This window comes from Lissotriton vulgaris, chromosome 7, assembly GCF_964263255.1.
Source record: "Lissotriton vulgaris chromosome 7, aLisVul1.2, whole genome shotgun sequence".
Classification (NCBI taxonomy): Eukaryota; Metazoa; Chordata; class Amphibia; order Caudata; family Salamandridae; genus Lissotriton; species Lissotriton vulgaris.
The window spans coordinates 1689052711-1689196889 of record NC_141695.1 but is presented as its reverse complement, the minus strand read 5'-3'; the positions used below and the strand labels follow the sequence as shown (position 1 = coordinate 1689196889).

The 144179-nt window shown below is 44.9% G+C and overlaps 1 protein-coding gene across 2 annotated transcripts; it reads right to left on the bottom strand.

The window, feature by feature from the left end:
- Positions 1–24750: 24750 nt before the first annotated feature.
- PCMTD2 (protein-L-isoaspartate (D-aspartate) O-methyltransferase domain containing 2) lies at positions 24751–115690 on the bottom strand. 2 transcript variants are annotated; one of them, XM_086932800.1, is made up of 9 exons: positions 115466–115690; positions 115047–115233; positions 105928–106133; positions 81812–82142; positions 59183–59285; positions 57155–57326; positions 47791–47914; positions 27047–29038; positions 24751–26816 (listed from the first exon to the last, which is right to left on the bottom strand). In XM_086932800.1, the coding sequence occupies exons 4-8, from the start codon at positions 82116–82118 to the stop codon at positions 28653–28655; spliced, it is 1092 nt and encodes a 363-aa protein (XP_086788926.1). In that variant the 5' UTR covers positions 82119–82142; positions 105928–106133; positions 115047–115233; positions 115466–115690; the 3' UTR covers positions 24751–26816; positions 27047–28652. The 2 variants fall into 2 exon arrangements, with proteins under 2 accessions (XP_086788926.1, XP_086788927.1); XM_086932801.1 differs by lacking the exon at positions 115047–115233 and having other exon boundaries at positions 115466–115663.
- Between the last annotated feature and the right edge of the window lie 28489 nt (positions 115691–144179).

The window sequence follows — 144179 nt, the reverse complement described above, 5'->3', positions numbered from 1 at the left end:
CCTTAGTAATCCTGGTCTCCTTGGATCGAAAGTCTCCCATGGTGACACATTGGGTTCGATCCAGAAGAAAGCTCTTTAGCCAAGCCAGTGCCATGCCCCCTAGTCCAGTCTCAGTCAGGCGCTCGACCAAAATTTCATGTGAGATGGTATCAAAAGCTGCCGATAGATCCAGCAGCACCAGGACAGCTGATGTTCCTTTGTCCTGGAGCATGCGTAGATCATCGGTAATTGACAGCAATGCTGTTTCCGTGCTGTATTTTGGTCTAAAGCCCGACTGAGATGGATCTAGTGCACCAGTGTGTTCCAGGTGATTAGACAAGTGCTTGTTGACATGCTTTTCTATGAGCTTTCCCAAGAATGGTAAGAGGGAAATGGGTCTCAAATTGGTCATGTCAGCCCACGCAGTGGCGGTATTCTTGCGGATGGGTCGCACTTGGGCTCTCTTCCACTCTAAAGGGACACAGCCTGTATCCAAAGAGAGGTTGACCAAACTTTGGATTTCTGGTGCCAATATGCTCCTCACTGAGATCATCACTCTCGGTGGGAACCAGCTCTAAACATGGAAATCATCAGTATTCTTACTATAAGAGACTGCGAAGTCTAGAATCTGTAATCATTCACCAAAAAGCCTGAACTCTGTACATCATCAGGAAAGCATGAGTCAACTTAGTGGCAACTAATGGTTTTGGATCTGCAGTAGATATGGATGGGTGTTTTTGGTACCGGTGGTGAACTCTAGCCAATGAAGTAGACTTAGGGCCGTATTTATGGCAAAGCACGTAATGCAGCGTAGCAAATCACCTTACTACACTGCGTTACAGCAAAGGGCAGAAATGTGCCATATTTAGAAGAATACAACGCATTCATGTCATTGTCCCTGCGCTGGCACCTTTTTGGCAGCAAAGCGCGAAAGCAGGGACTCTTGCACCATGGTGCAAGAGTGCCTGCGTTGCAGACAGGATTGTTTTTGTGCAGAAAGGGACACCTTTCGGCACACAAACAATCCTGAGAGGCATATTACTCTTTCTATATGTGCTGCAAAATGCGGCATACATATAAAGAGTAAGCAACCGAAAGAAAGAGAGCTATTTCTCCTCGTTACACCTCACCTGGGAGGGTGTTTCTGTTTGGCAAGGTGGCCTTGCATGGCTTCTTAAATCTCTTCTTTATGTTGCATCGCTCTTGCACCACATTGCAAGAGCGATACAACAGGGTTTGTAAATATGCCACTTAGGACCAGATGTAGGTAATCCTAATTTACCGATTCTAAATTACCGAATTTTACCGATTCGGTATTTTAGAATTGGTAACTGCTATGTAGGAAAAAATTCGGTAAGTATTACCGAATCGGTACGATTTGGTATTTACCGAATCGGTATTTACCGATTTGGGAATTCCCATTCATTCCTATGGGCCTGGAGGCCCATAGGAATGAATGGTATTTACCGAATCGGTAAATACCGATTCGGTAATGGGGGAACACATTCAAGGGTGGCAGGGTGTCACATTGACATCCTGTTGCACCCCTGAATCGTGCATGTGTGCACATGTGGCACACATACATGCCCTAAGGGCATGTATGTCTGCCCCATGGCACTTTTGGAAATGCACAAAAATGCTTTTCCAAAGGTTTTCAATATTTACCACCAACTTTTAGTTGGTGGTAAATACCGAATCCTTAACTATGCAATTCACTCATTTGAGTTCTCCCTACATTGCTGATTCAGTAATTTACTGATTCGGTATTTTAAGGAATCGGTAATTTACCAATTCCTTACAATACCGATTCGGTAAATTACCGAATCTGTAAATTGGCCACCTACATCTCAAAAGCCTAATACACGTCGATAACGGCCGAAATTCGGTAATTTCGGTCGTTACCGACCGGTATTAGGCTACCTACATCTGGCCCTTAATGTTTTTATTTGGGACAGATGCTGAGAAGATTTCCCCATTACCAGCCAATTATCTAGATTAGGATAAAGATGATTTGGCTGATAAGACTAAAAGCCCTACGATGATTATGTATTGCTATTGCTCAGTATAGCTGTTAGTGGCTCTAGTTTTTATTCTTTTTCTAGCAAATGAATTCTTAATGATGTATGTCGCACAGCAATTTTACTCAAAGCTTACCCATGGTTTAATATTCTTTTTTAACTATTGAATTGTATAAATGACTGTTATTTTTAAACTTTTTTACTGTTTAAACGTCATGTATTTTTTTAAGCGCAATGTGCTTTTTAAGATATTTTATATCGAAATAAAGCTTTGTTGTTGATAAAGATGAACTCTGCAGAGGTGAGCAGCCACAATTTCAACACATGGAAAAACTCAGAACAGATTTTTCTGAAAGGTAAAAAAATATATAAACGGATACTGCTTTGCATCTACCCTGAATCTCAGGTGCTTGGAATGACGCGAGAGCCCCCGCATGTGAGAGTAGGCATTCTTGAATGCCCTAACAAGTCACCCTGTTGCCAAGCAGGATCAGTTACTGCAATGATGTCGGTTTGAAATGAATGGTCTGCAAGTAGCTGTGGAGAATTCACAGATCCAGTATTGGAGACAGCGTGTGATCCTCTTACAATGAAAGAGCGAACGTAGCGTAAGCATTCCTTAACCTCTTTGATGCACTGGTATCTTCTCTTTTGTTTCTTTGCTCGTCACTGAGCAAATCTCTTCCAGCAATAGAAGTCTGTTGACTTTGTTGATTGTGAGTCTTTATGGCGATATGTTTTGGAATAGGTGCAAGAGTAACCCTGTGTTGTAAATGTATTTGCTTATTTCTAGTTTAACCCTTTTCTCTTCATGTACTTCTTGTGTGTTCCAGAATGGAGTGAGTTCTAACTCTGCACTCGGTGGTTTGTGTGAGTCAGTTTGTGCTGGTCAGCAGATGCTAGAGTTGCACTCTACTGTTCTCATACAATAAACTTACAAAAAGTTAATATGTGAATCAGCGCTTTATTTACGACACCCTACAGTACTATGAATACCCAAGTGTCTATTGTTACTGCCGTCCATCTTTGAGAGCAATTCCTCAGCCTTACTTCGGGATGCATGTGGAGAGAGTCACTGCTTGGAAGGAGCAAACATTCTAAGTTAACATGAGCCTCTGTCACATCTTTTATGGCAGTCAAAATAATTCCACTCTGCAAGGAATGAGGCAGTGTATTTTGTTGTTTCTGCCCTTGTAGTTGAAAGGACTCTAGTACAATTGTCTGCTAGGAGAAAGTCCTCGCTGCAGAGACTGTCAGCGCTGAAACAACCGGCACTCGTGAAGGTATCCAAGGATGTAACTGCGTCTGTCTTTCCTTTTTAGGCTCTTTAGCACCTCATTCCTATTGGGCCAAACATGTGTGATCCATCAAATGGTAGGGCAAACAAAAAAATGCTACACCTCTGGGTGGAACCTGGAAATAGGAAGGCAGATGTGAGGAGTTAAGATGATACTGGCATTGTTTTTCGAACACGCATTTCTAAAGAAAGTGTTGAACATTCTACTTGACACACTGAGCCCTGATGAAGTTCCTTTGGTCAAAGGAACGAAACGCGTTGGCTAATGGCCGTTTTTACTCCTATCACTAATAAAGCGAACTAATAGACTGAAGCATACTATGCTGACTTCATTACTGGTGCACCTTCCACTTCTAAAGAATTTACATTTTACATCATGTTTTAATGGGAGTCTTAAAGTTCAGAGTTAATATTATCTTCTTGCATGCTGCTGTTTCTATTGTGGAGAGTGCTTCTATGAAGTCATTGTCCTCTTACTCTGTGGCGATGGTTATTCCACTTTGTAAACCATGCAATTGAATTATTGTATGGTGGGCAGATGTTTTAGCTGGAGAAAACGCCCTTGCTGTAACAGCTCTTTATAGCAAACTCCACTATGTATCTTTCCCTTGTATCTTCAGCCTGTGGGGCAATATCTGGATCTAGGTAATGCATATTAGTCAAAGATAGTCATTTTCTGCTCTGTCCCGATGTGTATATGTTGAGGAATCATCAGAAATGGGCTTGAAGTCTTTCTCAAAGTTAATGTTATTTTTGGTGCAACGTCTCTGAAGAAGCATTAGGAATTCGGTAAAGGCACGCTTCCTTCTGTGTCAAAAGTATTGTTTGGAACTGAAGCTCCTTAGGTTTCAAGACAGCCTTTTGGAGGAAGGCATAGATTCTAAACTTAGTGTGACATCTAGGGCTAAATCTAAATGGAGCATTCTTCTCCCACCCTCCTTAAAGAGGTATTCTTGTGATCCGGAAGGAAACAGGACTTGGTGATGAGCGGGCTATCAGGATATCTCTGTGGCCTACGCATTGTCGAAACTGTGGATGTTCTTTCCTACTGCCAGTTACAAATTGCAGCTCTTTGAACCAATTTTTCCGGTTGCGATGCAGTCTCGAAGGCGGAGTAAGCATGCTGGGCATTGTGGGTTTTGGCTGTTTTACCATGAATTATTTTCAAAACGGAGCTCAATTCTTGAAGATGACATCTTGGAATCTTTTGAACCCAATGCTTCAATGGCAGGAAAGTTCAAGGCATGCGATCAACAACATTTGCGGCAAACATATAATTTTTAGGCTACAGTATCATGATGTTGAAAACATTCAGTTCAGAAGTGCTTTTGACATTGGGAACGCTGTCCCATAGTGCACAGATTCTAGTAAAAAGCTATTTAGATTTCTGCAAACATTCACTTTATTACATCCGATAACGTGAACCAATCCAAGCGGAACACCTCATTCAATTTCCTTATTGGAAGCATATGCCTTCAGCCAAGATATGGAGTATTTGTGCCAAGGACTATTTTATTTGTGATGCAGCCTGTGCTCTGGATGGAATTCGACACACGGAGCATAGTGCTGAAGTCTGGTGTAGCTGCAAGTCACCCCGCGCCTGGCCCTATCCCTGCTGCCATTCTAGTGAAGTGCAGATGGTTGTTTAATTCTTATTGTTACATATAAATGGAAAGGGACTTGATGAGCCATATTCTTATTGTTTCCCCGTTTTCAAACGTATGCGGCCACATGCATCATCCCGGCCATTTGCGAATTCCAAATTGCGAACAATAGGGAATCGCAATTTGGAATTCGCAAAATGGGATGCATGTATATTTTCGCATAATATTTGCGATTCGGTGAAAATCGCAATTCTTACCGAATCGCAAATATTATGCGAATTCTAATTTGCGATTTCGCATTTCCCATTGATTCCTATGGGCCAAAAGGCCCATAGGAATCAATTGGAATTGCGAATTCGCAAATTAGAATTCGCAAAATGTTAATGCATTCCATGGGTGCAGGGGGGGTCCAAAGGACCCCCCTGCACCCCTGAAATGTATTTTAAAGTGGATGTTACACACACACATGTCCTAAGGACATGTGTGTCTGTAACATGACAGTGTTTAAAATGCTAATTTGAGCATTTTAATTATTTTTCGCAAATTACCACGAGGTTCACCCTCGTGGTAATTTGCACCCCCTAATTGCGAATTCGCAATTTTAGAAACAATCATGCATTGCTTTTAAGGAATTGCAAATTTGCGATTTCTTAGAAGCAATCGCATTTTTGGAAATCGCTAAAAATAGCAATTTTGCCAAAAATGATTGATGCATACTAAAAAGATATTTAGGAATCGCAAACGGCCGATTTTACCGAATCGCACCGTTTGCGACTCCTAAATATCTTGATGCATGTGGCCGATAGCGATTACTAGAAGTGAAGGCTCCTGGTTTTATGCGGCAGGCAGTCTGTGGAAGGCGACGAGGTAGTTGATACTTCCAGGATCAAGAGATTTTTATAAAACCAGACCTGGGTGCTTTACTAAAGCAACCTTTACAGCTCCTATAAGGAAGAGCAGTGAGTCTCATCAACACTTTAAATACACTGTGCATGGCAGAGAAATTATGCATTACCAAAACTGAGTGTTTTGTATAGTTCTAAACGTTATCAATTACGACGATATACGCAATTCTTTGACAGCCCTTGCGTACCGTACAGAGGCATAAACCTGCTCAATCCTACAGAGCTAGATGTGAGGCAATCTACACACAGTTCTTCATTCTAGCCATAGCACTTGATGGTTTAATAAAAAAAATACCATACTTTGCCTTTCTTGATTTCAATCTCCAGATAGGGAAGAAAGAACTGAAGAAGAGGGTTTTTTATTAAACCTGCTAACAGAAGGGCGCTGGATGGTCCTATTCAGGTGCTACTGGTGAGGGTAAATTCACATTTGAAATGAAACCTCTAAACATTTAATCTTTTCACTAAGCAGAGGGTGGGGGGGGTGTAGGAACCTGCCGCAGAGGAGAGCATCACGGTTGGTTTGCAGGCGTGTGCTGGAGTAGACAATGATAGGGGATACCAGGAGCTGAGCAGTATACACAGGGTCATACATTACCTACAGACCCATCATTAGAACATATCCAGGCATGGGCAGAGGAAAACAGAATGTGACAGTCCACTTATGGTGGATTATTTTATGTGATACTCCTTACCTGAGGAAAGTGAGAAGAGAGAGTGTCTGGGTCAGATACCACCGAATGCTTCTGGAGGGGTCCCTTGAAAGAGCAGAGGAAGTGAGATGTCTTGAGCAGAAAGGTTTATACCCCATAAACCACAGTAGACATCCCATGAAAATGTAACGCTTTATTTAGATCAGCAAGGAACACAAGCCTTTAGTATCATTTTAGCAGGAAACAAATTTCTCGTCTCAGTCAACTTTCTGCTGTGTGCGTAGGACAGCTCAAAAGATTAATTTGGAATTAAATTAGCACAAATGGACGGGAGTTCAATGATTGCAACATACTGTCAGACTTGTTGCATTGCAAAATTCGGTGTACATAATTTGTACCCTAAGTGATTATTGGTATCTTTGGTCCACACACAGGGTCTTTTTTATGAGAGCCCTGCATCCCTTTTGCACCATGTAAAATGGTATAGGCGTGACGCAGTGCTATTTTCTTACACAGCACTGTTTTTTAAAAGTTACCACATATTTTCTTTTTGTTCAACATATTTTCTGAAAAATGAATCATTTGTTTAGGGCGCTCTTGGGTCTATTTTTAAAAAATAAATGTAATGTATTTTGTGTTTATCTTAACTCTACAGAATACCATGCTGTTGATTACAGGTTTGACTTGATATGCATAGGCCTGAGCACTCCCTAGCATTCTTTTCACACAATAGCTGTCACTTGCTTTGTCGAATTCTACATTGTTTCTATACAATTGCAAAGTGGATGTTTGTTTTTAAAGCGTAAATATACTTTAGTTGAGAGTGAGATCGTGAGTGGACCCTTTTTTGATTTCTGTTAATTACATACAGAACGCGAGCTACAATTAAGATAGAATCAAAATGTAAATGACCAATTGGACTTTAGGCACACGAGTATTCACGTTGGCCACTGGACGTTGTTCACACGAATATTCACTTTTGCCACTGTTTTCTGTGTGTTGAGTGTTGTGCGACACTGGGGCACGTACGTATTGAGACCTCGGTGACTAAGGGCCCTATGTAGGTAGGCAAATACTGGTCGGTAACGGCCGAAATTCGGTAATTTCGGCCGTTACCGACCGGTATTTGGAAAATGAGATGTAGGTGGGCATTTTACTGATTCGGTAATTTACCGAATCGGTATTTTAAGGAATCAGTAAATTACCGATTCCTTAAAATACCGATTCGGTAAATGACCGATTTTGCTATGTAGGGAGCACTCAAATGAGTGCTTTTCCCCTTTTAGGATTCGCTATTTACCACCAACTACCTTGGAAAAAGCATTTTTTTTTGCTTTTCCAACAGTGCCAGTGCTTCGGGCATGTATGTATGCAACATGTGCACCCATACACAATTGAGGGGTGCAACAGGGTGTCAAAGTGACACCCTGCCACCCTTCAATGTTTCCCCCTTTTACCGAATCGGTAAATACAGATTCGGTAATTGGCATTCATCCCTATGGGCCTCCAGGCCTATAGGAATCAATGGCAATTACCGAATCGGTATTTACCGAAACTTACCGATTCGGTAATTTTTCCGGTAAAAATACCTACATCCCATTTGCCTGTTCTTAAATACCGAATCGGTATGATTCGTCATTTAAGAATCGGTAATCTGGGATTACCCACAAATGGGGCCCTAAATGTTTGCCAGATTACCGAATTCCGTAATTCGAAGAGCGAAGGAGAGAGAAGTAAATGTGGTGAGAAGTGTAACTTCGACACAGCAATAATGTCAAAAGAGACTGCAGCTGTCCCAGTCTTCTTGTCGAGTGACTGCACCAACAGTCTTGTGCTCTTTGAAAAAGAATAAAAGAGAGAGCACTAATGCATGGGTTTGAAAAGAATCAAGGCAAATTAAGAGTGCATGAAGGTACCATACAAGGTGAAGGAGAGAGCCTGATTTGAAGATCCTTCAAAAACACTTAACACTTACAGCCTCTGGAAACAACTTGGACTAGTGAAAGATACTCTCTCAAATTCCAGACAGGAAGATTTAGGGTCTGAAGATTGGGTGGAACAGATGATCTTTGGTCTGTGACAGGAAGTTATGCACTTGAAGGAGAGGCCATGGTGGTACATAACTTAATTGTATAAGTTGTAACTAAAGTCATCAACGCAGTAACACTTTCAGTAGAGTCCTCTGCAATTCTGATTCCAGATCTAGTCTATTGACAGAGGGTGCAAGATTTAGCACCTAGATGGCAACTCCAGCAAACAAAACATGGTAATTTCTTTATTAACACTAACATTGGTAGCAACACCTTAGGTTTACCCAAAGCCTGTGACATATTAAAGCAGTTTCCAAAACTGATTAGTGGAAATCAGTTTGCTTAGGCAATCTACTGTCATCTTCTCTTTTCCTAATTTGAATTACTGCTTACAGACCATTATTTGACTACGGTGTATACCCACAGGCTTATCTCTTCATGGCTTTGAGACTTGGACCATACACTTACATCTTTATGTAAAAATATGGCCGATGTGCTGTCCAGCTGTATCAGACTATGTTTCCCTTGAGGATACTGTAGGAAAACATTTTAAGGATAATCTAGCATCCTCTGGCCCCAGGGTAACATTAACCCCTTCGACGCTCATGACGAGCTCAGCTCGTCATGAGTTACGCCTCTCGTACGCTCATGATGAGCTGAGCTCGTCCTGAACCGCGGGTTTTTAAAAAAGTCAGCGCACAGCGGGAAAACCCGCCGCGCGCATGGAGTTAAGGGTTCCCTCACCAAAGTTGAGCAGTGGAAAATAAAGAAGGATGTATACAAATCAATTCGTTCAGGTGGTCGTAAAAGTAATTCTGCTGCTGATGAAGTATTACTTCAAGAAGACTCATTTGCAAGAAAACATGAGGAACAAGAAAAACAAGACACCATCAATCTCAGTAGGTGCAAAACTCATCCTGCTGTCTGAAATATTGCCCCCCAAAACACAGGAGCCATTGATAATTGTTGTACCACACTAGTGTTGGAAATGCTCACAGCTGACATATGCCCGTAATTTCCTATTAAAGGAAAATGTTTTTTACCCTGTAAGCTTTTGTTTATTACATGTAGTGCTGTAAATGCACATGCTGTGCATACTTCCACCATCTGATGTTGGGTTCGGACGTGTACAACATGTTTTTCTTTAAAGGAAGTCTTTACAGGTCATGAGGTCTAGCGACTCTACCTATTAGTGGTATTGTTATTGGTTATCGTCTACATTGTTAGATTATTATTTCCCGCACGGTGAGCGAGACTGAAGATGGAGCATAGCATATACAGTAAAGATGGCCATGCCAAGTAAAAAAAAAATAAGAATGACATAAGATTATAATCTGGCGATGGGGGAGGGAGGTAGCACATGTGAATCTACAGCAGGGGTATTCAAACTGTGGGGCGTGACCTCCAGGGGCCCTTGGAGTGATAGGAAGGGGGTCGAGCATTCCCTTCACACTTCTGCCCATGCCCATAGCTTCAGCCCCACTCCTCCCCTGTCGTGTGTCTCAGCCCAGGCTACTGTAGTGCAGCAGGAGCTGCTGGGGGCTCGGCTGGGCAGTGTCTGGAGTCTTATCTCCGGCTCGAGTTTTTCACAGGTCATTAAAGACCATTAGCATATTTACATACCTTTTGTAAACTGGTTAGAGGCTTTTGGTTTTTTTCTAGTTCCAGTACCCCCTGGGTCCCACTCTTCCTATTCCATACATTTGCATTTTGCATTTACTGGGGTAGTGTGAGAATGCATTTCATGAAAAGGAATATAAAGTAGGGTTGCCAAAAGAAAATGCCAGCCCTGTGTTGTTTAAAGAGCCTGCAAAGATGTCCTCTTGACACTAAATACAGTTATAAATAAAAAAAATATGAATTCATTTGTTATGTGACTTTTCTGTCTTTGTTCCCTTTAATTATCAGTCATTGGGGGAGCCATAGAACACAATTAAAAGTGCTTTCTATTTATATTTGCTGTTCTAAGTATGCACAGATAAGTGCTGAAAATACAGCTTTAGGTGACTGCTTATTTTTGTACCATCTGGGACATCAAAATAATGAGCTGGCAACCCTAATCATAGGACTGGGTGCGGGACAGCAGTGATAGGGGAAGAGAGGGAGTACTGGGGTGGGTGCTGAGCAGTGATTCATTTGTAATAAAACATGTGCCAGGGCCCTCACCAGTAGACCATGCAACTTTAACCATCCACCCATTGCCTTGCTTGCCCGGCCAATGACAATACCTATGCAACTACAAACCATTACACTTGTACTTGACTATTCAGACTATTTCAAGCCTCCAAAGCTATAAGAATGGCATGGATGTCAGGAGTTTATCATTTTTAAGGTATATTGAATTAACAAACAGCTGTTCTGCTCAGCTCTAAATTATACAGATTAGACAGAGCCACCATGTGGCAGACTCTCATAGTGCCAGTGTGCACAATTAGGTGCCAGTGCCAATCACTGGAAACCACCTGCTCAAATTAGGCACTGGTGCGGAGGTAACAGGGGAGAGGGACGTTGGTTCAAGAAGGTGTGGAAGATGAATGGGGGACTGAACAGGTGTAGGATACAAATAGACAAAAATTTGAATAGAGAGACTTGAGGTGAATGAGAAGTGCTGAAGGGCACAGGAGGTGATGGGCCAGGGAGGCCATGCGATAAATGCGATAGACTGTTAGAGATGAGGGCAGTGAAAAGACAGAATGGCTGAAGGTGGTTAAAGATGAAGTGAGAGGCTGAATGGGGAGAGTTCAGAAATTGTAAAAAGGGGTGATAGAAGTGGACTGCAAATTGAGAGGAGGATCCGGGATAAGGAGAGGAGAGGGGGTGAGAGGTAAAGCGGCATAGGTAAAGTGCTTAACTCTGCACAAGACCGCCAGGGTTTTAAGGGACCCCTGCTGGTCCCGGCCAGGGCCAGGTGAGCTTCTAATGTGGCAGCACGTATTCCTGTGGAGTGGAATGCCCATCACAAAGGTTAAATAGACATCTTTCTTATGTTAATTGCTGTATTTTGGTTATAAACTGGTACTGATATGGTGAATTTTTTTCACAGTGCTACTGTGTGTAAAAATAATGAAGCAATGCTAACCCAAAATACGCGGCATCACATAGCATTATTTACATTTTCTTCCCACACAATTTGGTCAAGCCTGTCATGTCATTTGGTCCTCACCTGCCTCATAGTTCCAGTAGCCCTGCCTACAGGTTTAGACATTTTTGTCAGGAGGGGGTCCTTATACCTGAAAATGTTGAATGGGGGGTCTCAGCATCCTAAAGTTTGAAGACCTCTGATCTACAGCAATACCTGCCATGAACAGACGTTTACATGGTAACATTTTCTGTTTGTGGCATGTGCAGCTGTAGATACACATGCTGTGCATAAACTGTAAAGCAGTGCTCCTATATGGGGTGGCTTAGTCGGAGGATATTGCAGAATACTGTAAAAGTGTGCGTAGGATAGCCTGCCGACTCTAGCTTGCTGCCTGGCCATAATGTCCACACAGTAATGCTTAGTCAACGTATGTGGGGTAGACCAGGTAGCTGCTTTGCAGATGTCAGCTGGTGGTGTGTTACCCAGGAAAGCCATGGAAGCCCTGTTCTTAAGAGTTAGGCTAGGAAGGGTTATCTTAGCTTTGGCATAATATGTCTGCATGCAATTGACTAACCAACATGCTATGTCTGCTTTAGAACGAGCATGTCCCACGTGAGGCTTGGAGTGCAAAACAAACAGTTGTTGGGTCTTACAAAATGGAACCACAGGAGTGTTCTTTTGACATCATGAGCATACAGAGCACGTTCTTTTACAGATTCTAGTTTTGGAAAGAGGACTAGCAGTTCAATCATCTGACTAAGGTGGAAACTGGAGACAACCGTAGGAAAGAATTTTGGATTGGTTCTGAGGACCACTGTATCATTGGGTACATTAGAAAAAGGTCTCTTTTACAGTAACAGTGTGTATCTCAGTGACTTGACGTAAACAAGTTATGGCCATAAGGAAGGTCAATTTCCAGAGGACACACAAGTCTAGTGAGGACAGTGTTTAAGTTCCAAACTGAATCATGAGACAGTGTCATGGGTGGAATAATAACAGGTATTCTGTTTAAGGAAACTTGTCAGTTCTGTTGGCTGGCAGGCAGGCAGCTATGGCAGCAAAGTATAATCGGATCGAGGTATAGGCTAGGCCTGATTTCTGCAAGTGCAGAAGGTAACAAACAGCATCATGTACTGGTGCTGTGAGGGGGATTAATTTGTTTTGGGAAACAGTAGTAAAAAATTGTTTCCATTTGGCTGTCTGACAGGTTTTGGTGGTGGCTCTTCAAAAATAGACATACACTCTTCTGGTAGGTTAAGGCAACCAAATTCTAAGACTTCAGGAGCCAGATCGCAAGGTGGAGTTCCTAAGGGTTGGGATGCCTGAGCGTGCCATGGTTTTGTGTGAGACAGTCCAGCCTGTTGGGGAGCTTCTCATGTGTGACTATAGAGAGTTCTAGCAGCATGGAACACCATGGCTGGCACGCCAGGGTTAGTGCCACTAGAATGAGCATGAGGGTGTCTTTCTCCTATGAATGGTAGGAGTGAGAGGCAGAAAAGGATAGGCAAATATCTATTACAACTCATCCATAGAGCATGCCCATGGAGTGTGGGGTGTGGTAGTCTAGCAGTGAAGCTTGGGACTCTTGAGTTATCTGCAGTTGCGAACAGATTTTTTTGTGGGAGCCCCTAGTGCTGAAAATACAGGAGTAGGACCTGGGGGTGAAGTTCCCATTTGTGTACTTGTTGATGCACCCCGCTGAGCAGCTCTGATATATCGTTGGTCACCCCAGAATATGTTGTATGAGAAGGTATATTCTGGGATATATCACCCAACACCAGATTTTCTAGCCTACACTGGACGGCTGTGGTGAATGCGTGCCTCCTTGTTTTCAAAGGTAGAACATGGCAATTGTGTTGTTTGTGCATGTCAAGATGGTCTTGTTCTGAATGATGGGGAGAAACTCTAAGATCGCCAGCATCTCCAGGTGATTGATGTGAAAAAGTTGCTGAGTAGGGGACCAATGACCCCGAACAGTAAGATGTTTGAGAGGAGCTTCCCAACTTGTGAGCGACACGTTCATTGTGATGGTCTTTTGCAGAACTGGGTCGAGGAAGGGCCACTCCTTTAGCAATATTTTTGTGCTCCACCACTGCAGTGAGCGATGTATGCGGCCCCAAACCAACACTAGGTCTTCTAGAGGAGTCTCCGCATAAGCATTGTGCAGCGAATCACTCCTGTAACGGGTGCATATGGAGCCTGGCATGAGGGTGAGGGACACCAACATGCCCAGTATGAGCATCCCAGTTCTGAATGTTACTTGCTGATCTGGCTGAAAAAGAGGCAGCAAATTTTGGAAGGCTTGTATTCTGGCTGGGCTGGGGTACGCTTCTTCCACCCGCGCACCCAGGACGCACACAGTAAAGGCTGTAGCTGAAGGGACTGAAGGAGTGATTTGGCCAGATTAATGATGAAACTCAGACTATGCGGGGTGTGAATTTTGGTCTGGATGGGCTCTAACTAGAATTATTGCATGGAGCTCTTGGTCAGACACTTGTCTAGTTAAGGGAACACATAAATGCTGCTCCTCCTGTGATGAACGCCCACCACTACCAGACAGTAGGTGAAGACTCTTGTTGCAGTGGTGACCCTGAAGAGGCACTATGAAATGATTAAAAAATTGTGTATTTTATGATCTATGTACATTAGCAAGATTGTCTACTCATGAATTTCGCTTTTAATCTCTATATGTTTTATTGATTGTTTCAGTCGCGAGTCTTTGTATACCCAATTTAATAACTTTTTTATTCTTGTTTTTAATATGTTTTGTATTTATGGATCTTATCATGATATTTTACCTGGATTTGTGCTGTATTGTATAGTATGTCTTATATGATGCAAATCGAATAAAGACTTCTTTGACTGACTGACTGAAATGATAATGGTATCCACTTACCACAAACCTCTGAAATCTTTGAATTGGTGGGTATGTGATAGTAGGCGCCCTTCAGAAACAGGGCAGTCATGAAGTTGCCTTTGTGCAACAGTGGTATAACATGCTGTAGAGTCACCATATGGCAGCACTCAAACAGAATGTATTTGTTGAGAGACCGGCGATCAAGACTGGGCCTGAGGGAACCGTCCGACTTTGGGATAAGGAAGTAAAGGGAGTATACACCCTTTCTGCAGTGTTGGTGCAGAATAGGCTCCATAGCCCTCTTGTACAGGGGGCTTATACCTCCTTGTGAAGGCTGTGCAGATGTTCTTTGGACAATCTATGTTGATGAGGGGGGGATGTTTGGTGGAGTTTGCGTGATCTCTTGACAATACCGCTCCTGTATAATATCTAGAACCCAACAATCTGTGGTGATTTACGACCAGGGTGGCAGAAACCCCTGTCATCTGCCCCAGACAGATGTGTGAATGGGGGGGAAGTTTAAGACATTGTTAAGGGGGGGGGGGGATTATCCCCTTAGGGGGGCACCCTTAACTTAACCACTTCCGTTATTGCCACTATAACCACCTCCACAGTAACCCTGTAAAATGGGCTGCTGTGTTAGCTTTGTAAAGGTAGAAGAGGTTTCTGGAGTAGGGATTTTGGATGCACCACGAAACAGTGTGAGCCGAAAGGAACCCCTGTTTCTAGGGCACCCATAGTCTTAACCCTCTCCGTGTTCTTTTTGATTTTCTCACGTATCTCATCAACCTGAGGGCCAAAGAGATGCTCGCCCTCAAAAAGGACACTGAGTAGGTGCTGCTGCACTGACGGCTTAAAGCCTAAAACATGCAGCCAGGCATGGCATCCCAACAGAATACTAGTATTAATCCCGCAAGTGGTTGTATTCGTGGTATCTAGAGTGCAGGATATGTTAGTGTTAGAGATAATCCTCTTTTCTGCCACTAACGTCTAACGCTGCTTACGGTACTGCTCACGGTACTGCTCTGGGAGATGCTTTACCAGGTCCGCTATTTGGCCCCAGTGTGCATGGGAATACCGAGAGAGCAAGCCAATTAAATTCGCAATTCTCCAATGGGTCACTGATTGCGCTGCCGCTCTTCTTCCCCGGATCAATTTTCTTGCTCACCCAGTTGGGAGGAGGTTTCATCGCTTGTTCCTTGAGTGTTGGCACACTTTCTGGCTGTATAAACAACTTAAGAATCAGGAGGCAGTTGACAAGGATGTATGGAGGGTCATTAGGGGAGGCTTAATATTTCCTAACCACCCTAGGCGTGATCACTCTCGTCTTGACCAGGTCTTTAAATTCATAGTGGCAGGATTGAGGGCACCCTTAAGCATGGGGTTAAAGAGAGCATTGGGTGGACGAGAGGGTTTTAACAAGGAAATCCTCCTCCTCTTGCTGCACATGGAGTACTGCGTTGAGAAAAGTAGAAGCTCTGTGTAACACCCAACACCTCATGGTACGAAGTGACAGCATCAGGAGGGCATCAGGAGGTCACAGCTTAGTAGGGTATATCTAGTCTGTGTCGGCAGGAGGTTCAGCATCATAGTCAACCCAAGGGGCTGGACACTGAGTCATGAGGGTGGTCATTAGGGAGCCTAGGATTGTTCCCATCCCCAAATGTGAAGAGCCTGTAGGTTAATGATGTGGTGACCCTAGAGGAAAGACAAGAGACACAGATGGATGAGGAGAGGCTGCCCGGTCATGTTTGTTTTGCTTTTGGGGGGCTGGAAGTTGAGCTTCTTGTGAGATGCAGAGTCCGTTTTCACATGTTTCACATGTGAAGCTTTGCCACACTCTAACCTGATTCCGGTTGGATATGAATGCAGTGTTGTCAAGAGTCCAAGGGTTCCTGCAGCCATCCAAGAATTTGCTGATAAAATTCCTGTGAAGCGGCAGAAGATGCCACAGTGGAGGGTGGTCTTGATGGGATTGCAGAAGTTCGCCGACCGGCGGGTGCTTAGCTCGACCTTGTCTCGGATTGCTTCGAGTAGACAGGCTGGACACTATACTTGGCTCTAAACGTCAATGAGCGGGATGTCTTGCCTTTGAAGACTTTGGTTGCAGCTCTTTTGAGTACGAGGGTGGCCGAAGCTGTGCCTTCTGGTCCAGAGCCAAAGCTGCGCTTGAGGCTTGTAGTGGGACTTTAGCACCGAATGTGTCTTGGGCACTGAGTCTGTCTCTAAACACTGGTGTTGACCATGGCCGGATGGCATTGGTGCAACAGAGGCCTCATAAGCAACCTGTAACCTAGAGGCTTGCACCTCTGAGTGGGGAGTTCTGTGTACATCTCTACTAACTGTGACCTTCTAAGGGGCGCTAGGCTGGCAGAGGCTCTTCAGAACCGAAATCTACCTCGGAACCAACACTTTCAGGTGAAAAGGCTATCTCCATTACAACACATGGAGCAACCACCTTTTCAGCATTCGACGACTCCTGTTCTTTCGAAGATTACTGGAGTCTCGTCTACTTCCTGTCTCTGCATCATAGTTGCGGAGGCGTTCCGACGTGTTGATTCCGAAGAGTTTTCTCGTTTCTGAACGGAAGGCACGCTGAACAGGATTACCAACAGGGGTATGTTGACAAACCGAGGTTGCAGACTTCGTGGAGGTCGGATCTCCCATACTTGGCCTGACAACTAGGATAGAATTGGAATGGAGTTCTTTCCATCACAGGAACATTTTTGTCCTGAGCAGTTGGGAGTCAATAGTGTTGGCTAGACAGAGACTCAAAGAAATGCGACCGTGAAAAACCGACAAGAGCGCTGGATTGTTTGTAGATACAAACAAGAGGGCAGATCTGAGGGCCCGACAAGAACAACACAGGCGTCAAACCAAAGCTGTGGATGACACGTCTGAAATTGACGGGGAGAAAAAACAATTTAACAATGGAGCCGATGCCCATCAGCAATACCACTAATAGGTGGAGTCATTAGACCTCGTGACTCGAAAAGACTTCCTTGGAAGAAAAACAAGTTGTACACATTTGAGCCCAACACTAGATGGCGGAGATTTGTACAGCATGTGTATCTACAGCTACGCATGCCACAAACATGAAGTTTTTGCTATGGTATCAACAAGGTAATGTTGTTAACTGAGAAGCCTAGAACTTGTAAAAGGGTGACTGTAATGCTCCTATGCCTTGAAACAGATGTATAGACACATCCTTCAACAGCCAGTTATGCAGATAAGGGTAGAGACGAATTTCCTGGTGACTTTTTTGAATGTTTGACTTTCACCTTCCTTAAATAGCACTCCTTTCCACCCACCTAATGAATGTTAAAATACATTTCTCTCTGATCTAAAATGTTCCCTAGGTCTATCTTCCTAATTAAACCTATTACTTACCCAGTAGACATCTGTTCGTGGCATGTAGTCCTGAAGATTCACATGCTGTGCATACTTCCGCCATCTACTGTTAGTCCAGAATGTGTGCAAGTTGTTTTTCTTCAGAGAAGTCTTTCGAGTCAAGAGGTTGTGTGACGCCTCCTTTTGCTGGTAAAGCGCATGGACAACAAATCCACTGTTAAATTGTTTTCTGTCGTAAGGTGAGTGAGGATGGAGTGATGTTATGTAGAGAGATACGTCAATGAGAAAGTGAATGAAATAGAAAGAATACTGCACTGGCTACAGGTGCATGGGGAGGAGGGTGAGCGCACGTGAGTTTATAGCACTACATGCCACGAACATATGTCTACTTGGTAAGTAACATTTTCTGTTTGAGGCGTGTGCAGCTGTAGATACACATACTGTGCAAAGACTGTAAAGCAGTCCTCCCTAAAGCAGTGGCTCACTTGTGGGTGTTGCACTGGATTGAAAAGGTGCATGAAGTACTGTTTGGCCTACTTAGGCCTGTCGTTGAGTGAACACGACACAGTAGCATTTTGTGAAGGTGTGTGGTGTGGACCAAGTAGCTGCTTTTCATGTTTCAGCTATTGGAATGTTCCCTAGGGAGGCCATAGAAGCTCATTTTTTGTGACTGGAGTGAGCTTTAGTAGCGATTGATAAGGTTCTCTTTGGTTTAGCATAGCAGGTGTGTGCATTCGGCTCAAATGGGAAACCCATAAGCCCAGTGAGAACGATACGAAGGTTCCATAATAGTGCGGGGGGCGTGGTATGGAGGGTCTCTGATAAATTTCCCTTTTGAGGTTTTTCATAGATAACTGGTATCTTAAAAAGAGACATCTGTAGTCTATTTTGTAGGTAAGTGGATACAACAGCAAGGTGGAATATGGTGGAGGTAAATGCCAATCCACAAGTCTGCAAATGTAGCAGACAATGTCCTGTACCGCTGGTGCAAGTGGGTCAATTTGTTTTGAGTGACAATAGTTGGCAAAATGTTTCCATTTGGCCACAGGTCATGCATGTGTGGTGGGCCTATGTGCTTCCTTGAGAATGGCCATTGAATTATCAAAATTCTAGAACTTCAGGAACCAGATCGCAAGGTTGAGTGACTTGGGGTCTGGTCACATATTTCCCCATGGGTCTAGATGACAAGGTCCTGCCTGATTGGGAGCTTCTTGTGAGGAACTACTGATAGCTGCAGAAGTGTTGTGAATCATTGTTGGTGAGACCAAGTGGGTGCTACCAGAATGATGCTGAGAGATTTTTGCCTTAATCTCAAACACAATAGAGGGTTTCCAGTGGTCTTTTGACGTTCAAAGTTTCCCCCCATCCGATGAGGTATGCGTCCATTGTGATGGTCTCCTGTAGAATCTGGTTTAGAAAAAGCCACCTATGCAACAAGCTTGTGTTGTTAAACCACAGGAGACTGTGGCATGCTTGGTTGTTGACCAACATTTGATCTTACCAATGACTCTCCGCTAGTGACCATTCTTGCAACGGATGCATGTTTAGTCATACATGGGGCACTATTGCAATGCAGGGGGCCATCATGCCAAGAAGACGTGTAACTGTTCTGTCTGTAAACTGGAAATGTGTTTGAAATTGTTGAAGAAGTGTCTGAATAGACAGCATTCTTGCTCCATTCGGATACGCCAACCCTTTTTTCTGAATTGAGAATTGCTCCTAAGTATGGCTGAATTTGTTTGGTTGGAGGTGGGATTGGGGATATTTATGGGGAATCCCAATTTGTGTAGAAGATGTAAAGTGATCCGAGTGGTGTGTTCACTGCATAACTGGTGAGAGGAACTCTTGATGAGCCAGTCGTGCAGATAAGGGAAGATGGGAATGCCTTGCCTTCTCAGGTTAGCGGCTACTACTTAAAGGCACTTTGTGAACACTCGAGGAGCTGTAGTGACTCCAAAGGGGAGTACTTTGAACTGATAGTGTTTGTTGTTGACCACAAACCTGAGGTAACACAGATGTGCTGGGTGTGTAGGCATGTGAAAGTACGCATCTTTCAGGTCGAGTGCGGTCATAAACTGGCCCTGCTATAGAAGAGGTATGACACCTCGGAGGAAGCTCATATGGTAATGTTATGAGCAAATGTATTTGTTTAGAGGCCTTAGGTTGAGAATGGGTCTGAGAGACACCTCTTTTTTGGATATTTGAAAATATAGGGAGTACACTCCTATCCTCTGTTGTTGAGGTGGTACTTCTTTGATGGCGCCTTTGAAAAGGAGGGACTGTACCTCTTCCATGAGCAGTTTTGTGTGTGCTGGAGACAGTCTATGTTTGCGTGGTGGTATTGTGAGAGGTGTGGAAGTTAACTCAAGGCAATAATCTTTAAGTAGAACATCCAACACCAACTGGTCGGAAGTGATGTTCTGCAAATGGGTAGAAGCGGCCCCTGACCAGTGTTTTGTGATCCAGGGGCATGAACGGTATGTCATGGTTTGAAAGATGTGGTAGGGGCAGCTTTTGGGGTGGGTCCTTTATCCCTCCCTTTTGAAATATTTCCCTGTGTAGGGGCCTCTGGAATAACCTCTACCTGCGGGTGCCTGGTTTTGCGGCCAATTGTATGTTGTGGAGGTTTAAGGGGAAGCCTTTTAGGAGCCACCACGGAAGGGCGTGCATGCAAAAGGACCCACAAAAAGCAGGTGCTGGAAGTGTGCCCATTGCCTTTTACGTCTCAGTGATCCCCATTTAATGGGAGAGCTAATAAGTTCAACTGAACTCCAGGCTAAAAACCTGATGTAAGCAACCATGTGTGGTGTCTTAGGAGGATGCTTATGACTCGAAAGACTTATTTGAAGAAAAACAACTTGCACACAAGTATGCACAGCATATGTCTCTACAGGTACACATGCCTCAGCCACCTCTTTCCTGGAGCATTTAAGGATCTTACGCAATAAGAGAGACTTAGGCAAAATAGGGACTGAAGACTTCAGCTAGCTCCTTCTCAAAGGGGATTGGCACGTGGTTGTACATGCCACCTTGATTTACAATATTTTAGTGCACAGTAAAACTGGCTTGGATGTGGGGGGTGTTAGCTGCTCCATCATCATGCGAATTACTTGGGCTTAAACTCTAATAACTAACCTACTCCACCTTGCTTAAAGTCACATGAATATTTTGTTACAACACTAAATGCATAAGGTTTAGAGACTATTAATTAAAGGTATTTTGCAGAGCTCAGCATTTGCAAGTGTTTTTAAATGCTGCAACTGTAGTGGGAAGAATGCACGGTTTACCAAAAGTTATCAAATGTACAAGAAAGGAGTTGTTACTTGTATAATGACTACACAACTGTTTGTCTTGCCTTACAACGGAATTGGTGGGTAATTTCCATTTATGAACACAGGTATGTATCTCCTAGCTTAGAGTTTTTGTCAGTCATTTTGTGGAAGCACCATGAACTCCCAGGTTCTTCAACCGAATAAAACATCTCTCTCAAAGAAAGATCCTGAATATTATTTTTATTTAAAATTTGGGCATCAACTGTCAGATGTACAGTAGAGACTGGTGGCAATCACAGTCCAACGCAAGCTCTCTGGCTAGGGTACAATGCTACTGAGAAAACAAGGGCTCAATTTTCCACTATCAATTCAAGTGGTCAGCAAATCAGAATGCTTCTCAGTAGCACACAGAGATAGGCTGATGAACTGGGTTGAGATAAATGGGACAGGCTTCGGCACATGGCCCCCCTCTGTCTTCTGGTCTTGTAGAGCCAATTTGGTAGATCAGCAACCTGGGCTTGTCACGTGCTTTGTGGAAACTAAGAATTGGCTCTCCTTTTAGCCAAGGAGAAGATCACTAAACACCTTGGCAATTAATTTTCTGGTGGGTGTAGTTTGTACAGTCTGTATGAACGGGACACAAGGAGAAGGCATTTGTGTCATGGCCTTGGCACATACACCATGTGTAGCAGTGATACAGACTCATCACTAATCTGTTTTTGCAATATAACAGACCTTAAACTGGATGTCTCCGTTGGTAACCTCACAAGAAGGGTATAAAATATAAAGGTGGGTAGAAAAACCAAAGCTTCAAAGGTGTCTGTCTCACGATCGCTTTCAGAATCCGTTTACAGAGTGCTGATGGTGGTGAAACGACACTAAAGCTGCCAGATACCCACTGATTGCAAAACACCTTATTTTTTTTGATGGAATGGGTTCTTAAAGGCAGGTACATGTAATACAAAAGATAAAATGCTGTTTATCACCAGACCTACCTTAACATTGACCATGGTGTTAGCTTAAGGGTGCCACTAGACATACCGCTACAGTGCAAATTGGGCTTGTTGGTACCAGCTGTGTTTTGTGTCTTAGGCCACAGCAATCAGGTGTGGCTTCTGCATGTTGCTTCTGCTGGTGCCAAAGCAGCACACATCCTACAACACAATCTCTGTTAGTGGCTGCAGTCAGAATAAGGGTGGCAACGAGATTAACTGGCTGGAAATTTCTGATATCCAATGCCATCTGTGAGTACTAAAAGGTGGAAGAGACCCAGAATAATGAAAAGAGCCAAGGTACTGAAGTTTTCAATCTTATTTGGACTGGAATCATTACTGTCTGTTTCTTTGTCCATACTTGCAATTTTAACTCACCCTATTGACTCAAATGAGAATAATGTCCGTTTAACATTCCCAAGTTTGAGTCAATGGAGCTGAAATGTTTTGGGAAGTTTTGATCCAGATGGAGTGTGTACCCGGCCATGACTGCAATCACTTTATGACTCGATGTCCAGGTCTCATTCACTTTATACTATCATACATTCATTTTCACCTGATCACACTTCTAATTCTACCCACCTGTTTCCTCAAACTTCCATTCCCCAACATACGTGTCATTCACTCATTGCTGTGAATACCTCCATTCTTCAACAAAAACTGAAGCCACCCCTGCCCCTATTTGTTAACCTACCCACTTCCTTCCTTCCATGTGCTCACATAATCACCAATCCACAAACATGTATTTGTATGCTCATCCATCTAAATCTACACATTCATCCTTCAACTCACTTCTAGCTATATCAGCCATAAACTCAGACAACCACCGATTCAGTCATGTACTCATCCACACACCCATTCACTCAAATTCATTCAACCAGCTGAGTTTGCTTATGTGCTTTGATGTGTTGTCTGCAACTATATTTACACATAGGTTTTTAATGTGTTCGTCTATGTGCTGGCTGCCTCCAGATGCCTCCAGATGGGTGCAAGTCTGTGTTTCTGGTCAACAGTAGCTGCCTGAATGTCTCTGTGTGTTTTATGTGTGCATCTGTCTGGGTTAATGGCCACCTCTTTTCATGATGGACCGGGTTGCATCGTTTTTTGTTGATCTGTGTACAGGGACGCCTGAATGTCTGTTACTTGGTCTGCCTACACACTAATATCGCTTTTTTAGTGTTCAATAGTGACACGGATAATTATTTCTGCACAAAACTAGGATTACGTTTGTCTCTCAAGTTTTTATTCTTATTAGGTTAAAAACATTTTAAATTCATTTATTACATAACATTTTTCACAAACATATGCTCAAATGAGAGTTCTCTAATACATATAATAATTCCTGTAATAGTTCCAACTCAGATTAAAATAATCAATACAGAATAAAATTCACACATTAAAAAATAACATCATGACATCAAATGTAAAATGATGGAAGAAAGACCTTTGTCAACGCGTTTCGGTGCTTTGTGCTATTTTAACACCTTCTTCAGGACAAAACTTTTACTGAAAAACAATTGTTCTTCATTCTAAAAACAAATACATACAATTAGTATCATGTATTTGGGTGAGAGCAAAGTGCATTTTGTCTAGTATTGTGCATGGTTACCCCCATGTCACTATGTTGTATTAGAGAGACAATCTTACTTGTAAGCTATCTTTAAGTAAGTGTGAAGAAAGATAGCTTACTTTTGGGGGCCTAGAACTATAACTTGGGCTATACAATTAATTAGTGTATCCTCTCTATTTAGAGAAACTGAGGCTTACACATACCATTACCAACCACGAAGAGGATCAACTATTGACCAATCCTCAAGGGTGCGGAATCCTAAAGAGATAAGATTGATGACAATATTTTCTAAGTAAGATTGTCTCTCTAATACAACGTAGTAACACGGGGGTAACCATGCACAATACTAGACAAAATGCACTTTGCTCTCACCCAAATACATGATACTAATTGTATGTATTTGTTTTTAGAATGAAGAACAATTGTTTTTAAGTAAAAGTTTTGTCCTGAAGAAGGTGTTAAAATAGCACAAAGCACCGAAACGCGTCGACAAAGGACTTTCTTCCATCATTTTACATTTGATGTCATGATGTTATTTTTTAATGTGTGAATTTTATTCTGTATTGATTATTTTAATCTGAGTTGGAACTATTACAGGAATTATTATATGTATTAGAGAACTCTCATTTGAGCATGTTTGTGAAAAATGTTATGTAATAAATGAATTTAAAATGTTTTTAACCTAATAAGAATAAAAACTTGAGAGACAAAAGTAATCCTAGTTTCGTGCAGAAATAATTATCCGTGTCACTATTGAAAACTAAAAAAGCGATATTAGTGTGTAGGACTTCTGGTCACAAATAGAAGTGAGTAACACAGAAAGGAATTCTTTTTGATACGGTTTGATACCCAGTCCTTTCTGGTTTTCTGGGAAACTCTTTTTTGAAAGTTGTTACTTGGTCTGCTACTTTGATGCAGCTTTTCCACGAAAAATAAAATAGATTTACGAAACAAAATACTTCTTGCTGAGTAACAATACAAGGATAAAACAAGATGCCATTCACAGCAAATAAATACTGAATGCTTGTAAGTCATTGACACAGAAGGAGTAATGCCACAAGTCAAATTAGGAGATGTGAATAAAGCAAGTAAGGGATGAGGGGCCCTGCCCTCCAGACAGATACAAAACTGCACACCACAGACGTCCTGTACACCTTTAATGAAACAAGTTACTTCCATACAACAGCATAGGTTACAAGATGCGTGCAGATCATGGGTGCTCTGTACGTGAAAATGCACAACTCCCCACCCCCTTCAATGTTGCACCTTGTGAATTGTTGCTTGTTTCATCAGTCATGACTTTTCTACAAACAGGAGTCACAAAAGCATTTTAGAAGCAAATGAGTCAATAAACAAATGGAGGAATCTGTCGGATAAAAAAATTGTCATTATTGACAATAGAAAAAGAGTAAAGTACTGTACTTAGAACTGCTGAACACGCCCTATATACATCTGCGGATGACTGTGTACACACAGGACCCAATCTACAACTATACAGAGCCACCAAGGTGCTGGGTATAGGAAACAAGCTCTCCTCTTCATTTCTCATTATTTCCCATTAAATCTTTACAGTCACATAAAATCATCTAAGGGCAATATAGAAATGTATATGACTAGCACAAAAAAACCTACATGTTCTGCTGCTGGTGCTTTGCCCAGCTACAGATGGAACGTGTCGGGTGTCGACCTGTCACCTGGGACACTGGCCCCTCTTTTTGCCTGGCTTGAAGCAGCGCGTTGCTTTGAATCAGCCAATGAGCATAGGGCTGCTGCAGTCTCCGGTGGAGGATAAATGTGCAAAGGCATCCACCCACACTCTCCAAAACCTGTCTCCAAAGGCAAAAGTATACAACAGACGGAGAAGAGATGACTGTATCAGAGGAGATGTCACACCAAAGTAGAAGGACTGCTGGTAGTCTGAAGCTTGAGGAGAAAAATAGGATTTAAGGCTACTACTTTTTTTTTTATGTCCATCAAATTACCATGCAAGTCCACACTACGCCACAGCGACAAGAACAGTAACTCCTTCAAGACGACTGACTGCAGGGAATAAAAGTGTGTTTATAATATAGCTTAAATACCCAAAGACAATAAAGCCAAAAAGCAATACTTCCAAACATTTGCCAGAGAAGGCGCAATTCTTTGTTGACTTCAAGTAGGAATGAAATTGCGTACAAGGGCCATCTCTACGAAGTTGGGGTGTAGATTCAAAATCTATTGAGTTATTTTAGCAAGACAAACTTTTAATTCGAAATACAGTCAATTTCCAGCAAAAACGGATTGCTATAGATAGGGAAACGGCATGGAGCATGTAACGAGAAGCCAGGTTAGTTCATTTCTGAATTTTAAAGACGATGGATGGGGCAGATTGCTTTTCACTGCACAGGTCAGCATTGAAGCACTCAGTGTCTTTCACTGCTCAACTTAGGAAAAAAAATAAATTCATAAAGTGCAAGAGCCACACTACTAATTAAATACATCCAGCAAAACCCATGTTACAATATCAGTTAGCAAAGGTTTTCTGTATTTGAGCAGTGTATAAGAGGTCAACCATGACCAATGGCCAAATAAACTGGCATTTCAAACCTATATGAGGAATTTACTTATGAAATGGGGTATTACTGGATCCATAATGTAGGTGCTCTCACTGGGGTCTTAGTCCATATTTTAGTGAGCAATAACATCGGAAAGATGGCAGCGTGGGTCTACAATAGATGATGAACTATATTCTGACATCTCAGCAACATTGATCACAAAAAGCCCATTAAAGTCAGCCTGCTACAGGCCACGGAAGTGACCAACATGGGAAGGTCTCTGCAACCTTGCCACAAACCTCTGAAGCATCACATCTCACACAGACAGCACTAACCAGAGCGAAAATTAAATCCAAAATCGACACGTGGGACAGACGCTATCTTGACACAGCAATGGAAATTCAGAAAGGACAATCACGGTCTGCAAGTGCTTTAATCCGAGATATTAGTAGTACTTCCATGTCCAATGAAACGCAGTGCTTTGCTTCCGCACTCACTGCCAGTCCTGTACACCTGGAACATTATTTCATACTACTAGATATGCCGGTCACAGCATTTTGGCAGTATGCATGCCAACATGCTGCACTTGTTTTTAAGTGACTAACCTGTGAGCCTCACAGCATTTTGGCAGTATGCATGCCAACATGCTGCACTTGTTTTTAAGTGACTAACCTGTGAGCCTCACAGCATTTTGGACTAACCTGTGAGCCTCACAGCATTTTGGCAGTATGCCTGCCAACATGCTGCACTTGTTTTTAAGTGACTAACCTGTGAGCCTCACAGCATTTTGGCAGTATGCATGCCAACATGCTGCATTTGTTTTTAAGTGACTAACCTGTGAGCCTCACAGCATTTTGGCAGTATGCATGCCAACATGCTGCACTTGTTTTTAAGTGACTAACCTGTGAGCCTCACAGCATTTTGGCAGTATGCATGCCAACATGCTGCACTTGTTTTTAAGTGACTAACCTGTGAGCCTCACAGCATTTTGGCAGTATGCATGCCAACATGCTGCACTTGTTTTTAAGTGACTAACCTGTGAGCCTCACAGCATTTTGGCAGTATGCATGCCAACATGCTGCACTTGTTTTTAAGTGACTAACCCCGAGCCTGCAGCTCGGGGTAACGGTGAATTGGAGCAGTCTATCCTTCAGACACCAAGACGGAAGACAAGCTGCCAGTGTAGTGTAGTCTTTACGACACAGATCATATAACTTTTGGAATAGAGAATTCTCATCTTGGCGCTCAAAAGTCGGTGAATTTGAACAGGAAGCTGTAACTTACCCACATTTCAGAGATTGTTTCACACGCTAAATGGCGACTGGTTAGTAAGCAACACGATTGATGCATAGATTGAAACCTGTCTTAAAGACAAAGTTAAAATAATCCACACCCCTCTGTGCTCTCTAGTATTTCACAGCTTCCCGAATTGGGCCACCATTCCCTCCGCTTTGTGGAGTACTATACACTGCCTTGTCCATACATAGAAACTGGCATATTAGATATGCCTGAAATTCCTTCTCAGCAGACACTTTTTTTTGCATTATTTCAATAATACAGCTTCAAAGCTCATATTTCACGCGCACAGCATTTTATAATGCTTATATTTCATTTAACTGCATATATATTGGTTTGTAACAGTACCAATATTTAAATAAAAAACAAAATCTCTATCCCGCCACGCTTACCTCTGAATATCAGTGAACTTAGGCTGCAAAAGGCGCTATAATAATTAAATACACACAAAATTACAAGAGCCCCTCTTCTTGTATCACCCAGGTTTCATTTTCAGCTATGCTTTACAACTATGAAATGGAAAAAAATAAAGGCGGAAAAGGTGCAAGTAGTCTCCTGCGCTGGGAAAACTTTACTTAATTGGCCATAACATAACCTGAGTGCTTGGACTGCTTGACCTCTGGAGCAATCAGCTCTCTCTAAATAACTGCAATAACAGTGGGATTTTATCTGCAGATTAATTTACAGAAGGGGCCAGAGTGAGACCACGTTTCCACCAGAAGACGTGAATTTGCCCGGCCTGAAGCAGAATCAAGACAAGGTCAGGCATGGTGGTGATTGGAAGTTGTGCTCTAAACCATCCTCAAACCGAAATTTGAGTGGAAATGTTGAGGCACCTCGACAAACTCCGCTTATAGGGAAGTGAAGCTCTCCTGTATGTAACAGGCGCAAAAGTCAATTCAAGACACCACAAACTTGCTTTGAAAATCAAAGGAAACCCTGCTGAGGACGGCGGGCAACCGAACAGGGAGGCCAAGAGAAGGAGCCGCACCCCTCAACTTCCCATCAGCGTAAATCCCCTCCTACCTGTGCAAGCCGTGGTCTTTTTTAAACATATACATCAGACATACAGCAGCAACAGTTCTCAGACAGCCTAACGCCGTCCATGGTCATGTTAACCAGCAAGCAGGTGGATGCATTTGTTAAGCCCTACAAAGGATCAATCCTGAACTACTGTTCCATCTATGTGACCCCCTCAAACATGGGACACCTCTACTTTTCTCTGTAGTAGAGGAGGTAGTATTTGAGCGGGTCAGGCAAGGGGAGACACAAGATCTTCTCCCTCAGATGGTTTACAGGAGGGTCCGGCTTCACACCTGGGACTACCTTCTCTTCCTCCTCCCGTCTCTCCTCCTCACCATCCTCAAAGTTGTTGTTATCGTCGAAAGGGTGAGGGATGCGACTAGCAATGACCTCCTTGTCCAGAAACACAATGGTTTCCAAGCGGCGGCGCCTGCGCACCCGCCGCCTCTTGAACCGTGGCGGGTTCTTCAGCCCATTTCCAGTCTTGCCCTTGGATTCGGGTTGGATTAGCTTTTTAATTGTCCCACGGATAGAAATGCGGGCCAGATCCTGTAGGGTGCGGACATTTGCTGGAGCTGTAAGAGATAATGAAAGGATATGCAGTGTCAAGGCAAACAAAGCTAAAAAAATACAGAAAAGGTCACAGTCTCAAGGAACATGTTTTTCTTTTTTGACAAACTAAACACGCACACAAGTGCCTATGAAGAAACTAAGTTACAACTGCTGATGTAACAAAGACAAAAACATACCTGATGGGTGAACCGCAGTCTGAAAGCGTAATTGGGACTGAACAGGGAACATTAATGTCAGGGGTTACAAGCTGTGTTTGTTGGTGACGGGGGTAAAAAAGGTTTTAGGACTATGGAATACATATGCTCCTGCACTCTCCACTCGGTTCCTCTGGCTGCTAGTAAGGCACAGCTCCATCCTCTCTCGGAAAGAAAATTATGGTGAGAGCTAGTCCAATACCTCACTCCATCACAGAGTAATTTATGATGAGATTAACCTGGGTGGATTTTTACGATTTAAAACCCATCCTTTTCTACCAAAGCATCCTCTCTTCTTCCAGGAGTTGGCTTCTTTGATGCCTAGCAAATAAGATCACTTTCTTGGAAACTAAATGCCTTTCCTAGCAATTTACAGAAGTTTAAATACAACATTTGAAAACAGTGTCACCATCGGGGCACAGCTGTATGCTCTCTGCACACAATAAACACACCTTTACACACTTTCTGAGTTTCCCCGTAAAAAGGTCTTTACTGTTCTTTATGCAGACTAGAACACAGAATGTGGGCACTCTAAAATAACTATTAACTACTTACTAGAGTTTGAAAAGAAGTGTTAAAACTAAAGCAACTTCGGGTACCTCTCCAGAAATGTTCATTTTGGTATTAGTACTATACTCGGGATATCAGTACTTTGCAGATACAGTCTTCCTCATAGGCCTGGGCATGAAATTCCACTACGCTCGCAGAGTTTTTCCTACTCTGCGCAGGGTGTGGCATTTTGAAAAACTCTGCAGAGTGGAGTGGAGTTTTTTTACTAGCTAGCGCTCGGAAACGTTAAGTTGGCGAGCTTCAGCAAGGAAAATCTTACTCCAAGCCACCTCCGGGCAAGATTTCTCAACATGGGCGTTCGCGGATGGTTGCTACCACTCGCACTGAGAAACCTTCTGTTCGCGTTGAGAAAGCTGCAGCTCAAGTAGAACATCTACTCAAAGCAGCGTCATCTTGCACTGCGCATGGTGCCATTTGTGCAGTAGTGTGGCAGATTCTTTTGGTCACGTCCGCGGAACTTCACAAACTCGTCCAGGTTTATGCTGCTCATGCATCTGTGTGCCCATAAGAAAGCATGCTCTTGCACGTCAACAGTGGAGGTTTATAAGCTACCATAATGGCCTGTGTTGAAGATCCTTCTGCTTAAGAACTTGTATCGATCCCTAGCAGAATGCCTTGTTATATATAGAGATGCATAAAAGAAGATACACACCTCAAGATTATATAGTTTTACTCGATATATAAATGGTATGTTCAAATTATCCTCACCAGAGTCTGGCAGTTGATAAATCTGATGTCACTGGCAAATAACACACACGATTCATGTTGTTATTTTCAAACAAAGACAAGATTGGCCATCTTCTGCTCTCTTTTTGAGTGGTTCACACTTGTCAACCAGTTCCCTTTATTCTTCTGTTAACACGCAGCACCGTTATAGCTAAATACTCTAGCTCACCTATAACCGAACTGCGCATGGCACACAGATCAGTGCCAAGAGCATGGTATGCAGATCAGTGCCAAGAGCACGGTACGCAGATCAGTGCCAAGAGCACGGTACGCAGATCAGTGCCAAGAGCACGGTACGCAGATCAGTGCCAAGAGCACGGTACGCAGATCAGTGCCATGCGCACGGTACGCAGATCAGCGCCATGCGCACGGCACACAGATCAGCGCCATGCGCACGGCACACAGATCAGCGCCATGCGCACGGCACACAGATCAGTGCCATGCGCGCGGCACACAGATCAGTGCCATGCGGACGGCACACAGATCAGTGCCATGGGCACCGCACACAGATCAATGCCATGCGCACGGCACACAGATCAGTGTCATGCAAATGGTACACAAATCAGTGCCACGCGCACGGTACACAGATTAGTGCCATGCGGATGGTACACAAATCAGTGCCATGCACATGGAACAGAGATCAGTTTGGAAAGCACTAACTTAGTATGACCGTAGGACCTGCAGATCGCACACTATGCTCTCCCATAGCTGCAGCACTCGCTGAGATATCGCACGAGTGGAACCCTTGTCTGCATGTTCAATTGGTCCTGCCTTAGGCGGTATGAATGCTGCTGTGCCAGCAACCTTAAGACCCTCTGTCGCACCTAACCTGCAGTACACAACCTATTACTTTTGGATTGATGATCATCACCACTTCTCACCACAGTTGTGAATTCGGGCCTTATTTAGATCTCAGCGGATGGAATAGTCTGTCACAAATGTTAGGGATATCCCGTCCACCGCATTACAATCTCTATATGATATAATACGATTGTAATACGGCAGACGGTATATCAGCCCCCTTTGTGAGGGAGTATTCCCATCCGCCAAAATCTAAATTAGGTCCTTAGCCAAAGGCTTGTTTTGAGATCGTTTAGTCAAAGACTGGGCTTGGGAACTAAAATCTTCCCAGATAGATCAGTATGCAATTGCTGCTCTTTGCTTATGCCTCAGTGCAGCTGCAATGCTCCTTAGGAGGAGCACCTCTCAGTCCATCAAACACAACGATGAACACTACATCTTACAAACTGTAGCATCAAGCATGTCAAACTACACAGGCATGGTCCAGCCATCAACAAGCTAACAAAGGTGGCCACTAAGGCTCCTCGATGGACAGCAGCAAGCCAGACAAATGGCACAAAAAAACTAGTTACTTACCTGTACACTATGGTTCTCCAGTATTATCTTTCATAGATTCACATGCTTGTATCTTCCCCGTCGTCATGGTGGGACTCTCCCGGTAAAAAGAATAACCATAGCAGTAGAACAAAAAACTGCCTGGAAACCACAGAGGAGCATAACATTAGGCAACCTCTCCTCCTCATTATGTGGTCCAAAGCACAGCCAATCAGCTGCCAGCACCAAGATACACCATCCCCAGCAGAGCCACCATACCTCAGATTTCCAACAGCTCAAGAGTGAGCTATGTAAGAAATCAGAGATAAAGGCAGTCTACCTAGAAAAAAAAACGGGGTGGTGGGCGGGCGCATGTGAATCTATGAAAGATAATACTGAAGAACCATAGTGTACAGGTAGGTAACTAGTTTTTTCTCCAGTATTGAATCTTTCATAGATTCACATGCTTGTATCAGTATAGATAGCTGTCCTTTTCCAAGAGCGTTTCTAGGCTAGACCCCTTTGTCTCAGAATCTTGCAGTATTTCTCGCTCTCTTTTTGTTTTTGTTTTTAAAGAAAGGACCCATTAAGAAATTTTGCAACAGCTTTTTACAATTGAAAATATCTATGTATACACACAATTACATAAATAATGAATTGTAAAGTGAGAAAAACAAGTACCTTAGTGAAATAGATGCAGCAGAACTGCTTGACCCACAGCTGAATCTGCTTTCCACTCTGTGTCCAGACAATAATATTTGGTAAATGTATGCACATTTGACCAAGTTGCTGCTTTGCAAATGACTGGAAGCGAGATGCCTGCTAGAAAAGCTGCTGAAGTTGCCATCTTCCAAGCAGAATGAGCACGTACTCTTGTGCACAGAGGTTTTCCCGCCTTTTCATGACAGAAGACAATGGCGGATGCAATCCACCTGGAAATGGAGGTTCTTGAAAGAGCCAAAACATTCCTTGGCCCGAGTAAGCTATACACAATTGATTTGATTTACGAAATGACTGTCTTCTCTATGTAAAATTTTAGACATCTTCCAATGTCCAAAGTGTGTAGAGCCTTTTCTGCTGCAGTGGAAGGGTTCTTAAAATATGTAGGCAGGATCACAGGTTCATTGAGATAAAAAGAAGAAGGTATTTTAGGGAATACATTTCGGATTTGTTCTGAAAATTACCTTATCTGATCTGAACTGTATGAAGGGATCCAGAATGGAGAAAGCTTGGATCTCGCTGACTCTCCTTTCCGAAGTGAGAGCAAGAAGCAAGGCTACTTTTCAGGATATAAATTGCAACTCAGCTTTGTGAATTGGTTCAAAAGGAGCTCCCATCAGCTGTGACAAGACAGTGTTGAGTTGCCAAGGAGGCGGAGGATGTTTAATTGGAGGAAATTTCCTGAACAAGCCTTTTAGGAATTCTTTAATTAGTCTTTGAGACCAAAGTGACGGATAGCCTTGAGATCTGCGGTATCTGGAGATAGCGCTAAATGATCTTTTATTGAAGTATGAGAAAGCCCCGACCTGGCTAGTTGAAGCAGATATGGAAGAATTTGCTCTGGCGAGGAATTAAAAGGATGCAAAGGAATTAAAAGGAAACAACGACATCACCCCATCGCAAGACCTCTGCAACTCCCTCGCTTCATACTTCCACAACAAGATCGCGGACATACACAGCAGCTTCAACAACCAACCAACGCACACCATGACCGAACAACCGCCCCCCACCACCACCCTCCACGCCTGGACCCCGATCAGCACCAAAGACACCATCCGCACGATGAACTCCATCCACTCCGGATCACCGACCGACCCCTGCCCTCACCACGTCTTCAACAAGGCCGACGCTGTCATCGCACCCCACCTGCGAGACATCATCAACACATCCTTCGACACCGCCACCTTCCCTGAGAGCTGGAAGCACGCCGAACTCAGCGCTCTACTCAAGAAACCCACAGCGGACCCCACCGAACTCAAGAACTACCGCCCCATCTCGCTCCTCCCGTTTCCAGCCAAAGTCATTGAGAAGACCGTCAACAAGCAGATGGCCGCCTTCCTCGAGACGAACAGATCCCTCGACCCCTCACAGTCCGGCTTCCGAGCCAACCACAGCACCGAGACCGCCCTCATCGCCGCCACCGATGACATCCGAGCCCTGATGGACAAGGGAGAAACAGCGGCCCTCATCCTCCTAGACCTCTCTGCGGCATTCGACACGGTCTGCCACCGCACCCTAGTACGGCGCCTCAGCAACATCGGCATCCAGGACAAGGCGCTGGAATGGATCATCTCCTTCCTCGACGGAAGAACACAGAGAGTCCGCCTTCCACCGTACAAGTCAGAGGCCTCCGAAGTCATCTGCGGCGTCCCCCAAGGATCATCTCTGAGCCCCACCCTCTTCAACGTCTACATGAGCCCCCTCGCGGCCATCGTACGCAAACACAACCTCAGCATAATCTCCTACGCCGACGACACCCAGCTGATCCTCTCCCTGACCAACGACCCCGCCGCCGCCAGAGCCAACCTGCACGAAGGGATGAAAGAGGTAGCCGAGTGGATGACAACCAGCCGCCTGAAACTGAACTCGGACAAGACGGAGGTCCTCATCCTGGGCTCCTCACCCTCCGCCTGGGACGACTCCTGGTGGCCTCCCGCCCTGGGCACCGCACCCAAACCGACAGACCATGCACGAAACCTGGGCTTCATCCTGGACTTCTCCCTCTCCATGACCAGGCAAGTCAACAACGTCTCCTCGGCGTGCTTCAACATCCTACGCATGCTACGGAAGATCTTCTGGTGGATCCCCACCGAGACCAGGAAGACCGTCACCCAGGCCCTCGTCACCAGCCGACTGGACTACGGCAACGCCCTCTACGCCGGTACCACCGCCAAGCTCCAGAAGAGACTCCAGCGGATCCAGAACGCCTCAGCCAGACTCATCCTCGACATCCCACGAACCAGCCACATCTCCGGACATCTGAGAGACCTTCACTGGCTCCCCGTCAACAAAAGAATCACCTTCCGCCTCCTCACCCACGCACACAAGGCCCTACACGACCAAGGCCCGAGCTACCTCAACAGCCGAGTCAACTTCTACGCTCCCAAACGCCACCTCCGATCAGCCAACCACGCCCTCGCCGCCGTCCCCCGCATCCGAAGAGCGACTACAGGAGGAAGGTCCTTCTCCTACCTGGCCGCCAAGACCTGGAACTCCCTCCCTCCCGACCTGCGCCTGACCCAAGACCTCCTCTCCTTCAGGAAGAAGCTGAAGACCTGGCTGTTCGAGCAGTAGCGTCCCCCCCCCCCCCCCAGCGCCTTGAGACCCTACGGGTATGTAGCGCGCTTTACAAGTGTCACTGATTGATTGATTGATTGATGTACATTATTCGAAATACCCCAGTTACAAAATCTCTTCCACTTTGCTGTATATGTCTTGTTAGTGGACATTGGTGTAGAACTTGCCAGTATTTCACGACATTCTTGAGGAATATCTAGTGACTGAAATTCATGTTCATAAGGTTCCAAGCTGACAATTTTAGAGAGTTCAATTGTGGGTTAAGAACTTGGCCTTGGTTCATGGTAATCAGATTCTGGACCATTGGAAACTGTATCCTGGGTTCCACAGACAATTGGAGAAGTTCCGTGTACCAAAACTGTCTCGGCCAAGCTGGGGCTATTAAAATTATGGTTCTGATCTCATCTTTCTCAATATCTTTTGATTTAGAGGGAATAGAGGAAAAGCATACGCAAACATCCCTGTCCAGCGGAGATGTAGAGCATTTCCCTTGATCCTTTTTGTGGGAATCTACTTGCGTAATGTTTGCATTTATTGTTGCTTTGACTCTTAAAAAAGTCCAAATTTGGCTTGACCCATAGATTGAATATTCAAAGAAATTGGTCTTGATTCAGTTCCCAATTGTGGCAAATGACAGATGTTCTGCTTAACGAATCTGCCCTTGTATTATCCACTCCTGGAACATGTTCCACCTGTAGAGCAATGTTGTGATGTAAAAGCCAATTCCAAATTTTCTGTGCCAGAGCAGACAAGGGCTTTGACCTCGTGCCACCTTGCTTCAGAAGATAAAACATTGTTGTTGTACTGTCAGTCCTTACTAGGACCGAAGTGCCACGAATTCTGGGAAGAAAGGCTTGAAGACCCAGGAAAACTGCTTTAAATTCCAAAAGATTGATGTGTAGCTTTGCCTCTCGAGGTGACCAATGGCCATGAATCTCTAGGTCTTGTAGGTGCGCTCCTCAACCTTGTAATGAAGCGTCTGATGTCATGACGTAACTTGGAGATTGAGGTTCGAACAGAAGACCCTTTGGTAAGTTGCTCCTGATACCCCACCATGACATTGCATGTTTGTTCAGAGAGGTGATGAGTAGCTTGTCTTCGAACGAACCTAGGGTTTGAACCCATTGCTTCTCTAGGGATTCTTGTAGCGGTCTCAAATGCAAATGGCAGTTGGGAACCAATGGGATGCAGGATGACATCATTCCCAGTAAAGACTTGAAGATCCTGATTGAAGTGGACTTTTCTTGATTTTATTGATGCTGTCAAATTTAAAATCTTTGTTATGCGTTCCTCTAAGGGAAAAGCTTTTGCTTCCTGAGTTTTTAATAGAGCCCCAAGGAATTGGAGTGACTGCGTAGGAGTAAGGGAGGACTTCTCGCTGTTTATTGCGAAGACCTAATTTTTGGAAAAGATCCATACAGATTTGTAAAGACTGCTGTGTCTCCTGGTACGATGCCCCTTTTATCAGCCAGTCACCCAAATATGGAAAAATTTGGAGACCTTGTTGTCTTAAATGTGCTGCGATTGGTGCCATACATTTTGTGAAAACCCTTGGGGCAGATTTTAGGCCGAAAGGTAATACTTCGAACTGGTAATGGCGCCCCGCCACCATGAACCGCAGATACTGTTTGTGTTTCTTGTGGATTGGGAAATGGAAATATGCATCCAAAAAGTGTAATCACCTCTGCGAAGTAAAAGCAGGATTTCCTGTAAGGACATCATGTGGAACGAGAATTTCTTTATGTATTTGTTCGGAGTTCTGAGGTCCATTACCTGCCTCCATTTGGTAGACTGCTTTTACTTTATGAGGAAAAATTGCGAATAGAATTCTGTCCCTTGTTGTTCTGGTGGGACTTCTTCTATTGCCCCTTTCATAAGGAGAGTTAAAATTTCCATTTTGAGGGCTGATAGATAATTTTTATATCTGTAAAGAGGTGGGCGTTTGGAGGTTTTTGTGAGATTTCCAGGGTGTGACCTTGTGTTATGATATCTAGCACCCATTTGTCTGATGTTATTGATTGCCAATAATTTAGAAATTGAGAAAGGTAATGGAACTGTTTGAGATGAGACAGGCCGGAGGCACCTGAAGAATGTACCTGTCTTCGACCAGAATCTTGCGCCTTTCCTCTTGCAGCAGATTTTCTCCTTCCTTGCTGCTGAAATGATGTGTTAGAGGACCTATACTGCTGATTGTTGGAGAACTGACGGTACCCCCGTTGATAATACGGCTGGTGCCTGTTTGACTGAAAAGAGGAGCGCTGCTGGAATTGTCCTCTCGATCCTCTGCCATGAAAGGACTGGAAGCGGCCATGCTGTAAAGACCCCAGAGCTCTAGCTTTATCAGGGTCTGCTTTTATTCCTTGAAGCACCTCATCAATGTGCTTCCCGAACAGACTTTCTCCATCAAAAGGCATGCCATTGATTTTGCTTGCATTTCAACACTCCGTCCATCATCATCTTTGGTTTTGTTTTGTTCACCCTAAGTTGGCGCGGTATGCCCAGACGTGGGTCCCTTGCTTACTTTACCACTGGGTTCAAGCTAGCCTGGCTGATGACGGCTGATTAGCCAGAAACCGGTCGCAGGATGATTGTTGCTGGTCCAGGGAAGACATGACGTGACAGTTCGGTCTGGACTGTTTCCATGAGGCACAGGGTCAGACTGATTTGCATATGGCCATGTCTGAACTGGGGTGGCGGAGTGAGCTAAAGAATGATGATGGATTAAACCCAGATCAGTTGAATGGGGGTGAGTGCCTGCATTGTCCAACACTCCGTCCTTCATCCCCTTTGGTTTTGCCTCATCTCCAGATTGGTCATAAATCAGAGCCTCTAACATCAGCATCTTAATCTAGAAAAGTCTGCTCACTTTCAGAATGGGCAAAGCCCTAGAAATGAACTAAAAGTGACAGGTGCCACGCCCTAGAAATGAACTAAAAGTGACCGGTTCCACTCCCCAGAAATGATGTATGTGACAACCTGCCCAAAAGGGGCCGGGATACCATAGGAGCGGCCCCATTTGGATACTAATCGCTTCCATCTGGTGGCACAAGCCATTGTCAAAACCAGTAACGTCGCGGCCCATATCGTTAGGAGCTTCCTGTTGAGCTTTCTCGTCCACGCTTTCTGGTGATATGCTCCGATTATAATTATTGAGTGTGGAGTATCCACCCTTCAGCGGGATCCATTTGATAAGTTCCTCTTTCTGTATTCAGGCTCCTAGTTTCAGTACACGGCTCTTAAGGACGCCTTATATGTATTCTAAGCAACCCCTAAAAGAGACGTACACCTCTACATCACAACTTAAACACATGGATTCCTAGGGTTCTGGATCGCTGGGGTCTTCAAAACAGACCGCCCCAATGGCATTCCGCCCCCTTTGGGACAAGTGGTCTCATACATAATTTCCGGAGAATGTGACCTGTCACTTTTAGTTAATTTCTAGGGTGTGGCACCTGTCACTATTAGTTCATTTTGAGGGTGTGGTACATGTCACTTTTTGTTCATTTTAAAGGCGTGGCACCCGTCACTTTTAGTTTGATGAGGAAAGGTATCCCTTTAGACTACTGAAGTCCCAACACACTTTTGCTCCTACCTCCCAATCTAAAACAAGCATTAGGAATGCATTAGGGCTCGGGTTTGTTTGAGTTAGAGATAATGGCATTGTAAATGGCAATGTGTTTTGGAGTGGAAGCATGTGGTGTGTGTTGGAGATATGTGTGTTGGATTGGAATGTTATCAATGGTGGCATGCTGCACTTTAACACATTATCTTTAAAAGGTAAAGTGCAGCATAGTGCGATAGGTACAATATTAATTGGTGAATGCGTTATCAATTGGTGTGTGCATTGATGGGTGGTGGATGTGTGTGCCTGTAGGAATTGTGCAGTGATGGCTGTTGGTGTGTGTGTTTGGTGGAAGCGTGTAGTGATGGCTTGAGGTGTGTATGACTGGTGGTAGCGTGCAGTAAGAGCTGTTAACACTCCCCTGAGCGTAACCACACAGAATATGCAGGAAGTGCAGAAACTGAAATCCATATGGCCTATTGCGTGAAGGCTACTAGAAACACAGCACCGCGAGGACCAATTACCATGCAGATGCCAAAAAAAACTACCGAAAAATCTTGCGCACTGAGGAATTTTACCTTCACTATTCTGAGCCCCGTAACAAAACGGTTCGGAGCTCCGCCCCACTTCTGACGAAGTGGTGACGTAGGCCGAGCCCTAAAAAATCAGCAACCAAGTCTTGTTATTTTCCCGGAAATGCTCAGAGCAAATGGAAATCTCTACTTTGCGCCCTTTGATACAACCCATCCTTACCTAGCTTCAAAAGAGACCTGAAACTCCTCCTCAACAAATACTTTAACTATTAGATTACTGAACTTGGTTAATTATTTCTTGTACAGGACTAGACCCTCTGTCATAGTCAGCTGTTTACTTGCCTATGTTGTCTATTAAATCCTATTGCATTGTTCTCTTGTTTTTGGGTTTTGCTAATATTTTCTTTGATGTGTACTATTATCCATTAATTCTCGCTTCAGATGTTATTGCGTGCCCGAGTTCTTGTATTCTTTCACGATCATGTAAAGCGCTATGATACCTTCGGGTCTAGCTAGTGCTGTATAAAACGAATAATTAAACATAAATAAAATTCCTCTAGAAAAGCCCACTCATCTCCGGAATAACCCAAGTCTTGGACAGAGCCTTTAACATCAGCATCTTCACCTAGAAAAGTCTGCTCACTTCTAGAATGGGCAAAGCTCGGGTTTTGAACAGAGTATTCAGTGAGTACCAGAGTCGGATTGGTAACGCGGGCACTCGGGCGATGCCTGAGGGGCCGGTGCCGAGTTCCAACTGTGGGCTGCTTTTTGGAACAGTCTGGGGGGCAGATTTGGGCAGTTGCGCTGTTGTTTGGATACAGCGAACGGCCCAGTGGGTGTCTGAGTGGCCTTTCTGGAGGCAGATGGGCGCTCATTACCTCACGTTTAGCAACAGGCAGAGGTGTCACTTTCTTTCTCTCTCAGGCCTGGCCCATTCATTAAAGTATGCATACCTAGCAGAGCAGGGGGCCTGAGCAGAAATGGCCTCACTTGTTTTCAGTCACCAGTGTAAACGAATACGTGCATTTTTTTAACCACCCCCCCCACACACCTACCATTTTTAAAATAAAATGTAGCCGAAGCTTTGTTTTGAGGAAAAGCAATAGGCAAATGTTGGCTACTTTTTTTTTTGCGTGCCCGGGCTGATTTTGAATCCCAATCCAACACTGGTGTACTGGACTCCAAGGCATAATGTTGGGTGCAATAATTAAGATATGCTTGGAGTGTCTTAATCATTACTTTCCCCAAACACAACGTTTTAATAACCATGCACTATTTTATGTTCTTCCTGTGTATTATTTCTATGTGTGATGCAGCAAATTAATAAATACAAATATAAAAAGGTCGGAGCAACGTTGGTCTCCCAAAGAAACATGCATAACTTGTAACAATAGTTTTCCAGAACGAGATGTGATGTAGTTACATAGTTTTTGTTATACCGCCATCTAGCGGCTAGATTTGGGGTTGCGTCTGGAAACATTTGTAGTCTGGTGGGTAGTGAATTTCTCAGATGGATGACTAATGTAATGTAACCCATAATAACCAGACTCCCACAATATCCCTCGAATTTTTGCACACTTCGGATTATTCTTAGTCACAGTTAGAAAACAGCTCTGCCTTAATAATGTCATTCACTTCTGGGTAAGATTGGGAAGGTATCTGGTTGGGATGGTGAAAAAAAAACTCTTTTTTTTAGCTCTGCATGTAGTGTAGGGGAAAGCCTGATGAGGATCTCTTGGGAACCTGCCTAAAGGTGGATAATATTCCAAATTGCAACTATGTGTTGGAATACGGTATTTCACGGACCTGCGAGTGACTGGCACCTCGCCGTCACTACGACCTGTCGGGCAGGTGGCAGGCAGACTATCAGGTCAAATGTTTACGACAGTGTTCGGCCAATGTACTCTTACTGCTTCCCCCGGCTCTAAGAGGGGGTGAATTGGGGGTGTGGTGGACAGGAGCATCCCTAGCTTATGGCAATGTGAAATAACTTATCAAATACAATTGATTCTTCATTAGCTTTATTCAGCATGGGTCACAAGCAACGACATCAATAACCCACTGAGAGAAAACAGTTGGCACCAGGGCGAAAACAGAGGGGTGGAGAGAGAACCAAAAGAGGGAAAATCTAAGAAATAAGGTAGGATACAACACAGTCATACTCCTCTACCAAACTCTAAATAACCTACACATTGATAAAAACACTTCTAAGAAATCTCATATTTACTCTACTCTTAATGAGGGCATGTTTTCTGTAGATTTCCTACATTGTTTGTGCTGCCAAATGCACCCTGACAAACAGACCAACCCCGCTGTTAAGTTTGAAGAAATACTGTTGTATATCATCTAGAAAAGCCGGCTAATTTCCGGAACGGCCATAACCCCTGTCTGAACAGAGCCTTTAACATCCGCATCTTCATCTAGAAAAGCCCGCTCGTTCCCAGAATGGCCATAACCCAGGTCTGAACATAGCCTCTAACATCAGCATCTTCATCTAGAAAAGCCCGCTCGATCCCAGAATGGCCATAACCCAGGTCTAAACAGAGCGTCCAATACCAGCATCTTCATCTAGAAAAGCCCACTCGTCCCAGAATGGCCATAACTCCGGTCTGAACAGAGCCTTTAACATCTGCATCTTCATCCACAAAAGCCCGCTCATTTCCAGAATGACCATTACCCAGGTCTGAACAGAGCCTTTAAGATTAGCATCTTCATCCACAAAAGCCCGCTCATTTCCAGAATGACCATTACCCAGGTCTGAACAGAGCCTTTAAGATTAGCATCTTCATCTAGAAAAGCCCGCTCATTTCCAGAATGACCATTACCCAGGTCTGAACAGAGCCTTTAAGATTAGCATCTTCATCTAGAAAAGCCCGCTCATTTCCAGAATGACCATTACCCAGGTCTGAACAGAGCCTTTAACATAAGCATCGTCAGCTAGAAAAGCCCGCTCATTTCCAGAATGACCATTACCCAGGTCTGAACAGAGCCTTTAAGATTAGTATCTTCATCTAGAAAAGCCCACTCATTTCCAGAATGGCCATCACCCAGGTCTTGGACAGAGCCTCTAACATGCGCACCTTTGTCTAGAAAAGCCCGCTCGTTCCTGGAAAGGCCATAACCCAGGTCTTGGACAAAGCCTCTATCAGCATCGTCAGCTAGAAAAGTCCTCATTTCTGGAATGGCCATACCCCAGGTCTTGGACAGAGCCTCCATTCCATACTAAACAGCGGAAATGTCCCACTCTCTAGCTCAAATAATAGAGTTTCCACTTGATGATTTACCATATTATAGTATGTAATCTCCCCCTTTGAGTATGGCCTTACAGCTAAGATAATGCTTTTGTTTTCCTTGTCTAGGTACTGGGGCACCCTACACGATTTAATAACACGAGGGCGTTGTGGACTGTGCAGCTAGAAGTTACAATGTCTTGGACACGCGGTGAGGTGTGCTGCATGCTCTACAAAGCATTCTCTTTCTAAGCAATCTCTCACAGTGGGAGGACACTTTCTTCTCCATTAGGTGAAAAAATCATCACCATCTAGTGCAAGAAGACGCAAAAAGATCATGGCCACGTGTCTCATAGTGTAAGTTCATCTGTTGAACAACCACTTGTATTGCTTTCAGAAATTGTTAATTAAGCTATTTTCTAAGCTGTTTGGACAACCTGGATCTTGTTCTGCTAATAGAGGAGTTGCTCATTGGCACCCAGTGGCACAATGCTTGTACTCACCAGGACAGTTCTCACTGAACCTGAACGTACTACGAGTTAGTTTTGATGGTTTCTAACAGGAACAGTCTTGGTGGTCGTGACAAGTTCAGTCATATGAATAGATATGGTCTCTGAACTTCATTAATTTAAATAGGGATACACAAATGAGACCATCCACTGACTGCCATCTGGTGAACTTCGCTCCAAACGCACTGTGTGCCCATTGAGGGAGGCAAGCTCCTTATAGGCTTGACCTACCATAGGCAGCAAGCTTGTTAGATTCATTGTTATAGGATAGCAAACTTCTTTTATTGATAGTTATAATGCACTCATCCAAATCCTGGATAGGAACAGTGTCCTGCAGAGTTAAAATTCTGGTTTATGGCTGATGGGATAAAACATGACATCTTTGGGTTAACCAAGGGAACAGTATGTACACCTCGGTCCGCATGGTCTTGGACTACCTTCTATATGGTCCACTTTTCCATGATGTTTCCGAAGATCTGCATAATACGAAACTAGATGTCTAAGTTGCAATGGGGTTGATTTTGTGTTCAATATTTATAATTTTCTGGACATGTGCCTGGTACCCATCATCAATAGTAGAAAAGGAACAAGCTTTTAATCCCATTTCTCCATCAATTATCGCAACTTCGAAACCTATCTCATCTGATCGATGAGACTCCAGAAAATGCAAAAGAGAAAACGTTTCTATTGCACATTTCAAAGAATTTTTTTTTCAATTATAAAAACTAGAAAACAAATGAGGCCAAAAAATGGTGGATTGGATAGATAGGCAGCATACTTAGTTACATTTCTCTTTAAGATGGAAAGGCTGACTAAATACCCTACAATGCAGTATAGTGGCATTTAAAAGACAGTTCATTTGTCATAAACCTAGAATTTGAAGCTTTTATTTTGGTTCGCTTAGGAGACAAGCAAGTGGATTTAGCGAAGCTATCCATGATGAAGAACTAGGGTTGCACGCACGTTTTTTCATATTGGAATCTTACCTTGATATTCATAAACACTGATTTGTACAAAAGCTCAACACCATAATTTTAAGGTGAGAAAACCAAGGGAAAGAACACATAAGACCAATACAAAATAAATAGAACATTTTTTTTGTATAGAAATGTTGCTCATTTTGAGATCACCTCTGTAATCAAAGGCTAGGGTGCAGAGGCTTGCACACGATGGAGTGATGTCTGGCTACCTTCTATACAAATGTTGACAACTGTCATGTTCTCAATAGCTTTATTAGCTGCCTTGCCTCACTGAACCACCTTTCCTTTCACGGTGGGAAGATGAGTAGGATGGCTCATGCTTGCAGTGATTTTCGAGCTGCATTCTAGTAACTAAACTCTACGGGTTTCTTCGCAGTTTTCTATTGGTTTGTCCTTTCAGAGGCTAACATCAGTTTGACAACGCAGTCAAAAATCGCCTTGGAAAGTTTCTAGGAACACAAGTTACATGACATCCCTTGGTGTCACATGGTGTTCCCAGGAAAGACAGCCAATGTCGGTGGTGGAGTCACAGACTCTAGCAGTCGCAAGTGGAGCACAGCTTACAGCCCAAAGCTTTTGATGGAGAAATCCCAGAGGAAAAGACCATCCTTGACAAAAAAGTCATCAAAAAAGAGAGAAACTGAGGAAAAACCCCATCAGCTCTTGATTCTCTGCCTTTGAAGTTAAAGAACAAAAGAACTGACACCACTGGTGCCTAGGGTATTTAGGATGGACGTTGTACGTCATGTCCGGTAAAGTCAAACTGGCCAGTAAGTGGTGACTCATCATGGCTGAAAAACATTTCTAGATCCAATCAGACATATCTTTGGACATATAAAAATATGTAGGTGCAAAGATCCAAACGAAAAAGGGTTTATATAGTTCCAGAATCAGAACTGTTGGCTCCAGCCAATGGACTCAACTCAATTAATTTGCATTCAGAGAACTGTCCATAGGCGAGACTAGACTTACAAATTGCCTGCCCTCAGTGTGGTAGAGTAGGTGCAAAAAATAATGAGAGCTACACAAAGGTTCTGTGCAGTCAATGTAATACAGGAGTGTTTTCCTAACCTATAGTGGTAGTAAGGACACGCTGCTGTGTTGTGTGGGCTAGAGGAAAATGTCAATTGGATATTTTGCTTGATGTGAAATGGGGGGCACACAAACGCTGCTAAGAACGTGGTGTGTGCAATATCATTGTACCTGCAAATATACCTCATCTGTTGCCAAAACTTGTAACCCACTAATTATAGAAAGGTGACAGTAACCAGTAAAAAATAAATATTTCCATGACAATGCTTTGAGGACAGAGGTTTAAAAGGAGGGCCCAAAAGCCCGGTTGGGACAACATTTAGTTCTCAGGTGTGAGCAAGAACAGAACTATAGAGGATTGACCCCATCAGCCCTTCCGCGGAGGTTCAAATTATTCTATTCTTACTTTTTTATTTTTGGTGTTTTCTATAGCGCGAACATGACCCAAATATTTGGGTGTCAGAGTGCCTTACATTTCAATCACTTTTAAAATCCACAGAAATATAATTCTATAACGTCCAGACCATGTATACGTATTCCAGTAACATTTGCATGTGCTTACCTATATACACCACATAAAATGAAGAATAATAGAATCAGTAGATTATACTAAAGCATGTCATAACATAGTTACATTTAAGACAAGACAACTCTTGAGGACTTGGATATCTACATTGGTTATAGAACTGCAGGCCTAGTCAAATATCATTGTGGATTGGTCGAGGTATCTGACCATAGACAACATCGCTGTTGGTAGCCGAGGTACTATGGGTAACCCCTTCGCAGAAGGTAGCCATTAGAGCTCAAACAATGAAAGGGGATTGATTTAAGAAGAGAACAGATTCTTTATTCTGTTATTAGGAGTACGGTAGTCCAGCTCACAATAGCTTATTTGAACAGCTGATTGAAGATAATCTCCCGGATGCTTGAAAATTTCTCAAGAATTTGAGTAATCCCTGTTGAATGTTTATGTGAGAAATGTACCCATCAGTAAGGACATAGCCTCCTTTTGGAATCATGGAGCATCTGTGATTCTTCTAATATTCGGTGGGAACGAATTCCAGATCCTTGGTGCTGCTCCCGTGAACGCTCTATTTTATGTTCTTTTCTTACGGAAGAGTGCTGGTTTCAGTTAAAAAAAAAAAAAATCACCAGGTCCCCTTAATGGTCTACTGCTTCCAGATAGCGTAATTTTATGGGCTAGGTAATGTGGACTTTTGTGGTGTATTGCCTTGTGTATAATACACACAATTTTTAGCTCTATTCTTGCCACGCATGGTAGCCATTTGAGCGCTTTTAGATGTGGAGTGAAGTGGTCGAATTTTTTTGATCCTGTCATAAGTCTGGTAGCTGCATTGAGGCAGGCTTTCGGGGGAGCTGTTGAGATCTTAGAAAGCCCTGATAGAGTTGCGCATCCATACTCAATTCTTGATATTACCAACGCCTGGAATTCTTACATATAAAAACAAGTTCTCTACATCTTTAATATATACCTGCGGCCAAGTAATTATGTACTGATGTGTAAGCCAAGGTAGACTTATGGAGTATTAACAAACATTAAATTGTGGCTTGACCTAAAGCATTAACAGAGTCAAGGTTACATGCAATGCAACGATTCAGTAAGCAAGTTCACTTGGCACCACAGCGTGCCAGTGCAGCTGTGCGGTGTGCTGCTGTGAGGGTTAGCCCACACACCTCAGGCAATTAAAGGTACCCATATTTGAAGATTTCCAATGTTAAATTGGGAGGACGTGGCTTGAGTTGTACAATGTTGCCTCCTTGTAGGCCGAGCATAACAAAGTTAACTAGCTGCAGACTACAGTTTCAATTCTAAGTGCATCTTAAGTGCAACAACATTGGATCCAACACCGACTTCCTCACAAGACAATGCCTAAATGGGCTCAAGGAGATTGTTGTATAAATACAATTGGTTGACCTATCTAGAAAGGTGGTGTTCAGAAATTAATTAACAATATGATGTTATAAACATGGCACAGGTGGCCATCCTGAGGGCCACTTCTGGCCCAGGCTCCTCCTACCGTTGCTCCCCTCACCCTGTGTTCCATTAACTGGTCACCTTTAGAATGTGGCAATGCCACACAACATCACAAACAGAGCACCTCAGGACACCAGCTGCTATAGTGGAGTAGGATAGTTCTAAACTTGCCAAGGGTGCTGCACCAATTTTTAAAGTGTGTGCTTACCTTTGGTTGGAGGACCAAGCATTATCATTTTGTAGTGCATCAGTTAGTGAATCGTAGTTAGTCAATTTTATGTAATGGGAAAAGCGAGAAAAAAAAGCATTTTGGTTTCATTTTATTAGCAAAACACATTTAGTGCCCCATGTTCACAGCAAGCAAGACCACAAAATCCCCCAAATCTCCCATTTTTCCCTAGTATTTGGAAGCAATCATATGGGTCTCCCAGCGGGTTTATATACTTTAGAATTCCAGCCACAGGGCATGAAACCGATAAGATGCCACAAGGCACGGCAAAGTGCTTCTGGACTCGAAGTCTAAAGGAATGAAGAGTAAAACAGAGCGCTCCGACACAGAAATTCAGATCAGGAGCTTGGAGCACTCTGGGACCTCAGACTGTAATATAGAAGCTAAACTCTCCATCTTTTCCCTCTCTCTCTGATCCCTCAGCTGCATTCCCTCTTTTCCTCTCCTAGCTCTCTTTTTCCCTATAGCTGTACTTTTAGCTATCATATGAAAGGCTCTCAGAAAAGACATTTACGTATTCTTTTTAAATTGGCGAACAGAAGGGAAATGTAGAACACTTACGCAATTGAACAGTCTTTATTTTTCCAGAGTCAACCTTACTCGGTTGAATCAGGGGTGCAAAAGAGACGGCCAGGATTTTTTTTGTCTCCCAAGACGAGGTACCTGTGCGTGTTATCTTGGTCAGCTGGGTACAGAAAAAACAAGCAGAAGTCATAGGCATGCCCTAATCCAGGAAGACGTCTTTGCATAGTGAGGTCTACACAATCATGCAGCTCTGGATCCAGAGCAGTCCTCATTAGGTGAAACCCAAATGTGAAAACATGTTCATCATCATGCATTGTCACAACTGCAAAAAATCTATGAAAGGAAGACCAGCGAAGGGTTGAATAAAAGATTAAGTAGACACTGGAAAGCAAGAGGGGAAAACAGATGTAATAAATAAGCATGGGAAATATGAACGGAGGATGCATTTCAATACTTATTTTCTGTGAAAAGAACACTTTTAAAGGCAACATTTTAATCAGTCTCAGACAAATGCACAGCAAAAACCATCTTGCTGGTCCCACTGCCGCCAATGAGCGAAAGCAACATTAAAAAAATCATAATAATAGAAAAAAAACTGGAAGTGCATCACTGGGGGAGGGAGAAGTGGAGTAGACAAAATACTAACAAAGCAGTCTGGTTCTTTAAATATTCTTCTCGAAAAGTGAAAATATCCATAATGTTAATACCAGAAAAGAGCATGGCAGCGGGCCATAGATGACCGCACTTCCACGTGTTCAAATAAGGAGTAAGTATAAACAATTCAATTCATATCCGCTTGCACTCACTATAAGCACCTGCTGCCAAGGTGCGACCTGCGAAATGTGTTGGTTGTCGCTGATGTAACATTTGGGGTTCTGTTTTTAACAAGGACAATATAAAAATGAACTGAACATTCTGAAATTCGAATGGGACTATTTCATGTGAAAATATGGATTGTGGTGCACCTCTATTTGTATCACTATACCAATAATGTTAACCGCATCGCCGCGGCGGCTTTTCCCGCTGTGCGCGGCATTTTTAAAAAACCCGCGTAACGTGACAAAGCCAGCTCGTCATCCGCGCAGCGCAGGTAACGCCCATGACGAGCTGGCTTTGTCATTAGCGTCGAAGGGGTTAAGTAATTCTGGCCCAATTAAGAGAAGGCAAACTTTTGAAGTAAATTCACATACAGATAAACCACTAAAACATACTTTATTCCTATGCTAACAGGAAACACCATACCCTCCTAAAAGAACAGAACAGGATGTGATGGAGATTGAATCTCAAGGTATGCCTAGAGTGCTTGTGAGAACAGTTACTGGGCCTTCTTACAACAAAGGCGAAGTAACCATTCTTAAGTGTCAAACAGACATCAATGAGATTACAGGTACAAGGATACCGGTTTTACCCAAAACTTTTTACTAACTATAATTTGATCAAATGATCATAGTACAAAATGTGTTTACTAGCATTTGTGTCCCAAATATCTAAGCCAACTGATTGTATCAGTCGTACAAAAAAGAATACATATTCATAATAAATAACTTTGTAATTCAGTATAGGTAACACATTTTCAGAGATTAGCACAGGCCAGTGTATTGGGAAGGCAGACGGACAATCAACAGTCAATGAGACCCAAAACACATTTTTCTCCTGAATGCCATAAATGCCCGGCTTGTGAGAGCCTTTCACAGAAGAAATCTAATGAGTCTACATTTTATAAGAATAACTTACTTACCTTCGGTAACGTAGTATCTGGTAGAGGCATATGATAGTCGTAGATTCCTTACGTTAGAATTTCCACAAGGCGTCATTCTGGATCCAAAGATTTTTTGTCATCAGCACCCCTGCACATTGTTAGAGCATTGTTAGGTGTTGTTGGTCAGCTTCGTGTCCGTCGTGGGCGCCGGACTGACTTTGCAGGACCTATATAGACACCACACATGCCACTGATGTCAGTTCTTAGCACGGCTTTCCACGCCAGAGCCATGAGACACTGACCAATAGTGCATCAAAACAAGAGCCCTTTAGGGGAATCCCTATCCCTAGAAATAAGTTCGCAGAGCAGGGTGGATGGGTGGGGTGGTAAGGAATCTAAAAATATCATATGTCTCTACCAGAAACAATGGTACTGAAAGTAATAAACTTGTTCATCTGATAGATATCGTTAGTTGTAGATTCCTTTGCTTAGAATAGATAGCCCAGCAATACCATCCCCGGAGGAGGGTCTGCGAAGCAAGATCAAACTAGGAAGTCCTGGAGGACCGAACGAGCAAAGTAGCCATCCCTACAGACTTGGCTGTCCAGGCTGTAGTGTCTGGTGAACGTGTTCAAGGATGCCCATGTTGCTGTCTGACAGATATCTAGGAGCAGAACAATGCGTGCCAATGCAGTGGTTGCCGCTGTTGCTCTGGTGGAGTGAGCATGCAACCCTACAGGAGGTTCCTTCTTCACCGAAGCATAGCATATTTTAATGCAGAGGACAACCCATTTAGAGATGGTCCATTTTTGAACAGCCCAACCTTTCTTGGCACCCACATAGCGAATGAAGAGTTGATCATCTACCCGGAAGTCTTTAGTACCATCAAGATAAAAAGACAAACGCATGTTTTGGGTCCAGACGATGAAGTCTCTCCTCCTCCTTGGAGCGGGGACAGGTAAAAGGTGGGCAAAGTGATGGACTGTGCCACATGAAGGAACAAAGCTTAAGTTCGAAACACCACTTTATCCAGATGGACAGACATATAAGGAGGCTTGGAAGAGAGAGCCTGGAGCTTGCCAACTCTGCGAGAAGAGGTGATAGCAATTTCAAAACCAGTTTTGAGAGTCAGCAGCCTGAGAGGACAATTATGGAGGGGCTTGAAGGGAGCACACATAAGAAAGGTTAAAAACAAATGTAAGTCCCATTGGAGCATTATTAAATGAAAAAGAGGAAACAGATGAGTAAGGCCCTTAAAGAACCTAATAACAATGGGAGGCTTGAATACAGAAGGCTGATCTGGAAGGCATAGAAAGGCAAAGATAGCTGCAAGATAACCTTTAGGAGTGCCCAAAGCAGAGCCCTGCTGGGCCAAAGAAAGATGTACAAGAGAACCTCTGAAAGAGTCAAGTCAAGTCATGGAATTTGTATAGCGCACTACATACCCAGAGGGTTTCAAGGCGCTTAGGAAGGAGAGGAGGGTTACCTGTCAAATATCCATGTTTTAAGTTGCTTTCTGAATGCTAGGTGGTTCTGGGTAAGGCGAAGGCACGCGGGGAGTGAGTTCCATGTTTTGGCAGCCAGGTAAGAAAAGGATCTGCCTCCCATGGTGGTCTTGTTGATGCGAGGTACAGTGGCGAGGGCTTGGCTGGAAGAACGTAGTTGGCGGGGGGGTGTAGAAGGACAGTCGTGAGTTGAGGCAATCTGGTCCGATGTCGTAGAGTGATTTGTGTGCGTGGGTAAGCAGACGGAAAGTGATCCTCTTATTGACGGGTAGCCAGTGGAGGTCTTTAAGGTGACCGGAGATGTGTTCGTTGCGTGGGATGTCTAATATGAGCCTGGCTGAGGCGTTTTGGATTCGTTGGAGCTTCTTCTGGAGTTTTGCGGTAGTACCTGCGTAGAGGGTGTTTCCGTAGTCCAGTCGGCTCGTGACCAGAGCGTGGGTGACTGTTTTCCTCGTTTCGGAGGGGATCCAGCGAAATGTTTTCCTGAGCATGCGAAGAATGTTGAAGCAAGAAGAGGAAACGGCGCTGACTTGTCTGTTCATTGAGAGTGAAGAATCCAGGATGACGCCTAGGTTTCGTGCGTGGTCTGTCGGGATGGGTGCTTTTCCGAGGGCTTCTGGCCACCAGGAGTCGTCCCAAGCAGAGGGGGATGTACCTAAGATGAGGACTTCTGTTTTGTCCGAGTTCAGTTTCAGGCGGCTTTGTTTCATCCATTCGGCAACTTCTTTCATTCCTTCGTGTAGGTTAGTTTTGGCGGTGCTGGGGTCATTGGTGAGGGAGAGGATCAGTTGAGTGTCGTCCGCGTAAGAGATGATGTTGAGGTTGTGTTGGCGTGCGATGGCCGCGAGGGGGCTCATGTATACGTTGAAGAGGGTGGGACTGAGTGAGGATCCTTGTGGTACGCCGCAGATGACTTCAGAGGCCTCGGACTTGAATGGAGGAAGGCGGACTCTCTGGGTTCTTCCGGTGAGGAATGAGGTGATCCATTCAAGTGCTTTTCCTTGGATTCCAATGTTATTGAGGCGTTGTAAAAGGGTGCTGTGGCAGACTGTGTCGAATGCTGCAGAGAGGTCAAGGAGGATGAGGGCGACTGTGTCTCCATTGTCCAGTAGAGTTCGAATGTCGTCTGTTGCTGCGATGAGGGCGGTCTCAGTGCTGTGTTTTGCTCGGAAGCCAGATTGTGAGGGGTCGAGGGATTTGTTGGCTTCGAGGAAGGCGGCGAGCTGGTTGTTGACAGCCTTTTCGATGACTTTGGCCGGGAATGGAAGAAGCGAGATGGGGCGGTAATTTTTGAGTTCGGTGGGGTCTGCTGTTGGTTTTTTCAGGAGGGCGGTGAGTTCAGCGTGTTTCCAGTCTTCCGGGAAGGTGGCGGAGTTGAGGGAGCAGTTGATGACGTCTCGGAGGTGTGGTGCTATGACGGAGTCCGCTTTGTTGAATATGTGGTGAGGACATGGGTCTGTGGGGGATCCTGAGTGGATGGAATTCATCAGCCGGATGGTGTCCTCAGTGGAGATTGGGTTCCAGTTGTTAAGGGTGTTCACGGGGGGAAGATGAACAGCAAATGGTAGGGTGGGTTGGTTTCTGGGTTGGTTGTCAAAGCTGTTGTGGATGTCTGCGATCTTGTTGTGGAAAAATGAGGCTAGGGAGTCGCAGAGGGCTTGAGATGGGGTGATGTCGTTGGAGTTGGCAGAGGGATTGGAAAATTCCTTGACGATGTTGAAAAGTTCCTTGCTGTTGTGGGCGTTGTTGTCAATTCGATCTTTGAATGCTGTTTTCTTGGCTTTTCGGATCAGTTGGTGGTGAGTGCGGGTGGCGCTTTTGAAGGCGTCCTTGGTGCTGGTGGTTGGGTCTTTTTTCCAAGCCTTTTCAAGGGAACGGCAGAGTTTCTTGGACTTCTTGAGATCATCGTTGAACCATGAGGCCTTCTTGCTGCCAGGTTTGCTTTGACGTTTTTTCAGTGGTGCCAAGGTGTCGGCGGTGTTGGATAACCATAGGGTGAGGTTGGCGGCGGCTTCGTTGGTGTCAGAAGATAGGGCTGGGGGGTTTCGAAGGAGCGATGCGGAGATTTGGTCCGTGGTGATTTTGTTCCAGTTTCTTTGCAGGGTAGGTTGGAGGTGGATGTTGGGTTTTGGTTTGTTGTAGGTGAAGTGGACGCAGCTGTGGCCAGTCCAGAGGAGGTCCGTGGTGTGGCTGAAGGAGACATGGTTGCTGGAGGTGAAGATTGGGTCGAGTGTGTGACCTGCGATGTGGGTGGGGGAAGTGACCAGTTGTTTAAGTCCGAGGTTGGCGAGGTTGTCCAGCAGGGTGGCGGTGTTGCGGTCGTTGCTCTTTTCAAGGTGAAAGTTGAGGTCTCCCAGAAGGATGTAGTTCAACGGCCTTTGCTGTGCACCACGCCACAAATTTGTTCCATCTACAGGGGTATTCCGTTTTAGTGGAGGGACGCCTGACAGACAAGATAACGTCACCGACTTAGGGCAGAAAATAAAAAGCTGTCAACTGCTGCTGCTTAATCTATATGCAAGGAGGTGGAGGCTGGACAGGTTTGGGTGAAGGACCGTCCACCGCTGCTGCAATAGAAGATCCCCCCGAAGGGGCAGTCTGATCGGAGGATCAATGGCCATGCTCAGAAGGTCGGCATACCGGACTCTTCGTGGCCAATACGGAGCCACAAGAATGACTTGATCCTGGTTGCGCTTGATATCTTGAGCACTCTGGGCAGATGTGGTATTGGCGGAAAGGGGCAAAGGAGGCCGAAGCTCCACTTGTGAGGAAAAGCGTCGCAGAGCGAGTGCTGCCTTTGAAAATCCAACACACAATAATGCTGAAATTGCACGTTCTCTTCGGATGCAAACAGATCTAACCAAGACTGTAACCACTGCTGAAAGAGACCTTGCGCCACCTCCGGATGAGTTTGTCCGCTCTGGCGTTCAGAGAACCCGCAAGTGTTGAACAACAAGGTTATGTCCTGATGTTCCAGCCATGTCCAGAGGTGGAAAGCATCCTGACACAGGTCCACAACTCCACCCCACCCGGTTTGTTGCAGTACCATTTGGCGGTGGTGTGGTCAGTGAACACCTGCACCGCTTTCCCCTTGAGAGAGGGAAGGAATGCCTTCAGTGCCAGTCTGATCGCATGGAGCTCCAAAAGGTTGATATGCAGACCGGACTCCTCTGGAGACCAGACGCCTCTAATCTCTACCTCTCCCAGATGGCCGCCCCATCCCAGGAGTGATGCATCTGTCACCACTGTTCGATCTGGTTGATGAAGGGAGAAGGATCTGCCTCTGACCCAGTCTTGGTTCTTTGGCAACCACTGCAGTTGGTGAGCAGTTCTCTCCGAGATCTTGATGTAGGCGGAAAGGTTACCCTGATGCTGCACCCCCTGGAACTTCACGTCCCACTGCAGAGCCTGAATATGCCACCTGGCATGATCCACAAGCAAGATGCAGGAGGCCGTGAGGCACAGCAGCCTCAGAGTCATTCTCACTGAAATCCAGGATAGAGGCTGAAACATGGATATCATAGCCCGAATATCAGGACAAGCTGCTCGGGAGAATAGGCCCAAAACTGCAGGGTCCAGAACTGCCCCGATGAAAGGGAGCGTCTGACAGGGAGTCAGGTGTGACTTCAGCATGTTAATAGTGAACCCCAGCGAGTGCAGGAGGTCCGCTGTAGTCTGGAGGTGTGAGACGACAGCCTGGGGTGAGCCTGCCTTCGACAGCCAGTCGACTAGATAGGGGAAGACTGGTACCCCTGATCTGCGCACGTGAGCCGTTACTACTGCCAACACTTTTGTGAACACCCGAGGAGCACTGTTAAGGGCCAAAGATGAGCACAGTACACTGAAAGTGCTAGTGGCCCACCATGAACCGCAAGTTACGTCTGTAGGCAGGCAGGACTGGAATATGAAAATAAGCGGCCTGCAAGTCCAAGGCTACCATCCAGTCTTCATGGTCGAGGGCAGAAAGAATGCGCCAAAGTGAGCATCTTGAACTTCTCCTTACAGAGGAAGAAGTTGAGGCTCCTTAGGTCTAAGATAGGACACAGACATTTGTCATTCTTGGGCACCAAAAAGTAGCAGAAATAACTACATCCTACTTCTGGCACAGGGACCCTCTCCATAGCCCCCTAGGCCATGAGAGCCACAACTTCCTCGGAGGGAAGAGCCAAATGATCCTCAGACATTCGGTTGAAAGAGGGTAATATGGCGGGAGGGGTTGTTTCGAAGCTGAAGGAGTAGCCCCTCCATTTTGCAAAACTCATCTGTCCAACGTGATGGATTGCCAGTGGAGGAGATCCCCTGACCCGCTAGAAAGCAGAGTCCGAGATCCGCAGCCACACAGAGGCTGGCCAGCTTGCATGACTCAGTGGCTGGGCTGGACAGGACGTGGCTGGGGAACCCTTCCGTAGCCACGAAAGGAAGACTGAAGTGGCCGGGAGGAATTTGGCTGCATCTTTCCCGTCTACAACTGCTTGAGGAAGAACGTTCGGGGCCTCCTCCTGACACCGAGGTACCACCTGCGCAGCCTATCCCAGATAGTATGGAAGTATCAGCCCAAGAGGCAAGCGGTATTCACCGACTGCAATGCCAAGCTGGAGGAAGAAAACATCCTCTTCCCAAGGTGGTCCAGCTTCTTGAATTCCCTATCTGGAGGAGCAAAAGGGAATGTGCCCTTTGAAGCTGAGGCTTGGATGACCAAGTTGTCAAAGGAGGGATGTTGGGTCAGGGCCACTGGGTTGCCCTGAGCAAGGCCTATCCATAGGAGCCCCTGTGCTGGGCTTGGACTAAGTCCCCAGAAGGACATCATTGAGGGCCGCATTGAACAGCAAAAAGGGATCCGAAAATGGAAGCTGCAGAATGAAGCACCTAAGTCAGGAGGTTAGTCCTGACTGCCACCCTAGGGAGCTTGAGGCAGAGAAATTCGGCTGCCCTCCTCATCACCACAACATAGGAAGCACCCTCTACCGTAGCCACAGTAGAGGGAAAAGCAAGCTAGTGTCAGGGAAATTGTCCAGACCACAAGCATCACCTAGAGAATGCCAGTCCGGTTCTTCAAGCTGGTCAGTTAAGGGTTCAGCTGTCCCTCCCAGTCCTTTCCCTAATCTTCTGGCCCGAAATGAATGCCAGGAATGAACGCAGGGACAAGTGTCACCTCCGGCGTCGGAACCGATGCCGATCAGTCAGCGCTGGGAGCGCTGTCGCCAGGATCGACGTTGGGGAAAGTGGAGTGAGATCAAACAGCGTCTATCCGGATCCCAAAGCGGATCCAAGGAGGCCCTCTGGATTTGGGCTGAAGCCGCTGGCATCAAAGGCCTAGGGTCCCCAACCGACTCCGCCAGGCCCGAAGGTGCACCAGCGGAGCCGCCCTGCTCAAAAAATGAGGTACAGAGCCTCATAACATTTCTGAATTTGGGCAGGAGATGCTCCAGCTCCCGGAAAGGCGGGGGAGGCGTGGAGTAGTCTCAGCAGGAGTCTCCGGGGGCAGAGCTCTTTAGCGACGATGCTCGGAGTCCCACATCGGCCTATGGATGGGGCGATGTCGAAGAATGCCTGTGCTTTTTTGACTTCTTGTGTTTGCCTGACTTCCATGACCTCCCTGATAACTTTGAGTGCGACGAGTAGTATGGGCTCCGCGCCCGTCCTCAAGACCTTCCCCTCGAATGAGAGCAGGAGCGACACGGAGCGGAGAGCCGGCCTGCCAGCAGATTTTAGGACTGCTCCCACAAAGCCTTCGGGTTCATAGCCCGGCAATCAGACCACGACTTCAGGTCGTGGTTGCGCTCCAGACACCAGATTCTAAGGTAAGGAATCTACAACTAACAATCTCTATCAGATAGTGATTTACATAGGACACTCACTTCATTAACGTCTACAGCTCACAAAATACAGTTGGATATAAACATTCCACTGTCTGCACCAGTGTCACACCTTCTTATTTTGTTTAGTACCAACAGTACCAAGTGATGGCCCATCACTAGGCAAAGCAACCAGTTATCGTTATAGGTCTACAGCACTCATGCTGGACAAATACCATGCCCCCAACAAGCCGTGCCATGAGAGCATGCAAGAGGTGCAACATGGAGACTTTGAAACCGACTGTTCCTGGGAAGGAGGAAAGCATGGCCATAGGGGGTAACACATACATACAACTTGTGACACCAAATGTAGAATAAAAAAAATCAATCTGCATTCTGACCTTTTCTTCAAGCGGCATGACAAGAATCCCCCCAACCTTCAGGAGGTTCTTCATGTAGTCTTCATGATCTTTCTGGACACCAGCACCACAGTAAATTCGATCATAGAGGCAGCAGTCTGAGGAGATGTCCAGGCAATTACCTGCCACAAATGTGGGCTCACAAAACTCAAATCTGGAAAACAATGGGATAAGGAGAATCTCTGCAATAAGCAGTACAAGATTCTTGTCAACAATATCAGCACCAGATTAAGGTTAGCTTGGAGAAAGGTCACTCAGCTACTTCATTCGACACAGTGTGACACATCATCTTGCTTGCACGAACTGAAAATGTGTGACGGTCAATGGGCTGGCCCTCAACTAAATAAAATCTCACAGAGGCAGCCAATCAATCATGATCTCTCCCTTAAGGTCAAAACCTTAAGAGCTAAACTATTGAGTGCTACAGGGATCATTGCACTCAATGTTATTTAATGTCTACATGGCCCCTTTAGCCACAGTTGTTCAGTCCTGTGACCTTAGGGTGGTTTTGTACGCTGATGTTCTTATTGACAAAAAGAAAAATCCTGCCATTTCTCACAAAGCCTTTAAGCTATACCTTACTGTGGTTGCTCAATGGATAAAAAACCAGTTTGAAACAAAACTCTGATAGAACCTAGATGTTGATATACTTTGGTCCTCAACTCATCTGGTTGCCTGATTGGTGGCCTAATGTTATGTGAGGTTATATTTCTAAAGCGCAACAGTTACCTGAAGGGGTCCTGTCACTGGCTGCAACCCTCTGAGCACAGATTATTATGGAGATACTACATGTTAAAAAGGCAGGTTTTTAGGCCCTTTCTAAATGCCAGGAGGTCGGTGGCAGTTCTAAGATGGAAGGGAAGTTTGTTACAGGCCCTAGCGGCACAAGTGATAAAACTTCTCCCTCCCCATGTGTTTTTTAATGGAGGGTAAGGTCACCATCTTAGCTCCTAAGGAGCAAAGAGTTCTTTTAGAAGTATACCATTGAAACCGCTGTTTCAGATATTCTGGTCCTATTTCTTGGAGGGCCTTGAACACGGTGCATAAGTATTTAAAATGCACCCATTTTCTGACTGGTAGCCAATGAAGTATTTTTATTTCCTTAGTAACAGAAACAAATTTTGGTGTGCCGGTGAGCAGTCTTGATCTGGGGATTCCCCTTGCCCCATAAGCATGCTATGAACTTTGGGTTTTTAATGCAGAGTTATCCTACAGCTCCCATTTATTGTCCACTTATGGCACCTGTTTTTCTTTGTTACGCTCTTTAAAGATATTTTGACATATTACCCGTCTCAGCGCGAAAGCGTACCTGCTGTGGTTACAATTACTTCCAGACTGGATTATTCTAACTCACTTTACTTTGGTCTTTCTCAGTGTTTTACTAGGTGGCTTCAACAGGTGCAAAATGCACCAACCAGACTACTTTTAAAAATACAACGTCATCAACACATAGCACCACATTTTACATTCCTACACTGGCTCTCAGTGAATAAGAAAATTCAATTTAAGTCCTTAGTGAATACACACTGTGCTTTCATGGCATGGCCCCAGGTTGAAGATTGAATGTGTAAAAACATGATCGTCCCATGAGGGATTTGACGTAGTGAAATGCTCGACTGTTAACAATTCTTAGGATGAAGCAGGTAAGGAAAGGTGTGCTTTCATTTACCCTCCTCGCTGCAAAACTTTAGAATGATCTTTGTTAGATTAAGTGGCATTGACAAGATTAGCTTTGGTTCTTTAGTTCTAATGAACCTATTCCCAAATAATCTCACTGAGCTTCCTCCTACTTACTGTAGCACTGAAAGGCCGGTTTTGGGTAGCTTTCGGGCTATACAAATGGCCTATACATTAATTAAATAATCAGCACAAGGTTCCAGTCACCGCTAAATTTACATAAATGCAAGTATATTGCACATAAAAGTAATACAAGCCTAACTTAATTTTGCTAGGCAATTACATCTTTAAACTCAGACTGTCTCTAAATCGCACAAACAAACAGGATCTTACTTGTCAAAGCTGTCACTGGTGCGGACGAATAAATCTAGTTTCTGCTTGGCATACTCGATAACATCACCATGAAGCTCCACACCATGGTTTGTGCCAAAGGGGCCTGAAGAGAGGAAAGTAAACACAGGTGCTTATGGATTCCAGAATAAGGACCATGCTTGCTCACCACTCACTGCGATAAATATATTCTTTACTCTCATATACTGGAAATTTTCAGCTAGATGCATCAAACAAAAATCAGCTCGCAAAGGGGTAGATTCTCAGAATCTGCCCCTTTGCGACCGGTATTTTTGCATTTGGGATGCATCATACCAAATGCAAATATCACAAATTGAGAAATCGCTAAATTGCGATTATTTGCATTTAAGGAATCTCAAATTGAGATTCCTTAAATGCAATGCATGAAAGTTTTAAAAATAGCGAATTCGCTAATAGGGCACGCAAATTACCATTGCATTTTTCAAAGTTTCATGTTGCGCACACACATGCCCTAAGGGGCATGTGTGTGCACAACATATGTGAACCGATCAATTTCAGGGGTGCAACAGAGTGTCCTTTGGACACCCCTGCACCCTTGAAATCGCAATCTCAATTTGCGTTTCGCTACTTGCGATTCGCAAATTGAGATTGTCTTCTCATTCATTCCTATGGGCCTCTAGGCCCATAGGAATGAATGGGGAGGTATTCCTTAATTGCAACTCGCAATTTGCGACTCGCAATTAAGGAATTCTAAGTAATCGCAATTTTTTTGTGATTTCTTGATGCATTCCATTTTGCTATTCCTTAATAGCGAATCGGTATTTTTCGCTATTAAGGAATCGCAAAATGGGCTCTTGATGCATCTGGGGGTTTGTGTTCTAAGAAGTAAACATCTCATCCCAGCGGTAGAGCAAGGTCAGCTAAAAGCTGAAAACAAAACTTGAAATTTAAATAGGTTATGAAAGCGCTCTATGTTACACCATGAATTGCAACTAATGGGCTGTCTAGGAAAGTGCTGACATGCATGTCAGCAACATTGTACATTGTGCTGAAACGGCAACACGCTTGCGCAGAGAGCTTCCAAAAGAAGCTGCGTTTTTGCAATCTTTGCATTCCTTTAACCAGGGTGGAGGTACTCAAAAAATCAATGTTTCCTTTTTAGGTTTCGCTGGGGGGCGGAGCCGTTAGGCTCCTCCTCCAGAGAAATCTGTAGTTTCTAGTATGGGTGACTTGAACACGCCCCCCCGCCTCATTGGCTAGCTCCATAAATGGAGCCTAGCCATTGGACGAGGGGCCTGTCCATCAATGCCGGACCAGACACGGGGGCGTTCCCGAGATTCTTTGGCTTTGGCGACGTCACGCGACGCCGGGAACGCCCCCGAGTCTGGTCCGGCCGGGCCGTGCTTGCTGCTGTCCTGCCTTGTGTCCCTCCTCCCGCCGTCCCCACGTTTCCCGCCTCCCTCCCGACGTCCGTGTCCTTTCCCGCCCCCCTCGTCCTCTCCCGCCCGCCCCCCTCGTCCTCTCCCGCCCCCACCCCCCTGTCCTCACAAATAGTGGACTATAGTTAAAGAAAAATGGGAAGTCGGGTGAAAAGTCGCAACGTAAGCCGGATAGGGGGGTCATGTGTAACATGGGATAAATGTGATGGGAGGGGGTTAAGTGGCGGTAAAATAAATAAGTCTGAGGTGCCTGGGAGCAAGTTGAAGGTTAGGCCGAGATTTTAGAAGGGTGGGAACTCTGCGGGTTTTAGCGCTCAGAGACTCCGCTGAAAAAGCTTTGAAGGGCAGTGCCGGGTGCGGTACTTTACAGTGGCTGACCGTTTGTTATGAATTGTATTTATCTTTATAGAAATGGCCTGGGATGTTGATGTTCTTAGAATGATACGTTTTCTTGAGCGTGAAGATGCTTGGGCTGGTAACATTTTGACTGACAGAATCGGTAAGGCTGCGCTTTTGCCCTCGGGGGCGGACGCGAACTCACTAGAGGCGCGGTTATTAAAGAGCCTGAATATTCTGCTGGGCGGGGTTACGAGGGCGGGATTAGGGAGCAGGACCAGGGAGCAGGACTGGGAGTTTACAGTCGGCACGAAAGAGTCCTTGGAGCGGAGGCGGGTAAGGGAGCAGACGGGAGCAAAGAACGGTGAGGTATTTCCCATACGAACGGCGGAGGGCCTCTGTTGCGTTCTCTCTCGTCCCATACAGATCGTTCCAGTCATTTAACTTGTTGCAATCTTTCCACTGTCCTGTTTGGTCCCGATTGATTTACCCTGCACTCTGTCAAACTCAACGAACTGCCCCTGCAGTCTGCTACTTTAGTTTCCCCAATCATGTATTTCCCTCCATATCTTGCCCCCCCCCGCCCTTCCGTTCAGTTTTTATTATCTTTCTACTCCTCCACTTTTCCCCTTTGCTGACCTTTCACTCGCCAGACTTCCTCAACTGAAACCTCCGAGAGTTGTTTTGTCATAGGGACATTTTAGGTCCACCCCGCGGTCTTGCAGTTCTAATAAATGCTTTCTGTGAGTTGTAGTAAGCTTAGTTAGCGACTGTTAAACTGAACTAGCTCAAAGGATAACTATATTATTTAGTGGAAAAAAGATCAAGACTGCAAGCGTTGTGTCCCAATGACATAGAATCTTCTTCATACCACTTCACCCAGTTGATTGTAATTGCTGTTGTTCACTGCCTCAGATAGTGTCATTTCACCTCCTTATGCCTCTTTCTTGACCACTTGTCATTTGTCCCACTGCCGATCTTACACTTACTCCATATCAAGTCCATGGAACCTGTTTCACCCACCCGTCTGACCAGAATTTCACTTGCTTCGCTCATCCCTATTAGACTCCAGTGTACTAAACTTTCGTCCCTCAGGGTCCCACTGCGGCTCCATCATCCTCCTGCGGTCACTTTCCACATCCCGCTGGTCATGTCTGATATTACCTGGCAGTCTCTTTTCTCTCACGTTCTAATTTCATGGCACCTCTTATTAATCTACTACGTCGTTCACTGTTTCACCCCTTGACCCCCCCATGTATTCTTTGCTACCTTCCGGATTGCGCTGACTATTCCCTGCTGGCCCACGTTTCTATTATCTCTACTTCTGTTCATGCTGCCTTTAATCGGATTTTTTATTTTTTTGGGCAATGTTTTGAACCCTACATAAAACATTAAGCGTAGAAGACCTAAATGTCAAAATTACGCTTAACTGTATTATGCAAATATATTTTGTGAACATTGAAATGAAAGATGGAAGATTGCTGGCCGGGCCCTTAAGATATTCCTCTCTTGTGCAAGATGATTATTTGGGGACTAAAGGTCAGCGCAAAGGAAGTTTGTCAGGGTATAGTCTTTGCCACAATTGACATTTGAAACTGGACACATTAGTATTGTAGTGTGTAGCATTTATATAGTTTTTCGTATATCGTTTTGGGGCCTATTTTCGCATGTGCGGACCTACACAATTGAGGTGTGCACGGTTGTTGCAGAATGCTGTATTTGTTGTCATCCTTGGTGTCTTAACTTAATGACCGCAGATATGCTTTCATCTTGTCTTGTAGTGCAGTGGATAACACTGTGATGGAGGTGGTAGCACAAGAGCCTCACATAATTTAGTTGTAATTAGTTGAGGTTTATAATTTACTTAGGCTCCATGCTATGCTTCATGCTTTCTTTTCCGAAATAGCAAAAGACACACAAATGATGGACGGGATGCAGAACAAATCAAAACATTCACCCCCAGTCAAGAGATCTGAGTTAAATCCAACATTCTTTTTCTCACCATGCCACCCCCGTTTAGACCCAGCCATATGCAAATCAGTCTTTTCCCTGTGCCTCATGGGAACAGTCCAGCCCAAACTGCCAAGGGTAGGACCTGGCTTGGCAGTTTGGGCTGGACTGTTCCCATGAAGCACAGGGTCAAGACTGATTTACATATGGCTGGGTCTAAACTGGGGTGACATGGTGAGCAAAAGAACAATGGATTTAACCCAGATCACTTAACAGGAGGTGAATGTTTGATTTGCTCTGCATTCCATCCATCATCTGTGTGTCATTTGCTTTCTCACCCTAAGTGCGGCGGCTAGGCCCTAAGTGCGCTGGATATGCCCAAACGTGGGTCCCGGGATTACTGTGCCACTGGCTGATGAGGGGGCGATACCCTGAAACCAGTCCCAGTATGCGTCTTTCCGGTCCTGGTAGGACATGGATTGGCATTTCGGGCTGGACTGTTCCCATGAGGTCAAGACTGATTTGTATATGGCTGCGTCTAAACTGGGGTGGCATGGTGAGCAAAAGAACAATGGATTTACCCTGGATCGCTGACTTGGGGTGAGTGTTTGATTTGCTCTGCATTCCGTCCATCATTTGTGTGTCTTTTGCTTTCTCTTACGAAATAGGCAGGCATTTACCTGCATGGTCTTCTGGTCTTGGTTTTCAGTACTAGTACAAGGGGGCACTGCCCATACCCTCCGATCATCAGTGTTACAAAGTGATCGTTAATAAAAGTAATAAAGGATGATCATTAAAAATATTACAAACTTACAATATGTAGAAACATTTTCTATTTTTTTCATCTTTGACTTTGCTGTTAATATTATAAACACTTGCTTTCTTTTACAAAAGTACAAATGCAATAAGTTTTTCTGCAATTTTTATTATACATGCAATTTTTATTATACATGTAATTACGATAGAACAGTTGGGAAATTATCGTACAGCAAGACTTATTCACTATATAAATAGTATTGTCTGATATATAGATCTCTATCTCCACCATAGCATGAAACAGCCTCCCTCACCACATCAGAGCCTCTTCATTGCTTCTTGACTGCTCTAGTTACTGTAGATGTGGCTTTTCAAATAATCATGCCAAGTAGACCTACTTAAGCTGATATCAAATATTCTCAAGTTAATTTACACAAAAATATATACTTTTTAGGTTTCGCTGGGGGGCGGAGCCGTTAGGCTCCTCCTCCAGAGAAATCTATTGAGTACAGTAAGCACTATGGAACACGCCCCCCCGTCCCATTGGCTAGCTCCATAAATGGAGCCTAGCCATTGGACGAGGGGCCTGTCCATCAATGACATGGCTTGGCAGTTCGGGCTGGACTGTTTCCATGAGGCACAGGGTCAGACTGATTTGCATATAGCCATGTCTGAACTGGGGTGGCGGAGTGAGCTAAAGAACGGTGATGGATTAAACCCAGATCATTTGACTGGGGGGCGAGTGTTTGATTTGCTCAAACGCTCTGTCCATCATCCCCTTTTGTATCGAACTTGTAATACAAACAGCATTATTATAAATCTTTTGTTATGTAGTCCTTTTGTTCTCCAATTATTGTTCAATCTTTGCATTTATTTCCCTTTTACGTAATTTTGGGTACACTGCATTTTGTATTAATGTATGCGATACTTGTCTTTAATTAAAATGTATTGTCTGGAATATTGATTAATAACAGGGCACAAATCCTTATCAAGGTGAAGCAGCAGCTCCTTCACAGAGCCAGGACTCGGGCCCCAAGGTCAGGGTTCACATCTCTATAAGATGAAGCATCAAGTGACTCCCAAGGCCAGGGTCTGATTCCAACCAAGACCAAGGGGGGCTCTTGTGTGGTGTGTGTGGGGGGCTCTTGTGTGTGTGGGGGGCTCTTGTGTGGGTGTGTGTGTGCAAATGCAATACGTCTTGCATTTGCGACAGAGTAAGCTATTGGCATTGTAAATGAGAATGCCATTTATTTATCCGTTTTCAAAACCAACACATAAATAAAAAGTTTGTCATTTACAATGCCAATAGCTCAAACTTTTCCGAAGGCGAAACCGTTGCATTGTAAATGCTTGTTTATCTAGCGTTCACTTTTGCGAACAAACCAGTCTTGATCGGACACAAGGTCATATTTCCACTTCTTTGTACATCCTGATAACATACTATATGCATTATGATTCTATCTGTTGCAGGATTCCACACTTTTTAAATGAGCAGCAAACATCTACACATAAAAACAGAATTATAATGAAATGGCAAATCTATTTTTCTGTGCAAACTGCATGGGGAAACACTTAACATTTTCATACAAAGGAAACACACAGGACTTTAGTATATTACAGCAATGACCCATGCATATAAAAGTGAATACCGTATGAAGATTTTAGTGTAGGATTATTGCAAAACATTCACAACCAAAACCTGGCATTACAAAACAAGTACTGGCAAATCCCACAGGTCGAGATTTAATGTACCAACACATTAATAAATAGGCATTCACAAATGCCGTTTCATGCAATGTATGCACATTGTTGTTTATCAAAAAGCCAGCCCTACTGGCATTGCCAATGTTGGGAACAAGAAGAAAAGATTTGCTTTCTGTGTAGAAAAAAGGAGAAAAATAACAGAATGTGAGAAGACAAAGCAAAGTCGTTTTTTATTCATTTAGAATAGTCCTTTCTGAATTCTAAAGGAAGGAATTCCAGGAAAGCCAAATGATACATCACCAACGCATAGCATGAGGCGAGAGTTTAATACTCCTCTGACTGGGGGAAAGCCAAAGCCTCTATGCAGATTTTAAAGTATTGATAAAAATGCCTTAACGGTTTTGATAAGAATGCCTTAACGGGCAGTAATAGGCGCGTAATATCACACGAACAAACGGTTAGAACAGGGAGTTAAAATCCTTTACGAGTGTTACACACGAACAAATGCTTTTTGACAACAGCCGTTTAAAGAGAGATACTGAGGTTTATAATATGATATTTCAGTTGCATTCATTGCATAAATATGAATTTATATGATTTTTTGAGATAGAGACGAAGTTGCTGATTATAAAGTATGTTCATATGTTTAATTTTCAGGCGTTCCCTGATGAAGGTGTTAATTACACCGAAATGCATTGGAATGATTTATGTCTACGCCTAACATGATCTAATTGGAATCTAATGTGAATGAACTGTTGAATATAAGAATTAAAGACTACGAGTGAAATCAAAATACAGTATGAATGATATTGTTTATCAGAGCTGGGAACCAGCATTTGACACTTGTGCCTAGGGTGACACACCTTTGATGGAACAGGTGTGCAATCACATTTATGTCTGGCACCAACTAGTGGGTGAGGGTGACTCCAGGCCACTTCCTCACAAAATGGGGTAAAAGCTCCATGGGGCAACCTACCCACTTTTCTGCAGTTGTTGTTTGCCCTACTGCAAACAATCACACTCACCCTCAAATTCCAAGATGGCGAAACCCCCGTGCACAGTCTGTGTGCCCACCGAGTGGTCACTCCAAGCCAGTTAAGGGGGTAGCTTTCCTCCCACCGAGTTTGGTGCCAGCCTGACTATGGATATGAAGAATGGGGCTTTCTAAATGCCACCTTACATTCGCTTGAAACAGAGCTGGCCCCTTTGACGATAATTAAGTTCTGGGCCCACCCCCAAATGGTCTTCCTGCCAGGTAAAGAAAATACCTCCCCTCTCATAGGCTACTTACTCTGACCTGAGCAGTTCTCACAGCTCTTCCACGTCTAATTCAGAGCAAATACAGGCTGGGCAGTTGCTGGGGAGCTATTGTAAATTAACATCCATCAGGTTTTCCCACCTGTCGAAAGGGTGATTTCACAGGGATGGGCAAGCAGGGTTCAGGCTGCTACAGTCAGGCTACACAGGTGAGGCCCGAGGCATGTTTTTACTGCCATTAGAGTGGATGGCACAATAGGTACTGCAGTGCACAAGTGGCATTTAACTTGCCATGCAATAGACGTATTTCTGCACCATTTAATATGACCCTATAGGGAAGTTAAATGTGCCAATCAGGTTGTAATCCAATTTGGACACGTTTAGGGGTCAGAACACATATAATGGGCTCAGAACACACTGTTCTAGATTACGAGGAGAGTACAAAAAAAGAAAAATGCAAAACTGGAGGTGACCAACCGAAAGCAGCTACTTTGCAATAAATGGCATTTTCTACACAGACTTGTTAGATACTTTGAGGGATGAACATAAGGATTTCACACATGATAAGCAGACAATTATACGTTTCTTCTTAATAAGCAGCCCTACAGCACCATTTATTCTATTTCTGTAAACTTCTCAAGTATTATCAGCCCATGCACTAGTCTGGCTGACCTTCGAAAGAACACCGCCCATCAATTCTGTCAGCAAAACTTGGGTCTTCAAAGAAATTGCTTTTAGAGCTACGACTCTACGAGATTCGGTCAAGAAATGTGGGGAACACGTTGTCAGGGAAAACCATAATAGAAAGCTTAGTTGGGATACTAGCTAGGATGTAGCAGAAGCAGTGATTCGGCAAGACTTGAAATAACTCGCATCTACCTTTACACGACTCACTAAACAAAAAAACACAGAACTTGAATCCTGGCTAAACCGTTATAGAGGTATGGGAAGGGGTCCCAGTAAACATGAACAATAATAACAAAGAAAATATAAACAATCAAAGAAACCAATTATAAAGACACATTGTTTTATTCACAATGTGCTAGTATCATGTATATACGTCACTTTAAACATACATTGATCAGTGACTATTTTGTAGTGCCCCAAAGGTTGGGAAAGGGGGGAGGGTTTGTGATACGTGTGGGTAATCGGTGAAGGAAAAGAGGGTTTTTAGTGACAGTAAAATCGGCGAATAAGAGTAATTCAATGTAGTTACATATCAATGTACCCAAACAAAATGACCAATAAGTTCATATAAATTCTTTCACAAAAATCATACTCCAAATGCACAACTAATGAGAGCAATAGGGTGTGGAGTTGACTGCATAAAAAAAAATGATGTCGACGTTTCGACCCTCGTTCGCAGATGTGGGTTTAAATCTTGCCGTGGGGTCTTCTTCAGGACTGGGGAGATGGGGGCACGTGACCTAGTTAATGTACAAATATACACGTATTAGTGTGGGGAAAGAAATTCCCATATATTACTCAGGCTTAAAAAACACACCAATCTTTTGATGAAAGTGGCTGACGGTTAGCAAAATCTTGTTGAATGCATATAATTCAAACAATGTGTCGCCACGAGTACGACTTGTTCAACCAATGGATGTATTGTTAATCCTCAATCGAGATCATTATGCACAAAAAAGGGGGGAAGCAGTCTGAAGATAGGTCACACCGCACTTGGGCAACCCATCCAAAATACCAATGGGCTATACGTGAATTAGCAACAAACGCTAATAAGTACAGGTCCAATATGTTGATTGACACTATACAATCGAATCCATGGATACCAAATATACCGGTTAAAAGGTCAAACTCGAAGAGATTATAACTTACCACCGAGGTGGTGTGCAAAAGGACCCGTTAGGTGGAGGGTAGATATCGGTAGTAGATCTGTAAATTAAAATTAAGTAAGGGTCTTATTATACTGATAGTGTTATTTTACAAAAAATGCAGAAATCACCGCATGGTAGAGGACTTACCGAGGTATCACTCGGAACCGCCTAATGAATTATTGGTCGAGGGTCCGTAGAAGCATCAAAAGGGAAAGTAGCTCTAAATGTAAAAAAGTATAGAGAGAACCTTTAAAAACTGTCCCCGCAGGGCCGGGAGGGTTAGAGCAAAAAGCAGAGACCAATCTAGAAACTTACCCGACAGCCATGTTGCTTCAACTTTCGGCGTGGGGTAGCAGGCACTCGCGCTGTGGCGTCGAGTCCGTGGCAGGACTAGATCAGGAGATAAAAGAGTATGCAAAGCGTTACTAGTCTGCTGGGAGGGCGCGGACTGAACGCATGAACTCGAAGAATTGCTGGTGCTTACCGGGGTGAGGAATTAATCCGGAGCCATTCACTGCTCGCCGAGGGAATGGCGAAGCAGAGTTCCGCTTACAGGGACGTTGCCAGGGTTACACGTCACGTGATTAATAGGCATGGTGGACAGACTCAATGAGTCAGTGGGTCGCATAAAGTCAGGCACTTGTTGGAAACACACATACGGATTGGTACCCATAACGCTTAGTGGGTTAGTGCACATTTTTGATATAGCCATTAAAGGTGACTGAAATAACATATTTAAAAATGACATAGCGACTGGATGGAATCCGGTAACGGGATATAACCCTCAGAACGGAGGTATTAATAGCCAAACCAAAATAGGCAATTGGGTACTTGTTGGTGGAGCAGATTACGTGCATATGAGTGAATGCATCGATTAGGGGATAACTGTGAACATCCACAGACAAATGCTATTCTTTATAACAACCTAAACGCTGGCTATGGCACGAATATAAATGGGTGAATAATAGCAACATGCCCACGAACTAATTAGTCTCATCACTTAAATAACCCTTCATAAATTGGCTGGGTGCTCTCATACAGGGCGTACCTCACGCACGTGGGTATAGGCCACTGTCGCTCCCTTCTGATAGTTATTTATGGGCAAAAATGCTGGTTGTTGCGCAAAAAATGGTTCCTGGATAATATCACCGTAATCACAACACAGTTGGTCCAGATCTTGGACACCCTAACTGAATTTATTGGCAATGCTCAAAATACATGGCGTACCTCACACACGCGGGTATAGGCCACTGTAGCTCTGTACTGATGGTTGATAATATACACATAATCAAGGTTATTGCAACATTGTGGGAGTGGCGTACCTCGCACACGCGGGTAAAGGCCATATACACATTGTCGCTGCTCGTCGGTGCAAAATTGGGCTACTGATGTCTTAACTATATGCTAAGGCCAGACATATTGAATCATCATACTAGGTAGATTCACTGATAGACAGAGTGTAATGTCAGGCTCATAGTTAATTCTAAGTATGGATACAAGGACAATATCATTGAAACAATCATCAAGGTAGAATAGCCAGTTGGGAAAATGAACTATCATGTTCGTTTAGCCCAGATTCAATGGAGTTAAAGGTAAATATCCACTTTAATTCCCGGGTGTTAAGGATGTTTGAGATATTACCTCCCCGTGGACCCAGTGTCGCTTTCTCTATGACTAACCACTTGAGGCTTTCTGGTGTATGGCCTACTGATAAGAAGTGGTCAACTAGCGGAGCCCCCTGGGTTTTGCATCTGATCCGGCTCATATGCTGAAGTATCCTTGCTTTCACTTTTTGTTGGGTCTGGCCAATATAAATCAATTGACATGGGCACAAGATGGCGTAAATGATGTTTTCAGAATTGCAGTTGGTATGAGATTTCATAACAATTCTGTGTCTTCCGTGTGAGAATTCCTTTGTTTGAATGGTGCTGGCACAAGCTTTGCAGCAACCACATCTAAAGTGGCCCAGAATGGGAGGCAGATTCCACATTGTTTGGATAGTTGGATCCTCCGGTGTTTTCAAGAAGGAACGTACCACAAGGTCCTTGATGCTTCTGGCCTTTTTGAATGCATGAAGGGGCAAGTCACTTTGTTGAATATCATCAGAGATAAGGGCCCAGTGATGGTTTATTATCTTTTTTATTTTGTTGCTGGCGGTGTTGAATGTAGTGACACACACGATTTTCTGTTCAGATTCATCTCTGTCGGTTTTGGGGGTCAAAAGTTCTTCTCGAGGATAGAACCAGGCTCTTTTCCGTGCACGCTTGACAAGTTGTTTTGGGTAACCCCTGGACAAAAGTCTCTGTTTGAGTTCTTCAGACTCGCTGAAATAGTGATCTTTATTGGAGCAATTGCGGCGGATGCGCAAAAATTGCCCAAAGGGGAGGTTGTCTCGGAGGGCACGTGGATGGTGACTCTCGTAGTGCAAAAGGGAGTTTCTTTCAGCCGGTTTTCGATATAAAGTGGTGAGTAATACACCAGCCTCCTCATAGATGGTGAGGTCTAGAAAATCGATCCGATGATTGTCCGATTGAATGGTAAATTTTAGGAAAAGAGATTGTTCATTAAGCCAAACAAAGAACCAAGCACCTTACCTTCCATTACTGGACTCAGACCGCCCTCTACATTTGTCCCCTTCAACAACACCATGTCACATAAGATCCTGGCCTTTGAAACGGTCGTACTGAGAGACACACTACATCTCCTAGGAACCAAAACCTTTACTAGATTTAACACCAGCAAAAAAGAGAAATTAGCTCTCCAAACCCTGGCGCGAAATGACCAACTAGTTATCAAGCCAGCTGACAAGGGTGGTGCAATCGTGGTACAGGATGTCACCTCATACGAATCTGAAATTCTCCGTCAATTGAATGACACTAACAGTTATCAACTTCTACGGTCAGACCCAACCTCGGCCATTGCTCGTGACATCCTTGAAATAACTCAAATGGGTCTTGAACAAGGGTTTCTATCGGAACTTGAGTTCAATTTCCTCAACAAACCACATCCACGTTTAGCAACCATCTACACGATACCAAAGATACACAAGTCAATGACCAACCCCCCAGGCCGCCCCATTGTTTCCGGGTGTGGGTCGATCCTCGAACCCCTGGGTCAATACATTGATTTTTTCTTGAAACCCATCGCAGAAGCCACTCCAGCGTATTTACGTGACACGATGCACACCATAAATATTGTGGAAGGCCAACATTTCAATCTAGATTGTCAACTGTTAGCCACATGCGATGTTGTATCCCTGTACACGTGTATTCCACAGCAGGAAGCTCTGATGGTAGTAACACGGTGCCTACAACAGCGACCTGCTCCGATGCAAGTACCCACCGAATTTATTGTTGCATTACTGCGTATAGCGATGACCCAAAATTTCTTCGTGTTCAAGGACAAGTTTTACATTCAAACTTCAGGAGTAGCTATGGGGGCTCCCTTTGCTCCTGATGTGGCAATTTTATACATGGCAGCCTTTGAGCAAGATACTGTACTCAATCAGATCAACCCATTCAGAGACCAATTGAGTCTCTGGATGCGTTACATCGATGACATTCTCCTGATATGGCACGGAGACTTACAAGAGCTAACGGCGTTCTTTGTTTGGCTTAATGAACAATCTCTTTTCCTAAAATTTACCATTCAATCGGACAATCATCGGATCGATTTTCTAGACCTCACCATCTATGAGGAGGCTGGTGTATTACTCACCACTTTATATCGAAAACCGGCTGAAAGAAACTCCCTTTTGCACTACGAGAGTCACCATCCACGTGCCCTCCGAGACAACCTCCCCTTTGGGCAATTTTTGCGCATCCGCCGCAATTGCTCCAATAAAGATCACTATTTCAGCGAGTCTGAAGAACTCAAACAGAGACTTTTGTCCAGGGGTTACCCAAAACAACTTGTCAAGCGTGCACGGAAAAGAGCCTGGTTCTATCCTCGAGAAGAACTTTTGACCCCCAAAACCGACAGAGATGAATCTGAACAGAAAATCGTGTGTGTCACTACATTCAACACCGCCAGCAACAAAATAAAAAAGATAATAAACCATCACTGGGCCCTTATCTCTGATGATATTCAACAAAGTGACTTGCCCCTTCATGCATTCAAAAAGGCCAGAAGCATCAAGGACCTTGTGGTACGTTCCTTCTTGAAAACACCGGAGGATCCAACTATCCAAACAATGTGGAATCTGCCTCCCATTCTGGGCCACTTTAGATGTGGTTGCTGCAAAGCTTGTGCCAGCACCATTCAAACAAAGGAATTCTCACACGGAAGACACAGAATTGTTATGAAATCTCATACCAACTGCAATTCTGAAAACATCATTTACGCCATCTTGTGCCCATGTCAATTGATTTATATTGGCCAGACCCAACAAAAAGTGAAAGCAAGGATACTTCAGCATATGAGCCGGATCAGATGCAAAACCCAGGGGGCTCCGCTAGTTGACCACTTCTTATCAGTAGGCCATACACCAGAAAGCCTCAAGTGGTTAGTCATAGAGAAAGCGACACTGGGTCCACGGGGAGGTAATATCTCAAACATCCTTAACACCCGGGAATTAAAGTGGATATTTACCTTTAACTCCATTGAATCTGGGCTAAACGAACATGATAGTTCATTTTCCCAACTGGCTATTCTACCTTGATGATTGTTTCAATGATATTGTCCTTGTATCCATACTTAGAATTAACTATGAGCCTGACATTACACTCTGTCTATCAGTGAATCTACCTAGTATGATGATTCAATATGTCTGGCCTTAGCATATAGTTAAGACATCAGTAGCCCAATTTTGCACCGACGAGCAGCGACAATGTGTATATGGCCTTTACCCGCGTGTGCGAGGTACGCCACTCCCACAATGTTGCAATAACCTTGATTATGTGTATATTATCAACCATCAGTACAGAGCTACAGTGGCCTATACCCACGTGTGTGAGGTACGCCATGTATTTTGAGCATTGCCAATAAATTCAGTTAGGGTGTCCAAGATCTGGACCAACTGTGTTGTGATTACGGTGATATTATCCAGGAACCATTTTTTGCGCAACAACCAGCATTTTTGCCCATAAATAACCATCAGAAGGGAGCGACAGTGGCCTATACCCACGTGCGTGAGGTACGCCCTGTATGAGAGCACCCAGCCAATTTATGAAGGGTTATTTAAGTGATGAGACTAATTAGTTCGTGGGCATGTTGCTATTATTCACCCATTTATATTCGTGCCATAGCCAGCGTTTAGGTTGTTATAAAGAATAGCATTTGTCTGTGGATGTTCACAGTTATCCCCTAATCGATGCATTCACTCATATGCACGTAATCTGCTCCACCAACAAGTACCCAATTGCCTATTTTGGTTTGGCTATTAATACCTCCGTTCTGAGGGTTATATCCCGTTACCGGATTCCATCCAGTCGCTATGTCATTTTTAAATATGTTATTTCAGTCACCTTTAATGGCTATATCAAAAATGTGCACTAACCCACTAAGCGTTATGGGTACCAATCCGTATGTGTGTTTCCAACAAGTGCCTGACTTTATGCGACCCACTGACTCATTGAGTCTGTCCACCATGCCTATTAATCACGTGACGTGTAACCCTGGCAACGTCCCTGTAAGCGGAACTCTGCTTCGCCATTCCCTCGGCGAGCAGTGAACGGCTCCGGATTAATTCCTCACCCCGGTAAGCACCAGCAATTCTTCGAGTTCATGCGTTCAGTCCGCGCCCTCCCAGCAGACTAGTAACGCTTTGCATACTCTTTTATCTCCTGATCTAGTCCTGCCACGGACTCGACGCCACAGCGCGAGTGCCTGCTACCCCACGCCGAAAGTTGAAGCAACACGGCTGTCGGGTAAGTTTCTAGATTGGTCTCTGCTTTTTGCTCTAACCCTCCCGGCCCTGCGGGGACAGTTTTTAAAGGTTCTCTCTATACTTTTTTACATTTAGAGCTACTTTCCCTTTTGATGCTTCTACGGACCCTCGACCAATAATTCATTAGGCGGTTCCGAGTGATACCTCGGTAAGTCCTCTACCATGCGGTGATTTCTGCATTTTTTGTAAAATAACACTATCAGTATAATAAGACCCTTACTTAATTTTAATTTACAGATCTACTACCGATATCTACCCTCCACCTAACGGGTCCTTTTGCACACCACCTCGGTGGTAAGTTATAATCTCTTCGAGTTTGACCTTTTAACCGGTATATTTGGTATCCATGGATTGGATTGTATAGTGTCAATCAACATATTGGACCTGTACTTATTAGCGTTTGTTGCTAATTCACGTATAGCCCATTGGTATTTTGGATGGGTTGCCCAAGTGCGGTGTGACCTATCTTCAGACTGCTTCCCCCCTTTTTTGTGCATAATGATCTCGATTGAGGATTAACAATACATCCATTGGTTGAACAAGTCGTACTCGTGGCGACACATTGTTTGAATTATATGCATTCAACAAGATTTTGCTAACCGTCAGCCACTTTCATCAAAAGATTGGTGTGTTTTTTAAGCCTGAGTAATATATGGGAATTTCTTTCCCCACACTAATACGTGTATATTTGTACATTAACTAGGTCACGTGCCCCCATCTCCCCAGTCCTGAAGAAGACCCCACGGCAAGATTTAAACCCACATCTGCGAACGAGGGTCGAAACGTCGACATCATTTTGTTTTATGCAGTCAACTCCACACCCTATTGCTCTCATTAGTTGTGCATTTGGAGTATGATTTTTGTGAAAGAATTTATATGAACTTATTGGTCATTTTGTTTGGGTACATTGATATGTAACTACATTGAATTACTCTTATTCGCCGATTTTACTGTCACTAAAAACCCTCTTTTCCTTCACCGATTACCCACACGTATCACAAACCCTCCCCCCTTTCCCAACCTTTGGGGCACTACAAAATAGTCACTGATCAATGTATGTTTAAAGTGACGTATATACATGATACTAGCACATTGTGAATAAAACAATGTGTCTTTATAATTGGTTTCTTTGATTGTTTATATTTTCTTTGTTATTATTGTTCATGTTTACTGGGACCCCTTCCCATACCTCAATTGATAACCCAGGTCCCCGTAATTCTATCTGGGTACAACCCCCCTCTTTATAGTAAACCGTTATAGAAACAACATACAGACAACTACTCCCCTAAAACATACGGAGAACTTGAAAACTACGGGGCAAACTACAAATACTGATGAATGATGCTGCCAGAAAAATGATGTACGCCAATCAGAAATATCATGAGAAAGGGTTGTGGTATATTGGTCTACAAACTCTAGACTAGGAACCATATAGCTGCAGGTCTCCACAACAATTATACTAATGGCACTGAAGCAGCTATTCAGACTTACTATTCAGCACTGTACCACTCTCAAAACCTAGATCCCGAACTGCATAATGATTTCTTATTTTAGCTAGATGATTTGTTAGACTTTGCATCACTCGGAACAGCCAATCATGATGACAGAGATTTGAACAGCCATTGTAATTGACCACATAACACTGATAGTGTTGATGGTTTCTCTGTGTTCTACAAAGCGTTCATGGGTCCACTTGCAGGCCCCCTCTGTAAAGTCTATAATTCTTTTCACCTCAGCATCCATCACTGGAACCATGATGGAATCTGCCATCTTCTTAATATTGAAGCATGACAAAGACCAACTGCACCCTCATACCAGCCTATAACTTTACTAAAGTATGACCAAGGGCTTTGCCCGTATAATTTTCCCTCATCCAATGCTAGCTAGATTTGATTTGATTTGAATAAAATGTATATTGCGCAGACAATAACCCGAAGGCATCAAGGCGCCTAACAACGTATTTCATAAACAGGGCATGTCACCATTACATATAGGCCTGCACGAAGAGATGAGTCTTCAGGGCCCTTCTGAAGGCCTGGAAAGTGGGTAGGGATCTTAATTCCAGTGGAAGGGAGTTCCACCATTTGGGCGCCAAGGTAGAGAAAGCCCTACCCCCCCATTTAGTTCTCCTGAATCGAGGGGCTGACAGAAGAAGTCTGCTCGAGGAGCGTAGGTTATTAGCAGGAGTGTAGCGGGACAAGATGGATCCTACACCAGTGGGACTGTTTTTGGCTAATGCCCTATAGGTCATGCACAGAGTCTTAAAGCGGATACGATCCTCCACAGGAAGCCAGTGTAACAGCTTTCTAGCCGCTGTGGCTGAGGCCCGTTTGGGAAGGTCGAGGACAAACCTGGCAGCCGCATTCTGGACTACCTGCAAGCGCTGCAGTAGACTTTTACTCAGTCCCACATACAGCGCATTGCAATAGTCCAGACGGGAGCCAATCAGGGCAACAGTGATCTGTTTCCTTGCCTGCAAGGATAGGTAGTGTCTGATCCTCCTGAGGATGTGTATGATGCCCCAACAGGTAGAGATGGTTCTGTTGACCTGTTTATCCAGACTGAGGGCGGGATCAATCATGACCCCTAGATTTTTAGCAGAGGAGGTGGGGGTGGGGCAGGCTCCTAATGAGTCTGGCCACCAGCTAGATGACCAAACATCCTCTTTCCCTCCAAACACCATCACCTCCGTCTTCTCTCCGTTCAGTTTTAATGAATTGTAAATCATCCATTGCCCGACTGCCTCCATACAAGATCTAAAATTGGAGGCAGTCGGGGCACCTGATTGGGAGAGAGAGACGAGGATCTGGGTGTCATCCGCGTATGATACTATCTCCATCCCATATGATCTAATTAGCCTTGCAAGTGGGGTCACATAGATGTTGAATAGGGTCGGACTCAAAGCCGACCCCTGAGGGACCCCACATTGCACGGGCAGGGATGGAGATAGGTACTCCCCCAACTTCACTCTTTGCACTCGATGGTTGAGAAAAGAAGTGAGTAGGTCTAAGGCTGCCCCCTGAACCCCAGCCTCCCTCAGCCGAGTTGTTAATACTGAGGGAGAAAGGGTATCAAAGGCCGCCGTCAGATCTAGGAGGATCAGGAGGGTGGTCTGGCCTTCATCAACACGCGTGCGGATGTTATCCAGCACGATGGTGAGGGCAGACTCGGTGCTGTGCTCCCTCCTGAATCCATGTTGGGAGGAGTCAAGACAACCTGAGTTCTCTATATATGCAGCAAGATGCTTATTAAGATGTGCTTCAAGCATCTTTGCAGGGGCCGGGAGGAGTGAAATGGGCCGAATTCTTTTTAGAACCGCAGGGTCCAAAGAGGCCTTTTTAAGTAAGGGTTTTACCACCACGTTCTTCCATTGGGTGGGAAAAAGGCCATCTCTCATGGCTTTATTTATAATGTCAACCAACGGGGGCAAAAAGATATCTCTGCACTGTTTGAGGATCCTAAGTGGACATACATCCAAGGGGGAACCAGATTTAGTTTTATTAAGGAGGTTGTCCAGATCCTCCAGAGAGAGAGGGGGGAAAAGAGTCTAGGGTTCCTACAGGAGGTGTTTCTGCAGGGACAAGGTCCATAGCTCCCAGGGCAGGGGGCCCAGTAATACAAGATCTCTGCAGCTCCAAGGCAGAGTAAATGTATAAAATGTTTGCCTGGAAGAAAGATGCAATGTTATTGCAGAGCTCTTGGGATGCCACTACAGGATCTGGGGTTTGAAGGGTAATAAGGGAGTCCACTACCTTGAAGAGCTCTTTAGGAGAGGACATTGAGGTTGTCAGGGCCGTAAAATGTTCTTGTTTGGCCTTTATGATTTCTCCTTTATAGTTCCTCAGCATAGTCTTATGGGCTTCCCTATCCTTTGGATCCCAACCAGAATGCCATAGTCGCTCCTGCCTCCTTACTTCTTGTCTAAGAAGTCTAAGATGTTCGGAGAACCAAGGGGCTGAAGGCCTTTTCCTGGCTCGATGGCGTAATTGGATAGGGGCAAGTTCATCCAGTGCCTCAGTCACAGTCCTTTCAAATTGTGTAACTGCCATAGAGACACTTTCCCCTACACTTAAATCAGTATATGAATGAGGCTTTATTTAAAATACCCAAACTACAGACAGAATTGCAATTGACTTTACTTGATATTTGAAAGTGGAAAGAAACAAACAGTCCTCTTGCTCGACCCGGAGAAGGCATGTGACACAGCAAATTGTTAAAATCATTGCAAAAAAACGCAATTGGCAAAAACCAAGACTTAGGGCCAGATGTAGGTAATCCCAGATTATCGATTCTTCGGTATTTAAGAACTGGCAATCGGGATTTAGGTAAATTTACCAATTTCATTACCGAATCGGTATGATTCGGTAATCACCGAATCGGTATTTACCGAGTCGGTAATTGCCATTCATTCCTATGGGCCTGGAGGCCCATAGGAATGAATGTCAATTACCGAATTGGTAAATACCGATTCGGTAATTGGGGGAAACATTGAAGGGTGGCAGGGTGTCACTTTGACACCCTGTTGCACCCCTCAATTGTGCATGGGTGCACATGTTGCAGACATACATGCCCTTAGGGCATGTATGTCTGCAACATGGCACTGTTTAAAAAGCAAAAAAAATGCTTTTTAAATGTTTTTTATTATTTACCACCAACTTCCAGTTGGTGGTAAATAACAAATTCTTAAACCCCTGTAGCACTGATTGCAGTGCTACCTACATGTCAAAATACAGAATCGGTAATTTTACCGATTCGGTATTTTACAGAATCGGTAAAATTACCGAATCTGTATTTTAACATGCCCCTACATCTCCATCTTCAAATACCGGTCGGTAATGGCCAAAATTGGCCGTTACCGACCGGTATTTGCCTTCCTACATCTGGCCCTAAATCTTGTACATTTTTCTATCCTCACCCTACCTGCAAAAATCAAAGTAAATGTGAAATCTGCCACAATGATCCCTTCATCAGGAAATGGTGGGGCACACTGTCCCCTCTTCGCACTGTCAATGGAAGCCTTTATAAAAAAACATTACTAGAAACCTTAACATAAAATGCATCACAGAGTGGCGTAGCAAAACTTTCATTTCTAGCATTCCCTGATGAAATTATTTATTTCCTTACTGACTCTAGTCAAATCAATAGCAGCATTACCAGATGAATTATCTTTCTTTTCAAAGTTTTCCGGTTTCAAAATAAACTGTGCTGAATCTCAGGAGATGTCAATTTCTGAGCCGCTGAACTGTAAATAATAAAAATAAATAAAAAAAAAAAAGATCTTGCAAGATAATGGACCATGTTGGATAGCAAGCCCTGTAAAATGCTTCAGTTTATCTCCGTCTAATTTGATAAAACATTTCTCCTCTCCTCGATTTTCTATACCAAGACTCATATAGGTGGGGAAAACATGAAATCTTGTGGCTGGGTTGGATCGTGTGGGTTAAAATGAACTAATACAAACGATAAGGATTTCCTAAAATCCAACAATACATTTAGTCATCCTAGTTACGACCAGCTCTAGATACCACAAAAAGACTTCACCCAATCCTGGCCTCCTATATTCTAGTAAGAGGCATCCATATCCCCACACTGGAATATTAGAAAAGTATAGCCAAGAAAAATGATATCACATTGTTCATTTCTCCCCTAACACTGCTGCTCCACAACCCGGACTTCAGACCTGGTATGGAAGATGTAGGGTTTCGGAGGTGGAATTCCTAAAACCCATCCTTAATGGACGATTTATTTACAAATAATGAATTTCTAAGCAGCGAGACATGTCAAGTTGTGTAATTTTGCCTGTAGAGATAATCATCGTTTAATTCAACTGTTGCACTGAGCAAATATGAAATCTGTAAAGAACGAAGTAACCAGAAACGTGACTCAGTTAGAATTAGTGGTTTTTAACTAGCAATTAAAGAAAGGAATCTCAAGTCTGTTTTACTACATAAGTAATTTGCAACCAAGTCAGAAAAAGAAATTCATGTCTAAATAGCAAGCCAATAAAAACAAACATTTTGGAGGAGACCTGGTACAATGTATGGTCTAGGGCTGAAAAATAGTCCATCAGTACTCAAAACAAAGAAAATGCATATAAAATGTTGATCAAGTGTTACTTCACCCGGTCTTGAGTGAAGGCGATGTTTGGTGCCTCCGACCAATGCTGGAATGGATGCGGTGCGCCAGCACTATGGCACCACGGTCTTGAGCGCATGGCCAATCATACCGGAAACAAATCCATTTGCACATTAAAGTCTATCACAGGGGTAGACCTTCACTTTACCCCAATATCCTGTTGTTGAGGGACCCAAGTGAGGATAGCACTAATTAATTGACATTTTTGAGGAAGCTGATCACACACTAGGGGCGGCTCCATGGGGAGGAGCGAAGCCTCATTGCTTTCTCACAATGCAAGAAGCAGAACCATAAAATGGTATACAAACAATTTTACATTTCTGCTTCTTGCACTGCGAGAAAGCAGAAGAAGGGTTTAGTTGGGGGCGGGCGGGTCGGAGTGGCTAGCCCAATGTTATGGGCGCTGACTGTTTGGTCGGCCCCAGGGCTGACCAAACTAATCATAAGCACTCTCCTGTTTTCTCCATGTAGGCTTTGTGCAGTCTGCATGGAGAAAAACAGCCTCCACATAGACGCCTGTACGGATGACGTCCTAGCCAATCATAATGCTGCCATTGCAGCATTGTGATTGGCTTAGGGGAGGAGAGGGAGGCAGCCTGCTTCTGTTTCCTGTGAGCAGAGAGAGCAGGAGACCCGAAGGGGGACCGGAGGCGAAGGTACATTTAAATAAAAAATGTGATTAAATGAACCCCCGCGCGACCCCCCTCAACCCGCAAGTCATTCCAGCCGCGACTGTCACACACTAGTTACTGACTGATAGACAGACACACTATAGTACACCTTCGGAAACACTTATCTGCTCCACCCCTGTCTCAGTGAAGGGTGAAAGTATGGAAAAATATATGAAATTAATGAGGTATCAGCTATGGTTAGTGAAAAATTACAAAACATTGAAAATGTGGTTTTGAATTTAAAATTTACATGAGCTGGGATCACCCTAAAACTACAGTGAAAAACTCTACCTTCCCTTTAACTTTATTCTAGTTTTCAGTTGCAGGAATAAGCAAAATTGTACCATTTGTGGACTCATAATATTGTAAAGTTGTTAAAATACTTCTTCTATATGGATTACTATTAGGTCAGAAAAATTGAGTTTTAGATTCTAAAGGGTGTACACTTAGAGATTAGAAATGATAAAACAATTTAATTCAAGACTTAATTCCAATAGTTTTCAGGGTTTATACAAAGGTGAATGCTTTAAATAAGTGTTACTTATAAAAAATATAAATCACTTGCCTTAAAAAGATAGAAAACAATGTAAAGTTGCACGCCTAAGTGTGTAATTCTCCAAGTATAAGTAATAGTAGATAGGTTTTTGCTTTACTTGCATGGCTGACCAAGAATGACTTACCTAAAATGAGTCCCACCATGGTGCTCAGATAGCCAGTGCCACTGCCCAGGTTTAGAAATGAGAGTCCTGGTTGAAGATCCAGTGCTTCCATCACCTCAGAGTAAATACATGGAGCCGACAGGTGGATGTTCCCATGTTTCCAAGCCAAGTCCTTGTAGGCATTGTCCTTAAACTCCTCCAGGTAGTAGTCAGCTCGGTCAATGGCTCGAAAGGCCTGCTCCACCAGGTCTGTGCGAATGTATTGGGCATCTTTCAGGTTATCAATCAATTCATCATTATCCTCTCCGGCACTCACGGCTCCACCCATCTTGGGAAGTGTGTTGTTCAAACACTGAGTTCCAGGAGTCAAAAGGAAAGACAAAGAAGACTTTACACATTCACAAGTCATACTATGATCATTTATTTACCAACAACTTGAGATGTGAAAACAGGACATTTTCAGAAAGATCTGAAAAGTCATCATTGAAATATATAACAAGCATTTGCAATGCAATAGGTCTCGCAGCATTAAAGTTTGAGTTATTGGCATTGTAAATGAAAATGCTTTGCATAAATTTTTTTAAAATTTGCAATTGGTATATAAACATTGTTTGTGAATGATTACCTGTTGCTTATGCTAAGCTAAGTTGGCAGTAGCATAATCTCCTCTCATCCTACACTTAACACCTGCTAGCACCACATATAATTGACACCACTCTCAGTGTAAAATTGCCATTCCATGCTACTAAATCTTATCAGAGTGACCTTAAATCCAATCTTCTTCAAGTAACTATTGCTGTAACTGGGCAGATGGTGTGGGGTGCTGAGTGCTGGCACCATTTTAATTTAAAAGAGAGAGCATCTGCACTTCTCAGGAATACTGTAATATTTAATGGGAGAACAGTGGCACTTTGAAGGAGGAAATATGTACTGTGGATAAGTACCAGCACTTTTTGCATGTTTGATTTAAAGTACTGCCTGCAACATTTCTTTGGTATACGTCACTCCTCCAACTGCAGCCATCACTCTATAAGCACAGATTGAGAGCCCCTTCTGGACAGAGAAGCCCATCGACTGCTGCTGTCAGAGCAATACCAGCACCAGTTCGGGCCATTGGCAAATTTAGCAGAACCCGTAGTGGAGAAAGTCAGTTAGTGGCTGACTTTCTCCACTACGGGTTCTGCTAAATTTGCCAATGGCCCGAACTGGTGCTGGTATTGCTCTGACAGCAGCAGTCGCTGGGTTCTCTTGAATAAGGGGGCTCAGTGCAGAGTTTACAGTATGAAGAATCATTGTTCACACTCAGCTGCCAGTTCAGGTCATCGAGAAGTCACAGGCTCTGGACTGCTGTGCCTTATCAAGATAGTACAGCACAGCGCTCGCCTGAATGGACACAAAAGCCCAGACCATTCCCGGAGCGCACGTGGAGCCAGGGCAGGTGAAGAATGCTTTGTATCACTCGCCCGCCAAGACCACAGGAATCTCTGCCGGGGAGGGGGCAGGGCTGGAGAGGCAGCAGGGGGCACAGCAGGACGTAAAAACACTGCTGTCAGTGTGAGCATGATCTACTCCACAGCAGAGCAGAACTGAGAGGGCACGAAACTATATTTAAATTCTAGTTAGTGCTTCAATAAAAAAATAAAAACATAAAGTCAGCTGAATGGAGCATACCTAGTCCGCTGCGGCCCCACTCTGAGCCTGGAATAGAGCTACAGGCTCAGTTTCTGTCAGGCTAAGTTTTAAACCTATTCATATGTCATTGAGCCACGCAGCAACTTATCCCTGGTGACTGTGTGTCTTTAATGCAACATTTCATTTCCAACCATGTCCGGTCGCAGGGCAGCGGCATGATGAGGCACTGCGAAAAATTGGGCACAGTGGTGCCAGTAGTGGCTGCCGGTCAAACGAAAGTAACACATTCATAACTGCCACCAGCTGGAACCGAGGACCTGCCCACCTCAGGAGTAATTTAACTTGCAGGCTGTCTCCCCTCAGGAAAAAAGGCACACTGTTACAGTCGTGACACTAGTCCTGCTACATTGCTGCATGCCGTTATCCAAGCAGCTCCTCAGTCATTATAGCCAAAGTAGTTGGACCGACCGTAGTTCTTAGAGAGAACGTGCTTCTAACAGAGACCTAAAAACGTCTCTAATTGAAGCGCGAGCACAGAGATTTTGTCTCCATGAATATAACTGAAGCTAATAAATCCCACACCCAGTATATATGTAAGTCGTGGCCCTTTTTCCCAGGCACCCCTGCTTCCCTGCGGTTGCCATGACAACAATCTTAGATGTACCTTCGGGAGATTTTTTTATGATGGTAAACTCTGCCTTTATTTCCTCATTTATGCCTTTGTAATTTTGAAGAAACTAGAAAAGCCTCCCTTGGTGTTTTCTCTTCTTCCTTCGTTTTTCAAGTTAATTGGTTATTAAGGTCAATAACACTATTTTCCACCAATGTTCCCAGCTCGTCCTAATGCATCTATATACTTCCACATGTAAATAGCGTGAACCCGTACACAGGGGCAATTAGAAGTATTCAGACCATCAACTACTAGCATATCTGTACGCACCCGTGTGGCGTACCCTAGTGGCATGTTATACCAAGCATTAACAGATCACGTATGCAGACTATCTTTAACATGGGAATCAATAGCTAAGAAGGATTCCCTCATGTGTGCCGATTAACAGTTACCTGTATTAATCTGTATACCAAAAAGTACTCTATTTCTAAAATAATGCAAAATATTCACACATATGTATTTGCATTTTTGACACACATTTTGCCCGCTGCCTGCTTCTAAAAACCAACTGTAGCCTCCTTTACTGGACTCCAGCGCTTTGAAGTCTTACCCTGCATGGTGCTTTGGAGTGTTCGAATGGTTGCGTGGTTGTTGTACAGAATAACATTGCAATAACATACAAATTCCTCACAATACAGATATTTTCATGGCTGTGTATCGTTAAGGTTGACAAATTTCAGTTTCAACCGATTTCCATGCCATTTTTTTATTTAAATTAGGCTCCCATCACATTGGGGGGTCACCGGAAAGTGTTTTTTCAGACGTTGGCAAGTGGGTGGTTCATTGTTCACTCGCACCATGGGAACGTTTGCTGACAAGGAGTTTTGCCCATTATTAACCCGGAAATGTGGACAGTGGGATTGCTTCTGACGGGGTGGGGGGTGCCAAGAAATATCCATCAATAGGAAATAGCGCCTTTAAAGCGTTATTTTGATATTCATCAAGTATTCTTTTGCTTCGTATAGTGCCAACGTGACACTGGGAAACAACTTCACAGCGCTAAGGGAGACATGTATAATAAGTGGGAGATGTTAAAACATATACACTCGTCTCGCACTACAATATTGACACCCCTTCGTGGAGCGCCCCACCTAGAAAACTTCTTCCGACGCAGGGACGCCTGTCAAGGCTTACCTGCGAGGAGACGGGCGGGAGCGCGGCCCGTCATTGTGGGCGCCGAGATCATCTCACCATGGCGGCGGCGGCTGAACGCCCGAGGTGCCAAAGGGACCGTGTCTTAAAGGGTGGCCGCCTGGCGCACGCTCACCACTCTGCCCGTCCTAGCTTTCCACTGGGTACCTGGGCAGCTCGCTTCCTGGACCGTCACCTTCGTCTGCCCCTCCTCCCATGACAAACGGAGTGAGAGAAGAGGGCTCGGGAAAAAGAAAAGAAAAATCCGAAAAACGAGCGGACTGCAGCAGAACGCAGGAAAATGCAACCCAGGGATGCTTCTGTGGTGGGGATGTTTCTGCTTCTGAAAATCACCCTGTCACAGTTATTAACAAGACGTGAGCGAAACTGAAACCGGTTGTGGGGCGGGACTTCCGTCTTCTGAAGCCCGTGCCCACGGAGTGCCTGGCCAGAGGAGCAGTGGTGACGCGGGGCTCCCATCCCTGAGGGAGAGCCCCGCGGAAGCTGCAGAATTCCGGAGTGGCGGTAAGTGGGGCTTAGTTGTAGGGGGGGGTCTTGGTGCGCTCGTGTGTGTGTGTGCGCGCGTGTGTGTATGTGTGCGGCGGTGGGGGGGTCTCTGTATGTGTGCGTGTGTGTATGTGTGCTCGTCTGTGTGTGCGCATGCGTAAGCAGGGGGAAGTGTGGCTGTGTGTGTTAGAGCTTCCCAGGAGACAGGAGATGGCAACAGCAAGCAAGTTTGCGCTCGCGGCCCGCTCCGATCCGATTCTTCAAGATGGGTGTGGCCATCTCTTGTCTCCTGGGAAGCTGAGCCGCTGACAATAGGTCTCTGGCGAGACCGCGCGTTCGCTCGGTAAACGCCACAAGACCTAAAAAGTGATTAAACAAAGAACTGTGATAATTACACACTGATTAGGAAAGCAGTATGAGATAATGAGAATTTCAGCTTTATTAGAACACAGGAATGTTGACAGCTCCTACGAAGTCAATGGAGCAACAATTAACTATAAACACCAGTGTAGCACTGATGCTGTCAATTTTGCAATGCCTTGATCTAAAACCTTCATCTGTCCTTCTCCCCTGCATTCCCACACGGCATGTGAATCAAGCACTAGAATGAGGAGGCAGAGGCTGGGGTGAGAGCAAACAGCAAGCCTTCCCCAGACTCCTCCCGTTGCTTAGAGTGTCAATGGCCGAAGCGAGTTGGAATTCTCCTCAGCACCTGTGTCTACCTCAACTCTGCAGAACAAAGAAAAGGAGTTTGGGAGAAACAAAGGAGAATCTGGGGCTGACTAATGACCACTTCCACAGCTCAGCTATCACCCTGTTCTGAAAGTTAACGAGCCACAGCAACTTTCTACACAGCCGGAGCTCAGACAGCTTAAGAAGCTTCAGGGACACAGAGATTTAAACCCCCTGTCTTTGTGAGGAGGCTCTTTTTTTTTTAACAGGACTTCCACCGACTTTGGGTGGAATACTCTGGTAGCCTTATAGCCTGCTGTAGCAAGCTATGCCGCCCATTGAAGTCCTTCTCCCCTGTTACAGGTCGAGCCAAATGCTGGAGCAGACTTTCGATGACCCTTGTAACCAGTTACAGCTCGAAGGCTGTCTGCCGTAATCATACAGCTGTAAGAAGGTGTAATAAAGGTGTAATACTCCATTCTCACAGCGCCTGATTACTTTTGAGAAGTGCCAGTACAGGCCCATTAAAAGTATTGCAGCTCTGGTAGGAAGTACAAGTGCTCTCTAGAAACCCCTTTCTTGTGGTCCACGGACAGTGGCTATTGGGAGGTTTTACATGTGGTTACGATGGTTTACTACTGGCTGTCCTAAGACCAACAATACTATTACACTCCAACTAGGTACCAAGTTACTTTCATAGGGCACTTGCATCTCCATGGATAACTAAGTTGAGGAATAAAGGCTTACACAATGAGGTGGCCTGGCTTAGAACCTTGCATACAGCATGACACTGTGCCAAAATTTAAAGGGCTGTTACATCAAAAGTTAATCTGATTTTTATTAACAGGAAAGTATAAATGACAGTTAAAATTATACTGATAAAAAAACAGAACATGTTAGTAACAACGGGGATATGGCCCCAAATATTTTAATACAATTTTTGCCCAAGGTTTTGAAAATACATTGAGCCCTATGACTAATGTTATCATACGGGCACTGTTCGGATATCCTTTACGATCCTCGGGACTCAACATATTTTTAGGTTTGAAAGGGAAGTGTTAGTTGCCTGTAATCTAGGGGTTGCAGCTTGTTCTTTTATGAGGTAGACGGTATGTAGTCTTCTCAAATCTAGTGTAACATCTGTAATATTACAACTAGTTATTTGATATGACTGGCCGTTTTTATACTTACCTATTGTACGTTAGCCATTCCCCTCAAAGACTAAAAATGGGGCAACGTTTCACCTAAACTCTGGAATAGATAGACCTGAGCCCGTTTTTTTACTCTAAGGAGTAAACCAAGTGATCCATTACAGACTAACTAGTCCTCAATAAACAGGACACTAAATTGGAAGTCAGTAAAGAAATAGCAAGTTCTATTGCAACAATAAAACTCTTTTGGATTGTTCATTTACCGCTCAGCTCCTTGTATGCTTCGTATTTTCTACACACTTAAGACACTTGTTGATGTTGTGATGCAGTTGCTAAGCAATGTGCACTTTGACTCTAGAAGTCAAGTCAAAACCCTAGCATTGAGCTTTCTTTTTCCCTCATCTCTGGAAATGACGAGTCACATTAACGACTATTGCGCTATAAGGGCCATCCCTCTGCCTATACATTTTGAATGCTGCGAGAGTGCCTCTTAAAGACTGTTCAGTAGAGAATAATCCTGGCACACAAAATCCACAGTTTACAAAAAATGCGCAGAACGTTTGTTTCCAATAGTCAACCAGTACTAAGGTCATAACAGGATATGTTGTATCTGTGGATCCTGTTATGTTATGCATGGTCTGTAATGCACAAGGCATTCAGACTGCTTGTGTCCTAAGTAACTAAAGAGGGCTGGGATGATACCCCACTTAAACCATAACACATAGGCAGGATCGATAGGGAGGAAGAGACAGGGGGAGAGTTGAACGTTTTACAGAAACGGTTTTGCAGTTTCGGACATTTTATTGATCTTTCTTTTCATCTGTTAATTAAGTTGCCAACAAAGGATACTTTTCACACAGCCTTTTTACAAAGTTTGCTTTTAAATATATCAGTATGTAGCCACTGCAACGTTAAGACAAGTGTACAGTCTTAGCAGGTTATTGTAAATCACATGTTAAGAAAGCCTAAAATATATGCTCACCCCCTTGAATCATTTACCTATATTCCGGTTCTTCAAGAGAGATGAACTAGGCCAGTCACAGGTTATAAGAGACTGGAAGATATAAGTCAAATAGTACAGCTATCCATACAAGTTCGCTGTCTGGAAAATCTCGGAAGGAAGAACAGAAATTGTAGTACACATTTACACTAAAATGGTGAAGAAAGTGTGGTATGCTAGGGCAGAGCAGATCGATATATAGATTCCAGACTGGAATTAAATGAAGTATTCTTTAAACAATAGAATACACAAAATGCTAAAAAAGCCTCATACGCCAGAAAAGTACAAGTACATTAGGGCTAGATACACCAAAAATAGTAATAGTGATTATCAAATTGCTATTTGGTATGGTAATCGTGATCACTAATGACAAAGGGTTATTTAGTGGGTCGCAAATAGACCTACCTCATGAATATTAATGTGGTAGGTCGAAATTTCGAATTTTTCACCTACTACAATTCTCTGCCATCACAGGAATGGTGGCGCCTGCAGACCACCATTGCTGTATGTATATTCTTTTTTTTGTTTGTTGTTATTTTAACATATCTCGTTTTCCTTAAAGGAAAATGGCCTGTGATTAAAAAGAAAAAAATAATGCGTTTAAGTTTTACTTTTCTACCATTCTCAAAGGGGACCCCCTATCCATTTGCTAATGGGTTACCACCAACTTTGAGTTGGCGGCAAAGTATAAATATTTTGCGACAGCAATTCACAGGCGAAACATTCATGCATACCAATGTGAATTGTTATTTTTAAAGGATGTCCTAAACACTTCCCTTCCAAATACCGATTAGCAAACCCAAATTGCAATTCGGTAACAGATTACTGAATCACAATTTGGGTTAAGTACAAAAGAAAATAAATTTTGGGCATTTGCAAATGGTCTAATTCTGCGAATCTGGCATTTGCAAAAGCAAAACTGTTTCTTACTTCTAGCTCATAGTAAGTACAGAGAAGTAGGTGGTTGTTCTCCACACTGAAGACATGGTCAAAGAGGTCCATACCAGTGAGTGGATAATAAGACAACTAATCAGAGATACACCGGTCTAATAGCAGAGGCAATGAGTGGTGGTGGTGATGGTGACTAGAGTCATATATATATCTCGAAAAAATTCTATTATATCTTTACAAAGGCCTGTAATTTCTGGCGTTCCAACTAACCACAATGTTAAGTTCCTTGGGTTCTGCATCATCTCAAGCACTAATTCTAGAAAAAAAGAAAATGTGTCTCACTGGTCTTACAGCTATCTACTGATTAAATTATAGGAAATACTGATTGCTTAGCTTCTAAAAGGTGACGCGGCCCAGATCCCATCTACAGAGCTATTCGGAATACTATAATAGTTGCTACTCAACCCTTTATTATCTCTTGTTTCCTATTGGCTCAGGAAACGTTCTGCCCTATTCTCTGAGTTTGAAAACAGTTGCCTTGCGTCTGCCACGGCGATGTACTGGCAGAGGAGAGAATGATGTGGCGCTGCAAGAAAGGTCCCCATTTCATTTGCATAAGCAATACTATTTAAGGCTTGCTTGTGCAGACTCTACTGATTGTCACCCAATTCGGAGTTCCAGCACTTGCGTTTTGGTCCAACAAGTCATTTCCTGTTCCGGTATTAGCCTTGTGTCCAAACACCTGTTTCGGCATGTGTTTGAGAGGGGTGTATACATTTTCCTTCGCTTCTCCATCTTGGAGGTTTGGCAGTTAGCATCCATGGGAGCAAGGATGCAGTTATGCACTTCCGTTTCATCATCATCTCATGTCTACTGTTGTGTTTTTTTGTGGAGTCGCCATACTGAAGCACATAATGCAACGGATGTTAGATTACATTTGAACTCCTGGAGAAGCCTGAAAACTTATGTGTGTTCCTATCACACCTGTACTGTACTATGTTTCCTGAAAAGTTATCACAAATATAACTAATACATCACATTGGTTAGAAGATTTCGCATGATTTGATACAGACAATGAACGAATCTGTCAGGCTCTGAGGTTAAGACAAATTACCATACATCATAACCATGCTTAATACATTTTGCTTCGCATTCATTTTTACTGGGAGGTTTCTCTTCTGTCTAATTCACAAGATGGACACGATTAATGCAGGGTTACATCAGTATCCATATTTTCCAATTCCCTTTTCCACATGTGTTATTCTGCAATTCGTATAACATCACTAGTGAAGGCAAAGCGACCATGGGGCATTAGGAGCACTCGTATTATGGCCCTGAGAACATGTATGTTTCTGAAAATAGCTCATCGTCAAAGCGCTCTACGTAGTGTTCCTCCACTTCCTAACGTTGGACCTTTGGGAGATGAACAATTTGATGTCAGATATCCTGAGCATCATCTAATTTTTCGTCAATTTATGACAGTCCCAAGTCGACTCTTTCTCTGGTCACCAGCATTAACACTAGAAATCAGGCTCTTATTCCACTTGTGTCACCTTACTGCAGCAGCACAAGGGAAACAAGCATTGGCATAGCCAATAGGTCTCACTTTTGGGCCCTTATAAGTTTTTAGCCAGAGCTTTTGGCTATGCCAATGTGTTTAAGCTATGTTGTACAGCAATGTGGCTACTGTGCAGCATGTTGATATGTTATAATAAAAAAGTGTTATAAGAATTTTTGTTATCTTATATATAACCAAGAAGACATTATGTATAACTGAACAACATTATAAAAAAATTAACTGATTAAAAATGTCTTTGAGGTTTTGTTTGTTTTTGCAATGCTGGCAACTTCTTCCTGCCTGTTTTAATGCTCGTTTGTTATAGGTTTTTTTTTGTTATGGGGATGATACATAAACAGGAGGGTGGAAGTTGGGAAATAGTACCTAAATTACAACACGAGGAACAGACTGACTAAGGGAGTATGTACAGATACCAAATTGTGAGGGCAGACTGCATTTATGGCAATGGGACACATTGGAAACTGATTGGACAGAGTATGTAAATGTAAATGTATAGGCATTTATATAGTGCACTACTTACCCGTAGGGTCCCAAGGCGCTTCGACCGCTGCAAAACCCTTCCTGGCTTCCCTGAGAGATGGTCCCTTAATGGGTATCTCCAGGGTGAGACCAGGCATCCCCGGCGGTCTGGTGGGGCCGTTAGTGAAGATGAGGCAAGCTAATGCCCAGAGTTGCCGAGTGTGATCGCTGATCAGAGTGGGCACCGAGGCGAGAGAATTATCGAGTCTGCTGACCCTGGTCCAGAAACCTGCCGCGCCGGGAATCGAACCCTGGTCCCGGGCCGTCCTCTGCTCTCGGGTCTGCCGCCTCTAACCAGTGAGCCACACTACTTCACTCTAACCAGTGAGCCACACTACTTCACAGTATGAAATCAGTATCATCTAATATATATATATATAGAAGCTTTGAGGGCAGAGATAGGGAAGGAAACACTGAGGTAAGAGGGTGTGTGTGTGTGGGGGGGGGGAGAAATAAACATGTGAGAAATACTGACTGAGTTAGTACGAGAGGAGAACAATAGATTAGAAAGAATGCTACTTATAGGAAGGACAAATGGTGATAGTGAAAGAGAAACGAGAGAAAGAGCAATACATGGTGTGGGTGTGTGTATGTGCTTGAGAGAGAGATAGAGGAAGCATGAAAGAATGCATGAAACAGAGAGTGGGCGCACACACAGTGCGCATGAGAATGAGAGTGACTATTGAGGAAGTGATATCAATACGCGTTAATTATGGGCCATAAAGAAGGAAGAATTCAAATTCACCATATCAAGCTCAAGGCACATAAATATGGGCGACCCTGAAGGAGGAAAAGCTAAATGAGCATCAAGAATCTGCCATTATGTAGAGAATAGGCTCACTGTAAGCAGAGAAACAAAATTCTATTAGCCCTTAACAGGACCCAGTTGGCGTATTGGTCAGAGTTTCCTACTTTGGAGCTGCTGAACCGGATTCCAGTCTTGGTGTCACCTCAACAACCTATAATTCTGGGCAAAACACTTAATCTACCAATTAACAAATGTGTCCTTAACTGCACCGGCTGCGCTGAAGGATATCAGAGAAAATGGGAGGGAGGGCAGCAGCCATTGCAGAAGCAAGTCACAGGCAAACCAGAGACAGTCCGGACAACAGCCATCGCAGAAGAAACGGAGGGTCAGGATCACAAGGGGTTCAGAGCGACTGCTGAACAGCAGTGAGAGTGCAACGGACACAAGTAGGTCAGCCCGTCAGCAATTTTGGAAGACTAGGTTTGGGTTACAAAACGAGACAGCTGGAGGGTAGCTGCTTCAAAGGAAATAGACCTCCAGGTGGGACTTAAAAGGATAGCAAACGAGACGCCGTGAACTCAGACAGCAAGAGACATCTGGCCAGAAGGAAAGAGGTACCCTGGCTACAGATGTACGGTAATAGCGAATGATTGCGATAGAGACACCATCGGAGGAAGATAAGGATACTCAGGAAAGAAGAGAGGCAACGGAACCCTTGCGGAATAGACTGTTCTGATACGGGTAAACAAAGAAGAGAGAGAGACGGGGCAGCAGAAGAAGAGACAGAAGGAGGAAAGACGGAGAACATATAAATACCTGAAAGGAGCGAAACAGCCAGGGATGCAGAAACGATAAAGAATACAACAGCACCAGAGAGGCAAACGAGACTACAGAGAGACGGCCAGGGAGGAGACAGAGGCTTATGCATCACAAGGAGAGAGTCTACCGGGGCATCAGTCGTTAGAGGAGACACTACGCAAGTCCTGACACCAGGAGATTACACAGCCAAACAAGGAGAGACACTCTTGAAAAGGGCACAGCGGAGCAGAGCATCGGGGAAGCAAGCACGTGAGAGGTGCATGCATAATTGGACATTCTTAAGGAATCGCGGGTGAGGGTACGGAGGGGAGGCTTTGGCACTGTGCATTTTAGTTAGTAGCAAACATGCCAATTGTTGGAGCTCCCCAACTTTCGAAGTAATGTTTAAGTACTAAGTTGATCTTCCATTCATGAGTTTGCTGAGGTCTCCTGCTGATCGGAATCAACAGAATGGTTGTCCACCCTGGGAGATGTTCCTCCAAATAGGATACCGGATGACTTTCCTAATTGCATATTGTCAGGGCAGGTGTAGGAAATTACATTGAGTGGGTGCTCCCCTGTCTTTTTATGAAGTTCATAGTGGTCATACTTTCTGCTTCGACGAAAACCGCTTTGTTGCAATTTTTTCTTTGAACTTTCTGAGATCTAATTGACCCTGAACTGTGAAGTTGCTAATGTGAGCTGTCCAGCTCATGAGAGTGAAGGCTGTACTGATCGTCACCTGCGGCTCACGGTCTAGAAATGGCCTGCACAGTCATAAATTGTATTTGTCCCACCATTGCAGTATGTGCTGAACACTGATCTCTACCAACACTAGATCTTGCCAATAACCAGTGATCATTGTCTGGAAAGGCATTCGCTTAGAGAACGCATGTGTAATCTCCTGTTTTGCCATAGTGTAAGAGAGGAAACCATCATTCCATTGTTTCTTTATAACTTTTTTTACTTTCTTTTTCATTTCATTCTAACAGTATGCAATCGCTCCTAAATCAAAGAATGCAAGCAGCACACACAGGCCCTCAGTTGTACACAATACAATCAGATTTAAGGGCAACATTATCTTTTGATGTATGTCTCGCTCACACCAACAGCATCATTACAACTTAATATATATTTACTCTGGTCTTGTTATCAGAAGCAGTTCTCCACTGCTCCAACCTCATCCTCCCAGGAAAGTAGATAGGCTTTCAGTGGGCCACAAATATGTCTGGGAATATGTGGGGAAGAAAGCAAGCATTCAGCTCTGTTGTAGTATTACACACAATGAGATCTTTAAAGCAATCATCTATTTTGAAGCGAAGCCTTCTTCTCCTTCTAAATGCTACCCACTTAGCCAATAAGCATACCAGCACTGTATAATTCCTGTATGATTTAGGGACATCTTCTACACCCACCAGTAACACAACTAGAGCGGTCTGTTTGAAGTCGGAGTTTATAGGGTAGGACAATTCATGTTGTATGTCAGACCAGTAGCCCTTGATGTTCTAACAATCCAATGAGAAGTGAACAAAATCTGTACCAGGAACTCTAGACTCCTGCACTCAGCCTTTGCCTCAAGGTCAACGTTCATCGGATTCAGTAGGGTGCAGCAGCATCTATGTAAACATTTATAGTGCGGCAGTCTGTGCCTGACATTCAGGACACTTTCTTAGTTTGGGTGTCTGTGATTCAGTGTCCAGTTAAGCCTTCCATTTTCCTTGTAATCTCTTACATTTTCCTTCAGTGTCAACCAACATGGTAAACATATTAGACACCAGTTTTCACAGTGTGGGTTTTAGATATCATCAAGAATAACAGCAGCCATTACAGGGATTCGAGCTGGATGTTGGGTACGCCTCTGATACCGCGTTTTCAGTATTTAGTAAGGAAAAATGTCTAATGGGATTCAGTTTATTATAGATTCAAAGCTTTGTAGAGTAATCCACTTTTCTTTGCATATAGGTCTCCTATCGTATACATTGCCCTAATATGGAGTTGAGCTATAGACTTTGGCTTTGCAATAAGCAGTAACACTGGGTTATTCTCTAGATGGAGCAAAGGTGGATGCATTTTGTCTGCTACTCTAAATACAGCTAATCTTCCAGGCCCAATTAGTGCAGGGCACAGTGCTTATCTCAGTTAGTGGTCTTCTCATAGGGATCCTGTGCGCTGTGTACAAGTGAAGAGGGCTAATTATATAACTTTCCACTACAAATGTGAGAAGAGTATTGTGTTGAACCAATAGAACGCATGCTGTGCCATTAGGTCGTACTGTTCAAAATTGGCAGCTTTGACCGATCGCACCAGCGTTTGCCAGTAAATTTCGGGCTGCTTTCCTGTCCAAGCCAATCTTACCATGTGTGACTGTAACCGGTAAAACAATTTTGAGGCAGAGTTATAAGGATATTTTGAAAGAGGTGTCGTAGAATAGTTTCAGTAGTACCACCATTTTCATAAGTGCGCTCAACCATTAAGAGTGGCAGTCTAGTCCACCTGTCTACTTGCATAGGGATTTTGTTCAATGCCCCACTGTGGTTGTCCCTAATGACTTATCTCCCTTCTGATGGAATTGCATACCCAGGTATCTTACAAAGGTTTTTTGTCATTTCAAGGGGAGATCTCTCTTGGATTGTTTCACAAATGGCATTAGTGGGGGCGGTGGGCTCTAAATTTAACTACAGGTTCTTAACAAACAACAAAATATCATCAGACAAAGTGATAAGAATTTTGCAAGTGCCTAAATGTATTCCTGTTAAGAATGACATTCTCTAAGCAAGCTAACTATTGGTTCAGATGCAACTATGAAAAGCAATGAAGAGAGTTGGAAGTCCTGCCTTGTGTCCCTGGCTACTTGTATAGAGTTTGAGATTCTGCAATTACCTTTTGTCTTGGCCACATGGTGTGAGTCCTTCTAAAGAGGCCCTCGCCTATCCCCATTGTGTCCAACGTGGTAGGAAAATCTACTCTATGGAGTCAAACACTTTAGCCACGTCCAAAACGACTGTTGCTGCATAAATCTCCAGTCACATTTGGTGAGGTACTGAGAAGAGTGTGCGCAGGTTGGGAGCTGTGGGTCTCTCTGAGACCAAACCTGACAAAGAGTAGAAAGCTTACAACGATTTGGGTTAATATTTTATTATCAGTGTTGAACTTTGATGATGAAATAATTTAAGATTGGGATCTATAAAAAGAATGTGATCCAAGAAAATTGGACACATAAAAAGAAAGAAAGTTAAACAGAACTTAGACCCCAATGTACTAAGGGTTGCATCTCAACCAATTTTGGACCAGCGTTCCTTTGTACTATACTGGACTAACTTGTGGCAGTGCAAATAGTCATTAAATATATTTTGCAAAAAAAGAAATTTCATGCATATTATTGAGGCAGGATTTTCTTTGCAGATAAAACTCAAGGACTGTGACTGCAGCGAATTGGGCCTGCAATGGACGACAGACCTTGATCTCAGAGTTTGGATTCACAAAACGCCTTAGTGTCAGCTCCAGTCCCTCAAAAGAAAAGAACTGCAATGTAAAAAAAAAGCCATTACATGAATTACGTGAATTAACATTGAGGTGAATGGCATTCTGCAGTGTATTGGACTGACCGACTGGCTCACGCTGTTATCGGCAAGTGAATTCTGAAAGTGGAGGCTGTCTGTTATGAACAGCTTCCACTTTATGAATGGATACCACCCAGTAGAAGGTGCTGGTATCCAATCAATGATTTGCAACTACAACTGTAGTTGCAAATGAGTGATAGATATCAATATGATTCACAATTACGGAAACCTTCTCTCACACCCAGTCCTTTGCGAATTCTAAGGAATCTCAATGTGTACAAATTGAGTCGCAAACACAGATGCAACTCTTAATGTAACTTTAGCACACTGAATCTTTGGCAGTTGCACACATGCAACTTTCAACGACTTTAGCTTTGTGAGGCAAAAACATACAGGGACCTTGCTCCAGTTATCTACAGCTCCAAATGACCAGTATCCTTTTTGCACTGTCATTTTGAAATCGTCTGGCAAATGCAATATTTTAGACTTGCAAATAGATCTTTTATTTAGTACTCAGGACACTGATAAGAAGACACGGAAAACAACAGGAAATGGTATGCTACAACCAATAGAAACAGAGGAAAAGTAAGTGGCAAGGACACAAATGAATGAAAAGGAAGGGCGGGATGTAATCCCCTTTTTATTAAGATTTACAGCAGGCGAAACCTAAAAAGTAGATGATGTCACAGTTTTGCTGCCTTTCAAAAAGTAGGAACAGGAGAGCTTTTTTTAACGGTCCAGCAATCATAGTGGATGACTTAATACAGTTTACTATCAAATCCAGACTCTGCATGAAGATTACAAAGTTATCCCAAAGGTGTTGCATCCCTTTACGGTTCGTGCCATGAAAATGGCATTGTATTCTTAGAGCAAGAATGAGAGAGAACGGGTTCCTACCTGTACATAAACACCCTGCTTTTCAAATAAGAAGTTTTCAGTATTGTTAACATATAATAAAAATAAGAAGAGAGCCAACACACAGCCCTGCTTTACTCCTCGATGTTTCCCAAACTCCTCCGTACATTCCCCATCTTTACCAAAGCAGACACTAGTTTAAATGTTCATATAAAGCTGCTTTGGACAAGAGATTAGGGCCTCCTCTCTCCCACATCTTTCATTATACCCCACAACTTGGCACGGTTTATGCTGTCAAAAGCGCAAGTCCATTAAAGACAAATACACAGACTCACTTTAGTGCTAACAAACTTCTGTATTGATAGGAAAAGATTCAAACATTGTTCAACTGTGCCTAAACCTTTTGGGGAACCATGTGTGTGCTCCAGAGATAATCTGATACTTTTCTGTCCAGCCCTGAGGACCGGAATGAATACTTCTTCCCACTGTCTTTAATGTGGAGTCTAGGAGGGAGACAGGGGGACATGGATCAGCCCAGTTACCTTTTTTAAATATAGGCAAAATTATAGATTGGCACCAGAAAGGCAGAGTCCCTATCATGCTCACTGCATTAAAAACATTCGTCTATATTCACCAGGGATACATCTAAAGAAGCTGCATCTGGACCGGGGGCTTTTCCTTTCTTGCTACCTTTAAGAGCATTACTCACTTCCATAAGGGAGAAAACCGACTGGACCTATTTAAGACCTCGTTCATAAGCGCTCTGTTCTCTGGCTCTATTGGAGGGGAGCAGTAAATAGAGGAAAAATTACTCACTCACTCCACAGGAGGAATAAGTGTTTTGATAATAGGGTTCACTCACTACCTAAAGAAGGAAGCGATAATAGCCCTCCAAAAAGCAGCACGGTCCCTTATCTTACTGTCCTGGGTCAGCGTGTCCCAGTCCTCATCTTTAATGACCTTTTTCCACCTGGCAATCGATTGTCTGCATTGCTGACAGCTATTTTAACCAAAACAATGACCCTCGGATGGCTATTGGGTGCTTTCTTGAGGGACTTATGTGCCTTAGTGCACGTGCCATCAAACCAGTCCTTTGAGCCGCTGGGGCGAGACTGTGAATTCTTAGCTAGTGTTGCAGCTATTTTCTCAGTGAGGAGCCCGTAAGGATAAAATATTTTATCGGAACTGGCATCCTTATTTAGGCAGTAGTCTACTCAGCATCTATTGCCCTTGATTAAGGATCCCATAACTCCATGTTGGTCTACACGGCTTCATTTGACGGAGAAGCAATTACACTTATTAATCTCTAAAACAAGAATGTGGTGAGCCACAAATTCAAACTCCCAAGATAATCAGAGGTGGACTGAGAGGACTTAGCACTCACAGGAAAGGGGGCCCCTGGGGCGAATGTAAGGCAGAGAGAGCAGGGGAACAGTTACAGAATAATCAAAAAGAACACTCTGCCTAAAAATGTCTTTACATAATGCAGTAAGTCACTGATATATACAAAACAGTCCTTGGTGGGGTACTTATGCGTTGGGGATATCATATTGCTTTTAATTGATTTACTCAACATAGAGCAAAAGACCTAACAGACTAAAATTATTCACAAAAAGTACAAACATCCTGAACTGCACACGTACACACTTTCAGGCAAACAAGCAAACACTGACTCATACGTTCCATCCAGTAAAAAAACATTAAAATGTACCAAACACAGTCTTATGTTACAAAACACAATTTACATTACAAAAGGACATTTAGACAATAAATAATGCTAGGGAGCTTCCAGAATTAGTTCATTTTCATTATATAATACTAATAGGGTCCATAATCACGGTAGTTCTCCAGAAGACAATTGCATGCAAAGGGAGCACAATGGCTCCAGCTCTGACGCGCGTTTCGGTGTCAGACCCTACTTCGGGTCACACCTTCTTCAGAGCGACAGTTCGAGTGCGCGTACCGAAGATAAAAGGAGCCTGAATAACGATTCCCGGATGACAGCCAGACTCAAGAGAATATACAGAAAATACAAAATAATGAACGTGGGCTTCAAAGCTGCAGTCAGCACAGTCAATAAAATCCAGGATGTAGTCAGTCCAGCTAAGTCTTCAAGATGCCTGAAACCTCCCCAAGGTTTTTTTTACAGTAGTAGACACCAAGCCAGGTAGGAGAGTCCCAATGTAGCGATGATTAATTTTTAGACAAAACGTTCAAAAGGACCTATGGAAGGGGGAATAGCAATCTAACAGCCAGGAAGCTGGATTCCAGGTAGTTTCTAACTTTTGCATATTCCTCCCAGACAGTTCAAGTCACGGTCTTTGTCCTCTAATGTCAGAAGGAAAGTGCGGTGGGGACAGGAGCTCACTATGAGGGGAGATCAAAAAACAAAGGCCTACAATGGGGAGAGGTTTCCTAATGTAACTACCTCTTAGCAAGTTGGAAGCAGCACCTCTGAGGCACAATGGTTCAGGAAGTGGGCAAAGGCTGTCTTTACACTAAGTTGTATGTATGTGTGTTCTTATATGTATGTATGTATGTGTGTTCTTATATAGCGCTCGACTTACCCTAGGGCATCTCGGCGCTTGCATTGAGAACCTGTCCTGGCTTTTCCCTGTGAGATAACCCGTACTGGGCATCCCCAAGGTGAAAGCCAGGCATCCCGCCGCGGGGGGCCGTTGTGGAGATTAAGCAAGCTTAATGTCCAGAGTTGCAGAGTGTGAACCCGTGATTAGAGTGGGCACCGAAGCGAGAATTATCGAGTCCGTGGACAATCGGGCTCAAGACCCTGCCGCGTCGGGAATTGAACCCTGGTCCCAGGTCTGACCTCTGCTTCAGGGTATGCCTCCTCTAACCAGTGAGCCACACTTCTCCACTGTATGTATGTCTCCTGTACGTATGTCTCCTATCCTCAACAACCAAAAATCTGACCCACCACAAAGGCCTTCAGGTTGCTCTGGAACACCCCTGCAATTCAGACTGTTGCCTGGTAGGCTCTCTCAACCTGCATCTCAGCTTCTAATGTACATTAAATGAAAATTCATTTCCTCGCAGCCACCGTCATGCACCACACATACGGCCCCACACATCTCTTATTGAATAGAAGATGATAATCCTACCAGCATCATTCATGTCCCACATGGGTACATCAAAGAAACCTGGTTGCGAGGGGACTGACAGACCAATTTAAAAATTGAAAGGTCAGTAGGTAACTCTCCTTGGTAGAGGACATGTACATATTCCAGGCTTGCATCTATAATCTGTTGCTGCCACCATTGTCAATCCTCAACAGTTGGTGAAGTGATGATGATAGTCACGATCAGTAAAGGAGGGTCCCCAAGGTGCGTCGTTGCCGATTACAGAGCTCAGCTCTAGTTTGCATGCTTCATCACCATTGGCCCTCACACTTGGATAACTGTTGTGTGCAACATGGCCGAAAGAAAATCATAATAACTACAGTAAACCTCATCATAGGAAACAAATGGCAGGGATGCATGCTTTTCTGAGCCATGCAGGAGTCCTTTTCAATTCAAGTTGATGGGGATAATTCATTCTGGTACATTCAACTCATTGCCATTAACAGGGCAACTGAAAACGGGATATCAGCACATCAAAGAATGTTACGTTTAATTGCTAACTTCTAAAAATTGACTTAATGGGATGATTTTATCACCTGGTTTGTACATTCAATAGAAGTCTCAAGATACCTCTTCCTCACACCACAAGTAAGAGAAAAGGGGAGGATATGTGGCCTAATGATCAGAGCTGCAGACTTTGGCTCAGGGGAACCAGGTTTGAGTCCTGGGGTTAGCTCAACACCCTGTCATTATGGGCAAATCACTTAATCTCCCCCATGCTAAAAAATCAACCTGACCTTGTGTAATGTAATTTGGCTGCGTTCACGCCATCATTTAAAATTATGTACAACATTTTTTTTAAAAACAAAAAAAAGAAATTGCCAAAGCTGAAGCGTCCAAATTTCATTTGTTCATAATTAAACAAAAAGTATTCATTCAAGGGACCAGCAGTATGTCTCCAACTGTTTCTAATGATCTATAAGCCTAGTAATGCTCACCAAAGCCACCGATCGATCATTGCTTACCCTGCTTACTTAATTGCCAACTGATATGCCAGTCATGAAACAAACACGTTTACTGCATAGTTGAATGTCACTAAAAACACTCATATTATTTGGTTTACAGGTACAGTTGTCCTGGATCTCTCCTTTAGCTCTAATCTCATTGAGGACACCACTATTCAATACATAGACCTGTGAGGAGTTAACCCTACAAATAACACCAGTTATCAGGTACTAGGCAAATGTTGTTGTGTGAAATAAGTGTAGTAATTATAGTAATTATGATGATGGTCCTTTATAATCCATCGCAAAGAAATAAGAGACCATGCCCACGCCCATGGTAGAAGGATATCTGGTGTAGTAATGATAGATCTTTCCCCTTTAAATTGACAAACAAATGAACAGACAACTATTAACAACCAAATGTTCTACCTTCAATTAATTTAATATATAATTTTATGTATTGTTTTTGGCAAAGATGGTAAGACTGTAAGAAAGGAGAGGACTCGCTAGGAAGCCCCCTACTGCCGCCACTGTTTACCCTCTGCATTAAACTGTTAACTTCCTGGGTGTGTATAAGGTGTGACATAGTAGGCGTACCGGAAGTGGCGGGTGAGCCAGAGAAAGTGCCACTGCACGCTGATGACTTACTGTTGTATATGTCAGGCCCCACGATGTTACTGCAAGGGTTCTATACCTTTTTGCTAATCTCAAACGTTATGCAGGTTACAAAATCATCTGGGCCAAACTGACCCTGTACTGCATGGGAGATTGGAACAAACCTATCCCATAGAATACAGCGGTCACGACAATGGGGTTCTTGTACCTAGGGATTAAGGTTATGTGCAACTGGCCCTAGCTCCAGCAGCAAAACCTAGAGGTGGTCTTCCTTGAGTTACGGACATAGATGGCAAAACCTGCCCCTCTCACTCATGGGTACGACTTCTCTATTTAAGATAATTACTCTGCCAAAATTCTAGTACGTTCAAAGCGTTCCCTGGCACATCCCGACAAAGTGGATGGTACACTACACACGCTGCTTGCCCCGAGTATGCTTCAGCTCAATGTATATAATGGGGGAATATTGCTACCCAAAGTCAGACCATAGTAAAAGCATAGTTAAACAACTAAAGAGTGACTAACATTTACATGTAATGTACACAGTGTGAAAAAAGAGGGGAATAAAGAAAGTAAAAAAGAACGAGAACGCGAAGGAACAACTCTATTGGTTAAAAGAACCCTCACTCACCCTAGTGGTGACATGCTTCATCATAGGGTTCCCACAGGGGAGACCGAATGTCCCCCCCCCGTGTGCTACGACACCTGCAATATTAAAAGCATCCCAGCTCCAACTGGATAATGAGTGGTGCTTCACCTCCAAAGAGGACCTGGCGACCTACACCCACGAGCACTACATATATGGCAAGGTAGACAGACATGCGGTCCTGCAACCGAGCAGGGCTTTCTTGATGGCATAAGACAAGGCGACAAATTATGTGGGGTGGATAGCTAGGCTGACACAAGCTACAACCCTCTTGGCAGATGACCGACTACAGTAAATGAGGAACTTGACTGTCTACATGAAGTATATTCTTATTGGCATCTCCGCACTGGAGGATGTGGCAGGCTGAGGCGACATGTTAACCTTTGGTGATCTATACGCAAAATATGAGCTAGACCCATTGCAAGAATACTGCTATCTCCAAATAAGACACACTCTACAAGCGGAATCCATAGACTAGGCAGCCTTGAAGGACAGTGGTCCATTCAAGTAGAAAACTTGAGGAAGAAATAGCAGAAAGGGTAATTTCGCACACTCAAACATTAAGCCAGAAAAAGTACATGCTGAGAACTGAACAGAAGGGGTGTCAAAGATAGAGATTGGGAGGCTGCATTGATACAACCAGGTGAAGTAGCAATTAAAATAAGCATGTGGCTTATCCAATTGAAGATACTACACAGGGTGTATAATGATAGACGTAGATTGTTCAAACTGAGGAGGGCTACTTCTACCAATTGACTGAGATGTGTGAACTGTGAGAGAACCTTCTTTCTCATGGTATGAGCACGCCCCCTTATTGAAACTTACTAGCGAGAGATTACCACCAAATTATCAGAAATCGTAGAAGTACCCATCCCAGTGACACCACAATTTGTATTACTGGGATCCCTGGCAACGTGGACCAGCGAGGACAATTTACTTCACTGTGTAATGGGGTTTATTCGGCCAAAAAGGGATATAGCTAGATGTTGGAGTCAGGCTATGGCCGCCACTAAGAAAATGTGGATAAAGGGCATTACCCACTGCTTGGAAGATGAAAAGCTCGTATACACAACGAGGGGTTGCTCAAATTTTGTTTTAGCAAATATGGGGAATCTGGAAGAGGACTAGGGCCTGGTGTGGGTGACTAGTGTGTCCCTGAGACTTTACCCAGCGCGTACGGTTGGCCATGCCACCAAACCCCTACCACACATATGGCCTCAGCCGCTGTCCTGCCTTCCATATATTATTAACTTTTAATGAAGGTCTCATGAAGCAGGTTTTGGCCGCAAGAAATGTTTCACTTTTAATAAAGGAGCAGAAGAAAACATACACAACACCCACTATTTGAACTATCTCGATAGGTGTCAATCATAAAATGGGTAAAGCTCTCGTCACATAGATCTCTTATGTGTGCAAAATGACAGGAGTATTTTTCTGAAGAGCTGAGTCACATTTAATTATGTAGCACACACATTGCTCAATATACATTGTCAGGCTGGTTTAAGCTAATTTCTTCATTTAGAGGCCTAAACTAAGATCATTTAGCACTGTCCCAAGAGAGCACTCAACCTGTCAAATGTGTACTATAGGTTTCTTTGACATGAATATAATGATTTAACTTGTCCTGCAATTTAAATGTAATGGACAGGTTGAACACAAAATATGACCGGTGCAAAATTGACATTTGGTATTCGGAAAAAAGGTAATCTCCTTCAAACGCGTGTCACCAAATAGCTGGGGAAAGAGGGAGAAATGTTACATGCTGTCATGCACCACAGGGACTCCACTATTGTAAGTAAAGGAGTGAATGAAAGAGAATAGGCAGCTCTGCAATCTTGAATTGCGGTGTCACAAAGAAATTGCAGAGAATTGACAGGCTTGGCACAGCGAGATAGCAGTTGTTAATGTTGGAATTTCGAGTATTAGATGTCTGAAGATTACAAAGGTGTACACTCCACAGTCCTACTGGTGTTTCGGGAGATAATATTTTGTTGCACTACAAGAAAGGAAGGATGGAAATCTGTGGATGGAAGTAGGCCATACTGGTCTGTATTTGAGCTTGCTACGACAGCCCCAACGTTTGCAAGACTGAAATGAATACCATAGATAAGCAAAGAACAACTTGTATTCCAACCACTTGTACAAACGTTTACAAAGAGTACATTTTCCTGTAACATGCCTCATGTGGGTAAGAGTCAAAGACTGTTTAGCCTGAACTACAAGGAACAACCAGGACAGTCGCAAAAATAACTTTTGCAGCTATTTGATTATTTATTAGCTTAGAATTCTTTTTGTGTGAATGCATAATTCTCACAATTTCCGCACCACTGGAGTCGAGCTATCCTGGCTGAAGACGGCTGATAGCCAGAAACCGGTCCTAGGATGCTTGATTCCGGTCCAGGAAAGACATGGCTTGGCAGTTCGGGCTGGACTGTTCCCATGAGGCACAGGGTCAAGGCTAATTTGCATATGGCCATGTCTGAACTGGGGTGATGTGGAGTGCAAAAAAACGATGGATTTAGGCCCAGATCTCTGTACTGGGGTGAATGTATGACATTGTTCTGCATTCTGTCCATCAACTGTTATTTTTGCATTTGTCACCCCGAGTGGGATGGGTATGCTCAGACGTGAGTCCCATGCTCTCCACACCACTGGAGTCAAGCTATCCTGGCTGAAGACGGCTGATAGCCAGAAACCGGTCCTAGGATGCTAGACTCCGGCCCAGGAAAAACATGGCTTGGCAGTTCGGGCTGGACTGTTCCCATGAGGCACAGGGTCAAGGCTGATTTGCATATGGCCATGTCTGAACTGGGGTGGTGTGGAGTGCAATAAAACGATGGATTTGGGCCCAGATCTCTGTACTGGGGTGAATGTATGACATTGTTCTGCATTCTGTCCATCATCTGTTATTTTCACAATTTCTCTTGGGGCAAATTTAATCAGCACCATTATGAAAAAGCCTGAACACCTGCAATCTTCCAGTGTAGATGTGTAGTGGTGTTCTTAGGTAGCACCAAAAAGCCTGAGTAACAAGTTAACTGGATAGGTACAATAAATCTCACCTGGGCACAAGCTGGCTTACCTGGGGTTCACCAACACTCAGATGAACATGGCGAACGTCATCAATTTTCAGAAACAAACAAATGTGTGCTTGTGTTCTCAGGAGCGCATGGAATGAATGTTAGACGGGCTGGACCCAGAACAGGTACACAGTGGGTGCAAAGAGCAAACACGTGTCCGAGTGGAGGTGTTGCACAACGCCTTTGGTGGTCTGATGTCTCCTACGCACTACAAAACAGATATAAAATTCTATTAAAAGACATGATTTCTCTTAATCTAATGGATCCCCATCTTTGCATTGCCTTTGAAGCTGAACAACGTTTGGAGGTTAAAATACATACTGAAGCAAACATCTTTTTGATGCAAGTCATTATAAGAACATGGCCCTTGCCCGACCTTTTTACAGTTATTTAGGAGTAACATGCTGGGCCAGGCTAAATTCCTATTTGTTAAACATTTACAGTTTAAAAAACATGCACTTTAAATGGTACAGCAGATATCAGCCACAAGGCAGCCGGTTCAATTGTAAATACTGCAGAAGGGATCATGAATTCATGAAAGACACCATGGAAAGTCTCACATAAAGCACAATTTTCCACTTTTACATATAAATACAGACAGGAAAAACACTGTTTTCTGTCAGTATTTATTTGTAAAAATCAGTAAAAAACAGAAAACTGGAAGACTTAAATATATAGTACTGAGGACTGACTGCAGAGAATTTCTGAATCTGAAAGCCTTGATGAAGTCCCAGGGACATTTCTCCCAAACGACGAAACACGTGAAGAGGTTACACAAACACTGAATAAACCCATGAAGTCAAGAAAAGGCGTCTTCTCTGTTTTATTCATACTATATATTGTACTGCTTTTGTCTAAAAAGGTTTGTGTTGCCTCTTGATTCTAATTAATGTTGCTCAATCTTTGGATTTAAGTTTTGGGGGTTGGGTATAACTCCCCCTCTTTTGGGAGCGCCACAAGTGAGAACCCTTTGAGTAAATGTTGGATTTGTTTATTTATTTATTTTATTTATAAAGCGCTGCACTCATCCCAAAGGATATCAAGGCGCTGGGAGCGGCTGTCGTGGTAAGGTGGCGGGTTTAGGAATTAGTGCTTGGGAAACTGGTACGTTTTTAGTTTTTTCCGAAACAATATGTAGTTGGAGGTGAGCCATAGATCAAGAGGCAGCTCGTTCCATTTCTTAGCTGCCAGATAGGAGAATGATCGCCCGCCGGTTCCCACTTTCCTGATGCGCTTAGTTCTGGCCAGAGCTAAATCTTGGATGCAATGGCTATATGAACGCCCAAACCTATTAAACATCCATTTGAATGAACATGGCTGCTTACTCTCTAAGTCCCTAATCATGCCCCGAAATTGGTTATTTTCAGCACCATGAGGCCCTCTTGAATATCAGCACACTTTACAAAACACAAATCTACCTATGTATGATGAATTTTATGGAGAGGCTTTTATAGTTCTAGATGTTGGGCTATTAGGAGCTGACATCATAGGTAAACAACCATGGCAGACCTGCAACCTCACGGTGCTGCAGTGTCACATGACTTCGGTTCCCTTCACACGGCCACCCAGCGGATAGCCGAAAAGAGACGGTGGCAAGGAAAATATTCTGGAAACCACTGTAAACAGTGGATTGCCAGCTCGTTTTCGATGGTTGTAAGCAGCCTATGTCCATAAAATGTGTAACACCACCCCAGGACATCAGCCACAGCCTCAATAACTTTTTGAGGGTTTTTTGGAGGGGGTGTGGGGTGGGGGGGGCTTGGTCAGGGGCAGAGTGCCTCTTACCTCTGGGCACCAGGCCCGCCCCCTCGTCACACTGTGAAAATATTTTTCAAGTTGTCAGGCATGTATATGGCTTTGAGTGCCTTGGTACAATAGTAGAAGTTCTTTATGGTGAAGGGCTCCTAGAAGCCATCATTCTAAATTTATGTCTATGAAAGACGGCTCATACCAGCTATATATCTACAGCTGAGAGATCCGTATAGGCTTTCAATTTAGGTCCACCTATGTGGCAGGTGGTTCCTCAGAGCAACAATGTTGTTTTGTCACTATGGTCTCTAGGAATTGAATTTATACCTGCGTATTGTTCCTTTCCTCAGCGTCAAGGCACACTTTGTGGAATTAGCCACACTTTAGATCCTTTTTAATAGAACATATCAATAGCAGAAAACTTCTAGATGCCATCACATCAGAGGTCTGCCCTATGTCTTGGTTTGACCCAAATAATTCACATTTGTGGAACAAATATATAAATAGGTCAATGGGAACACATGCTACAAACTTTTATTTGGAGAATGTACATCCTCCCTTTTGCTACTTTGGTGCACTTTGAAGAAATACCCATTTGAGACAACCATCCTATCACACTGGAAGATATACTAGTGAAGGTTTCTGCTTCAATACAAAGTGGGTACCATGGAGGCATGTTATTCCCTGATCCCAATGACACTGCCAACCTTTTCGATGATTCATTCCACCCCCTCACTCAAGCCTTGCTATGTTGGCCATTCTACCACTCAAATTATACGTTATTGCTTCTCCAAAATTATATCCCTGCTGTTCGCTGCTGGCAGAAAGTTTTCATCAGGTCAAACTCAAAACAGCAAGAGCGGCAGACCAGAGATGAAAAAATGTCACTGACCATACACAGGTTACAAATGCTGGGTTGCTTGCACAGTTGGTTGAAATAACAGCTTAGGTCTTGGTGAATTCAGCCAATGTCTGACTAAGATTGGAGAAGACAAACGAATGGGCTTATGATTGCGAGCTAATGGAGTTCAGATCTGGAGATACCCTAGTTTAGGAATGTCTTGGACAAAATGGACCAACCCCAAGATCTATATCTGAAGCGGAGGGCTCTGTAGTGTTGTACTAGGTGGGCGCAACCACTTTGGCCCACGGTCAGTATTGCTGCTTTCCCCCCCCCCCAGACGCAAGTTCAATGGTTCCGCCCGACGTGGATACGGAGGGCACGTTCTAGAGATAATAAAAAGCCCAGGGCCCTGGGCGTGGCAGGCATTGTACTGACCACTACTGCAATACCGTGTGGTCTCCAATCTGTGTGCCTGGTAGGCCTAACTAGACCATTACACTGGCGACGAGGTGGTCTCGCCACCCCATCGCGTGCCACGCTCCACCCCTCTGCTCCGGCGAGCCTGCTCCTGTGGCCCCTGCAGCGTGCCCCGCTCAGCTGGCCTTCTCACCCACCGGCGGAGTGTCCCCGGCCGCCCAGCTACATCAACCTCGTCGAGCGGCGGCCCAGCCGCGCCGCCCCACCGCTCTGCCTCAGCGACTCACCGCTGACTCCTGGCTCTCCAGGCAGGTCGATCCCGTCACTCGAGCCCTGCCTGCAAGCGGCCCTGCCGCCTACAACCAGCGGATCCGGCCTCGTGGCCTCAGGTGCGTGCCCTTCGCCTCAGCGCCCAGCCGCACTACCGCACTCGCTTGCTCCCGGCCCCAGCATCGCGCCAGCCCGGTAGGCCTGCCGCGCAACGCCGGTGTGCTCTTCACCACGCATCACGCGTGCACCGCGACAACCCTGCCATCTGCCACGCATCTCGCGTGAGGTAGCCCTGCCATTTCTCACGCATTTCGTGTGCAACGCTACAGGACCCCTCAGCGCCTGCCCACAGCCGCCTGCAAGCGCCCCCAGCGTGGTTTTGGACTCTTGGCCCTCTAGAGACAGGACACCCATTTGCTGTCTGACCTCCCGCCCCCCTTATGGCCATGGCCGCCGTGCCGCCGCTAGAGCCCTTTGCGGTCACGGGCACACCCCCTTCTCAGGTGGCTCGGTGGAGGAAATGGGTGGAACGCCTGGAGAACTACTTTATAGCAGCGGACATCGCAGTCGAGCGGCGGCGGGCAATGCTTTTACACCTAGGAGGGGAAGCCATACATGACATCTCGAAGGACGTGGTGGAAGGTGGCCCGCCCCGAAACTACACCACGCTACGCGACGCCATCACGCAATACTTCAAACCTTTTGCCAGCGCAGATTACGAAAGGTTTCTACTCCGCCAAGCCCGCCAGCTCCCAGAAGAGTCCGTCGACGTTTTCTATGCGAGACTCAAAAAGCTAGCCAGCACATGCACCCTCCCAGATGCTGACGACGAGATCCGCGCGCAATTCATACAAGGCTGCGCCTCCTCGAAACTGCGAGAAAGAGTCCTAGAAACAGACAACATGCCCATGCGCGACATTCTAGCGTTAGGGCGTTCTAAAGAACTATCGAAAGCCAGAGCTGCGCATATGGAGCCAAAACCTACTGTCGCAGTCAAAGTTGAACCTGTGTGTGCCATCAAGACTAGCACCACAGACACGCGCACGAAGCCATCCCGAAGATCACGGCCAGGCCCAGCTCAATCACCTCACGACCGCCCCTGCGTGTGGTGCGGAGGAGCAACCCCCCACAACGGGGCATGCCCTGCACACTGAAAGATCTGCAGCGCCTGTGGAAAAGCCAACCATTTCGCGAGTGTATGCCTGTCGTCGCAAAGGAAAAAGCTCAAAGGCCCGCCCCAAAGAGTGAGACAAATAGAGCCACTGCCAGGTACCTCCGCCAACAGCGACATGGACGATGACGAAGCGGACGCAGCGTCCGTCCACGTGGTACGAATGCTCAACACGTTGGCCGCTACACCATCTGCAGAACCCATGTGCACAGTGAACGTACACGATCAAGAGGTGGTGCCCCTAATCGACACTGGGGCAACGATCAACCTAATGGCAGCCAGCGTATACCGGACACTAGACACTCCACCAGTGCTTCATCCCACAAGAGTGCAAGTGTACGCCTACGGCACCAGTCGACCTCTCCGCCTGTGCGGAGTCTTCCGGACAACAGTATCCCATGACTCCCATCCCTTACACACCAAAATCTATGTGTCGCAGGAAGGATCCGAGTTTCTGCTTGGCTGCAGAACCGCCCAAGACCTAGGACTGATTCACTTCGCCCTCACAGTCCAAGCACACAGCCTCGACCATCTCGTGCTACAACACACCTCACTGTTCGACGGGATTGGCTGTTTGAGAGGACCTGCCATTCGCCTTCACATAGATCACTCAGTCGCTCCAGTAGCCCTCAGGCACCGGCGCATAGCGTTCCACCTGCGACCCAAAGTAGAAGCGGAACTACGTGTGCTCGAGAGGGCCGGGATCATAGAAAGAGTCAGCGGGCCCACTCCATGGGTGTCGCCCATTGTGGTGGCCAAGAAACCGAACGCTGTGCGGATTTGCGTGGACATGCGCATTCCCAACCTCGCAATCAAGAGAGAACGCCATCTGACGCCAACCATAGACGACATCATCGGCGAACTGTCAGGTTCAAAGTGGTTTTCGAAGATGGACCTGAGGTCCGGATACCACCAAATCCCTCTGCACCCGGTCTCCCGCCCGATAACGACCTTCTCCACCCATGCAGGCTTGTGGAGATACACCAGACTCAACTTCAGGATATCCAGTGCAGCCGAAGTATTTCAGAACATTATTCAAAACGTCCTGCAAGGATTAGACAGCGTGCTAAACGTGAGCGATGATATCTTGGTCGACGCGGCGACACTAGACGAACATATCTGGTGCCTCCAAGCTGTTTTTGCCAGGCTACAAGAGCGGGGTCTAACCCTTCACAGGGAGAAGTGCGAATTCCTCCGAAAAGACATCAGCTTCTTTGGATACAGATTCTCTGACCAGGGCGTTGGACCAGACCCCGACAAAGTCAAGGACATCCATGATGCTCCCGCCCCAACGTCAGTGACCGCCGTCCGCAGTTTTCTGGGGATGGTGACATACTGTGGGCGCTTCATTAAAGATCTATCCGACCTCACCGGCCCTCTCCGTGACCTCACGAGATCCACAGCCACCTGGGAGTGGGGACCGGAACAGCAAGAAGCCTTCCAAAAGACCAAAGCTGCACTCTCAGCAGACACGACTCTGGCCTATTTCAACCCTCGCTACGAATCGCAGCTCGTGGTGGATGCCAGCCCGACCGGCCTCGGCGCTATCCTGACCCAATAACAACCGTGCGGAGAGTAGGCACCCGTCGCGTATGCAAGTAGGACCCTCACTGCGACGGAACAAAGATATTCACAGATCGAAAAGGAGGCCATCGCCATCCTATGGGGGTGCCGTCACTTCCATATCTACTTATACGGACACCCATTTGTGGTGATCACAGACCACAAACCGCTTCTCCCACTATTCCAAGGATCATCCTCACGGCCCCCCCCTCGCATCGAGAAGTGGGTGCTCCAGCTCCAGGAATACCAACTCACAGTTGAGTATCGGCCGGGCTCCAGGAACCCCGCCGACTATCTGTCGAGGCACGCTCGCCCGGTCACTGAAGCAGAAGCCGACACTACTGAAGAGTAGGTCCGAATGATTGTAGAGCGTTCGAGGCCTCTGCCAATCTCCCTAGGAGACGTGACACAAGCTACCAAGGACGATGACTGCCTACAAATCGCCATCCAGGCCATCCAGTCAGGAAACTGGAAACCACTCCAGAGCCCGGCATCGTTCCGCACCCTAGAAGCCCAGGCAACGCTAAAAGCACTCTACCAAGTCCGGAGCGAGCTGTCCATCTCGCCGGAAGGATGCCTCCTGAGAGGCCCCCGCCTGGTACTACCGGACAGCCTCACACAGCAAGCGGTCCTCCTAGCCCATGGCGCTCACCAGGGCATTGTGAAATCGAAGAATCGCATCCTCACCAAACTCTGGTTCCCAGGGCTCGACAAGAAAGTCGAAGAAGTCATCCAACGACGTCCAGTGTGCCTAGCGACCAACCTGCCCAACCCCCCACACTTGTAATCATAGAAGAAGGACCGACCGCCCCGTGGGCGCGGGCCAGCGCAGACTTTGGTAGCCTCCCGAGCGGAAAGTATATGTTTGTTGTGGTTGACGATTTTTCAAGATACCCCAAAATTGAAATCCTGCCCTCCACCGCAGCCTCTGAAGTGATCCCTAAGCTAGAGAAAATCATTGCGACCCATGGCCTCATAGGGGAACTACGCACTGACAATGGACACCCCATTCAACGGCAGTGAACTAGCGGAATATCTACAATCACACCGCATCAAACACCGGAAGATAAGCCCAAGATGGCCTCAAGCCAATGGCGAAGTTGAGAGACTGATGAGAACTCTAAATAAGACCATCCAAATTGCCATGACAGATGGCCAGAACCTAGAACTAGCCCTCTTCCAGTTTTTAAGAGAGTACAGACTGACACCCCTCTGCACCACCGGGATCCCTCCAAGCCGCCTATGTTTCAACAGAGCAGTTGTGGACACTCTCCCGCACCATCCCATGTGGGCCTCAGCTCCAACTCCGTGCAACCGGTCCATGGAACAGCGAACAAAGTCTAACAGAGCAGCATCAAGGCGAAGAAGAGCTGCAGACAGCCCCATTCAAGTTGGCGACCAGGTGCTGGTGAGAGATCGCCATCCCGGAGGAAAGTTCCGCCTCCCTTTCGAGTTACACCCATGGACTGTCAACGGCACCATGATCACTGCAGTGAAGGGGAGAGAGAGAAAGTCACCAGAAACGTGTCATTCTTTAAAAGGATCCTGACTGGAGAAGACGCGAGTTCCCTGACTCGAAAGTGCAAGACACAAGACCGACCCAAGGCCCACGAGAAACAGAAGAGGAGGACGCTCCCAGCGAGGAGGAAACCCCGCAAGCAGATTCAGCTACACCAGTCAGGAGTGAACAAGAATCGCAAGCGGCCCAAAGCCACCCCAGAACTGCTGTGGCCAAAGACTCTGAGGAACTAACTCCCACCCAGTCAGGCGAGCGCAGCCAGAGCAGATATAACCTGCGCCCCTGCCCAAAGCCATCCCAGAAGTACCATGACTTCGTGGCCTGTTGCGGGCGTTGAAGAATCCGAGCTGCATCTCAGCCGCTGCAAAAGTAAGACTGTTCCTTTTTGCATTTGGAAACTCTCAGAGACTGTGAGCAGAAAAGTTGATATGTGATGTTATGTTTGTTTTGGTTTTACTTTAAGGTAAAGGAGGAATGTAGAGTTGTACTAGGTGGGCGCAACCACTTTGGCCCACCGTCAGTATTGCTGTACAGCTCTCCCCCCCCCCCCCCCCCAGACGCACGTTCTAGAGATAATAAAAAGCCCAGGGCCCTGGGCGTGGCAGGCATTGTACTGACCACTACTGCAATACCGTGTGGTCTTCAATCTGCGTGCCTGATAGGCCTAACTAGAACATTACAGGCTCATCACAATGTTCACAGTAGTTCCGTGTCTATGCACAATTGAGTCTATGACCTCAAGAGTTTGGCTCTAGGGAGAAGGTCAGTCAGTATTTTCGGTAGGCTTAAAGTCTTGCTTTGAAGTGCATAGATGCCAAAGGACCACATTGAGTGTCACATCTGACAATATGGGTATGAATCAATTAGGTGCAACATGTACTTTTTTTTACCTGTTTGCTACAAATGATAATTTAGCTTTGTCCCTGTTAAAAAATTCTCCAACTCAATAAAAGTTAATGAAAAATTAATTTTTGATGGTAGATGCTGCACAAAGGTTGACCTTAAAGGAGAAATGTTGCTGGTGTGAAACCGATACACGAGGGTGAGTTGAAGGCATTGGTACTACACCGAGACTGATTATAACTGCCATGCACTACATAGAGCCACTGCGCAGCTACATTAGTCCAAGCAGCTGTCAAAACAGTCTTAGATTTTTTTGTTGTTTTTTCCAAGAGTTGCAATTCCGCAGAAGCTGTCAATCTACTGATGCTCCTAAGGGTGTAGGTGCTATCAATCTACTGATGTTGCTAGCTATTGGTCAACTTTAAGTCTCTGTTACTTTCGTCCTCCCTTTTCATGAAAGTGTCTACCTAGCTACTAACTACACAGAGTGAGTCCTTCTTCTATTTTGATTGTGCCTTTGAGTCCGAAGGCAAGCATTCCGTCGGTTGGGCGGACCATATTACACAGGGCGGGGCCAGAACGAAAACAAAAGGGGGGGGGGGGCTGTCATGGAAAGATGCGGGGAGGGCTAAGCCGAAGCAATGCTGCGCATGCGCGGGGGTCTTCACGGCTCTGTGGTCTGCCCCACAGCGTAACGTGTTATTTCCCACAGTCTCCTCTTTGTCAGGCACCACACGGTCCCTACCTGCCCGTCGCAGCAGACGCTGCTTCCCCGCCGCCAGCCTGAGTCAGTGCCCCTGATGCTCCGCTCGCTGCACTCTCTGTTCCCCTCAGCTGTAAACATTCGCCAGCTGACCGCGCGTGATGTCATCGCGCAGCATGCAAATGAACAGGCGGGGCTTCTGCGTCCTATTCTTATCTTCTGACTTGAACTACAAGATCATAAAAAAAATGGTTGTAATTTTTGGAAGCTGCGGCCATATTGCAATAAAGTCAACTGTATTTTCCCAATATAATATGGTGTGGTCTCCATGTAGCAAGCCATAGGGCTTCAAGGTAAGGGGTTCGAAGTAGTAATAGAGCGCTTATGACGAAATGTAATAGGTTTGTAAGAGGACGGAGTAGGCGCCATCTTGGATGGGGAAATATTATTGGGGCTCTTACCGTGTCTGGCAGGAAAACGAAGTGAAGAATATGCAGATTGGTCGGCTCTGTATGTGCAGTTTATCCCACATTTGGATGGTCTGCCAGTTGCCTTCACACAGCTCGAGCGGACTTCAAATGTCCTAGTTGTTGATGCTCGCAGACAGCTGTCTGACGGGACCAGCGGTCCATATCCATTAAACAAAGTAAGGGAACTGTGATGCTGTGCACAGTGGAGGCGGTGTCAAAGGCGTGGCTAAACAAACACAAAATATTGATTCTGCAACTTTTGTCGGGCTTTCACCTTGAGATATGTACTTATAAAATAACACACAGTTTAAATGTAAAACAAATGCAAGTTAAGATAATCAGTGGGAAATGCAGTATCGTACTTTATGAAACCTCTTTTAGTTAATGCACTGCAGATGTCTGTGACCAGGGAGGCACAGCATGTCTGGCAAAGTTTTAGATTGCTTATGTGTGACATTTTCATAATTTCATTGTAATTATGAGTGACATTCAAGGACTATGACTAACAGAATAATGACACCCGCACTTAGTAGTAGCATGGCACCGACTAGGTTAGACACCTGTTGCAGAGTGGGGCTGCAGAGAAACAATAAATTAAACAGAGATTCCCTGCCTTAGCCAGCCTGCCCCTCCCTGGCTGGCAATCAATTACATTAATTGCATGATCAGATCATGATCAATTGACAGAGTCTGTCCAGGGTCTTTGCCACGTGGGACCGGTGGCCAACTACAAGGCGTGAGAGGGGCCCCAGCGGGAATCTTCTCTCAGTACAGTTCTCTAATTAGGCCCCTCTTTTACTGCAGTTTAGACTGACCCAGTTTTTGGCATGTCTTTTTTTTTTTGCAGTTTTATATTGCGTGACTCGACCCAAAGGTACCAGAGCCTATTTCATGAATGCCAGTTGTAGCGTTTAGAAGCTTAGAAGATATTCACATCTGTTTATATGTTGATACCATAGCTTGAGCAGTGGGTGTTTTTTTACATTAATTAGGTGGGTGTGTGGTTTTATCTTTTGGTCTTCACATCACTGAAGTTCGTTTGGCTTACTGTGATACCAGGAAATTTCCACGTCATAGTATAGTGAGACTCCTATACCTCCCTTTGTACACTAGCACCATATTGTTGCCTTTGAAAAACAGCATTCAGAGCATATTATGTCGTTCGTCCCACCAAAGCGAGAATCTGGAGCTTTCGCACTTCAGAACACAGTTCATTTGCGTGATAATCTCAGGCATTGCAATAATGCGGGAAAATTACTGGAAATCCATTATTCTAACACAGGATGCGTGGCACTTGGCAAGGCCGCCACAGAATTGAATCCTGATTGGAGAATAGTTAGGACCTTAACACAGGCCCCATGCATCTCTGTGGGCACCTTTTGAAGAAGACACTTCACATCTCACCTGGTAACTCCTTTCCAATACCAGTCAGAAAGAATAAGTCTGTCTCATCAGGAAGCGTCAAGTGATTCTATTAATTAAGCCAATACCGGCTTCCAAGCTTCCTTTACATTTGCAGATTGAACAGTTGTGCACATTTACACTTCTTTCAGGCAAGTACGAACCTTGGCAAGCAGGATTGTTGAACAATACCTATAGAGTATCCCTTCTAAGCTCACTGTAATGGGCACAATGAGAGGAAGTGCTTGCCACATTTGGACTCCACCCCACTTGAAGTGGGAAAGGAAAAAAAAATGTTTTAAGGTCTCGCCTACGCAGCGCACATGTGCTGCATAGCAGGGCCTTTAGCCGTCGCTCTGCTCATTTTAAAGGACACACTCATGCTTGTGGCGGCATCCACCTTGCGAAGCGAGCAGCGGTGCGCATGCTCATTGGCCGCTGCTCGCTCCCGCAAGGCGGATGCCGCCACAAGCACGAGTGTGCTTCAAAACAGCTCCTGTCACACAAGCACGCTCGCATGTTGGTGACTTTGTTTTCTTTTGCCCATCTCTTCTGCTTTAAAAAGGAGCACAGCTGTGGCCATGTGACAGAACCAAACAATGCACCTTTCTTTAGGTCTGCCTCAACCCGCTCCCCCCAAATCTGTTTCCTTTGTTTTGTGATCATTGCAAAGAAAGAAAGCAGGCTGCTTTTGCATGTGTGGCATCTTTCTTTTCCTGGATAATTGTGGGACTCGGAAAGGGGTTTGAGCTGTAAAACAAAACTGAAATATTATTCCGGTGTTTTTCAAAGATCAATAAATGGAAACTGGCCCACAGGGTTCTGTGTTTTCTTTGTTGGAAATACCTCTCGAGTTCGCCGCATATTTGTGTAGATTGAACTGATTTGAATTGAATTTGATTCTATCTTTTTTTTCTTTTTCCGCATAATTGAAAAGCTCTGTTAACATTCAGACTTATGGTTTCATGTGGTCTGACCGTGCCATTCTGATTTCTCCCAAAACAGACCTCAGGGAGCTCTTATTTGAAACAAGCATGGGTACAGCCAATAGGTTTCGCCTTTGGGACCTGCTGCATAACTAAATACTTATAAGGTCAAAAAGGTGAGACCTATTGGCTATGCCAATGCTTGTTATATGTAAACCTCAGACACACTATTTAGTGTCATGCTTCATCATCGGGTTCACACTGACTCCTAAAGGTCAGGGTGGGCTTGACTGTATTTCAGGGAGCCCTTAAAAGAAAAAAGACTAGGGGGTGTAACTAGAAGATAAAAATCCATCATCCACTCTTATGTATCCCTTTATTCGCAGAGTGGATGGGGACAGTAAAAACGAATTTATGGAAGGGTACTGTACGATTTAACGGTCCAATTACCCTTGCTCGACCAACAAGTTTCAACCCTACTCTGACAGGCCAAAAGAGATCCAGGGCTTTCGTCAGTGTGGATTCAACTGTGGAACATGCCCCTAGTGATGCAGCTATTTACACACTTGATTGATCATGTGTAGCATGCAATTAATAACCGCATGCACTGGCAGGTTTATACTTGCCACTCTTGATACGACCTGTAAAAGAGAATCTAATTTCAGATAACATATACTTTTCTATTCTGGGCATCTGGTGCTGTGCCTTTATCATGTGCTATTGTGTGACTGTTTAAAATGTGCCATTCACAACTTCTCATGCAAGTTACTATCATGTTTAGTGACTCGCCAAGTTTATAATTCAACTCAACTTAGGCATTCACTTGCAGATCACTGCAACGTGTGACTTAAACTGGTGCATACACACTCAGCTCAAACAATATTCAGGCGGTGAAGTCATATGTGATAGTATCCTATGCTGTATTTATCTTTCATCGTTTTGTGCCCACGGTGTATGTTGCTTTAAACATCAAACATTCACACGAGAGGCAGGGCTCTCGCTTGCAAACAAACATACAGGGAAATGGATTTTTTTAGAAAGAAATGGATTTGTTTCTCCTATTGACTCACCCAACGTTTGGGGACATCTGACTCCACAGGGGCGGGAGGTCAAAGAGTGACTATAGTCAATCCCTAAAGTAGTTAAGTAGTAAAGAATACAAGTAAAAAGAAAGACATCTAATCAGTATTTGCTTCTTGCTGCCAGTAGTTCTGTCAGTTGAATCCACAATAAGAAACAACTTACTTCGTCAAGGGTCCCTACCCACACATGCATCTATCTGTCTCCTGCTCTACCCGGCTTGTGGCATTGTAGTCAGGTGAAGAGTATGTTTATAGAACTCCATAGGTGTTGTTAGTTCAGCTTCGGAAGGACGTGTATCCCCTTCTCCTTTCTTATTTTAGAAAGTATCTCTCCATCCTCCGTGACTGATAAGTGTTCTTCACACTCCAAGCTCTCAGTTTTCAAGAGGATTGTGTACCTGTCTGTTCGCCTTCGGTTTCACAGCACAGGAGACTCCCTGCATTACACTTCTGCTGAAGCATTTCAGCTCTCGGAGTTAACCATCCCGGGACAATTATCTTTTCACAGAAAGTAGGGAAACAGTTTTCCTTAAATTAAAAAAGTATGGGCACGTTGTACAGCCCACTTTGACCACTAGAAGGTACACTTGTAGTGTTTGCGCAGGATATCCATATCTCACTACTGAATTACATGAATCCTGTAATGGGGAAAGCTTGCCCTGTTCATACCCTACCTAAATTTGTCCTCTTAAAAGGAAAGCGTGCACTATTTCTGCTCAAGATGTGCCTGTTCTGTGGAAATGGGGTGGTTCCACTGCTGAAGGAAGGTGTTTCCTCTGCTTATGAATACAAATAGGATCTAAAGAATTCACTTCTAAAACATACTCTATGCACACAGACTTTTCCAAAATATTTGATGTGAGATGCCTGTGGTCCAATATGTTGACAGAAAAAGAAACATAGTACATTGCTCTGCCCTCAGTTTTTTGTTCTAAATATTTTTATTAGCATTTTTAAGTAAAACAATGAAAGCAAAATAACACAAAATGTCGATACTCGTAAGCTTAGAGAGTACATAGGAGTACAGTAATTACGAAATCACATTATTGAAAATATTGGGAATATCAGGGGGTCAGATGCGAGTCAAGTTGAAGTAAAGGGTGAGGTTACAGAATTATAATTCTTAAGACATTTGAGAGTGGTCTGTCATTGGAGGACATTAGGTCTGCGGTTGGTTTCTGGGTACTCGACTTAGAATACATAACTAGAAACAAATACACTTAAATGAAGTAAGAAAGTAGATAGGAGTAGAGAGGGGGAGGAGGGGATGGGGGTGTAAAGTGGGTTGATTGTAAACTGCCATAGCCAAGGTTGCAAAGGGAGTCCATGGCAGTGAGACAGTGTCCGAGAGTTCCCTCATTGTGCAGGGAGGTTGTGCAAAAAGACGTCTAGTGTCCCATTCAAGTTGTGATGTAGTGGGGGTTGCCTTTGTTAAGCGGTTGGAATATACGTCTACCTCAAAGATAAGTGACCCATGCCCACCATGTATGATAAGAAACATTATTAATGGATTTCCAGTCAATCAGAATTACCTTAAGGGCAATGGTGAGTGAGTAGCAGATCAGTAAACCAAGGTCTGAATCTGGGAGTTCAGTTGGTGGCTCGATGTGGACCAAAGATAATCAATGAGAAGTCTAGAGAGATGTTGATTTTGAAAAAATGTGTGCAGTTGTAGGGAGATGTCTGACCAAAAGGAAGACAGGCAGGGGCATGGAAAAAGAAACATGTTCAGCATCGCCAGGCGATGAGTTACAGACCCAGCATATGTTGATGTCTTTAGGTTTTAATCTAAAGAGTTTAGTGGGTGTCCAGTAGAGGAAGTGGGCAGCAAAGAACTGTGTTTGCATCAGTGAGGTGATTAGTGTGTTTTGGAGTAGTCATTGGCAGATTTTTGACCAAGCCTCCTTGCTGAGAGGTGTGGAGTCTTTAGAGGAACAATATGACGGCCATTTGTTTAGTAGTGGAGGATGACAATGTGGATTGGCGTTATTGGTAATTTATGAATCTTGGATGCAGAATGACCTCCTAAATGTCGAAGATGTATCTTTCTAAGGAAAGTTGGATTCTGAAGTGGACCTAGCTTGGTCACTTTCGCTTTGACCTGTAGGAAGTCAGAAAAATCTACCTTTGGGAGATGATGTTTACTCTATAGAGCTGCGAACGTCAGTGGTTCAGAGTCCGTGTAAAGATCTGATATAAATGAGATGCCTTTGGCCTCCCATAACGGACCGATGGTCTTTGAGTTGGTGGTCTGAAGCTTCTTATTGTTCCATAATGATTGGGAGGAAGATTTGTGTATGTTGCATGCCAGAGATTTATCCACTGACAGTAAGGCTAAAATTGTGTCTCTAATGATCTTCCTGGAGTGTGGATAGGATTGGTGAGTCATAGTCAGATTGTCTTCTAAGTTCAATGTGTGACTGATTGACATTTGTACATCGAGCCATGCTGGATTCTAGGAAGATTCAGCCTCAAACCAGCGTGCACCTTGCGCAGTCTTATATGCCATTTGGTAGATTACCCAGTTAGGGAAGTTGCACTCTCCTAGCTTGGGAGGGACTCTCATTTTTTTCCAGCTGTTGCCAGATTTTTTTCTTGCTCCAGAGGAATTCCAAGACAATCCTATTAATTTTAGGGAAGCATACTAGATAGAAAACTAATCAGTGGGGACACCATCATTTTGGTAGTTTCAAGTCTGCCCCACCATGAGATATGTTTGGGAGACCATGCGGACAACAGGTCACTCATTTTACCAATTATCTTTCTTTCATTAATGGCAATAGATTCTGAGAAATCCTTGCAGAACCAGCTGGCAAGGTATTTTCTGTTAGATTTCCATTGAAAGTTGGTGGTGCCAACAATGCCGGTTCGGCAATGGGTATTCAGGGGCAGGGCCGCTGTTTTATCCTTGTTTAAGGACTAACCAGTGAAGCAGGAAATAATATAAATAATTTCTAGGCTCGCTGGGATGGCCGAGTTTGGGGATTCCGTAAATATTTATATGTCTTCTGTGTACGTATGTCACCGAATTGCATGCCTTGGATGTCTGTGGATTCATTTAACATTACTAGAAGGGGGTCAATGGACAAAAAGAATAGTGGAGGGCATAGTGGGCAGTCTTGGCAGATGCCCTGTTGTAGGTAGAAGGGTTGTGATAAGGCACCATTAATTTTAATTCTAGCTGAGAGGGTTAGAGTATAAAGCATGGTCATTCTGATGAAGGGGTCACCTACGTTGAATCTGGATAGAATGGCTTCTAGGTATGGCCATGAAACCTTATCGAAGGCCTTTTCTGCATCTAAGGCTATAGCTGCTGCTGGTTAGGAGAGAGAGCTGGAAGCTTTTCCGTTCACATGGGAAAATAAGCTGCTGTTGTCACAGGCCTGATGGCCTTTGATAAAGCCTGACTGGGTGAAGCCAACCATTTTGGAGATTAGAGGGGCAAGGCGCCTTGCGAGGATATTAGCATAAACTTCACCTCCAAGTTTATTCGGGAGATGGGTCTAACGTTTTTAGGTCGGAGTGATCTTTCCCATCTTTCGGGATGATCACATTGTTGGTCTTAGAGGCAGAACCTGACACTAAACCAGAGGTAGTGAAATGATTCAGGGCAGACTCCAGTGGTTCTATAATCGTGGAAGCGAAGATTTTATAGAGGTTAATGGGGAGATCATCTGATCCTGGTGCTTTACCAACTGGGATACTTTTTATAGTGAGCCTATAGTTGCTTGTCATTAAAAATTAGCTTTAGTGGGAGGTTACAGAGAAATTGTAGACAGACGTCCTTGGGAGTATTAATGGATGGGGGTGTATAGTTTGGTATAAAACATTTGGTATACTTTTAGGATTTCATTCATAAACGTTTGTAATTTCCCTGGTCATCTCTGATACTCTGGATGTGGTTAGAATTGCATTTGAACTTCAGGTATGCCGCTAGTTATCTACTGGCCTTATTTAGGTAAAAAAATGCCCTTCTGGGCATGCACCCATGGATGGACAAGTTTACTAACAATGGAATTGAATTCATATTTGAGTCGTTTTAATGCAGCCAAGTCTGAAAGGTCATTACTGTGCCTATGTACCAATTCCTTGATCTTGGAAGGTAATTTGTCTAGGGATGCTTTCATTGCTTTATTTTTCTTGGACATGTGACTTATGACATGACCTCTGAAAATGCATTTCAGGGTGTCCTATAGTATTATCGGTGAGGATAACACGTTGGGCTTGTTCTGTGTGTAGCTCATTCACAGTGTCATCATTTTTTTTCCCAATTTTGTTTATTGGCATTAGTTGAGAGTCACCACAAATTTTATAGGATACAATAGTCAACATGTTCCTAAGATGGGTGGACAGACATGTCTCAGCATTTCAACATTAACAATATTAAGGAGCGCAGGACATATAATAACATTTGGGATAGTGCAGGAAAGTGAGAGAAAAAAGGAATAGGATGTCAAACTATGGCGCCATGATGTGCCCTGTCATGCAATAAATTGTCCAACGTGTATAACACACAATATAAAGAAACTAAACAGCAATTCTTGAAAAAACCTTTGGCTGGCACTGCCATTTGTGGCTATGTGGAAGTGCAATAATGTGGGCAACAGGAGTGTATTGTACCTATGAAGAATCCGGGATAGTGGCTGGTCCAAGGGCGAAAGTGAGCAAGTGAACCCTCGTGCAATCCACTCCATAAAGCACAGGATCCGCTGTTGAATTAGAGTAATCAAGTGTGTATAAGCGAGTGGGTCGCACAATGGTACAATCCAGCCAGGCGCCAAGTTCACCATGGAGATGTGTTATGAGCTGCTAGGGAGGGGGGTGGATTCAATCTATCAAACAACTTAAGAATGTAAGTATCCCACATTGTGATGGTCCTGCCACCCCCTCGTGGGCTTCAATCATGCATCATGGCATCTACTTCTGCCAGAGCCCATTTTATGAGTCACTCGAAGCCAGCACTCGGTCGTGCACAGATGAGGGGCCTTCCAAGCCATGTCAATTAATCGCTTAAAGAGAACCAATGTTAGATCACCCAGCTTCAGGTAGTGTTTGGTATACTTAGTTCGTTTTGTGATCCCAAAAGACAGTGTAGCAGATCTGGGGCCACTGGACATCAATCACTGCCTACGCATGGCCCATCACCTGGGTACATGTGCGCATCAATGGTGGACATTCCCAAACCATATCAATAAATGTTGCATCTATGTGACCACATCTCGGGCACGCCGCGGACAACACTGGAAACTTTTTGTGCAGGAGTTGGTCTGTAAGGTAGGTTTGATGTAGGTAATTGAATTGCATGAACTTTAAATGGGCTTTGCACGACGTGCTTCACCCGTTCTAGTGCCATGGTCTGTTATTTGGTGGTTAATTCCATGCCCAGGCTGTCATCCCATTTGGGCTTGCCTTGGTCAGATATTCACTGTGTTCCCCCTGCAGTGCTCCATATAGTACAGAAATCGCCTGCCTGCCTAGCCCATATGTTAAGAAGCACTGCCAGCCCAAGTGCGGTGGCATCTTGGCAGGCCCTGGTGGCCATATATTCCCAATCGCTACCCTAATCACAGTGTGTGCAAGAAATAGACCTGTCCAAGCTCATATAATTCCTGTAGCGCCTGGAAGAAGAGAGCACCGTCACCATTTAAATCATCTACACGGGTGAGCCCGGGCTCTCGCCATGGAAAAGCATTGTGAACCCTCAGTAGCGTGTTCATGGGCAGCAGATTCTAATTGGGCAGTTGCTGGGCATAGGGGGTCAGTGCATGTGTGGGTTGGGTATATTGGGTCCAGACAAGCTTGGCCACTTGTGTGAGCCGGCACAGTCCCGTGATCGGTCTACCCAGCAAGAGCAGCCACTTCATTATGTCCATTTCCCCCAGGTCCGCCTGAACCAGGCCACTGTCCACATCCTATCCCCGGCTAGCCAGCATATAGGCCACTGTAATTGGGCCGCTGCGAAATAAAGCTCCAGGTCCAGGCCCCCAAGTCTTCCCTCGAGCATGGGGTGCTGATGCATGGGGATTGAAACCCGCTTCCGAGCAGGTCCCAAACGAGCTCAGATTCTCAGCTCCTCAGATCCCCGAAGCAAGATCTAGGTGGTATCACCTGCAAGGCTGCAAAAAAATACTGATGATGAGGAGCATCCTTGGTAGGTCCCCTGTGTATTGAAAAAGAGCGTGAGATCTGATGGCCGGTGCAGACCTGCGCTTGTGAGGCGGTATATAAAAGGTGGAACCAACCTAAAAAATTTGGACCCATCCCAAAAATCTCCAGCACCTGTAATCAGTAGGACCGACTCAGCGTATCAAATGCTTTTTCGATGTCCAGGGAGACCACCTTCGGAAGATCGACCCTTCGAGAAATTGCGTCCATGATGTGGCACAGGCACCGAATGTTGGAGTGCGTCACCCTTTGAGGCACAAACCCACATTGTTCTGAATGAACAAGAGAGCCAAGCACCGGAAGGAATCTATTCACAAGGACCCTACTCAGATTTTTGTAGTCAGTGTTCAGCATTGACTTTGGGCGATAGGAGCTCACCTTAAGGGGGTCTCTTCCTGGTTTCGGGAGCACCACTATAAGGGCCTCATGTAGAGATCTCGGCAAAATGACCTGGTGGTGCGCCTCTTAATAGACCTCTAGCAAGTGAGGAGCTTAGAGTGATCCTAAAAGCTGCATAATACTCCACGGGGAGCATGTCTGTATCAGGGGGTGTTGCCACGCGCCATCTGGCGGATTCCTAGATTGATCTCCTCCACTTGGAGTGGCTGCTCCAAGTCCAAACACTGCAGTGGGGTTAAGTGAGAAAGTGCCACTGCTCACAGGTAATCCTGTACCTGCGCTGAAGAGGGTTCCTGAGGAGACGAGTACAGCTGCTCATATTAGTAGACAAAAACGTAATTAATGTCTGCTTGAGTATTTCTCATATGACCTGTGCTATCACGTAGGGTGCCCAGCAGAGTTCTACGGGTCTCTAATTGCAATAACCACGTCTACATGCCCTGGTTTATCCCCATCCACATGCTTGTGGGCCAGGAAGGACTTATAGTCCAGATCACAGAGTAGCTTCACCTCCTCCCAGTATTGGCAACGCAAGGTTACCAGACAGGCGTGTTTCAGGAATCTACACCACTTTGCGCTCAATAGGAGTGTCTCCAAAGCCAGTACACTGTGAGTGAGAGGCGACTTAACTCCTCATGTTGTAGCGATGCAGTGCCCCCTCATGTCCACCTTCATGGCGTCCCACTCCAACCCATAGGACCCCACCGCACCTGTGTTCTCAAAATACTTGACGATGTGCATGGCTAATGAGTCTCTGCTAAGCAAGCATGACGAGATAGAAGCCCTTGTAGCCCCAAATGGAATGTAACCCAGAGCGGGTTATGGTCCGAGAGGGTCCTGCTTAGGTACTCGGAACCACATATGAGGGGCCAGCAGTCAGTAGTACAAAGAGGCAAGCTAACCGAGTGTGGCACTGATCCCCCGGTGCATAAAAAGAATACTCCTTCTCCCCAGGTTATTCCAAGCACCAGACATCATGTAAATTGGTAAACCTAGACTACTGCTGGAAAAAGTGCTTTCTTGCTTGTATACCCAGCGTACATGGGAGTGGCGGTACTGACCGGTCCGGGAGGATGACTGAAGGGTAATAAACACAGCAGAGGAGCCCCGGTCTCAAATCCGCTGGACAGGCATGCCTTGATTCAGGTGCACCTTGTTAAGGGAGAGCAAATCTAAATGTGGCCAGTATAGCTTCCCCCCTGAGAGGGCTCTCTAAGTTTCAGGCTGGAGATACACAGTGGAAACCAAGGAACAGGCTGTTCTGTTTCAGGGCAGCTCCAAGGTGCCCCAGACCCTTCTGGGGCAGCAAAGACAGGGCAAAGGTGTAGGCCTGGTTGTCATGGAAGCCAGTTGAGGAGTGGTGAACACTCTCCAGGCGAGGGTAATTGCTGGCGGAAGGAGCAGAACGTTGGGTAACACACAGAGTCCATGCAGGGTCATCCACCCCCTTTCAGAGCAACTGAGGGACAAGAAGGGGGCCACATTAGGAGCAGTGCAGTGAGTCCCCTTTGATTTCTTGTGGTATATTTATGTTTTAGAGCTTGGTCTTCTTTCACCTATATTGTCTTTTGTTGTTTATTCCTATCGCACCTCAGGTTGTCGTCTTGAAGTCCCCCGATAGGGTCCACACAGCAAGCCTCAGCTTTCCAGTGTAGGGCCAGAGCAAGGGGAGGGCAATGGTAAGTTCCCCGTTGAGTAGCCAGGTGTCAGGGTCTCTTGGGCGACCTGCTGCCAGGGTCTGTGGGCCAAGTGCAGGATATTAAGGGCTTCATTGCTTTGGGGGGGGTCTCCTTCAGGTGGTCACTTGCCAGCCAACAAGAATTCCAGGGGCTTGCAGTCCACAGTCATAGTTGGGTCTCTGTGGGCGTGCACCTCTGACTTACCAGACTCCCCTGCCTGTTAGACTTGGGATCTTTTGGTGTGTTTCCCCTGTCTTTTTGCTTTCTGACCTCCTGGTTTTGACCCTGTTTTCTGCTTGGTTTACTGCCTCTGCGCACTTTCTCACTGCTGTTTAGTGTTAACGTGCAACTGCTACTACTGTAAATTATGTGCCAGGGCCTGTAAATCAAATGCTACTAGTTGGCCTGCATCACTGATTGTGCCAACCACAAAAGTAGCTCTGTAAAGGTATCTCAGACCTGGCACTGCAGTATCTGCGTGCATTTCTTACTGCCATGGCGACTTGGCAAGTGCACCCACTTGCAAAGTCCTAGCCTTCCCTTTTGTTCCTCTCTCGTTGTAGCTCCCTGATCCATTCAGTCCCACTTTGGCACTAATGTCATTACTTTATTGCTGTATTGTATTGTGTAACGTCATTACCATGTTGCTGTATTTTTGTACTTTGACTATTTTTAATATTTTTTATGGCTCCCGCTGACCACGTTTGACCTACACATATACTCTCATGTATCTCAAATTATCCTTTGCACACTACTTGTAAAGCGCTCTGATGCCTTCAGATCCAGCTAGCGCTATATAAAACTCTAAATAAATAAATTAAATTGCATGTAAGCCATCCCTAAGGTAGGCCCAAGGTACCCTTATGGGCAGGGTGCAGTGTAAGTGAAAGGTAGGACATGTACTAGTGTGTGTGAGACATGTCCTGATAGTGAAATAAAGTGTCATTTGTTTTTCACTATTGAAAAGCTATCTGTCCCATAGGATAGAATGGGAGATACTTTGTAACATCTTACAAGTATAAATTTCCACTGGAACAAGATAGAGAAATGGAGTTAAATATGCCTGAACTCAAAATGTAAAAATGCATCTTTTAGGAAAGATGATTTTTATGTTGGGTGTTTGAAAATACCACTTTTAGAAAGTGGGTATTTTCTTGCTTAGCCATCCCATGTGTCTCTGCTGGGTTGTAGATTGACTGTCTGGCTTTGGAGTGACAGGGGCTGGGGATGTGCCTTCTCTTCAAACAGCCACTGGAGGGGGTGGGGTGTGTCCTGCCTCTCCTGGATGAGTAAGGACTGGGCTCAAAAGACCTGGGCTGCATTTAGAGTAGCGGTAGGAGATTTCCTTGCACCTGAATGGGCCTGGTCTGCCTTGGACAATGCTGTCTCCACCTCCTGCCATAGAGGACAGAAGTGGTTTGGACTGAGCACAGACACTCTCTGCCACAAGAGAACAAAGGGAAATGTGGTATAATTATTGGGACCCAGACCCCAAGATTTTAAAACTCTTTTGGACTCAGAAACCTGCCAAGAAGAAGAGCTGGAGAAGCTGTGTTTGCTGTGTGCTTTGCTATGTTGGCCTGCAGTAGCTGCTTCTGTCTTGGGCAGAAAAAGGACTGGACTGAACTTTCTGCAACTTCTTTGTTTGAGTTTCTCGAAGGGTTTGAGGTAGAGCTTGCTCCCTGTTTAATAAGTCTCAGGAACAGCAAAGACTTCACCTTCATCTGGGCACCACGTCTCTCAGTTGTCACAGAGGGAAACCGCAACCCGACACCTTCACCAAGACAGCCTGGTGGTTGGGTGGGCTGAAGGCAATGAGGAGGGCACAGCTGCACTTCGCACAGCAACCCTGGTCTCAGCGACAACGACGACCACGCCTGCCACCAAGCCGCTGCTTGCACCGCACTCCGTACCGCCTCGCTTCACTCCACCGCCCTGGTCTTACCGATGATGCCGTTGCCAGCTGACAATGCAGCCATGCTCTGGGGGCACCGCTCGTAAGCTCACCGAAGCACCACCCCGTCCCACATCGCAGACCACCGACATCAGCTCCATCGGCCGCCGATCTTCGATGGCCACAGATGCTTGCACCGTGACTGTCAGCACTCCAACAAGTACGGCCCACTTGGAAACGCAGCCCTGGTCTCACCTCCAGTGCTGTACGACCTCCACCGAGCTGCTGCCTGCACTGTGCCCTGAGGACATTGCATGCCCCACTGCTCCGCTTCACACCGCAGCCCGACGACAGCCGCCGGCGGAAAACAACGCAGCGGTCGGCCAGAAGAAAAGGTACTGTTCTCAAGTCTTCAGACACCGGCGTCGGTCTGCACATCGCGGTCGACCGATACTGTTGGATTTGGTTGTTTTCAGCACCACGGTAGCACCGGACGGAGCTACCGACTTCAAGGAACTGCATTTCTAAGGTTTTTCTTGTAAAGTGCATTATTGTATGTTGGATTTTTATCGTTTTGGTCGTGTATTTGTTATTTTTTTAAAACTGGTATGGTGTCCTTTTGTAGTGTTTTCACTGTATTACTGTTGGTTATGTGCAAATGCTTCACACACTGTCTTTGGGATAAGCCTGACTGCTCGTGCCAAGCTACAAAGGGGGTGAGCAGTGGTTATTTCAATAGCGTATCCTCCTTATCCTGGCTAGAAAGAAGGGTCCCTACTTGGACAGGGTAACAACCTGCCAACTAGAGACTCCCATTTTTAACTCTGTCCAACACCGGCATAGCAGACAGCAACAGAAAGCAAAGTGGTAGGGCCTACCGCCTGAAGCGGAGCCTTTGATCTCCACACCCAATCAATCAGGCCCATTTCTGCTTTCCAGGGACAGCAACGCTCCAAACTTTACATGGCACCAGGTCCCTTTAATGGGTTCCTAAGCCATGCCTCCCGCCGCCCGACTCCCCACCGGTTCAAAAGTGAGGCCACAAGGGAGGGGAGGGCCGTGCTCCAGGCCGGCAGGGTTGCTTTACTGTGGTTAACACCCACGCCGAGGAGGCTTCCTGGACCGGGAACCGCTCGCTGTCACTGCACGGCACTGTTTCAACCACTTATCTCACAGCATCCTTTTGAGAGGGCTCCCACCCAAAACTAGTGTTCACATTATAGGGAAACGCCACAGGCTCCGTACTGCACCTTCGTCAACAGTTTTCGGCCATGGGGCTCCGGCAGTATTTCCACCACTCCCACCCTGTGATAGTGTTCAGGGAGGATAATGCGGGCAAGGAGGAGACGTTGGCCGGTCGGATGCAACGGCTAAGGCAGGATACAAATGGACCTAGCACGAAGGCCGTTCAAAGTGCGTCTGGTACAGCCTCCATCTTGGCCACACCCCCTTTACAGTGTCATCATCTCCAGAACCTCTGTGTTCATACGCCAGATTTGCCCCTTTAAATTGAATGGGAAGGCTCTGTAGAGTTATTGAGATGCTGCATGATCAGAAATTGTGATGGTTCTATGGATGCAGAGGATGTGTCATGAAGGAGAGAGGAGTCAACCAGAAGATAATCTATTCTCGAGAAGGCAGTGTGTGGTGGGTGAAGTGACTTGCTGAGGGGTTAGGCAATCTGCAGATGTGGGTTCGACGGAAGGCTGTACAGAGGCAATGCATTGCTTTGTGGGTTTTGGGGTCTTATATCTAAAGACAGAATGTCTGTCTAGGGTAGTGTCCATCAGCAGGTTGATGTCAGCGCCTAGGACAATACGGGCATGGGGGGCGGGAAGAGAGTTTTGCAGATAAGTTGTCCAAGAATTTAGGATCGTCAGCGGTGGGGGCGTAGATGTTTATTGCATAGAAGTACGTAGTACCATTCTGGAGGGGTGTAATCAACCATCTGCCATCATTATCCCGTTCTCACATAATGATCGAAAGACCAGAATTTATGGAGATCAAGTTGATTACACCGTTCCTTTAAGAGATTGTTTGCTGAGCCAGCACTGTGGGAACCCCAACCAGAGCCCATATCGCTTTTAAGAGACTGGCAGTATTCAGAGAATTTCCTGTGTTTCACAGGATGATTGAGAACTTTGGTATTAAGGAAAACAATCCTGAGTGATGGGCTACATTGGTGAACTATCTGAGTGAGATAAACCTCTAGTGAACATGACTTGAAGTGAGACCACTATTTGTAGCAGGGTAGGAGGGAATTTAACATGACTTAAGGTAGGTGATTGAAACAAAACAGACAGAAAAGAGAGAGAGAAAGCTGAAAACCATAGAGTATTGTAATACAAAGGTTCCTCACTGGAGGGAGAAGGTCTCTAGGAGATAAGGTGCGGGATACAGGGAAATGGGCTTCACACTCAAGAATCTAGAGAGGGGCTTGAGCCCACTGTATCGAACAGTAAGTTGAATAGGCGAGGAACATAGCCATTCTGGACATTAAACATGTAAAGTAAACATATGTAAAAACAACCGAGAGGCAAAAAAACAGGGTCTAAATATAGAAAGTTGTACATTAAAAACAACAAAAACCAAAAAGACTAATGTGTTACCTGCTCGTGTTTGTCTTTTTAATTGTGTTCTCCTTTAGAAAATACAAACAAGCACAGCCAACCCTTTGAACTTTATTGCAGGCTGATCATGTCAGGGATTGCATCAGGACAGAGGTCCAAAAGATGCTGGAATTGGGGGGTCATTAAGCCTTCATATAGCCCCTGGGCTAGTCCAGTAGTTTTTGTACCAAACCCTCACACCAAGGGTTGAAAAAAATAGAGGTGAGGTTATGTGTGGACTAGAGGCCTCAATGCAGTCACTAGGACGGATGCCAATCTTATTCCAAGGGCAGATGAACTTGTAGATACTTTGGCCTCAGCCAAGTTTCTGAGTACATTTGACCTAACTGCTGGCTACTGGCAAATCAGACTAGCTGAGGAGGACAAGTCAAAAACAGCATTCTCAAGCCCTAGTGGGCATTATCAATTTATTGTGATGCCCTTTGGTCAGAAGAATGCACCTGCCACATTTCAGAGGTTGATGAACTAAGTCCTAACATAACATGTTATATCATACAGTGAAGCATATAGTGCAGCATATCTAGATGATATAGGTGTCTGTAGTTCAACTGGGAGGATCACTTGGTCCACCTCAGAAATGTTCTGGAGGCCCTGCAAAAGGCAGTCCTCACTATCAAGGCCAGATACGGCAGAGTAAGGTTTTGTTCCTGGGCTACCTGGGAGGTGGAGGCTAGGTTCAACCACTGGAGAGCAAAATACAGACCATTGTGGATTGGATTGCTCCCACTACCCAGACTCTCGTCAGAGCTTTCTTGTGCCTGACTGGGTACTACAGAATATTTGTCATGGGATATGGGTCCATAGTGACTACCCTGAATGATCTTACATCTAAGAAAATGCCCAAGAAAGTTCAGTGGACAGGTACTGGCACATGCATCAAGGTAGGCTTTTGCAATTCCTTAATTGCGATTATTAAGGAATCGCAATTAAGGAATCGCAAACGCCTATGCATGTAGGAATCGCTATAAAAAGAGGGATTTCTAAACATTCCTTAATTGCGAGTCGCTGATTGCGAGTCGCAATTAAGGAATGTCTTCCTATTCATTCCTATGGGCCTGTAGGCCCATAGGAATGAATGGGAGATTGGGTGTCAAAATGACAACCTGTTGCACCCCTGAAATTGTAATGTGCACCCATGCTCACACACACATGCACCAAGGGCATGTGTGTGTGTAACCTAAAACTTCAAAAAATGCATTTTTGTGCATTTTTCAACGTTTTTGCAAATTACAGACAAGTTTGATTTGTCTGTAATTTGCTGTCCCAAATAGCGAAATCTCTATTTGAAAGTGCTTCTAGCATTGCATTTAAGAAATTGCAAATTGCAATTCCTTTAATGCATCGGCAATTTAGAAATTCGCAAATAATTGCAAATTCTTAAATTGCGTATAGGAAACACTTTCATGCATCTCCAAAGGCCAATTTGCGATTGCAAACGGCTTATATTTGCGAATCGCACCGTTTGCGATTGCAAAAACCTTTGCTACATGCTATCAAAAGGCATTTAATGACCAGAAGCAGGTCATGTGTTCTGCTCCCATCCTACAAAGACCCGACTAATCCAAAACTTTTAATGTCCAGACAGATGCATCTGAGATAGGGGTAGGGGTTGTGTTATCACAATGAAAGGCAGAGGGTCAGGATCAACCAGTAGCTTTTATCAGCAGAAGGTTAACCCCCAGGGAGAAACATTGGTCAGCCATTTAGAGGAAAGCCTTTGAGGTCGTCTGACCCTTGAAGAAGCTGAGGCCATACCAGTTTGGAGCTCATTTCATTGTTCAGACAGACCACAAGCCCCTCTTATGGCTTAAACAGATGAAGGGTGGAAACCCCAAACTTTTGAGGTGGTCCATTTCCCCACAGGGGATTGACTATAAAGTGGAACATAGACCTGGGAGTAACATGCCAATGCAGATGGACTCTCCAGATATTTCCACTTAGAAATGAAGATGTAACTGGGCAAGGTTAGTCTCATCTCCTTACGTTTGGGGAAGGGGGTGTTGGAAAGTAGGATCTACTTTTATGGTTACCCCCACTTTTTGCCTGGTGCTCTGCTGTCTCTGACTAGTCAGACTGTGATCCTGCTAATCAGGACCCCAGTCTCTGTGCTCTCGCCTCTAAATTGGTATGGTAAGTACTTAGGTACATCCCAGATTGGACACTGGTGTACCCTTATCAGTCCATAGTACATTGTACTGAGGTATCCAGGGCATAGGTACACCAGGGATCTCCCATAGGCTGAAACATGTATTATGCCACCCATGGGGGGATCACTCAAACTGTAACTACAGGCCTGCCATTACAGCCTGTGTAAGCTGGTGCTAGCACCATTTACGACAGATATAGCTTTCCTTATATCTGAGGTCACTGCACTTAAAAGCTATAAGTCACCCCTAAAGCAGGCCTTTTAATCCTGACGGCAGGGTGCTCGGTTCTAAGTGTGAGTGTGCCTCTGCATGAGCAGGAAACCCCTACAACCTTCATAGTCCATTCTCCTGGGTTGTAAGTGCTTCAGCCTTTACAATACATAGAGTGGTCATGCGTCATTACACGGTGACCATCTCTTAACTGGATGTAATGAACCCTGTCATGTTTGGTATCAAACATGTTGGAATCATACCCCTTCACAGTAAATGGTGTGGGAGGTATGATTCCATGCACTGTCAAATCCCTCCGGGAGGCCCACAGTGCTCCCGGAACCACTCTTATAGACCCAGACAGCACAACATGGTTGCTGCTGACCAGAGACACGATTCTGCCCTCCTGCTGCTGAGCCAAGCTTGAGCAGGGGAAGGCAGAACAATAGGTATCCAGTCACAGGGAAGTGTGACCACCTCCCAGACTGGGTTTAGTGTACTGAGGCCGGGTGGGAGCGCTTATAAGTGCCACTCAGTCTGCTTGAGGGGCACATTTGATGCCCTCCGTTGGCTCCCGCTCTGACGCACAACTGGACAAAGGACATGGGAGTATCCTCTCCACTGTCCGACCCCACCCCTGGGAAGGAACCCTGAATCGTCCCAACCCTTTCCTTAGAGTACTTAAGGGCTTACCTGTAGGTGGGTCCCTTGACTCATCGTAGTACAAGATTCATTTAAAGACACCACTTCTTCTTCAACCGTCTGGGCACTCTAGACTACGCTCTGGGCATCAAGACTGCAACTAGGAAGACTCCTGCTTCTCCTTGTCCCGCCCCCCCTGCTCATCTGCTGCAACGTCCGTGCCTGTGCTCATACAGGAACCTTCCAAGTCCTGTGGACATCCAAGACACCTGAAGGAATCTCCCTTGAAGTGAAGGAGTCACTTCCCTGCATCTGCAGGCACTGCAACAAAGCTGACCAGTCTGCTGATCCTGAGCTCCCACGGACTCTAAAAGGCTTACCAACACAGGTGTGGTTCTCCACATCCCTGAAGGCCTGCTCTGTCCTCTCAACAAGTTTGAGGCCAGTATCCCTCGTCGGAGCCACAGGAACCGAACCCCTGTGCACTGCGTCGACTTGCTGTTGCAAAGGCTAGTTGGATTCCTTCCTCCAAGATCTTCGGGCTCCAACAAGCCCCAACCTCAAGCATCTCCTGTGGCCAAGATCTTCATCCTCACTGCATCCCTTGCACCATGGGCCTGCATCTTTGGTGAGCTGCTCAAGGTCCTCTTGTGACTCCAGTGTCTCTGGCCTGTGGGTCCTTTTGAGAGTCTTCTTTGATTTCTACGGCCTGGCCTGACTCCCCTGCTTGTGGCGATTGACCTGGACCTTGCTGGTCCCGACACTGCATCTTCTTTGCTTTCCAAGTTGCTTGCAGTTGCCAAGCCTTGTTGGTGCTCACGACGGCACTCGGCGTGGGACAGCTTGTGAATGGCTCCTGGTCTTCCACATCATCCCCTAGTCCTCACAGCTACAGCTCAAAGGTCACTGTCATCTCTTCTGCAACACCTACATCAGTGGGTATTCGTCTTCCATGCCTCCTGGTCACTCCTGAGTGGCATAAACTCTGTCCCTTCTCCTTGCAGGTACTTCTCACCTTGAATCCACCTTTGTGTTCCACGGACACTTTCACCTTCTCCAGCAGCGGCATCTTCCTGAAGTCTCCCATTGAGTTAGACAGTGGTTTCCAACGATCCTTCACACCTATGCACCCCGCTTCCCTGGTGTAGGCTTCCTGGTTCCTAAGGTATCCAAAGGTGGGGTCACTCTCCAACCTACTGTCTTCCACAGGTTTCTTCAGGGTACACTGGAAAGGGTCCTTCTTTAAAATTGCAACCGCAACCTACCCATTGATGCCCTCCTCATAGCTATTTAAATCCAGATTGGGGCGCGGATGCGCAGCAGACGGGTGCAGGGCAGCGCGAAGGCGCGCCAAAGGCAAGTCCGACTGCGCCCGTCCATGCCAGACCGCCGCCAGCCGCCAGACCCCCTGGCCGTTTTATCTTGTAATTAAGGAATATGGATACCTCTTTTTTCAATATATCAATAATCAGATACTCTAGTGCAGAACATAGAGCCCTAAATAAGTCCCTCTTTGCTGGAGCATCCTCTACATTATTCGGTAAAACGGTGCCTATTCCCCCCTCAGTGCAGGCCTTACCAGGAGCACCCTTCCTGAGTCTAAAAAGGGAAGGGACTGCAGCCACTGTTCCTAAACAATTGAAGGCCATATATCTGAATGCTCGGTCTATTCCTAAGCACACACTAGAGCTGTGGACTCTTTTAGATCAGGAGAAGCCAGATATCTGTTTCATAACTGAAACATGGCTTAATGACCAGGCACTTCCTGATATAGCCATCGCTTTTCATTCACCATATAAGCTAATTAGACTTGATACAGCAGCTAAGAGAGGAGGGGGTATAGCAATTTCCACAACAGATAAATTAGAAGCTACCATTATAGACTCCATGAATTTAGGTAAGGCAGGAATCTTAATTTTTAAATTCACAACACAGTCATCATAAACATGGACAGGAGCCCTAGTATATAGACCTCCGGGGCCTAGAGCAAATTTTGTAGATGGGCTATTAGAACGTATTGCGCCCTTTGTTCTAGGATTGAATAATTTTATCCTCATTGGAGATTTTAACTATCATGTCGACCTACTGTCAGACCCGGATACTGAACAATTTATAAAATCACTACAGACATTAGGGCTGGAACAATTGGTAGTTGGCCCAACCCACCAGGCCGGGCACACATTAGATCTCCTATTTACAAACTCGAATAAGCTGGTAGTTGGTCAGCCTTTGTTGCTTCTTTGGACTGATCACTATTTAATTGAGTTCAGTCTGTTAATGGATTACCACATAGGGAATTGCGACAAGGACCATACTGCCATTAGATCCTGGCGCAAGGTCACTCCTGCTTCTTTTTCTACTCACTTTAACACTGCAGATCTTCCCGATACAGATAACATAGAAGAGGCCACTAAGGCATTTTAAGATGCCATAACATCTACTCTGGACATCGTTGCCCCTATGTTAATAGTTAAATCTAGGAGTAAGCCTTCTCCTTAGTTTACCGCAGCATTAAAAATTGAGAAATTGTCCACCAGGGCTGCAGAACACCTCTGGAGTAAAACACAATCTGTCAGTGACCAAGCCAAATATAAAGAAACTCATCGCTTATATCTAAATAATATTAAACAAGCAAAAAAGCTGTACTTAACAGAGAGGATTGAGAATGCTGCCAGTTCCAGTAAAGAACTATATAAAATGTTAAAAGAGTTTACCACCCCAGAAGCCATTCAACCCTCTGTTGTTCCTACACAGGATTGAGTCGACAAAATATCTTTCTTCTTTGATGACAAAGTTAAAGCCATTTATAGATCCTTCCCTCAAGAAAGCAAAGTCCCCTCGCCATTAGTTATGCAGAATCACCCACCCGTACCTTTGCTGATGAAATTTAAACCAGTAACTTGTGAACAGGTGTCAGAAGTTATGGTCAAAATTAAATCTGGCTCTCTTGCCGACCCTCCCCCCCCCCGGATCTACAGTAAAATAGCCTCTCAGCTGACACCGTGGTTAACAGAGATTTTTAATATGTCTCTGGAACATAGCGGGTGTCGTCCGACCGTTTGGAGTGCGTATCGTCACTTACGCGGACGACACCCAGCTGGTGGTGTCCCTCAATCAGTTGGAATCCAACCCTGGCAATCTGATAACATGCCTGTAGGAGGTCTCCAACTGGATGACCATGTCACATCTCAAACTAAACAGCGACAAGACCGAGCTAATGCTCCTGGGCAACCCCTCCCCCCTGGCTCTCAAGCTGCTTTGGCCCTCCTCATTAGGCTCCCCCCCCCTGGGCATCTGGCTCGACAAAGCTCTCAATTTCAACACCCAAGCCTCAAAACTTTCAGCGACCTGCTTTGGTTTGCTAAGGGTACTACGGAAGATTCTCCCCGTGTTACCATTTGAGGCCAGGAAAATCATGATCCATGGACTTATCATGTCTAGGCTGGACTTCGGAAACGCTCTCTATCTGGGTGCCCCCCAGTCGACCCTGAACACATTGCAGATTGTGCAGAACTGTGCGGCCCGCACACTGCTCCAAATTCCCCGCCGAACATCAGTTAGGGATGAATTAAGGAGCCTACACTGGCTGCCAATCAGACGAAGAATCGAATTCAAATCTCTATGCACCATCCACCGAGTAATATGGGAAACTGGCCCGCCCATCAATCGCTCCCTGGCAACTCCATATTCTCCCGCCAGGCAGCTCAGATCATCGAACTCATTTCTACTGACGGTCCCTAGGATCAAGAAAGCCAGATGCGGAGGCCGTGCCTTCTTGTACAATGCATCCAGGCTGTGGAACTCCCTCCCCCTCCACCTGCGTGCAGAATCTAACTTACTGGCTTTTCGTAAACTACTAAAGACCCTTCTTTTCTTAAAATTCAATTAGGTTTCTTGCCCACCTCTTCTGCTCACAGTGTCTGTTAGCGCTAGGACGCCTCAGGGTAACTATCGCGCTCTATAAATCGTCTTTCCATTCCATTCCAACAAGCCATTGTACCAAGAAACTGGAAAGTAGCACAAGTCAGACCTATTCTAAAGAAGCCTACATTGGACATAAACGATCCTGCGAGCTACCGTCCTATTTCACTGCTGCCTTATTTCGGCAAAGCGCTAGATGCCCTGGTAAACAAACAGCTAATTAATCATTTAGAAAGCCACAAGCTTCTTGATCTATTGCAATCAGGGTTTCGAGTAGCACACAGCACCGAAACTGCCGTACTTAAAATAGTAGACAACATCAGGCTGGCCTTGGACAATAAGGAATCAGCCGTGCTGGTTCTTTTAGATCTGTCAGCTGCGTTCAACACCCTCTCCAATGACATTTTGTTACAGCGACTCTAGGAGAAGGGGGTCCAAGGGAAGGCCTATGCTTGGTTTAACAACTATCTAAAGGATCGTTTTACCACCGTGCACTTGGGCTCACAAGCTGCAGGTAGCAGACCAGTATGTATTGGGGTTCCCCAGGGATCTATCTTGAGCCCTATGCTCTTCAATATGTATGTTACACCGCTGGCCAAGATTATTAGATCCTATGGATTTGAGGCCGTCTCTTATGCAGACGATACTCAGCTGCTGATCACCTTTGGACCAGACCCAACTGATACCATGATCCGGTTTAAAAACTGTATGACCCACATTGACAACTGGATGGGCCAAAATAAATTGCAGTTAAATAACAGCAAAACCGAGATCATTCTTTTTGGCAAGGCCGAAGATTATTGGTCAAGCAGCTGGTGGCCCCAGACACTCGTCCCCTGTCCATCCCCAAAACAAACCATCTGCAACTTGGGAATTACCATCGATAATAAACTTTCCATGAAAGCACATGTGAATCGCGTACTAGGTACCTGTTATGCCATCTTACGGAAATGACCAAAAATCTTTAAATGGCTACCTATAGAAACCCGAAAGCCGCTGGTGCAGGGCCTTATTGTCAGCCACATGGATTATGGACACGCCTTATTGGCCTTTATAAACGAAGATCTCTTTTCCAAATTACAGATTCTGCAGAATACGGCAGCTCGACTAATTCTGGATCTGCCTGCCAGGTCGCCATCCGCCCCTAATTTGAAGACTCTCCATTGGCTTCCAGTTAGGAAGAGAGAGCAGTATAAAATTCTAAGCCTCACACATAGAAGCTTTTATGGCACTGGTCCTGGGTATCTTGAGAAAAAATTAAAAAGACATCAACCAGTGAGAACTCTTAGGTCCAGCTCTAAGCTCCTTTTACTTCCCCCGCGTGTTCGCTCTGTACGCAACGGTGGTCGATCTTTCTCCTATCTCGCCCCGTATTTTTGGAATCAGCTTCCGTTCCATCTTGCGTCCATCCCAGATAATCTACGGTTCTGTAGTAAACTAAAAACATGGCTGTTCTCTAAGTGAAATGAGCTATGACCCAGCCAGTCTAAGGACCTGCAAGCACCTTGAGACCTAGCAGTGATATGTGCGCTATACAAGATTTTTTGACTTTGACTTGTATTGAGCCCGCTGTCGTGTTCCCACTTTGCACACGGCCTCTGTGGGGTTTCTGTCTACTTACCTCGGGTGGTTCCTTGGGTCCCCGGCACTTCTGTGTCTTCTTGGTATAGTCTTGCCTCGAGTCGTAGTTCGCATACCACTATTTTAGTATATGGTTTGGTATCCCCCTGGCGACCACTGTGTATTTGTGTACTTACCTGTTTCTATTGAAAAGTTTTGTGTACATTGTTTATATCTCCAGCTAGGAGATATCTCTATGTGTTAGTGAGTGTCTTATAATGAATACATCTTTTTATAATTACACCACGTGGTTCTATTTCACTTAATCTATATCAATCAGATTATGTTCTGGTAAAACCAGCTGCTTTACACCCCTTCTGGACAAAGCGTGAAGGCTGCTCTCCACAGATACCACTTAGAGAGTGTTCTAAGGTTGTCTAACACTACTAAAATCACCATAAGGGATTAGTGCAGGGTGCCCATTTACATAAGTGTGCACCATATACCAAGTTAGCTTTTCACATCGACGAATGCTTGCTTTCTGGAAACCCTCTTTTTCTTTCAGCTGACTCCCTTGTGTGCTACTTCTGAAACCAGGAAACATGCTGTATTTCTTTAAAAAAAATTCCTGCCTCTTGTCTTTCCACATGACTCATTCTTTTTATATCTGGAACTACCAGTTCATCAATCATGCATGCCTGTGAGGAACAATGTTCTGTCCATAAGCTTGTTTATTTTGATAGGTGCTCTTTGCCAATAGCATGACTTAATCAATCCTCTTCCTCAATATCACACCCATGCCTTAGGCTCTGGAAGTAATGGAATGAGGTGGCCATGCTCGAGTTCATAAAGAGACCTTTAATTTTGTTTTTGTCTTGCTACATTTGCTGTGCATTCAAAGACAGGTCCAACGTCAAGCTCTGTCATCTCACAAATTCATATTCATTCTTTTTAAAGGGAGATTGGTGTTAAGTTTCTTTCTCTGACTGCAAAGTGAGAGGGTTTATGTGACACTCTTGCTGGGAACTGGGTGATTGAATTGAAAGATGTCCTTTTTTTCTAGCTCACAACAAAAGTTAGATGCCTGCAAATGAACTGAACAAATGTTTCAGAATAACATTAACATTTAGAAAATCACAAATAAAGCACACTACTTTATAATTGTGAAAAATAGTGAACCAGAGATTTTAATACGAAATAAAAAATCAATACACTAGGGGCCCGATGTAGGTAAACGCGATTTTCCGATTTCAAAATACCGAGGCGGGCCGAATCGGTATTCTGAAATCGGAAAACGAGATGTAGGAAAAAAATACCGAATGAATACCGAATCGGTCGGCATCGGTAATGAGAATCGGTACGTTCCGATTCTGCCCGGTCCGAATCGGAAAGTACCGAATCGGCCAACAACGAATCCGAAATCACCGATTCGTCTACCACCGATTCGGATATTCACGAATCGGCGAATACCGATTCGGTAAAAGCCGAATCGGTAAAATCCGATTCGGCAATCATAGACCCATGGCGAAAAAGCCCATAGGAATGCATTGAAAGAACCGATTCGGCTTTTACCGAATCGGATAATACCGAATCGGATTTCACCGATTCGGATATTACCGAATCAGTAAAAGCCGATTCGGCAATAGGCGATTCAGCCAATGAGGTGGCTCCCCCTCCCCCACCCAAACAGGGAGTGGCAACCCTGGCAGGTGCAGCTAATTAAGAAGTTTCTAGAAGTATCTGGAAAGCCTGCCTGAGCCCAACACACACAGTTAGCAGCAGTTGGAGAAGGAGGTTGCAAACTGAACAGGAGAAAATGGCAGATCAGTCTGGAAGCCAGAAGTCCTCCCAGAAGAGGAAGCCCAAGTTCACCACCACCGAACTTCAGGTGCTGGTTGAGGAGGTGGTGAGGGTGCACCGCCAGCTGTTTGGCAAGCTGTCCCTCAACGTGCCAGACAGCACCAAGAGGAGAATCTGGGCCGACATCGCCCAGAAGGTGAATGCTGCGGGTGTCACCCCCAGGTCCATCGAGGAACTGAAAAAAAGGTTTTATGACATCCGCAGCCTCACGAAGAGGAAGCTGGCTGACATTCAAAGGCAGGCTGGACACACTGGAGGAGGCCAGAACCCGGCGCCACCCCTCACCGATCTGGAGGAAATTGTCTCCAGCACCATCGAGAGGGAGAGCATCGTAGGAATCGGGACCCTGGACAGCTCTGCGAGAGCCACAGCTACAGGTAAGAAGCATGCGCATCATGACACACCCTACCAGACACCTCCCCATTAGACACAATGCATAGACAAACACCAGCACTGTACTGTCACCAACATACAAGAGACAAGCATCATGGTACATGTAGTCAGCAGAAGTTAGCCAAATATGTCAGTGCAGAATCACAAGACAGGAAACAGGGTGACACGGTGTAAGGAGATGCAAGGACATGTGGAATGCCATAATTGTACTGACTGTAATACATCGGCACTCAGTTTACAAATGCTTCTTTGTACCTAGGGGCCCCATCAGGCGGAACTACTGTGACAGCAGAGGGAGCTGCAACGTCCAACACTGCAGTCGCAGGGCCGAGCACCAGCCAGGCTGGCCAGGAGGAGGAGGAGGATGAGGAAGGAGACACCCCAGGGCTAGGAATGGAGGGTGACCTGGTCATTGACTTCCAAGCAGTGCACTCCCCAGTACTGCCCAGCTCACCCCCCTTGCAATTCTCACCAGACAACTCCCCTACAAGGCAGACCATTCCGCCTACACCAGCTCCTGCCACAATCGTGGCCTTGCCACCTGTCCAACCAGTCCTGGGAGCAGGGGCTCAGGGACCGGCCAGCACCACACCCCCACCAGTGGCACCCCAGCACACTCTGCAGGCCGGAAGCAGCAGTGCCCGACGCCGTGCCACCACCACCACTGCTGCACCAGCACGGGAGGGCAGTGTGTTCCTGGGCCTGGAGGGACAGATGGTTAAAATCCAGCGCCAACAGGCCAGATCCACCATGGCCTGCCAACGCCAGCTCCTGCAGCACAACATGCAGATGGGGGAGTTGGTGAAGGGTTTCCAGGCTGTTGTGGACAGCAACAAGGAGGTGGCAGCAGGGTTAGGCAGGCTGACCACTGCCATCACCCACTCATCCGCCAGACAGGAGGAGCATGAGGTTGCGCGCAGGAGGGATGCCCGGGTGCTCAACCGGGCCATGGCCCGCCTTGCAGCGGCGACCGCACAACTGTGCCATCGCAGCTCTAATCAAGAATCTGTGCTCAGACAGCATACGGCTGAGCTGACTAGGGGGATGGCCAGGATCACCACGGCCATGGAGGCCATGTTAATATCAAACGCCGCCTCCAATCCTGCCCTGGACCTGGGTGATGCTGGAGACAGCAGCAGCCCGGCCAGTGCTGCATCAGAGCCACGGAGGAGCACCAGGCGATCCGCTGATGCTGCTGGGCATTCGGAGGGGGCCGAGGGACACCCCAGTGGGTCTGGCAAGCGGGCCAAAAAATAGCCTGGCAAGGGGGGATGAGCAAACCAGAACCCTGGACTTTATTTGAGTTTACAATCTCCATTTTTTGATGCACATCAGTGCGGTAACTGTGGTGCATCACTATTAAAATTTATTTTTTTCAAAGCAACATTTAGCTGTCTTTGCATCTGGACTCAGTCAGAAATAGTTCTCAGTGATCTCCTCACGTCTGTATCTGCCATCACTTGGCGTACACACCCCAGCTGGCTGTGTCAGTGGCACAGCTTCGTCGTCGTCATAGTCCTCGTAGTCAGACAACTCCACCTCAGTGCCCTTCTTGACCGCAAGGTTGTGTAACATTGCACATACAGCTATGATCTTGCAGCAGGTGATGGGGGTATACTGCCTTGCACCTCCACTCTTGTGCAGGCATCTGAATCTACTTTTCCAGATGCCAAAGGTCCGTTCAACAACATTCCTTGTGCGTATGTGGGCCCGGTTATACCTCCTTTGGCTGGGTGTGGAGGGGTTGAGGTAGGGGGTGAGTATGAATGAGCGGAGGGCATATGCACTGTCGCCTG

Coding starts and splice junctions, on each gene's coding strand:
- PCMTD2 (XM_086932800.1), bottom strand. CDS start 82,118: ATGGGTGGAGCCGTGAGTGCCGGAGAGGATAATGATGAATTGATTGAT. Junction 59,286..81,811: donor CATGGTGGGACTCATTTTAG/GTAAGTCATTCT, acceptor TCCTCTCTTCAG/GCCCCTTTGGCACAAACCAT. Junction 47,915..57,154: donor TCATGCCGCTTGAAGAAAAG/GTCAGAATGCAG, acceptor TTCTGTACCCAG/CTGACCAAGATAACACGCAC.